The sequence below is a fragment of the Cricetulus griseus genome, chromosome 3 (genome assembly GCF_003668045.3).
Source record: "Cricetulus griseus strain 17A/GY chromosome 3, alternate assembly CriGri-PICRH-1.0, whole genome shotgun sequence".
NCBI lineage: Eukaryota > Metazoa > Chordata > Mammalia > Rodentia > Cricetidae > Cricetulus > Cricetulus griseus.
This window is the reverse complement of record NC_048596.1, coordinates 78945797-79089975: the sequence shown is the minus strand read 5'-3', so window position 1 is coordinate 79089975 and position 144179 is coordinate 78945797. Positions and strand designations below refer to the sequence as shown.

General features: G+C 42.1%; 1 protein-coding gene across 2 annotated transcripts; it reads right to left on the bottom strand.

Moving 5' to 3' along the window:
• Positions 1–54989: 54989 nt before the first annotated feature.
• On the bottom strand, positions 54990–119027 carry Usp31 (ubiquitin specific peptidase 31). Of its 2 annotated transcripts, XM_027410243.2 has the most exons (16): positions 118238–119026; positions 90356–90493; positions 89302–89390; positions 89113–89205; positions 88229–88364; positions 85888–86032; positions 83126–83303; positions 82156–82267; positions 81604–81698; positions 79455–79532; positions 78521–78650; positions 74206–74325; positions 71749–71974; positions 66830–66988; positions 65314–65466; positions 54990–62868 (listed from the first exon to the last, which is right to left on the bottom strand). In XM_027410243.2, the coding sequence occupies exons 1-16, from the start codon at positions 118853–118855 to the stop codon at positions 61295–61297; spliced, it is 4044 nt and encodes a 1347-aa protein (XP_027266044.1). In that variant the 5' UTR covers positions 118856–119026; the 3' UTR covers positions 54990–61294. The 2 variants fall into 2 exon arrangements, with proteins under 2 accessions (XP_027266044.1, XP_027266045.1); XM_027410244.2 differs by lacking the exon at positions 66830–66988 and having other exon boundaries at positions 118238–119027.
• Between the last annotated feature and the right edge of the window lie 25152 nt (positions 119028–144179).

Genomic DNA, 144179 nt, shown 5'->3' with positions numbered 1-144179 from the left:
ATAGTATCTGAAACTACATATAAATCCTTTAAAACTCCACATAAAAGGGTTTGAGTTTTGAAATATAAGAGTTGCCAAGCTCTCTGTAAAGCCTAGTGTATCAGACAGGGTTCTCTAGAGGAACAAAGCCAATAGAATATACACAATTACAGAAGGGGATTTATTGTGTTGCTTCCCTAGGCAGAGGCTGGATAGTCCCACAGTGGCCCTCTGCAGGCTGGAGAGCCAGGAAAGCCAGGAGTTGCCCAGACTAAGAAGCTGGAAGCATCAAAACTAGAGGGACTGAAAGTACACTCAGTGCAACAAAAAAATGCAAAACTGAAGGCCTGGAGAGGAATAGCTCATATAGCTGAAGACACTGGGGTCTGGGGTCTGCAGTTGGAGCCTCAGCAAGGACACCTGCTCAAAAACAGTCAAGCCTATGTGTGTGTCCCAGAGAGCTTCCTGCTTCCATCTTCTGATCCACCCAATCACCCCAGCTTACTGAGTGGAACCAGCCATCTCTAGAGACAGTCTCGCAGACATCAGAAAGTGTGCTTACCCATTTCCTAGGCTTTTCTCAATACATTCAAGTTGATAACTAGAAGGAACGAACCATCAGGCCAGCTAGTAGATATCTGAGACTTTACTGGCTATGCAGTCTGTGCTACAACTACTCAACTCTGCCCTTAAAATGGAAGTAACCATGGACAGAGCATGAATTCATGAGCATGGCTGCAAGTTGATTAAAGTTCATTATTTTTTTCAAAAAGAGGCATGTGATGGCTTGAAAGGAAATGATCCCCCAATAGGAGTGGAACTATTAGGAGGTGTAGCCTTGTTGGAGGAAGTGTGTCACTGTGGGGGTGGGCTTTGAGGTCTCTTTTGCTCAAGCTTCCTACAGTGTGACAATCAGTTGACTTCCTGTTGCCTGCAAGAGGTAGTACTCTCAGCTATTCCTCCAGCACCATGACTGCCTACATGCCACCATACTCCCCATCATGATGATAATGGACTGAACCTCTGAAACTGTAAGAGAGCCACCCTAACTAAATGTTTCTTATAAGAGTTTCCATGGTCATGGTGTCTCTTCACAGCAATAGAAAGCCCTAAGTAAGACAAGGCAGCAAGCTCAAGTTTAGCCAACCAACTGTTATGTCTCATTCTTCCAAGTAGTGGACACACAACATGAAGTAGTAGCCACACAAAGAGATATAAAGAGACAAAACTACAGGTGTTCTCTCATCTGTCCAGAATAGTTTCATGAAACCCTGGATGCAGTTGTGCTGTAAGCTACAATTTTAGAGAGCACAGAGATTAAAAGGAGGGAAGGCTCAGCTGTTAAAATCACTGACTGTCTTTGCAGGGGACTCCAGCTCAGTTCTCAAAACCCATTTGGAAGCTCACAATAGCCTGTAATTCCAGTTCCAGGAGATTCAACACTTTCTTCTGGCCTCTGTGTACCATCAAGCATATACACAGTGAATATGCATATGTGCAGAAAAAGACTCATATACATAACTACAAATAATAGATGAAAATTTGGGATCAATGGAACGATTATTTCAGACAGCCTAAAGTGACAGATGCTGCCTATATTACCCATAAGATTAGCTTTGGAGCTCCCTCAAGCCCAAAGCAAGAGGGAAACAAGACTCTTTCAACCTCTCATGAGCACATGAGAAGAAAAGTCCCAGTCTAATGCCATCACCTTTAATACAATCCTGGAGGCCCCCTCAAGGGCTGGGACTAGCTCTGTTCCTTCTCTACCCGACTCCTAACACTGGCACCACAGTTCTCAATAGATATGACTGGGTGAACAAATAAGTCCATCCCTCATCTAGGACTAATTTAGCCTTCTGGGTTTTTTTGAGGGATTTGAGAGCTGGAGATCTAATGCAGAGCATTGGGCATGGCAGGTATGTGCTCCCACTCTCAGCTATTCTTTTTTAAATTTGTTTTTCTGATTATCCTTTTTTAATCCTCTCTCATACAATACATCCCAAACACAGACTTTCCTCCCTCCACTCTTCCCAGTTTCCCGCACACACCTCTCCTTTCCCCCAGATGCACTACTCCTCTTGTTTCCCTTGAAAAAAGAACAGGCCTCCAGGGATATCAACTGAGCATGGCATAATAAGATGCAATAAGTCTAGGCACAAACCCTCATGCTAAGACTGGACTACCCAGTAGGAGGAAAAGTGTTCCAAGAGCAGGCAAAAAGAGTCAGAGACAGTCCCCTGCCACTCCCACTGTTAGAGTCCTGCAAAAATTCCAGGCTCAATAACCCCAGCATGTATGTAGAGGATCTAGCACAGACCCACGCCACGTCAGGCTCTTGATCTTCTCAGCTCTTAATCCCACACCCTTCCAGAATTCTTGAACATTTGGACACAGTGAGGGTCTCTTCCCAAATCTAGAACCAAAAAATTAAACAAAACACATTTTCTTCCTCCCCAAGGAAAGAAATTTAAAACTCTAAGATAAAGGGTTCATAAATGTGTCAAGAAGAATTTTAAGATCTCAAGATCCTCTGCTCAGAGCCTAGGACCATAAAGAAGGTGAGACACCATTTCTGTGAGGGTATTCTTTACACAGTTAAAGAGCACTTTGTCACTGTTTTGTATCTTTCTATATTGAAGATATCACCAATGGTTTTGTATATGAAGAGAATGGCAACCTGGAGGTGACAAGGACCTTGACTGGCAGGCAGTGAGATAACTGGGAGCTCATTCCTACACACAACTGAATGAGCTTAGATCTGACTTTTTCCTCTTAACACCTCTATAGATATGTGCCCACAGTAAGTAACCCTACAAGGCCCTCAGCAGTCCCTCAGCAAGGAATTTAGCTGTGTCCACCCCAAATTCCAATTTGCCAAACTATAAGGTCATAACTGGGTATTTTCATAACTTGTCCCACAGCAATTGAAGTTATGCCGTCAAACCACATCTAATAGGCAAGAAGACACAGGATACCCAGAAAGTGAAAGTTTCCCACACTGGAGCACAATGATGACACCTCATAAGACAGGGCATGTCTGTCCCAGACCTGATGTCCTCTTGTAAACTCACATCCCTGAAGCTGATCTCCTTCCTTTTTAAGCCCCCTCTACATGAAACAAACTGAGAGCCAATCTGTAGCCATGCCTGGGAGAAGACTTAGAAGAAAGGACACAGAGACAGACAGTATTGTGAAACAGGAAATAGAGGCTAAGAAATGAGCCACTGGAGTCTGTACTAAGCCGGAGAGGAACCTGGGCCCCAGCAGTGATGCCAGCACTCTCTAAATTCCCAGGTACTCTGCAGTACTTAGCACACCACAGGGTAATTATGTAGACTAAATGCCCCTGGGCTGCACAAGCCTCATGGCACAAATGAGGTCACATCAGCATTTATATCCATAATTAGCTTTCTCAGATCCCTTCTTATTGACTGAGTTAGTTTAGGTCACGGGATAGATTGCTGGAACAGCAAGACCCAAATACACAGTGGTTCAGCAGATAAGGAATTCATTTTTCTATCATATAACATCACAGGGAGGGATGGCAGTCCTTGGCAGGGAGGCAGCTCCTCTCCATAGGGTCCCTCGGGGTTTCAAGTTTCTATTATCTTGTTCCACTTTCCTGTGTGGTACTGTTTTCATCCATATTGGGGCTCATGTACTACCACCACCAAGTCTACTAAAGGAAGTAGAAAACAATGCTTACTCTTAAATAAGTGGCCTGTCACTTCTGCTCACACTAGCTGCAAGGGAGGCTGGGAAATGTAGTTGCCTCCGATAGTCTACAGAGTCCTTGTTTTAGTTTAGATATGAGGTGGCTCTCAAAGGGGCCTATCCGTGTACTGAAAGGTTGGCTGCCCAACTTGTGCCATGAAGAAGTACTAGAAAATTTTAAAGATGAGGCCTAGCCAGAAGTAGGCCAGTAGGGGTTGTTTCCTTTGGGGTCCCTTCTCTGTTTTTCTATATCCTGGCCATGGTGCTACATCCTCCTGCCATGATGGACGTAAATGCCTCAAACTGAAATAAATTCTTCGTCTCCTTTTTATGCCATGTGTTTTGGTCTCTTTGACGAAAACCTGACTAATATGGTCCTATTACTCAGAAAAAGGAAAGAGCAGATTTTAGAGCAATGAGGAGTCTGTGCCATACATAGCACCAGTACAAGATTTGTTGGGAGTCTCTGAGACATGTTCCATGTGTGTTTCAACAGCTCCTGGGTAGCATGGGCCCAGCCCAGAAGTGTCTGCTACATCACTGCTCTGGGGAACTATGCCAGTTAGAAGCTGTTCCCTGGGCTCCAGGTATGTGACCATCTTCCATTTGTGAGACTTCAGATGGAGCCAGAGGCAAGGATTGAGTACAAGTAAATGATTTGAGAGGGGATTTCAAGAAGGAGGGGTTAGAAAGAGAGTAAGAAAGAAAGGAGGAAAAGCCAATGAATCTTGTGTTATGGATATTAGTTAATTTTCTGTTGCTATAATGAAATACCTGAGACTACATAATCAGTAGAGAATGGATTTATTGAGCTCATAATCTGAAAAGCTGGGTGGTCCAAGAGCATGGTGCTGGCATCTGCTTGACATATGGCAAGAGTCTGCTCCTTGCACCCTAAGATGCTGAGACAGAGCAACTGAATTAGCTTGAGTCTTGTGATGCTAGTGTTCATTGTCACCTTGACAAAAATCTATAATCACCTAGGAGCTGGGTCTCTGGGCATACCTGTGGGGGTGGGTTATCCTGATTGTGCTAAATGAAGTGGAGAGGCCAGCCCACTAGTATGTGATGGCACCACATTCCAGGCTGGGGTTCTTAGACAATATAAGAAAGGGAAAAGGTGCTGAACACCAGTGTGCATGCAATTGTTGCTCTGTTCTTCTGACCTCAGATGTAATGTGACCAATTGCTTCAAGCTCCTGCTGCCTTGAATTCCCCAACAGGATGACTTGTGCCTTGAATTGTGAGCTAATAATAAACCTGTTCTCTCTTGGTTTGTTCTGCTCTGCATATTTTATCACAAGAAAAGAAACTAAGACAGGTCTCCTTTGCTCTTCTCATAAAGTCACTGCTGCCATGGAGGGAGGAGCCCCAGCCCCAAGGCTTCCTCTAGCCCTGACCTCTCAAAGCCCCATGTCTTAATACCATGAACACAAACACTGGAGAATACCCAATTTGTGGACTTTTAAGGGTCACATTCAAACCACAGCATGACAGATTGCCAGTTTGGATAAAAAGGACCCAACTACTCAGGGACACTTTTTGTCCTTCTGAAAAACAAAAGACTGAGAAATTTATCACCAATAAGTACACCCCACTGCTTGAGGGAGTGCCTGGGCAGTCTGCCTGCTTCTTGCCCAAGAGTGAAGGCAGAAAGGCAAAGAAATAAGGCAGGCACTTGAGGTGGGATTCTGTCGGCTGGTATGAGTACCACCCACCATTTTTGCTGCTAAAATCTGGTAAGGGCCAAGGGAATACAGCATGAAGCACAAAAAGTAACATCAAGAATCATGCATAGAACAAAATGACAGAAATGGGAAGAGTGTCCCTCACATTCACACATTCCCAGTCTATGGGCTGGACTGAGAATAAATCATCTTTTCTCTCATCCTAGAAATGAACCTTCAGGTGAGGTGGCTCAGTGTGTAAGGGTGCTTGCCACCAAGCCTGATAACCTGAGTTCACATGTAAAAGGAGAGAACCAATTTCCAAGCATTGTCTTCTGAACGCCACACTCATAGTGCCATAGTGCATGCACATATCCACACATACCTAGATAAATAAATAAATAATAAATAAATAAATAAATAATAAATAGGGGGATTGCTTCCCCATAGTCCTCTTGCTCTCATGCAAGCCACTCCCATGAACAATGCCAGGGTGTTCCTAGACTCTGTGCCTAATCTTAACTGAACACTCACTACTCAACCCCCAAAGCTACCCTTTAATGTGTCTTGTGGAGCCTAAGCAAACTAAGCAAGAAACAGTATGGACTCCTGATAAATAATAACTAGAATTATTTTTCACTTGAGTGTTTATGACCACTGCGGGCTACCACAAAGCAAGGGGTGTGTAACAGAAAAGCTACCATTGGAGGCTGCAGACGTAGTTCAATCGTCGAACATGTGCTTAGCAGGTGTAAGGCCTGGGGTTCAATTCATGGCACACACATAGGAAAAAAAAGCTAACTTTATTTGGACTGTGGTCCAAGATTTCATTTATCAAACAGTACAGACAAAATTTAACCCCAAATTTAGGCAAACCAATTCCAAGTCAATAGACTAAGTGACTATGATCTGCACCCCTCTAGGGATGTTCACTGGTGACTTTTATTTTATCATAATAGAATTGTGGGCATAACCATAGTGCGAAGCACCAAGGAACAATACTTAGGGGTGACAGGGTTCCTGCAGATGTCCACAAAAATCTCTCTGGGACAATCTATTAGCCCCTACTCCAAGCAAAGCCCGATTCTGAGTACCAAAGACACCACCTTGACAGTTACCACAGTCCAATGCTCCCAACAGATGGGGAGGGTTGAGTGGCAGGGATGAGGCTAGGCCTCTGAAAACACTGAATAATGGTGCCGGAGCTTGAGAACCCTGGAATGAGCTATTTCAGCTTGGTTAGCTTTTTAGGGCATTGCAAAGAAATTGGATGTGGAGGGGGCAGGTGCAGCAGGGAGCAGCCGCCGGGCCTGGAAGGCTGCCACACCACCTGCGATGGAAGAGAGCCTAGGCGGAAGCTCATTAACCATCCCTGGATCATTACCTCCTGCTCCCCAGGGGCACAATCACTGAATGTGGACTTTCAGTTCTAGAGGTCTCTCTTCAAGGGTCCCTATGGGCTGGAAGCAGGGCTCTCTTCCCACGAAGGGATGGAATGAGCAAATCTTCCACAGAGAGAGCCATCTGTAATTACTGTTTGGCAGTATAACAAAGCCTGGTGTTTCCTGAAAATATTGTCTGCCCAGCTGGGGAAACTGAGGCTGAGGCTCAGAGAGGTAAATTAGTTTTCCTAGGCCATACATTTTGAAAGTGGCAAAGGCAGAGATCCAAGAAATCTTTCTGGGTCCCCACTTTCATAGTCTCCACTGTTACACTGCCGGGAGTCTTACAGAACACATTACAATAGCTCTTGTAGCCAATGAGGGTGCCAGGAATGGACAGAACTGCCCTCCACTGCAGACAGAGACAGGAGGGTGAGTGGCCTGGAAGAGCTGGTCAGGGTGTAGGGCTTATTGCAGGAGGCGTTGGCGATCCTTGTTCAGTAAGTAAATCCATTTGCCTTTATTCATGGAGGGTCTCTATTTGCCAGGCCCTGGAGGTGGGGAGTTGAATGAGAATAACTGAGTCCCAGCTCTTGTGGAGAAGGCAGGAGACAGTGTTAAATTCCATGCCAATAACATCACAGGGTGCTGGGAAGGAAACAGACAAGCAAAATGGTATACTCCGGGAAGGTCTTGCTGGTAGGCGACTATTGTCCAGCGGCTGTAGGGTGAGTGGTAAGTTACCCCAGGAAAGATCCAGGGAACTGGACATCAAGACAGTGAACAACTGGAGCCCCAAAGCAAGAACAAACTGGATAATTTGAGATCTGGACAGGAGCCAGGGAGTCTGAAGTTCACAAAGTTGGGGGAGCTAGATGAGAGGCACCAAGTGGATGGGAAGTCCCTGCACCACCCCAAGGCCAGTGTCCCTTCTCAGTCTCCTCTGCCAGTCTCCCTCCTACCCCAGGGGTTGAACCCAGAGCTCTGTGAGGCAAGTTTTCTACCACTGAGTTACATGCCAGTCCTGTTTGTGACTTTTTCTTTGGAGTCAGAATCCCTGAGTTGCCCAGGCTTTGAACTCACTATAGGACATTAAGTGCTTGAACTTCCTGCCTCCGCCTCCTGAGTGGCTGGGGTTCAGACCTGAGCCACCAGGCCTGACAGCAGTTCTGTTTCTTTACCAGGTTGGCTGATCAGTCTCTGAACTTCAGATGCCTTTCAGAGGTCTGGACACATCTGACACTTAACTGAACCATCTTTTCTGCTCAGCACTCAATGGCAATGTGGCAACTGTTAGTAGAGTTTGGGTGCCATCCCTTCTGGCCACCCTGAAGTCAAAAAGTTGCACTTAGCTTCCAACGAGATGAGAGCCACAGTCTAGCTAGGCTTGGCTCTGGGTAGGAGGTTGTTGGTGTCTTCTACTTGCCTTCAGATCTAGAAATCTGCAGAATTCTAGGCCCTATTCTGCCTAGACCATTAGTTCTCAACCTGTGGTCAGCACCCCTTTGGCAACCTCTATTTCCAAGCATACTTACATTATGATTCATAACATAACATCATTGAGTATTCATAACAGTAGCAAAATTACAGTTATGAAGTAGCAACAAAATAATTTTATGGTGGGGGGTCACCACAACATGAGGAACTGTATTAAAGGATCACAACATTCAGAAGGTTGAGAACCACTGGCCTAGACTCTTCTCTCAGAGCCATGCGGCTCACTTACACACCTCTCTTAAACGCTGTGCTCCAGGAATCCTTCCCTAATCACTGGACCTTTAGCTCCAGCAGCTTCTACTCCATCCTGCTTTACTTTTCTGCAGGTTGTTTATTCCATCTCACGGTTCCATTCTGTTTACACACTTACCTTGTTCACATTGACCTTGCCGACTGCCTGCCCCTGTGACACAAAAACATATACTCCACAAGTAATGGTATTTGTTGCAGAAACAAATGAACAAACGAATGAATGAATGGTATCAGAGCAACATAATTTCTCATGGGACAAGAGCTAAGCCACAATGTGTTCCCCCAATAAAACTGTTTTCATTTCAATAATCATATCCAACATTTTCTGGCTAGCATTTCTAGAAGAAAGCCATTTCAAGGAGTACACTAGTTTCTAAGTTTTTGCCTTGTTATCATTTTTAATTCCTGTTGGCACATCTGGAGACATGCTGGTCTTTCTGAGTTCACAGCCTTAAACACTGCTGTAGGCTTCAACTATGGAACAGAGACATCTAGCGAAAATCTCAACTTCAATCACCTACATATGTGTAACTTTCCTTTTAAAAAACTGAGTTTAAATTAAATACCAGTCTTTTGTGTGAAAAGACTAAAGTGTAGATGCCTAGGCTTGGGCCATAGTTCCCACAGTGGAAAGCACTTGGCTCCTTGTTATGAAGGCTTAATTGATTTAAAGTTGGTTTCCATATGGACATGAGGCTTCAGCTGAGGGGCTCAAGAGCCACATGCATAGTATCTTTCAAATTTTCTCAGCAGGGGCTTAACATCCTAAAATGATGAGTATGAGGAGATGGGTGACACCCCACACAAGCAGCACGCTGCCAGATCCTTCACTCCCTGATGACACCCTGCCCCTCTACACTCTCCACTCAGTAACAGCTACTCAGAACGTTTAGTAGGAGACTAAAGGTCCAAGACTTTTAGGTTATGTGTTATCCTGTAGCCTCCTTTTCTTCACAATGATTGGTTCAGAATTGGGCCCATGACCTGCTCTTGACCAATCAACAGACAACATCCCACTCGGCAGCGACCAGGAGCCCTCAAATGTCCTAAATCAAATCTCATTGAACTGGCTTGTGTCTAGAGTCTGTGACTAAATTAGTCACTATGGCCAGGAGCACATGGGTCCTGTTTGGACAGACTTGATCTATACCTTCCTCCAGAGTCAGAGGGAGGTTGTCCCACTTGGCTTCCAACTCTCGTAGACTTGTGGAACTGGTATACACTCACATGGCTACATGGCCCACCCTGAGTGTGAGTGACAGAATGGGTTAGTGATCTTGTGTAGAGTGCTCCCATTTAACACACTAGGCTGTGCCACTAGAGTCACTCAAGAAGCCTGAGCTCCAGAGGTCAACATCATTGAGTTTTCTCTCAGATGGTGGAAACACGGATTAATATGTGAGCTTAGGCAAGAGCCTTGCCTTCTCCCCTCCTCTGCCTCCACTCCCCCAACCACTGATACTCAAAAGAACCTTTTCATGCACGCTTTAGAAGTAACAGAGTTCATGGACTATTTCCCCACAGTGATAACACTTTCCATAAATACACTACAATATGATAATCAAGAACTGGACAATGGCACAATTCTCCTTTCTTTGGAGACTGCACAGTTTATATGTTTTGGTATGTCCTGTGCATGCAAGCCTACAACATACATTGATTTGTGTGACCACCAGTATAGTCAATATCTATTACCACAGAGCCCAGTGCTGCCTACTGCATCCACAAGTACCTGCTTCCTCCCGAGCTCTCCTCTTGGTTGCCACCATTCTTCCATCCTCCATTTCTGACATGTCAAGGATGTTGTATAAGAACAATGCTCCATGAAGCCTCTCTAGATTGACATGGGTTTTTTACACTCAGCATAACTTCCTTTGGAACTCAGCTTAGTGACTAAACATGTTGACACCTTGTTCCTTGTTTGTTTATTACTGACTGGGAATTCACAGTACTAACAACAGTATGCATGGTCCACAGTCTGTTTAACTATATGCCCATGGAGACCATTTGGATTGTTTCCAATTAGGAGCATTATAAATGAAACTGCTATGAACATTCCTGCACAGGCTTTTGTATGAGCATCCGTTTCCACCTCTCTGAGGAAAAAATGAGACACCTGTGAGTTTGTAGGAAATTCTCATCCCTTTTTGGAGAGCACATCAACCTATTTTGCCACCAGCAATGACCAAGGTTCCTTGGCCTTCCATACCCTCAACAGCATTTAGTGTTATCGCTATATTGTATTTTGACCATGACAATGGATGTGTAGCATCATCTCACTGAGAACTAATTTGCATTTCCCAATGGCAAACGGTGTTGAATATCTTCTCACAAACTTTTGCAAGGGAATTATCTTGAGATTATTTCCTCATCTAGTGGATAGGGGGTTAATAACTAGGACAATAGTATTTACCGTACAGAGGTGATGGGTGAGTTCTAGAGAGGAACCCACTGTATGACTCTCCAAGAAACTCTGGGAGCTGTGGAGATGCTCAGCAGGCAAGGTGCTCAATCACAAAGACCTACATTCAAAACCTCCAAATCCAGAGAAGAGCCAGGTGCAGCTGCGTATGCTTAGAACTGCAGTGCTGGGGAGCAGGGACACAAGGATCCTGGGGGCCCGTGAGCAAACCAGCTTATCAGTGAGCATCAGGTTCAGAGGGAGCCAGAGGACCCTGCCTCAAAAAAAAAAAAAAAAGATGGAAGGAGATTAAGAAAAGATAGGCCTCATATGCACCACACAGACCAGCAGGAGGGGGTGAAGAGGTGTAAACTATAACTAGTTTTGGCATGATGGGCACACCTATTATCCCAGCATTAACAAAAGGGTTGTGAGTAATTGGGGGCCGGGAGGGTGTTGTTTCCCTATAAGAAATACTAACTGCTGCTTGCTATTCCTGTAGAGAATGGTTTAAAAAAAAAAAAAAAAAGAAAGGGTGCCGGGCGTTGGTGGCGCATGCCGTTAATCCCAGCACTCGGGAGGCAGAGGCAGGCGGATCTCTGTGAGTTCGAGGCCATCTTGGTCTCCGGAGCAAGTGCCAGGATAGGCTCCAAAGCTACACAGAGAAACTCTGTCTCGAAAAACCAAAAAAAAAAAGAAAGAAAAAAGAAAAAAAAAAAAAGAAAGGGAATAAAATCTAACAGAACCCCACCCACTCCTGTTGAGAATCATTTCCCTATACCCCACTGTATTCTCACTATACTATAGGAAGAATATCATGACTTAATATTACAGGGTTGCCTCAAGGATGAGACAGGTATGACTGGGGAGGAATTAACACTAGTGAGTGCTCAGTTCTCTAGTCCCTGGCATTTAGCCTATCAGAGACTCCAATTAATCCTTGTTCTCTGCATTAGTTACTTTTCAAAATACCTGACAGAAGCAGCTTATGCAAGGAAGCACTTAATGTCACTCAACACACTTCAGGGGATACAGCCAACCTTGGCAGAAAGGGTGTGGCACTGGGTGGCTGGGTGTACAGTGACAGGAGCTTGCTGAGTGGCTTGTTCATACCTTTGCAAATCAGGGAATAGTGAACTCAGATCAGAAGCAGGTCAGACTATCACTACTTCTGGTAGCCATGCCTCTCACCCCAAAACTTCCATCCACAACCTCTCAAAACACAACCAGCTGGGGACCAAGTGTTCAAACACACAAGCTATTTTCACATTCAAACTATAACTTCACCCAGCTGACATTTTCTGCCTCTCCAGCCATCATCCTTCAGTCACCAGAGCCTCCGCTGGGACAGAGCATGGAACCCCCCCCCCCCCCGAGATGACCGTTCCTTCAAGGAGCGTCATTCCATCAGGGTGCCCACTGTTTCCAGAGAAGAAACTAAGGGCTTTGCTGTGGAACAGGGTGAGATCACATTTACTGAGAAGCTTCCAAATGAAAACTAGCATTTGTACTTATTGCATTTCACCTCCAAATTTGATTACATTTCTCTCCCGCTGTAAATCTGCCTTCCTTTCTGCCAGCTTATTATTAAAGCCAGGATGGAATTGGTGGAGTGATACGTAAAATTTCCATCTTGGCTTTGACGTTCCAGGAAGTTACGAACCAATTACAGCTGCTGAGCCTAGGGCCTTGATGAATCACAGAGCACAGCAAGGGATGGAAGAGGCCAGGACCCGGAGGGAGGGAGACTGTGAGTTAAGAAACAAAGGCCAGTTAAATAAGAGCACCCATTTCAATCTGGATGTTTTGCTTTATATTCACTGTAAACAGAAATGTGAATGAGTCTTGTTCATTTGTGTTAGTGTGGTGTGGGAGTCTTGAAGACAATGCAGACTTTTAAAATGATTTCAGAATCTGAAAATTTTGGAATTAGAAATGTACCAGGAAAGAAACAAACAATATGATGACCTGCTCAAGTGTCATCAATTCTTATGTAGATGTCAACAAAAAACTACTGACACATACTTTGGTTTTTGTGGGTCTAATGATACCAGATCTAGCTCTGGGAGCAGGTACCTCTGGGTTGATCCCTGGTGTCACCCTTGGGGGGGGGGCAGCTAAGCTTGACCAAAGTGTGAGAAACTGTGCCACACCTCCACTCCTTCATCAGGCAACAAGCACAACAGCCTGCCTGGGGTGGCTAACGACTGAAATACATGTCATTAAGGAGACGAGCACCGGGCCCAGCCAGGTGTTCAATAGTGTTTGGACAAGGACCCCCAGTTGGATAGATGACCCCAGATAGTTCAAATTAAGTATGCCTACCTTCCTGGAGAGGGTTTAGCTTCCAAGACAGTCAGTTGAACTTTACTTTCTCTGGTGAGCTTGCTGGCGTTTCTCTCCTCTGAGCAAATGCCCAATGGAATTCAGTACCACGGACAGCAAAGGTCCTGCCAGCCTGTTTACTGACATACAGGTCCCTTCTCTGACCACCTGAAGCTTTTCAGCTCATGGTTCAAAGACATCCTGCAAGCTGTAAATTTGAGTTAGTGCCAGGCCACAATCCTAGAGCTCTGACTCTCATCATAAAGGTCCTTTAATTCCAAGTTCTTATTTCATTTCTCCAGGTTGGGGCAGGACTTCCTCTACAAGAAATTTCTAATCTCCTTGGAGGTCTACTCTGTAGGTGAGATGCTGGATGGGAAGCGGGAGACAAGAGTGCCATGGATTGGAACTGACATCATTTCGAGGGCAGTCATGTTGGATGAGGCAAAGGGACAAGTGGGAGAATGCCTAGTGCATTCAATGGCCAAGAAAGTCAGGGCCAGAAAGAAGCAACTTGCAATGAGGGAATCAGTGTGGTTGGTTCAAGACCAAACCAAGCCCCCAAAAGTGAATGTCAGTTGGGGGATTTAGGCAGTCTATGGGGCCTCTGGCAGTGAAACTATTTTATCCCTAGTTCATGAATGGGCTTTGGGAGCCCATTCCCTATGGAGGGATACTCTCTCAGTCTAGATACACAGGTGAGGACCTAGGTCCTGCCCCAAATGATGTCACAGACTTTGATGTTCTCCCATGAGAGGCCTCACCCTCCCGGGGGAGTGGGATAGGGGGATGGTAGGGGCGAGGAGGAGTGTGGCAAAAATGTAAACATTTGTTTACCTTTCCCCTCCTTCCATGAATATCATCTAGAATATGGGGAGTAGAATTGTAGCAAAGGTAGTTGTGATTATGAGCACCCAGGGGTTTCTCAAGGGAGAGGAAAGCCTCCAGGTGTTCTCTCACTCCATTCTTATGTTTCTCACACTACAACAATGACTGGGAGGACAGAACAAAACTGCATATGCCTAGGGGAGAGATCTCTAATGAGTCACAGAGTGTACCTGGGAGAGTCTCAAAGGATGTGTTAGTGGGGGCATCGGGTCTTGGGTCTTGGCCGTCAATCCAAAAAATGCAGAAAGCAATAACCAGGCACAGCATAGCTCTGCTTGGCAGCAATCAACACCTGCTAATTCATTTGCAATGTTTGACTCCTAGGAACACCTGCTCCTCCGGTCCCTGTGCACCTGATGTTGTCCTTGAAACCAGAATACCAGCTTTCCGGGGAGGAGACAGCAACCAAAGCAGCTGGCAGAAGTCCCAACTGACCCCCCTCCCCTTCCCAGCTTGTTACCTTGCTGGAGAGGGTCAATGCACAGGTTGCTTCCACACCTGAGGTTCTATGTGGCCTGTGTCCTCAGTAGTCAGATTGGGGCTTCAGGCCAGAGGAAGGAATTGCTGCTTAATTCTCTGATTCTTTACACTATTGCTTCTAAATCTAGACTAAGTCATACTGGGAAAGGTTTCCTAGTTGTCCCTATATCTCTGTTTCTCAAAACATGGCCTGGGAGAAGCAGCATCTGGGATCTTCCTTGAAATGCTAGCTCTTAGGCTCCAACCATGTCCTACTGAAACTGTTATGGAGTTAGGGCCAGTCTCTGAATGAATCCTTGGGGACTGAAGCTGCATGAAAAAAACCCATATCTGTGTGAAAGATTCTCCTGGATGACCAACTATTGAACTTAGTGGGAATGAAGACTGGGGAGATGGCTTATTATGTAAGCATGAGGACCTGAGTTCCCTACCCAGAACCCACATAAAAGTCAGATGTGATAGTGTGCACTCATAGTCCAGGAAGATCCCTGGAGCTCACTGCCAACCAGCCTAGTCTAATTGATGGGCCCCAATGCCTAATGAGAGCCTCTCAAAAAAAATAATAAAAATAAAGTGGTCAATTCCTGAAGACTGACACCAAGACTGACCTCTGGCACTCACACCCACACAGACACATAAGAAAGAACTTAGTAATTATGGAAAGTCTGGATATTGCAGATCAAGAGACAAAATTCTCTTGGGCTATCTTTAATTCTCTGAAATGCCACTTATCTCCCATGTTTTCTCAGAAAGTTTCAAAAATTTTATACAATGTATTTTGATCATAGTCACCCCTCCCCAAATTCCCCCAAAATCTACCCATCCCCTCCTCTAACAACCCAACTTTATGTCCTCTTTTTCTTATCCTTTAAGACTCAACAAGTCCAATTTGTGCTCCTACATATTGTCAGATATGTGGCCATCCACAGGAGTGTGGTTGACCTACCAATGGCCATTAAAGAAAACTGACTCACTCTCTCCCAGCAACTATCAAATACCAATAGATCCTCAGGTAGGGGTGAAACACTATGCTTGAAGCTTGATTTCTCCATGTTCTGTCTCTCAAGTATGTAATGCCTTCAGCAATAAGGTCTTCTACACACACACACACACACACACACACACACACACACACACACACACACACACACACAACTCCACTTAAACTTCTGGTAATGGCTACTCTTGGTAGTCAAATTGACTATATCTGGAATTAACTAAAACCCAAGGCACTTGGAACACCTGTAAGGGATTTTTCTTGATCAAATCATTTGTGATTGGAAGATTCACCTCAAATCTGTGCCACACCTTCTGGTGCAGCTTATATAAAGGACATGGAAGAAGGAAGCACTTGCTCTTTGCCTGTTTGTCCTTACTACCACAGGAAGCTTTATTTCTTTACTGCAATTAGAGCCTACTTCTTCAGGATTCCAGCATATACTGGAGACCAGTGGATACATCCAGCCTTGTTGTTGTTGGAATAGTTGAACCATAACTTATAAGCTACTCTAGCCGAGCAGTGGTGGTACACACCTTCAATCCCAGCACTTGGGAGGCAGAGGCAGGCAGATCTCTGTGAGTTAAAGACCAGCCTGGTCTACGAGAACTAGTTCCAGGATAGCCTCCAAACCCTGTCTCAAAATACAAAATCAAAACAAAACAAAAAAAAAGCTTATAAGCTATTCTAATAAATCCTGTTTCTATATATGAAGAAATTCATCCTATCAGTTCTATTTCTCTAGAGAACCTTAACTAATAAACTTCTATAGTAGTAGATTTCCATAATATTTTTGCAAAATCTTTAGTTATAAGCAGATTTTTCTTTGGGCCACCAGCTCACAAAAAATGAAATTGAGACTTATTATTAATTACAAAAGCTCAGACTTGGCTTAGGTTGGTTCTTAACTAGTTCTTATAACTTAAATTAATGTTTTTAATCTACATTATTTTATGTGGCTCAGTTACTTTTACTCTGTACTGCCCATCCTGCTTCCTCTCCATCTGGCTGGTGACTCTCCCTTCCTTCTTCCAAGAACTATCTGTCCCTAGAAGTCCCGCCTAACCTCTTCCTGCCTACTTAATGGCCATTCAGCTTTTTATTAAGCCAATCACAGAGACACATCTTCACACAGCATAAAGGAATATTCCACAACATTTCCCCCTTTTTGTCTAAACAAAAAGGAAAGATTTTAACTCTAACATAATAAAACTATAAACAATAGGAACAATTATCAGGTAAGAATTACATTTACAATACCCAATCCATTTGCATTTGGCAAATTTACAGAAAATACTCCATTATCTACCCTATCTTAGTCCAAAGTTCTATATCTAAACCATTTTTGTCATAATTTGTATTACCATCTTTTTAGACCTTAAAACGTATTTTCAGATAAACAACTTAAGCTTTTATGTTTTCCAACCTAATGAACTTTACATCTCTTTTGTAAGTTTCTTTTCTGAATTTGGTAACAAGGAAAACTAGCTCAGTCAGTAGAGCATGAGACTCTTAATCTCAGGGTTATGGGTTCAAGCCCACATTGGGTGTCACATGTAGGTGGATTTTTCTTTTGGGCTGCCAGCTCACAGAAAACAACACAGAGACTTATTACTAATTATGAAAGCTCAGCCCTACCTTAGGATTGTTTCTAACTAGCTCTTAAAACTTAACATATTTTTTTAATCTATGCTCTTCCATGTTCTCATTACCTCATCTTCATCTTGCCCATTCTGCTTCCTCCACATCTGGCTGGTGACTCCACCTTTCTTCTTCCCAGAGCTCTCTCTGTCCAGAAGTCCTGCCTATACCTTCTTCTATTGGCTGTTTAGTCTTTTATTAAACCAATCACAGTGGCATATCTTTACACAGTGTAATCAAATATCTCCCAATATTTATTGTCAGTTATCCCTACCTTTATTCCTTCCTCTGTCCTGCCCTCCAGTCTTCTACCTTAACCCTTCCTGTCCCATTATTGGCCATTATCTCTTTTTAATTAACATAATTTTATTGATTCTTTGGGAATTTCATATCATGAACCCCAATCCCACTCTTTCCAGTCCCTCCATGTCTGCCCTTCACCCTTGCAGTTTCCCCCACAAAGGAAAACTAGAAAAGAGATGATAAAAATAAAAAGTAAATTAAAAACTGCAAATACAACATTAATTTCAAAATGAACAAATAAGCAAAAACGCAAAACAAACCAAAAAAGCAAACAAATAAACAAACCAAAAAAAAACCCTTTGCTCCTCTATCTTTTCTGCCTCTCCATCACCTCTTCACTCACCTTGCTGGCATTGGGAGCCGCTGTGTGTCATGTGGTAAACCCTTTCGTCCACATTGGCTTACATGAAAATGTTCATTGATAATGTGTTGGTCAGGTTCAAGGTCTTGGGTGTCTGGGTCACCATCAATACTGGACCCTCACAGAAACTCCCCTCGGAGATTCTGCAGTTACCCAAAGTTATGGAGATCCTGTGGCTATGGTTCCACAGAACCCGGCCCTTCACACATTCTAGCACATCACAGATGGGGGAGAAGTTGGGGAGTGCCCACTCAAAACCTGGATGTGTGTCTGAGTGGTAGCTGGATTGTTCTGATTGGGCCACTGGGACCATCCTCTCTGGTGAGGAGTGGAGCCAGTTCTCCCACACCTACAGTGAGAGAGTGGGACCAGCTTTCCCAAGAGGGGGAGCAGTTCTACTATTAGGGACATGACCAGCTTTCCCATGGCAGGATCATTGGGGTCCATTATCCCAGGGCCCATGAGTGGTGGGGTCAGCTCTCTGGTGAGAGGGGGCAGCTCTCTCCAGGCCAGTGAGGGGCTCATATTTTAATACACGGTTCAACACATGGTTTGAATGGGCCCACAGTGAATACCATCTCAGGCCCCAGCTGTAGCAGGACCACAGACCCAGACATGGCCCTTGGCAGCAGCCCACAATCACATTGGTAAGTAGACCTTCCACATCAACCCATTCCTCACTACCTTCAACTCTTCAGATCTGCCTGTCTCCATAAGACACCAACCACTCTGCCTCTCTCTCCGTGTGTGTCTCTTTCTGTCTCAATCTGTCTCCCTGTTTTTCTGTCTCTCTGTCTGTCTGTCTGTCTGTCTCTCCCATGCCCCACCATATATTTGCTCACCATAATGGCACCTGAGTGCCCAGCATCCCTTCGTAGGGCAAATGGCTGCAGGCATGTGTTTCCATTTCTGCCTGCTTGATTCTCATGGTGCTCAGCAGGCTCTTGGTTTCTTCTCCCCACCTAGGCAAAAATGCTCCCTCTACCTCTTTATGCCACTGCATTCTATCTTCCTTTCCTTGAAAGCCATGACTCCTATGCCCCCTGATTAATTTCATGACGTCCAAGGAAATCCCAAATGAAGCAATGCATCCAAAGATTCAAAGCTAACATCTACAAATGAGGGCGAACATGCAATGTTTGTCTTCTGGGTTTGGGTAGCCCTCACTCAGAATAATTGTTTCCAGCTCTGTCTACTTACCTGTGAGTGGCGTAATTTCACTTTCCTAAACAGCTGAATAATACTACATTGTGTAAATGTGCCAGATTTTCATTATCCACTCATCAGTTGATTGGCATCTATTTGCATTTCCTGGCTATTGTGAATACAGCAGCAATGAACATGGCTAAGCAGGCATCTCTGTAGTAGGCTGTAGAGTCCTTTGGGTACATGCCCAAGAATGCTATAGCTCGATCCCATGATAGTCTTTCTAGTTTTTTGAGGAACCTCCACTCTGATTTCCACAGTGGCTGCAATTCCACTAACAGCTAATAAATGTTCCACTTTCCCCACAGGCACACCAGCATTTGTTGTCATTTGGGTTTGTTCTGGTTTATCTTAGCCAATTTGAATGGGGTAAAATGAAATCTCAAAATAGTTTCAATTTGCATTTCCCTGATGGCTAAGGATGTTGAACATTTTAACTGTGTTGCTCAGCCATTTGTACTGAACCTTTTGAGAACTCCCTGTTTAGTTCCATGCCCCAGTTTTTAACGGTGTTCTTCATTTTCTTGATGTTTAGTTTTCCTTTTGGCTATCAGGTAAAAAGCCTTTTCAATGTATTCATTTAACAAACCTTTAGCTTCCACCAACCCCAAAGTAAGAATGTCTTCAGATGGCATCTGAGACCCATACAGAAATCGCTCCACTTGGCTGTGACTTGACTGTCTGATATCCCGACCAAGAGTTTCTGCTAAATGCATTGATGTATAACTTTATTTTCTTCTGTGGCTAAGGAAACTGCATGTAATCTCCCACAGCAGAACAGGTCATGAGGCCAAACCGAATCCATTTCCTGGGCCACGGTCACTCATATGTGGCTCAAAATAAACTCTCTTCTTCCCTCAAGAGCAAGCACTGTGTTTGCAAGGACATCCTCTCCAGGTGATTTGGAAGCACACCACAGTGTGAGAACATCTTTTACAGGAGAGACAGAAAGAGGAGAGCTAGACCACCACTGGTAGTCACCCAGGCTGGTAGTCTCCACTCTAGAACAGTGTTCTCAAGCTTCCTAATGCTGTGACCCCTAAATATGGTCCTTCATGCTGTGGTGACCCCAGGCATAAAATTATTTCATTGCTACTTCATAACTGTAATTTTGCTACTGTTAGAAATTGCAATGCAAATATCTGATATGCAGATGGTCTTAGGCAACCCCTATAAAAAGGTTGTTCGACTCCCTCAAAGGGTCATAACCCACAGGTTGAGACCCACTACCCTAGAAACTTATCCAATTGGTCACCCTAGCTGGTAGTCTCCTAGATTAGGTCCATATTTTTCCTACAACAAAAAATACATACTTGAACCATCTTTCATGTGCACCTTCATCGACCCACACAAGGATTTCTCCAGAACACATTCGCAGAAATAGAATTGCTAGAGTGGATAATGTACACAGTGAGATGTTAATATGCATGCAAAATGGACTTGCTGAAGGGGCGCATCAACTCGCATTCCCAGCATAGGAGATGAAGAGCCGTGCCCCACCTGCCAGCCTCTCCAGCATAAACTAAGTATTCTCAGTGCTCTCATTTGCTTTTCCAATCTGAAAGGTGGAGATGATGCTGTGTGTTCATTTGCATTTCTTTCAGCAGGAAACTGAGAACCTTTTCTTATGGATATCAGCTATTTAGGAACTACTGCTTTCTGGTTATCTCTGTTTGCAACAATCAAGATGCCTGACTCTGTAATTCTGAAAAGAGAAGAAAGGGAAGAAAACACTAGGACTGCTCTCTCCTGTGAAATACATTCTCTCTATAGACACAGAAGTTTGAGAGTCCTATGTGGGGTGAGAGGTTTGCTCAGCTGCTTCCTGATAGTGTGGGGTCTCTGTGAGTCAGGATACAAGGGAGAGCCCATCTAATATATTCTGGGATGATTTTAATTTATTGAAATTAAAAAATAATTCTGCAGCCATTGAGCTACAGAGAGAAATGAGAGGTGAGAGGTAGAAGAAGCTAAAGCCCAGGAAGGAAAGGGATCCAACAAAGGGATTTGACTTCTGGATTCTTAGCTGACTGGATAACCAGTAAACTGGCAACCAACCAGAGGAGAGGTCTCTGAGACCCTGTGACCAGGATGGATGGCTCTTATTTGTATTTTTTATGTTGAACTGAATGAGTGATTCTGGAGGAAGTAGAGCTGCTAGCAATTAAACTGCAATATGCTGGTGCAGAGCTCTGTGATAGGTTGATGAGATGGCTCTGAGGGAAGGGCACTTACCAACAAGCCTGATGACCTGAGTTCAAACCACAGAAGATAAGTGACTACTACAAGTTGTTTTCTGACCTCCACACATAATACACACACACACACACACACACACACACACACACACACACACACCAATGACTACTCACCCAATGAGACTGTGGAGTAATTCTGCAGCTCTCATGATACATACTGTTCCTCTAGGGAAGGTATCAGCCCTAATAGCCCTGTGTGGCCCCTTAACCTGGCTCACAGTGCCACAAATCGAGCTCTGCCAGACCTACCCCAAACGTAAAGGTCATGTGGACTCCTGGGGCCCCAGATTAGCCATTCTGCAAGCTGGTGTGTGGGATCTCTCCTAGGCCAAGTGATCTAAGGATGGACTGCCTGCCTCTGTCCTCTGGAAATCCCACTTGCTTTGTTCCCTGAAGCAGCAGGTCACAAACACAAGGGGAACCAAGAGCCAGACTGCAAATAACAACAGAGGCAGTTGGTGTGGGGATCCCAGGGATGGAGACCCAAGTCTTGAATTTCAAGGAGACAGATGATATTCAAGCCCTAGATGAAAAGAGAAGATAATGGGGGATGTGGCAATGTTGAGTCTGTAAGAATAAGGCCCTGATTCAGATTCCCCAGCACCCACATAAAAAGCCAGGTGAGAGAGCTCACCCCTATAACCAAAGCAAACAGATCATTGGAGAATGCTAGCCAGCCAGCCTAGCTGAAGAGATGTGTTTCAGATTCAGTGAAAGACTCAGTTTCAAAAAATTAGGTAGAGAGAGACTAGGGAAGATGTCTGATATCAACCTCTGACCTTCATATATGAGCACACATGAAAGACAGGGCAAGGGGGCGGGGACTATAAATGTCTTTACATGAATTCTCCCCCTATTAAAATGTTGTCAGATTTATTTTTTAATTATTACTATGTGCAAAAATTGGTATGTGGGCAGGTACTCAAGGCAGGTACTTGGAGGCAGGACCTGAAGCAGAGACCATGGAGGGAGACTGCTTACTGGCTTTCTCTCCATGGCTTGCTCTCACTTTTGCTTTCACTGACACCACCTAGGACCACCTGCCTAAGGGGAGCACTGCCCTCAGTGGGCTGGGCCCTCTCACATCAATTATTAATTAAGAAAATGCCCTCATAGACTTGCCTCCAGGTTGATCTGATGAAAGCCAAATCCCTAGCCTTGTCAGGAGCAATTTTGTCAAGAACTTACAGTTGTTCACCACTCCTCTGTCAACACACACATGAGGAAAAAAGCACTGTGTGAGTTAGGATGAAAGCTCTGCCTGAAAAAAAACCCAACATCAGAGTGATATTTAAAAGTAAGGTATTAATTTCTCTGTCGTGAGCAGGCTAGCTGGTGGTTAGCAGGGTGGCTGTGTGACTGTTGAAATGTCAGGCTCCTCTTGCCACACTGGGTGGCTCCAATTTTGTGATCTCAGATGTCTGCTCCAGATACTGGCATCATGTCTGCACCCTGGCCAGTAGAAAAGGTGGAAATGGGAAAGAGATGCTGCTTTACCTGAGGGGTTATAACTCAGAAGGCACACGTATTGCTTCTCCCGGTATCCCATGGGCTAGAACGAGATTCATGCCCACGCCTATTTAGCAACAAGGTTGCTTGTGGTTGTTAGAGTCAGTATCACCCTCATGGTATTGAAGATGTTTGTGAATGATGGACCCATCATATCTTATAAGGTTTAGTGGTCCATCACTGATGAATGAAGAAGGGTAATGCGGCACAAACGTGCAGTGGAGTTTTAGCCATAAAAGAATGAGACCTGTTTCAATATGTTGGATCTGGAATGTTCCTCAAAGGCTAATGTGTTCAAGGCTTAGTCCACAGTCTATGATGCTCCTTAGAGGTGGTGGAACCTTTAGGAAAGGGGCCTGGTAGAAGTAAGTTAGGACTTAAAGGAGATACTGAGCTCTCAGCCCCTTCCTGTTTCTCTCTCACTTCCTAAGTACTATGAGGTAAGCAGCTTCCTTCCTCATGTACGTCCCATGATACCCTGTGTCCTCACAAGCCCAAAAGCAATAGGCCAGTCACCATGGACAAGAAACTCTAAAGCTGTGAGCCAAAATAATCTTTCCTCTTAAAATTGATTACCTCAGGTGTTTTGTGGAAGTAATAAAGAGCAGACACACCTGCTTCTCTCGACAACATGGATGGGAACTGGAGGATGTTGTGTTAAATGGAATAAAACAGGCACAGAAACACAAACACTGTATGTTGGCATACAAATGAGGAATCTAAAAACATTAGTCCCATAGAAGGTGTAGAATGGTGGGTTTTTAAAAGGCTGGGAGGGTTGAATGGAAAAGAGAGTTGGCCAGGGTACTAAGTTTAGATAGGAGAAATAAATTCTACAGTGTTACTATATTCAAAGAAAGATGGCTGTAGATAATGCTAAACTGTAGGAGATTTCTAGAACCCAGCCCCAAATCATGAAATGGAGACTTATTATTAATTATGAATGCTCAGCCTTATCTTACACTTGTCCCACTATCTTTTATAACTTAATTTAACCCGTTTCTCTTCATCTACATTTTTCCTCTGGGATTTTTACCTTTCTTTCATTCTACATGTCTTACTCTATGTCTGTCTGGCTGACTGACCCTGGGCATCTCCCTCTCTTTCTCACTTGTTGTCTTTTCTCTCAAGCCTAGATTCCTCCTCCTACTCATTCTGTCTGCCCACCAGCCCCACCTATCCCTCTACTACCTAGCTATTGACTGCTCAGCATTTTATTGAGCCAATCAGATGCCTTAGGCAGGCAAGGCAACACATCCTTACATCGTTAAATAAATACAGCATAAACAAATGTAACAGCCGGGCGTTGGTAGTGTGTGCCTTTAATCCCAGCACTTGGGAGGCAGAGGCAGATGGATCTCTGTGAGTTCGAGGCCAGCCTGGTCTACAAGAGCTAGTTCCAGGACAGCCTCCAAAGCCACAGAGAAACCCTGTCTCAAAAAACAAACAAACAAACAAACAACAACAACAAAAAAAAAACCAATGTAACACATCTTGCCTAGTTAAAGCAATATTCCACAACACTAAGTAATGTGTATTTCAAAATGGTAGAAATTCTTTAGTCTTATCCCAAATGATAAGTATTTAAGTACATGGATTTATTCTAATTTGAAAATTTTACAATGTATAAAAAGCATACATAATCACTATAGGCCAATTAAAAAGGTAACTAAATAGGATGTTTTTTTAAACATGGTTAAAAACAAAACAAACAAAACCAGGCTTAGTGCTGTGTACTTATAATCCCAGTGCTGTACAGGAAGAGACAGGAGGAACCCTGGGGCTTACTGGCCAGCCAGTGTAGGCTACGTAGTAAGCACCAAAACCATGAGAGACCCTGTATCAAATTAACAAGCTTGACCTCTGCCCTCTACATTCATTCCCACATGTAGGAACATGTGCCCACATAGATGCGTGCACACACACATATACACAATCCACCTGATGACAGGTTGGGAAGTTTCTAAGAAAGGCAATTGTCTCGAGTTCAAAAGTGCTTTTTAGGCTGATATTTGCTGTGGTGAACCCCCAAAGGCCTCAATCTGGCACCCCACTGACCAGGCTGAAGTCTCACTTTTACTAAAACAAGGATTCACTGTTCCAGAGGCAGACTCACATGAAACTGAAGCTGGTGCTTGCATCATAGCTCTGAAATACCCACTGACATTGAGGAACACAGTTGCTTAGTCAGTTCATCCTTGCCATCAAGCAAGCCATGTGAGAAGCCACATGATGATAAGTTTGCTGATTAAAAATAAAACAGAACAAAATGAGCTTGATTAACTTCAAATACGGTGGCCATGATGAGCTCCACCAATGAATGCCAGGGCTCTGACTTTACACTCAGCTGCTGATTGTTACTGAGACTTGAGAGAGAAAAGATACTCCAGGCAAAACCCACTGTCTTCCTATTGAAAGAGCTTCAACTTCAAATCTAAACTTTTTGGCTCATTCTAGAGACAGTCCAAAGCCTCACTCTAACGTAAGGCCAACTCCTCTCTCTATGATTAGTCCTTGCTCTTGTGAAGAATATGGCGGTTATAACTGTTAACTTTGTCACTTGACAGGATTTACATAGCCTAAGAGACAAACATCTGGCCATGTTTGTAAGATGAGAAGATAATGCTCTAAAGGGACTGACTCTGTCTCACCGGCTAGACTGAATAAAAAGAAAAAAACAAGCTGAGTCCCAGCACTCAAGTCTGCTTCCTGACTGGACTCAGTGTGGCCTGCTGGCTCAGGCTCTCAACAAGGGTCAAGAGTTTAGAGCTGAATGATACTGGAAGAGCCAGGAGGGTTCTGTGTCCCCTGACCCTGTCCAGGATAGTTCCACCCAGGGACCACAGCCTTCATGGTGAAACAGCATCAACAAGCCTGTGTGTCTGGATCCAAAGGGCTTTATAAACCTTTGACCATGACCATGAAGTGATGGGGGATGTCCTCCTGTATGCTGAGAATGTATGTTTTTCTCTTATAGGTTGATGAATAAAGCTGTTTCAGCCAATGGGAAGGCAGGATTTAGCCAGGTAGGGAATCCAAACAGGAATAGAGAAAGGTGGAGTCAAGGAGAAGCCATGTGGCTACCAGGAAGGTAGGACACCCGGGCATTCTCTGGTAAGCCAAGGCCATGTAGAAATACATAGATTAATAGAAATGGGTTAATAATTAAGATAGAGCTAGCCAATAAGAAGCCTGAGCCATTAGCAAAACAGTTTATAATTAATACAAGCCTTTGTATGTTTATTTGGTGCTGAGGGGTGGTGGGACCAGGCTGGACAGAAACTTCCATCTACAATAAAGATCAGGAAGCAAGAGTGGAGTGCTGTGGCTGTCAACAAAAGCACCACACTTTGGTCTCTGCACTTGGGCTTCCCTTGAAGCCCTCTCTACTGCTTATAGTCCTGTGTTCTGCATTGGGGTTAATCCCACCTGTGGCTCAAGGATCAGCACACAATTATGCTGTCAGTCCAAACAGTCCACCTCGATAGCCACCAACACTGGGCAGATAGCATGCACATTACCTTTGCTGTGTCAGGCTCATGCCATAAGAAAGAGGAGCAGCTTCTTGATGACCACCATTGATGGGATGTCATAGATGCATAGTGCCTCTAAGAGCCGTGTGACCATTGCAAAGGGAGAGTTTGCTGAGAGTGAGGCCAACACACAGGAAAGCAGAGTCAAAGGTGAAGGCAACAAATTCCGCTACATAGCATGTCACCATCTCAATCTAGTCATGCCTTGCAGTAGATCCATCCAGCCTAGTCTTTTCCATTAAATAAACCTCATGATTCTCATCTTGCTCAAACCAGACTGAGTTTGATTCTCTGATCCTCGAGACTCTGAAGACCTACTTACAGTGGAACTATGTCCAGACCCTACCCCATGACACTGCCAACTCCATGCCTACTTGGCTGGTTTTGTTTTTTAAGTCAGGACCTTGCTATTGCCAGGCAGGTTCAAAATCACAATCTTCCTACCTCTGCTTCTTGGCAGCTGAGATTAAAGGTGTGTGACACATTTCTTGGCTACATCAACTGTTTCAGAGAGCAGGAGGAGTCTCCTCAAATAGAGGAGACATCAAGGGGAAGGAAAGGAAAAGGAACCCAAGTTGGCACCTGTGCATCCCCAGGGACCTGGGTAGGGGTCTTGTCTACAAGGATTAAGCAATGGATAGTATCTTTATCCCCAGCCCTGTGTGTGGTTACAGTGCCCCTGTAGGTATTTAAGCAGTTGCAGCAAAGCAATGCCTTCCCCAAAGAGTCTGAAGTTATTTCCAACTCCTTGAAGCTGAGCAGCAGGGGGATTTTATTAGACATATTTACTCTATAATCTAGTATCTCACAAGACATTCTGAAGTTTCATTTAAGCTTCTTTTTCCTCCCAGGCAGAATTCTCATGGTGGCTCTTAAACATAAAGGGATAAGACACTAAATAATTAAATAAATAATGCCTACAGTTCCCTGTCACTCTTGTCCAAACCAGCTTAGGAAACAGGCTCCTGTCTGAGCTCCATCTCACCCTTATCTAGCTAATGGACACAGCTGCTTTCCACCTCCTCCCTGGTCTGAGCTGAGCCTTCTTGGGACTGAGAGTCTTCATCCACCACTTTTAGATCATCACAGCCCCAGGTCTTTAGTTCGGGGCACAAGTGCACTCCTATGTTCCCATTTTTTGAACCCTTGTAATGGACCGTGGCTTAAATGGCTCACTGCATATCCAGTCACAATAAAACCTTTCATTGTATGCTTTTCTAACACTCTCGGTCCTAATTAAATATTGCTTTTCATTCAGTAGGTTACACAGTGATATTTTGTGGCTGTCCCTGAGAAGAATGAGTAAAGTGACTGAGGCAAGATTCAGATGAGCCTGAGCTTACTTTCTCTTGCCATCCTTTTCACTAGGGGTCAAGCACAGAGGCAGAGCCTCTGGAACAGTGTTGGGGAAAAGATTTGAGAGGTGACTTCACACGGGACCTTGGAGTTGGAGGGAATGATGCTGCTTGTAGCTGTCCTACAGAAGGTGCTGATTCTCCGTGTTTAAAGTTATTTTAGCAGTTAAGAATGCTGTTGCTCTTCCAGAGGACCTGAGTTAGGTTTTCAGTACCCACACTGAGTGGCTCACAACTGACTGTAACTTTAGCTCCAGAAGGATATGACACCTCATATCCGAGGACATGAGGACTCACTGTGTGAGTACTCATGTGCACGTACTCACACAGATACACAGAGTTAACAATAATAAAACTGAATCTTTAAAGTCAATTAAAAGCTATGCTAGCTGAGGAGAGTGGTACCTGCCTGTAATCCCAGCACTTTGGAGGTTGAGGCAAGAGGACCATTAAGTCTGAGCTCTGCCTAGGCTCCACAAGACCATGTCTGAAAATCAGAGCAGAGACGGAGTCTGACTCTTCTTTCTCTCCAAGCCTCCAGCTCCCCTGCCACCTCTGTAGCATGACCTTCAGTCTCTCTGGTATACAGCAATTTCTGTCACCTCCACATGATCATTGCCTCTTGGTTCACTGAAGAAGCCTCCTTGAATGCATCATTCCTTACTCAACCATCACCTGTAAAAGTGTCCTTAATTACTCTCTTTTAAATTGCATCTACCTACCAGAGGCTAGACCCTTAATGAAAACTGACCCCCTCCCAGAAGCCATCAACTATCTACGGCAACTCGGCTGGAGGAGTGGTGAGGATGACCTGTGAGACCCTCCTACCCCATGCTAGAATGCTGACTGCCTTGATCTTGTGTAAGTCTCCTGTAAGCAAGTGCTGTGAGCTCATGGATGCTGTGGTTGGGTCCTATCCACAAGACACTGTTTTAGTCTGGTCCTCCCAACCTTTGGTTTCTACAATATTTCTGCTTCCTCTTTTGCAATGGTCTATGCCTTAGGGTGTGTGTGTTAGATGTCCCACTTGTAGCTAAGCACTCCACTGACACTCTACTCTCTGCACTTTAATCAGTTTTGAGCTTCTGCATTAATCATCATCCGTTGCACAAAAGACTTCTCTGATTAGGTCTGAAAGCTACACTAATTTGTGGGTACAGAGCCATAAATTTAGAAGGTAGCTTGACATTATGTTCATTTAGCAGAATAATAGTAGTAGGTTTTACACCCTGGGTCTGTGAACTAACCAGTCGTTTGAGCTTGGCCAGATTTATAGTAGCAAGCATACATTTCTTCCTGTGGAACAGGTCTCAAATACAATTAAAAAGCAGTTGGCTATCCCCCATAACATGTGTGCCATTATTGCACCCAAGGACATATCTTCCCATGCTGGTCATTACTATAATTCAAATGGTTCACAGCTGAGAAAGACTGTTGAAGACTTTTCCCCCAGGAGTCCCTGGTAAGTCCTCCACACTCCAGTAATTGGATCCCCGTCTGTGAGTATGTGGACAGAACAAATTGGACTTGGACTTGGACTTATTTTGTTTTTGTTTTTGTTTTTGTTTTTTAAGAAAGGACACAAAGTTGGGAAGATGTGTAGAGGGGTAGATCTCAGAGGAATTAGGGAGAGGAGCTGGGGAGTAAAGATAGTAGACACCTAAGTAAGAATTTCTCAAAGAATTAATAAAAATGAATCTAGCCAGGTGCAGAGGTGCAATCCCAGTACCCAAGAGGTGGAGGCAGGAAGGTTGTGAGTTGGAGACCAGTCTGAGCTATGTAGTGAGACCCTGTCTCAACAAATTGAAACATACCATACATATTATCCTTTGCCTGTTTTTTTACCTCTAAAGATGAGAGGTATCCAACAAGTCTTTTAATCCATGTACTTATTTTGCTGATTATCTCCCTTTCCAAAATGTTACTTCCAGGACGGCAAGGGTCCTTCTGTTTGGTTTCACTGTCAAATCCCAGGATTGTAACAAAGTTCCAAGCACTAAGTAAGTGTGTAAAGGACTACTTTGTAGTGAGTATATGAATAAATGCAAACACCCATAGATGGATGTCTGCTGTTCATTTCTGCCTATAAACCCCAATGGACAAGCTTAACTGTAGAGCAGGAGCTTGAACACTATTGAACTTTATGTTCAAAGGTTCTAAGCACTAAAGAAGAAATCTTCCTGTAATCCCAACACTTGGGGGACTGATGCAAGAGAATCCTGAGTTCAAGGCCATTCTAAGCTACACAGAAATGCTCTGCCAAAAAGAAAAGAAGAAAAGGCCCTGGTGGAGGAGGAGGGGACTCAGTGGGTTGTTTTGTTTTTTAAATAGAGAACACAAAGTTGGGAAGATTTGTCAAATGGGAAGGTGAAAGAAGAAGAGATAGAGAAGGAAAAGGAGGGAGAGGGGATGGGAAGGAAGAAGAGGAGGGGAGAAGAGGAGGGGAACCTTCCCTTTTGGAGATGGAGTTGCTAAGGGCCGAACACAGAAGGAGCCTCAGCTTTCTTTCCTAAGTGCTAGTTCCTCTAAAAGCCAAAATTGTGAAAGGGGAGGGCATTTACACCAGCATTATGAAAGGGCCATGCTTTACAGCACCAGAAGAGAAAGGTGAGCCAAGTGCTATCTCCCACAGAAGCAAGGTGGGGAGGGAGAGAGGGAGGGAGGGAGGGAGGAGGGAGGGAGGGAGGGAGGGAGGGAGGGAGGGAGGGAAGGAGAACACAGTGAATGACCAGAGTGTCACTTGCCCCAATAAGCTTGGAAATGCTCTAGGATTCTGGGGATGCCTTTGGCTTTTTGAATTTAACAACAATCCAGGAGAAATTTCTGGAGAAGAAGAGGGAAGAGAAGTGAGATAGGATTATAGCATTGATTGGGCAAGGTCATATGGCTCACCCACTGGTCAGAATGATCAGGAAGCACCCTCCAGCAAGATCCACTGCAGAACTTCCACCTTGAATCTGTCAGTCAGCTAAATTTCTCACGGGAAAGTCATTGTTTTTTCATTAGCCTTCACATTTCAGAGCCTCATTTGATTCTAACATTTATGTATTCACCAAATCTTCAAGGTACATATATTTTACGTCTTGCCGGTTGTGTCAAACCACCCACTAGAAGAACGCCAATTTGCACTGCCCTCTTCTCATACCTTATATTGAATCTCTATGTTTTCTCCCCCACTGCAGAGGAGTTAAACTTTCCAGAGACGCATCTATTTTATTTTATTGATTTAAAGTTCTGCTTCTTGATTTGATTAATCAATCCTGCTGGTTTTTTGCTTCATGATTAATGTGCAACTCTTATCTGCATTAATTGCTTCCTCCCTCTGTACTTTTATTCTGCTGTTCATTTTCTACTTACTTTGACTTCTTAATTCAATTATTTTCCATTTTAAACATGTAAGTATGTTTATTTTAGTAATGGCACCTTTAGGTTATAGATTTTTTTAATACCATGTATTTTTTATACAGGGTCCCATTGTCTTAAATATCTAAATAGTCTACCATAGAAGTATTGATTCCCACTTTAATAAAGAGCATATTTTACATTATTTAATTTCCAAGCAGCTATCATCTATCTTTAGCCATGCTCTTGCTATTTAATGGAATCAGAAGTAACATTTATATATTCTTTTTCTGAATATTTCTTATATTTTTGAGATTATAATTATATCATTTCTCCCTTCCATTTCCTCTCTCCAAACCCTCCCATATACCCCACCTTGCTCTCTTTGAAATTTATGGCCTCTTTTTTCATTAACTGTTATGACATGTGTGTGTGTGTGTGAGTGAGTGTGTGTGTGTGTGACCTAAATATAACCTACTCAGTCTCTATAATGTTATTCATATGTATATTTTCAGGGCTGACCATTTAGTATCAGATAACCAACTGGTATGTTTGTCCTCATGAAGACCTTTTCTCCCATTCTCATCATTATTTTAGTTTTCTGTAGTTCTTTATAATGGGTTGAGGCTGAGCTTTCCTCCATCCACAGGGCATGTCTATTGTTGTCTTTGTTCAGATCATGTTTGGGCAATTACACTGGTGAGACATTCCGGTGTAGCTTCTGACATTACTAGGAGACACAATCTCATGGCAAACTCCTGGTCCTCTATCTCTTACAATCTTCCCACCCATCATATGCATTGTTCCCTGGGCCTTAGGAGCAGGAGTTGTTTTGTAGATGAGGTCATTGGGACTGAGCATTTGTAAAAATTCTTCATTAGGGAAAATAGTTATAGATTTCTCTGTAAACTGGTACAGATACTGCATTAGTCAGAATAGGCCAAGTACAGATGCAGTAACAACCAACTTTTAAAAAATGACAGTGGCTTAGTTATTTAAAGGTTAATCCTTTGTTATTTAAAGGTTAGTCCATGTTCACAGAGGATAAGATTGAGATTCTCATCACAGTCACCCAAGGACTGGAGCTGTTTGACAGTCCACCTCAGCACATACCTGTATATTCAGAGAAGAAAGAGCCTGGTACTTTCTATATCCATCTCATTAATCAAAGAAAACTCAGATGCATGTGCTCAGCCGAGCATAGAGGCCTTATCCTGCAAAAGGAGGTTCTTGAGTCTTAGCGTGCAGCAGATGTTTCTGCAGGATTGTGGAGATACAACCTACTGGATTTCAGGGACTGTCTGGCAGTGTTAGTTGTGACCCACTCCATCCAGTTTCCAACCCCTTACTTCTCATCCACAAGTGGCCAATGAGACTTAAATATAAGTGGAATCTGGGAACTAGCCACACACCTCAGTGGTCTGAGGTGCTTGCCACCAAGCCTGACAGCCTGGGTTTGGTCTCCAGGATCCATATGGGAGAATTGATTTCCACAAGCCATGCACTTCACCTCTGCTTGGTAGGATGCATGTCCTCATACACCTACACAAAATAAAATGCCACTGTAAAATGTTCTCAATAAGTAGGGGCACTTTACTCATCTCATATTGAGGCCACTTTGCCTCCCTATGGGAAGAAAGCCAAGAGAATCTTTCAACTATTTGCCTTGATGTGCTGAGCTTCTAAACCAATACCAAAAGTATCTACCTCCAGATTTTGTATGAAGAGAAACTAAACTCATGTTTGCACAACACCTTGGCTGGGCCTCTCACTTTCATCTAAAAGAATTTCTACCTGATAAAAGAACTCCGTGTGTAAACAAGACATACAATTCCCATCTTCAGTGAATAACAATCCTTTGAAGGTATTCTGTGAATGACTGAAAAGAATGTTAAATGCACACCTGTAACTACAAAGCAGAGTGCCTATGCTTCCAGCTTACCACCGATGGGTTAAAAATATGAAAAAAGATTCCTAAAATGTGACAATTGTTGAACTGAGTGACTGGCAATGATCCATTGTACTTTATATATGAAATCTTCTTTAAAAAATACATCATTCATTTTCTTTACAAAATATAGTTTTCCAATAAAATATTTTATCAAAACTGTATCCATACCAACACTATTTTAGCCACCTTTCTGCATTGTTATTGATTCATTACTGTTTTTTAAAACACCTTTTAAAGGTTGAGGTATAATTCACACGTCATAAAGCCGGGTGTTGGTGGCACACACCTTTAATCCCAGCACTCAGGAGGCAGAGGCAGGTGGATCTCTGTGAGTTCGAGACTACCCTGGTCTACAAGAGCTAGTTCCAGGACAGCCTCCAAAGCCACAGAGAAACCCTGTCTCAAAAAAACAAAAATAATAATAATAATTCACACATCATAAAGCCTACAGTTTGTTATGGTTTTTACTGCAGTCACGAAGTTGTGAAGTTGTCTTAGTCAGGGTTTCTATTGCTGTGATGAAACACCATGACAAAAAACTTAGAGCAGAAAGACTTTATTCAGCCTATGCTTCAAAATCATAGTTCACTATCAAAGGAAGTCAGGACAGGAACTCAAGCAGGAGAGGAACCTGGAGGCAGGAGCTGATGCAGCGGCCATAGATGATACTGCTTCTTGGCTTGATCTCCTTGGCTTGTTCAACTTGCTTTCTTATAGAACCCAGGACCACCAGGACAGAGATGGCACCACTCACCATGGCCTGGACTCTGCTCCATTGATTACTAATTGAGAAAATGCCCTATAGACTTGCCTACAGCCTTATCTTATGGAGACATTTTCTCAATTGAGGCTCCCTCTTTTCTGATGACTCTAGCTTATGTCAAGTAGACAGAAAACTAACCAGTACAACTGATCCCTTGTCAGCTTGACACACAAACACATAACTACTAAGTCACAACCCTTCTTTTCTTGTTCATCCCCAAGATGACACATCAATATCAGTATCACAACATGAAACATTTTACAAACTTAAAAAGACCCACAGTCTTTACAAAATCAAACACTTTAAAATTCAGTCCTTTTAAAATTCAAATTCTCTTTTAAACCTAAAAATCACTTTTAAAATTCAATCTCTGAACTGTGGGAGCCTGTAAAACAAAAAATAAATTAAATGCATCCTTACTTAAAGAGGGAAGAATCAGGTCACATTCACAATCTGAACAAAGCGAATACTGTAAATAACCCAATGTCTAGTATCTGGGATTCACTCACAATGTTCTAGACTCCTCCAAGGGGCTTGGGTCATTTCTCTGGCTTCTCCCTCTACAGCACACAAACACGCAGCTTGTCTTCTAGGCTCGGACTGGCTCCACTCCACTGCTGATGCTGTTCTTGGACATCATCCCACAACACTGAGGTCTTCTGTGGTAGCTGGGCTGCACTTTCACCAATAGTCTCTCCTAAGCTCTCTTCATGGTGGCAAACCTCAACTTCTTTTCATGACCCCTTCAGTCCTGGGTCTTCAACTGCTGTTGAGGCTGCACCTTCACCAATGACCTTTTCTGGTCTCTCACAGTGCCAAGCCTCAATTGCTCTTCATGACCCCTTCATGTCTTCAAAACTAATACCACCTGAGTAACTCTTACATTATCAAGTTTGGCTGTCAGCTTGAGGTACAACCCTGTTCACCTTTGGATCACAGCTCCTGTGTGCTGACTCTCAGCAAAGTCAGATTTCACCAGAAGATTTTCACCTCAATGATGCAGGTCTTGTAATCTCTGCTAGTTCTTAGCTCCAGCTAACCATCATCAATTGTCCCAGTAACTCAAAGGTTTCATTTCAATGGTGCTGGTCTCTTGTTAATCATGATGACTCTTCAGCCCCAGCTGTCCAGAATGACAGAATCTAAATTCAAAATAGAAAGTGGCCCTTTCAGAGTCTTGACATTTCCCTCTGAAACTTTACAAACAAGGCTTCCATCTTCTGTACTGCTTATCTTCCAATCTCCTATAGAACATTCCACTGAGCTCTCAATACTCAATGGCTTTTCTAGCCCAAAGTTCCAAAGTCCTTCCACAATCCTCCCTAAAACATGGTCATGTCTGTCACAGCAATACCCCACTCCTGGTATCAAATTGTTTCAGTCAGGGTTTCTATTGCTGTGATGAAACACCATGACTAAAGCAACATAGGGAGGAAAGGGTTTATTCAGCTTGTGATTCAACATCACAGTTGACCATCAAAGGAAGTTGGGACAGGAGCTCAGACAGGACAAGAACCTGGAGGCAGGAGCTGATGCAGAGGCCATGGAGGGGTACTGCTTACTGGTTTGCTCCTTATGGCTTTCTCAGCCTGCTCTTTTTTCTTATTTGTTTTTGTTTTTTCGAGACAAGGTTTCTCTGTGAAATAGTCCTGGCTATTCCAGAACTCACTCTGTAGATCAGGCTGACCTCCTGATCAGGCTTAATGGTGTACTTAGAACTTAGAGCAGTCTACACACGATGTCCACACAGAACTGTAGGCTTTCACAAAAGTAAGGTCCAGAGAGGTCAATGCCAGTCACCAAAAATGGGCTTCATTTGCAGATCTTCACATCGATGGACTGTGAGTCCAAAAGAGAAGGGAATGCCACATGTCAAACCATCAAACTGTTTATTTAACTGACTTCAGCCACAGAAAATTGAGAGACAAATGTCCTTTGGAGTACAGCCTATTCTCTCTGTCAGTCTGTGGGGAAAGCCTTTCTTAATTAGTTCATAATGCCCTGTCCCTTTCAATACCTGGAAGGACAAGTGGCCACTCTCTTTAGAATATTCATCCATGCTTGGAAGTTCAGGGCACATCCCTCTGGCTGCTCTGCCCTTCACTGGTTTAACAGATGCTGTGGGGCTTAGGGATCGTGGTGGTTTGAATGAAAATGACCCCCAAAGACCCATAGGGAGTGGCATTAGGAGGTGTGGCCTTACTGGAGTAGGTGTGGCCTTGTTGGAGGAAGTGTGTCACTGGGGGTGGGCTTTGAAGTTTCAAATGCCCAATCCAGGTCCATGGGATCTCTCTCCCTGCTGCCTGTGGATCCCAAAGGAGAACTCTCAGTTCCTTCTCCAGCACCACATCTGCCTGTCTGCCACCATGCTTCCCACCATCATGGTAATGGACTAAAGCACTGAATTATAAGCCAGCAACAATGAAATGTTTGCCTTTATAAGAAAGTGCTCATGCTGTGGTCATGGTGTCTCTTCACAGCAATAGAAACCCTAAGTCATTTTAGAGTTGGGGGACTCTTTTCACCAAACCTTCAGCCAGTATCTTCTCAAGGCTCTGTCTCAGTGAGCTGCTGGCTCTCCTAACAATGAATTTTCTTCCAACTGATACCTTGGGGGTTCGAGTGTGTCTCTGTCTCTTGCTTAGAGCTTTCCCTTTCATTTACATTAGAACAGTTCAATGAGCTACTGGAGGAGAAGTATCAGACATGTGGACAAAAGTCATCATGTGGCCTGTGAAACCTTCTCTCGGCTTATTTCTTTGTGGTTCCATCAGGCTGGAAAGTCAAATACAAGAATCAAAATAATGCTAGAGATCTTCCCCATTACATAGAAAACAGATACAGACAGCTGGTGCTCTCATTGTCTTTATTTCAAATAAACCTAGACAAGGTAGAAAAATACAAACATTTCTCTGTTAATCAAGTGGTTCAAGGTGGCTACTTAGCTAGTATCTTTCTCTCCACTTGACTGTAAGCTACAATCCTAGTTACTTTTGGCTGTTGGCTTGACACAGCCTACAGTCACCGGAGAAGGGAGTCTCAACTGAGAGATTACTCTGATTAGGCTGGCTTGTGGGTGTATCTTGATTTCCAGTTGATGTAAGAGGGCCTAGCCCACTGTGGGCAGCACCATTCCCTGGGCTAGTGGCCATGGGCTGTAAAGAAAACTAGCTAGCAAAAAGAAAGCCAGCAAGCAGCATTCCTCTATGGTTTCTACTTCAAGTTTCTACCCTGACTTCTCTCATTGAGGAACTATGAATTAGATCAAGTTTAAGCCAAATAAATCCCCCCCACACACTTTCAGTCTGATATTTTATCACATCAACAGAAAGGGAATGAAAACAGCTCCATAAAGGCAAAGAACACACCTGTTTTGCCATATCCTCATATCATTTACCATATCCTCCATGTCCAGCATACAGGGAGTAGTCCATGAATATCTGTTGAGTGAATGAGAAACTCTTTGGGAAAACACTGGGTACCCAGGTGGCACCTATAAGGAAATGAAGCGTTTTACTGGCACTGTAGTTTTGAGTTCTGACCACAAGAACTGGGCCTGGAAGGGTTGCAGATCTTTGAACGCTAACAACAGAAAGCTAAGAGGCCAAGGACTCACATTCTGTGTCCCCACCCTGGTGGCACACTGAAAGCTTGAGCCAGCAGATAAAAAACCCACAGGTACCCTAGAGCCAACAGAATGTGCAAAGACACAGCCATGGGAGATGCGTTAAATCTGAGGTGCCAGATGCTTATGGTTTGAAGCTGAGATATCTTCACAGCCTTCATTTGAATGCTTGGTCCACAGAGAAAGGTATTCAACCTGTGGACCAGAGACCACATGTAGCCCTGGATAGCTATGAATATAGCCCAACACAAAATTATCAATAATGGAGATTCTACTGCGATTTGTTTGTTTGTTTGTTTGTTTGTTTGTGTAATTCAATTGCATGGTTCTTGAGTGTGGACTTTGAAGACAAAAAACATCCTATCACAATGTCAATAGGTTGAACATCCCAACTAGCAGGGCCATGCATAGCTTTTAGGGAGGTGGTGGAAATAAGACCCTATGAGAGGACCTTTCACGGTTATATCCACTCCAGGTTCCTATTCCACACAAAGTACTTCCACCACATTCTCCTCCACTGTGAGCTCCTCCATGCTTCCGCTGCTACAGAGGGCAGACTTCTCTCTGAAACCATAGACCGAAACAAACAGTTATTTCTTTCAGTTGTTTCTATCTGGTGATTTGGTCACAGTGGAGTTAAAATGGCTAATGCAGGACTTAAGAGATATTTGACAATGGAGGTGAAAAGGGACTGACCTGGTTACCGAATCAGAAAACACCTCAAAGGAATCTAAGATCCAGCAGGTAGCAAGATTTTCTCTTATTCATTCCTCTCCCTTCACCCTGCCACCCCACACCTCCTTTCCCCTCCTATTCCTGAAATTCTGGAGGGTGATCAAGTCAGTGTCAAATGAAGCATAGATGAGACAGGGCACAGGGTGTGCTCCAAAAACACCAGTGATGGTAACTTAAATCAAATAATTAGCTTTTAGTTTTTCTCCCCTGTCCAAAAGGGCACAGTCCAGAGCTGTGGGGCTGCACTGCCCACCTACCCCTGACAGGTGCCTTCCATTGTTGCCCTGGGCAGTTTCTCCAGGTATCAAGAGGTTTGGAAGAGAGGAGGTAAGGTACACACTGCTTCCCTCTTAAATACACCGTCTGGAAGTTGCACAGAGAACTTCCTCTTACATTGGTACTGGCTGGAATTTATGGGTGGCACTACTGACCTTAAAGGAGTCCAGGAGCTGGAGCCTCTGATTGGGTAAAGAAGAATGAAAGGTGAGCCTCTGATTGGATAAAGAAGAAAGAAGATGAGATCATTAATCCAGAGAAATCAATGTGTTTCCCTAATGCCTCTTTCACACTTTCTGAGTATTAACAAAAGTACCTATTTCATAGGTCAGAGGAAGAAGCAGGATGGGCCACTCTGCCCATCTGCACTGACCCTTTGGATCCTACATTACTGTCCTCCAAGTCTCCTGTGAGTGCCTCTGATGTTATCATCACCTCCTCCGGTACTTAATGGGACTGCATTCCAAATTAAATAGTGCTGCCATGAGAGAAGAGTAGGGATTTTCAGTGCTAACTGCTCACGGGAGCCACAGTATCACCCAGGCTTCACTGAAGACCAATCTGACCAGAATCTCAACATTAAAGTTCTGTAATTTTACACTTGTATTTATTTATTTATTTATTTATTTATTTATTTATTTATTTATTGGTTTTTCGAGACAAGGTTTCTCTGTGTAGCTTTGGAGCCTATCCTGCACTCACTCTGGAGACCAGGCTGGCCTCCAACTCATAGAGATCCGCCTGCCTCTGCCTCCCGAGTGCTGGAATTAAAGGCGTGCGCCACTAATGCCCGGCCATTTGTATTTATTTTTATTTGTGCACATGTGTGCCTGTTTGTGTGCCACACACATACAGGTGCCCTTGGAAGTCAGAAGAAGGTGTTGGATCCCCTTGGGCTGGACTTACAGGATTGTGAAACACTGATGTGGGTGCTGGGTCTTTTGTGAGTGCAGCAAGTGCTCATATCTGTAGACCCTCTTCTCCAGTCCCAAGGCTCTGTCAGTTTCATTCCCAGGGGAATTCTAATGTGCCAGAGGAAAGAGACCTGGGATATTCACATTAAAAAAATACAGCTAAATTTCCACAAAGGACATAAAAGAATTGTTCCTTTCCACTTCATGAGGGAGTGCTTTGCTTTACATTGGTGGACATGAGGGCTGCTCATCTAATAAACTGTGTATCATATGTACTATGTTTGTGTTTCCAGGTATATCTGGAAGAGGAGAGAGAGAGAGAGAGAGAGAGAGAGAGAGAGAGAGAGAGAGAGAGAGAGAGATGTCAGGTGTCCTCAATCCATCTCACCTTGTTTTCCAAGACTGGTCCCTACTGAACCTGGAGCTCCTCAGCTCAGGTAGACTGGCTTGCCAGTTAAGCCCCAGGTTTTTACCTGCCTCAGCCTCCCAGCACTGTGACTGCAGGCATGTACTCAATACTGCTTTTGTTTCTATGTGAGTGCTGGGGACCCAAACTGAGGTCCTCATGCTTGCATGGCAAGCACTTTGCTACCTGATCCATCTTCCTAGCCAGATGGTGTCAACTTCTCCCCAAACCTTTCCTGAATAAACAAAACCCCAAGTCTCTCCTCAAAGCTCCAGCCTTAGGGCTTTTCAGTAAAGCACTAGGCTTAGTCTCTGTTTTATTGCCCCTCTTTAACCACTCACCTTGGATAAAGACCAATGGTGACAGTGAAGTCAATTAATACATTTGCCTTGGTATTTACATAATGAAACAGAGCCACAAAACTGATAAATAATTTGCTTCGGGTCACAAAAATGATAAGACTGGTGTTTGAGCACAGAGTGCCAGGCTTCCAGCTCCATGATTCCAGCCACTGTGCCAGAGCATTCCTGATGCAAGAACTGGCTGGCTCCTTCAATTTCTATGACCTTAGAAGAAGACAGGGTGGAAAACTGCATCGAGTGGGACAATGGTTTGTGGGGCATCTCAAGATGCTGAGAAATTTGGACTGGACATCCCAAGGTCTGAGGAAGCTACAGGTGATGCTTAGCTCCACCCAGTTTCACCCGATCCCCAGGTGATTCCACTCGGGAGCCTCCAAAACACCCCTGTGCTAGTGTGATTTCTGAGGAGGGGCGTCCTTCCTTCTCTATACCCACAGCCCAGCAAACACAAGCCACCCAACAGTGACCACAAAGGGCTGTGGTTCTTACTTGGCAGGCCGGTAGGGAAGTCCTGGTACACAGGGACAGTGGCTGCCCAGGGGCAGGCTCTCTGCCCTTAGCCCAAAGGGAGTGGCTAGCTGCTGAGGCCCATTAACCTCGACATGAGGGCTCAGAGGAGCTTGTTTGGGGAACACAAGAGTAGCTGTTAAGTAGAAAGCACTATGGGCTTTGCCCTTTTGTTATTCCCTCTGCACTGTCACTCTGACAAGCTTTGCCTGACACAGGGGCATTCATTTTTTATGCGGCCCTGCTGCAGACACACAGATTAGATTGGGGCTATGATGAATGAAATTCGGATGCACCTGCGAGTCCAGAGATGCCAGGCTACAGGTCACACGATGCTCCACCTCAGCCTCTTGTCCCCATGACACAGCCGGCTGCTGCTGTACATGCGCTCCCGTGGCTCCACAGAGCCAGAGGTGGCTGCTGAGGAGAGGGAATACAATATTCTCAGCTGGTAATAGCAAAGTTGATTAAGAAAAATTCACTCCCTCTATCTGGCTGCTGATCTCCTGTTTATCTTCATTTGAACCATCCTGGCTAGATGTGTTTTAATTGCAAGCCACTTCTATTCTTTTTCCGGAAGCAGGCAGGGCATACATTATAAAATAAATAAATGATTAAGAAACATCTAATTATTGTTATTAGTTTCTTACTTGGAGGGACTTCCAAGCTGCTGCTTATTAAAGTCATTCATCAAGGAGCCACTGTGCCCTTTCCAGAGGCACCGCTCCCAGGACCAACATGGGACTGGCTGTCTCATGCTGCACGTGGGGCTTAATAAACATGGGCAATATTGATGGCTGCGAGTTCCTCCCTCAGCCTAAGCTCCGGCATGATGGATTGATGCTTCCTAAACATGGAGACTATTTCTCCGGCCATTCATCAACTCCACCACAAATACAGGTGTCAGCCTGAGCCCACGTCAGACTCTAACCACCTCCCCCGAGCACAGAAAGAGAAGCCTGCATTTCCCACCCAGGGACCTCATCAATTTTTCATGCACTGCAGTCCCTTGACTTGTTAAATATTTATAACAATGTCATTATTTACCAAACAAGCTACCCAGCTGTGTCAGAGCCCCCCAGAGAAAGACTCAGGACTACAGAGAAGCCCCACCCCCATCCCGTCTCTGAGGAAGCTTCAGGACAAGGGTGGTTGGGCCCCGCAGGCAGCAGGTGGGTCTCTTTGGCTTCCTCCTAATATGTGTCCTGAGGAATCTCTAAGGCTTTGGGACAGGTAATTGCAGGGTGAAGGCTAGCCCCCAACTAGAGACCACAGAACTATGAAACTAAGTAGAGAGCAGTTGAGTCACAGTTGTTCCTACCAGGGACCCACACGACTGACTACTGGTGCTGTCACACTGACCTTACTCATCCCTAGATCCATCTTCCCTGGGACAGCACAAGAGCTGTGGGAACCTTCCTGGCCTAAGCCTGAAGACAGCAAAGAACCTCAGTCATTCCGCAAGACTTTCCTGAGTGCGGCCATGATGTGACTGCCTCCCCAAAGTGCCCCCTCTAGGTGCCTTCCTGACAAATCCCAGTCTCCTAGTGGGAATGCCAGACACTTCCTCCACCTCGCTTGCTATTCCTTTATAGGCTCTACACCATAGTTCTCAACCTATGGGTCGAAAGCCCTGTGGAATGGGGGGCTGTCGCAGGGGTCACCTAAGGCAATCTGCATATCAGATATCTACATTACAATTCATAACAGTAGTAAATATAGTTATTCAGTAGCAACAATGATTTTATGGTTGGGGTCACCACAACATAAGGAAGCATTAGGGAGGTTGAGAACCAATGAGCTAGACCTAGATCCTGCTCAGTGGGAAGGGAAGGAAGATTCTTAGAGAACAGGTGCCATTCTAAGAAAGATTTTATTTCTTCATGGGTGGGGAGGCGGGAGGATCTGGAAGGAGTTCGGGGAGGAGAAACTGATCAGTATATATTGTATGAAAAAAAAAGGTTGTTTTTTTTTTTTTTTCCAAGAGAAAAAGAAAAGTGAGAAACCCAGGTGAAGAAAGGTCCTATTTTTCTCATCAGAACTATGGTTAGTCACTAAGGACAAATTTGAAAACAAAGCCACTAGAAAGAGCAGACAGAAAAATAAATTGTTCAAACCTTAATGACTCAGGTGAAAGAGCACACTTCCTGGTACCCGCCATGCCTCTGGGCTTCGAATGAAGAGGTTTTGTTTTGTTTCTTTTACTGAAAACAGATTTGTAGTAGCATCTTGCCTTGCCAGTGAACCTGGAATGCTGGCCACACTCTTTGGGCATGGTTTCAGGTGAAGACATGACCCATTATAAGGTAGAGGAGGGGCTGGCTCACTATCGGGGTGCAGAGAGCATCAAAAGGGAAGGCAGAGACTGCATCTTCTGGCCCAGGAAGACCCCAGCGGTTATTTATTCTTATCTGTGGAAGAGCTTCCCTAATAAACACCTATTTATCATCTATCTTGGATCTGGTGAACTCATTTAAACCCTGCCTTCACATAGTTTTTTCTACAATGTTTTCCCCATCCCTAATTTCCCCCAGTTCTTCCCCACCTCCCTCCCATTCAGATCCACACTCTTTCTGTCTCTCCTTAAAAAAAAAAAAGCAGGTATCTAAGGAATAATAATAAGATACAATAAGATAATTTTTTAAAAAAAAGACAAAATCAGAATAGGACGAAACAACTAAACAAGAAAAAAAAAAAAGATCCAAAGAAAAAGGTCAAGAAACACATATAGATACAGAAATACACGTTTGCACCCACAGGACTCCCTAGAAAACATTAAACTAGAAGCCATAAAATATTTGCAAAGGACCTATAAGGTATAAAAAACAATCCCTAACTTTTAAAGATGCTGTTGACTTCATTCTGTGTTGGCCATCTACTGCCTGGCATGGGGCCTGCCCTTAAGAGTGGTTTATTTCTCCGGTGAGACCTGACACCTTAGGAGAAAAACTAATTCTTTTTCTTTTCTTTCTTATTTTTTTTTCAAGACAGGGTTTCTCTGTGTAGCCCTGACTGTCCAGGAACTCGACCTGTAGACCAGGATGGCCTTAAATTCACAGAAAACTGCCTGCTTCTGCCTCCTGAGTGCTGGGATTAGAAAGTTGCATGCCACCACCACCTGGCTGAAAAAAAAAAAAAAAAAAACTAAATTTTCATTTGTGAGTGGTTATCAATTAGAGATAGTTTCTGGGTTGGGGATTGGGGGTCCACTTCTGCTTCAGCTTTAGGACCCCATCTGGTGCAGCCCTGTGCAGGCCCTGTGCATGCTGCCTCAGTCTCTGTGAGTTCATAAGTGCACCAGGCCTGTTGTGTTTTGAAGGCCTTGATTCCTTGGTGTCCTCCATTCCCTCTGGCTCTTTCCACCTCCTCTTCTGTGGAGTTCCCTAAGCCCCAAGAGAAGGGATTTTATGGAGATATCCCTTTTATGACTGAGTGTTCCAAGGTTGAAGAAAGGCTTTTAAGTCTGCCCTTTACCCTTTAGAATGCCATGGTAATAAAAAAGCATCATAGGCAAGACCCACACTATGGATGATGGGTCCAAGATCTGGGGAGAAACAGGATGTTTACATGGCCAAGATATATAAAGCTGATGAAAGAGAGGCTAGCCATTTCATAATGGTAAGACTTGCCATGTGGACATGGTCATGATAAATGCCATGTTATGCCTTCAGAAGTGCCAAGCAAAGCACTCTGCTTCTATGGGAATTCTCCCCCCAAAATGTAGAACCGTAATCAGTTCATGAGAAGATATGAGATAAGCCGTAATTTGAAGGAGATCCTGTGTAGGTGGCTCAGACACTTCAAATGTCAAGGTCATGAAAAACTGAGAATCCACAGACAACTAGATATGGCATGGTATCAGAGATGGGCTCCTAGATAGAAAAACAAAATTTTAAAAAGACATGCAGGTATGTTATGGAATATTACTTTAACTGGGCAAAGATAAGTTACATTTGTTTCTACTGTCTTTATTAATGATATAAAGATGTGTTACATTTGTTTATGTTGCATTTGTTTAATGGTGTAAAGATGTGTGTTTAATTATGTAAAAATGTTTTGCTGTGTCGCCTTGCCTGCCTACGGCACCTGATACGTCAAATAAAAAGCTGAATGGCCAATAGCTAGGCAGGAGAGGGATAGGTGGGGCTGGCAGGCAGAAAGAATAAGTAGGAGTTGAAATCTAAGTTCTTGAAGAGGAAGAAGAAGAGAACAAGGGAGAAAAAGAGGGACATGGCTGGGATCAGAAGCCAGGCGGCTGCCAGCCAGCCAAGGAGAAGCAGTGAAAGTAGGAAATACAGAAGGAAAGAAAGGTAAAAAGCCCTGAGGCAAATGTAGATGAAGAGAAACAGGTTAAGTTATAAGAGCAAGCAAGAAACAAGCCTAAGCTAAGGTCGAGCATTCAGAACTAATAAGTTCCTGTGTCATGATTTTGGAGCTGGCTGATGGCCCAAAAGAAAAAGCCTGGTACACAGGTGAAATCCAACTGGAGACTGTATTATGACAACATTAATGTCTGGCTTTGACCTGTGTACTGTGGTTATGTAGGCTGCCCCCGGGGAAGCACAGCAAAGGATATGAGAGAAATCACTGAATAATTTTTACAACTTTTGGGTAAATATGAAGGTTTCTTTATTATTAATAAAAGATACACCCAAGAACACCCTCTAAATTCTGTTACCAAATTGTACGAATTTTATCAACTTCTGAATTTGCTGTAGTAAAAATTCCTCAGGGATTACATGAAAAAGGATTATCTTGAAGGAACCCATATCACCACATACACTTGTATATGTTGCTACATTTTCCTATTTAATTGTCAGGCACTGGAGGGAAACCACAAGCTTTTAAATAAAACAGTTCAAATTTGGTTCCTAGCCAAGATTTACCATACACTGCCCCTGTGACCTGCCATTATTTACTCTTTCTGGGCCACTGCATAAAATTAAAATAATGGAACCTACTTTGGTTAGACAGTCAGTTACCTATTGTTAAGGACCTCTGCAATGGCACCTATAAGGGGACAGACAGACAAAAGATCTGCTTTCATGGTAACTACATCCCACTATTACAGTCAGTGAACAAACCAACAATTTCCAAGTCCACAAAATCCTCTAAAATAAAATGCAGTAATGAGCTGAAACACGCTGCAGAAAGAAGCTTGGTGGTCTGAGGATTTAGAGGTTCCTTTTGAGATATGGAAGAACTTGCCATGTGAACATCAGAGAGAAAAGTTCCCTGGCAGAGAAAGCATCAAGGCCTGAGCCCCAGAAGCAAACAGAAGATTCTATCAGGACTGATGAAAGGTGGTTCTAGCATCTGATTCTTGGTGCTCCCCTATCTGCCCCATTCCCTCAAGGGACCTTTAGGGGGTGACCATCCCATGAAGGGAGAGTCCTTATTAATGACTGATTGTTTTATAACTAATAGATTTAAGAAAATTGCCCTTGGGGCTGGAGAGATGACTCAGAGGGTAAGAATACTGGCTGCTCTTCCAGAAATGCCTGCATTCAATTCCCAGCAGCCACATAGTGGCTCACAACCATCTGTAATGAGATCTCTCAGTCTCTTCTGGACTGCAGGCATACATGCAGGAATACTATGCAAAATAAATAAATAAATAAACCTTTAGGAAGGAAGGAAGGGAAGGAGGGAGGGAAGGAGGGAGGGAGGAAGAGAGGAAGAGTGGGGAGGGAGGAGGGAGGGAGGAGGGAGGGAGGGGAGGGAGGAGGGAGGGAGGGAGAGAGGAAGAGTGGGAGGGAAGAAGGGAGGAAGAGAAAAATGCCCTTATAAAAAGTGACTAGCTTAGTTGGCCCGTGCATAGGAGGCAGAGGCAGGTGGATTGCTATGAGCTCAAGGACAACCTCATCTATAGACTGAGTTTTATATGGAGAAAGCCTGTCTCAAAAAAATGTCAAAACAAATCAAAAAAAAAAAAAAAGAAAGGAAAAGTGATATAGCTTCTCTACCCTTTCCACCACCAGAGGACAGGTGATAGGTATTACCTACAAAACCAGGCTCTAATCACTGTATCTGCTGATGCTTTGACAATCCCAACATCCAGAACTAGAAGTGAAACACTTGTAGTGTTTATAATTTTCTCAGCTTAAGGCATTTTGTTATAGCATCAGGGATGGACTGAGCCAGATAGGATTGGGTAAGCAGACAGATGTAGATGGAGACACAAGAGCTTGTTCTAGAAACCATGACAAGTGAAATAGAGGTTCATTGGTGGAAACAGAGAATAGACTTAGCACTTAACTAGGGAAGAGGAACTGGATGGAGCCCACACATGGCTTAGCTATAAGGAAGAGATTTCTAGGAAGAGTAGCATCAAGAATTTTCAGGATGCAGCTCGGAAACCAGCATAGGACAGAACCAGGCCCCCCAATATGAGTGTCAGTTAGGAGACCTCAGAAGTCTATGGGGCCTCTGGTAGTAGAACAGTATTTATCCCTAGTGTACAAATGGACATTAGGAGCCCATTCCCCATAGAGGGATACTCTCTCAGCCTAGACACATGGGGGAAGGCCTAGGCTCTGCCCCCAAATAATATGACAGACTTCGATGATCTCCCATGGAAGGCCTCGCCCTTTCTATGGAGCAGAAGAGGGATGGGATGGGGGTGCGGGGCATGGGGGGATGGGAGGGAGAGTGAACTGGAATTGATATATAAAATAAGATTGTTTCTAATTTAAATTAAAAAACAACAACAAAAAAAAGAATTGTCAAGATGGGTAATGTTATTTACAGAGGCGGAAAGGCTGGGGTCTAATAGTATGTGGTGTTTTGATAGAGACAGCCATACTTTTAAAATGCTAACTTACCTGGACTCCTCAGGAAGCTGGTCCCCAGTAAAATCAACTATTAGCATTTTCTGTGCCTCTGGGTCAGGTGACCGTAAGATAAACCCCACTAAAGGAAGAAAGGGTTTATTTTGTGGTGAGGTTTCTGGATTGCTCACTGATACACTTGGCAGTACTCCACACATTCTTGCCGAATGACTGATGATTCCATAGAAAGTCCAGTCTATGCCCAATGACTTGGAAGTATTGGAGTCTTTTAAAAGCTACCACACAGTTTTCAGTTCAATTAGTTCCCATCTCCCAGGCCAGGGATGAGGTAAGTTTTCCCTGGAAGGAAATATCAACACTGTCCAGAGCCTCACACTGCTTAGCATCAAATAAAAACCATGTCTCAGTGAGTAAAGTTCTTGCCACTAAGGACCTGAGAGAACACACAGCTGACCTCAAACATGTAGGAGCTTGTCCCTGTCACCACAAAGTAAATATAATGTAAGAAAAAAATTAAAGCATGCTGAGAAGTGGAACAAAGGTTATAATGGAAGAAAATGCACATGTGACTAGATACTGGTGTCACAGACATAAGCTTTCAGATAACTATGTCACCTATGAAAACTGACAGCCAAGTGGGAAACAGCACCAGACACTTAGAATCTACAAGTAACCCATGGAAATTCTAGAACTGAAAAACAACAATCACCTAAATTAAATTGAAAATGTGAGACAGGTTTGACAGCAAATTGGACATAACTAAGGGTTGACAGGTTTTGCAAATGAAATAGAGGGTACCTGGCTTAATTTTAATTTCAGACAAACAACAGAAGCTTGGTATAAATATGCCCCATTTAAAATTTTAGACATTCTAAAATGTATTCACTATTCGTGTGAAGCTCCTATTTGATAGGATGTTCCTTTTTTTTTTTTTTTTTTTTTAACCTGGAAAGATCAAGCCCATATGGAGAAGACTCCTTCTACTGGAAATACTTAGCATAAAAAATGAAGATTTTAAAAAGGATGAAAAAAATTCCCAGGAAGAAAACAAGTGAAAGAGACATTTGAGATTCCATGAAAGGTCTAAATCACATGAAGCTAGGGTACTAGAAGACAAACATGAGCCAGAAGCGATCCTTAAAGCAACAAATGGTTGAGGCACTTCCTAGTCAGATTCTTGTTGTGGGGAATAAAAAATAAAAAACCCACACCTTTGTCCATCAGAAGAAAGTTGATGGAAAATGAACCCCTTCAAGAGTCCAGGAAGAAGCACCCTGCCCCATATCGTCCAAGCAAGAAGACTGACCACAGACTCGCCAATGAAAGAAGCCCATGGAATGGATACCAAAGAGCATAATCTCCAACCTAAAGTTCCATCCCCTTCAAAGCTGAAAGTAGGGTAGGGATGTAGCTTAGCAGTCGAGTGTTTGCCTCGAACCCAAAAGGCTGGGGAGGGAGCTGGAACAAAAACAAGACAAACCAGGCAGATGGAGAGAGAGGACAACAGATAACATAGCGAAAGTGACCGAGTCTGGTGTGCTGGGAAGAGAGGAAGGGAAGTCATACGACAGAGATGATGGCCAGGATGGGAGAGGAGAGTGTGAGGCCCAACTCAGACAGAGCCCTGTAGGCCAACAAGGAGAGGGCGGGGGAAGCAGAGATAGTTCTGTTGAGGACAAGCAGGGCAGGGCTGTAGCAGAATTGGTTTGCACATTGTCTTAGTGTGTCTACTGCTGTGATAAAACACCATGACAGAAGCAACTCGGGAAATTAAGAATTTATTTCATTTTATAGCTCAGGAAATCATTGTAGAAACTCAAAGCAGGAATCTGGGGGCAGGAGCTGATGCAGAGGTCATGGAAGGGTGTTGCTTACTGACTTGCTCAGCCTTCTTTCTTACACAACTCAGGACCACCTGCCCAGGAGGTGGCACTACCCACAATGGAGTGGGCCCTAGAGAATCAATCACTAATTAAGAAAATGGTCCACAGACTTGCATACAGGCCAATATGGTGGAAATATTTTCTCAATTGAAATTCTCTCTTCCCTAGGAAACAAGGAGAACCCTAAGAGAGACATACATGGTCCCCCGGAGAAGGGGAAAGGGACAAGATCTCCTAAGCAAATTGGGAGCACAGGGGGTAGGGGGGGAGATAGGAGGAGAACATGAGGGATCAGGAAGACTGAGTCAGGGGAAGAATAGAGGAGAGCAAGGAAAGAGATATCTTAATAGAGGGAGCCATTAAGGTTTAAGGAGAAATCTGGTGCTAGGGAAATGTACAGAGATCCACAAGGATGACCCCAACTGAGAATCTAAGCAATAGTGGAGAGAGGCTACCTTAAATTCCCTTCCCCTATAATGAAATTGATAACTACCTTAAATGCCATCCTAGAGCCTGCACCCAGTAGTTGATGGAAGCAGAAGCAGATATCCATAGCTAAGCACTGAGCCGAACTCCTGGAATTCAATTGTAGAGAGGGAGGAGGGTCAAGACCATGCTAGAGAAACCCAAAGAAACAGCTGACCTAACCAAGTGGGAGCACACAGACCTTAGTTTAAAACTGGAGAACCAGCATTGGACAGAAACAAGCCCTCTGAATGTGGGTGACAGTTAGGAGGCCTGGGCAGTCTATAGGACCTCTGACAGTGGAACCTGTATTTATCCCTAGTGCACGAATGGACTTTTGGAGTCCATTCCCCATGGAGGGCTACTCTGTCAGCCTAGATACACCGGGGAGGGCCTAGGCCCTGCCCCAAATATGACAGACTTAGATGGTCCCACGTGGAAGGCCTCACCCTCCCTGGGGAGTGGATGGGGAGTGGGAAGGGGGGGCAGTGGGGGGAATGGAGGGATGGGAAGGAGAGAGAACTGGGATTCATATGTAAAATAAGATTGTTTCTAAATTTAAAAAAAATTAAATAAATTTGATGTCAATCATGGAAGAAGAAAAAAAAAAGAAATTCACTCTTCCAAAATGAAGCCTGTGTTGACATAAAATTTAGCGACAACGTGTCAGTAATCAGGAGATGTATCTAACTAAACTTTTCATTTATTTATTTATTTATTTATTTATTTTGGTGCTGGGGGTGGGACCTAGGGCTTGAGCATGCTAGTCACACACTCTTCCACTGAGCTACATCCCTAATCTCTAGACTGAAGTATTTACTTCCCAGAATAAAGATTTTATCTCTAGTTTGTTTCTCTTTCTCTCCTTCTCAAAAAAAAACAAAAACAAAAAACAAACAAAAAAAAAAACTAGAGAAACGTTTTCAATTAGAAAATAGATCATTGCTGCTGTTTGGTCCTTTGTTGTGCCTAGAGCAGATACCCCTCAGTCAAAAGGTTAACAGCCTTTTAATGAAAAAACATACATGGATCAATAAACACAAATGATTTCCTCTTTAAAATATAAAGACATTTCTAATCAAGTAAGAACTGAGAGAATGCACCATTAACACAGGCTTAAAAATAAAATAGTAACAGGAATTCTTCAGACAGAAGAAAACCAATCCCAGGGTGAACTATGGAAAGGATGGAAGAGCAATGAAAGTGAATGTCTGGTGAATCTCAGTGAAGACTGACAGCATAATATTAATATTGTCAAATGAACAGAGACTCAAAATGATGAGCATAGCAAATGGTCAGAAAGGGCAAGAGAATGAAAGAGTTCTGAAGCCCTGAGGGGTGAGAAATACTAACGTAATGTTTCTTGGGCTCTCATAAATCCAGAAGGCAATGCTGAAAGCCAGCACACACCCATCATCTCAGCGCTTGGGGTTGTGGTGTGCAGGGGAGAGTTGGAAGTCAGTATGAAGTACATGGGGTGAGTCTGCCTTTAAGAATGAAGTGGCAGCTAAAGTTAAAGGAGGAGACGGGTTTTGAGTAAAAGGCCAGTTTGGGGCGGAGTGAAAACAAGGCCAGGTGAACTATCTGCAGTGCAAACCAGAGCACCTGCGTGTGTATCTGCAACACTCAAGTGAAAACCCAAGTCCGGTGGGGCATATCAGGAACCCCAGCACTGGAAAGACAGAGACAGGAAATCCCTAGAGCTTGATGACCAGCTAACCTAACCAAATAGTAAAAGACTGTCTTGAAAAACAAGGTGGAGAGCAATGGAGAAGGATTCCCAGTGTCAACCTCTGGCCCCCTCATACACGCACACACATGTCCAACCATATGTACCTGTACACACACACACACACCTATACAGGCACAGATGCTTGGAGTTTAAAAGATCAAGGAAGAAGAGACAGATATAAGGCAGATGGTATAGAAGATGAAAGGGGTGGAACGTAGAAGGCAATGAAGTCACTTATAAAAACTAAACCACTAAAAGCAAAGCAGGTGATACAAATACCAAAGAAACAGTAAGATAATAGGTAAAGCCAAGTACATTAGTAATTAAATATAAATATATACAACACTCCAAAAACTAAATACTTCCTCGTGTAAACACCACAATCTGCATTCCACAGGAGAAGACCTCCAGGCACAGAGAAGTTGAATAATTTGTCCTGATTGGCCAACCATTAAGTCACAGTTGCAGGGTTCAAGCCCAGCAGCTAGCCTCCTCTGCACAGATCCTGCCTACCATCCTGCACCCCCACCACTCTAGGTCACCCCTCCTGCAGCCTGCACCCAGATTCCTACAGCAAGCTCCTAATTCCTTGGGTACCACATTGTTGTCATGGTGACTGCACAATGGCACAAACTGGATCTCATCTTTTCCCCCAAATTAAACTGTTCCTGATTGTCATTTACTTTAGAACAAAGGTAGCAAATCATATGAGGTTCCTTTAGATGGTTACTCCTCCCTTCTACTGCTTCTTGCCCTACATGCCAGGAAGGGTGGCTTCTAGAAAGTAGTTTCCCTTGGGTGGAATGAGAGCTATTCTGCAAGGCCTTCAGGGTTAGCCCCTCCTCCGTCATAATTCCAATGATAGCAAACACTCACTCAACCTTTTCTCTGTCCAAAACAGTAGGGCAGGCTTAGAAAGCATCCTTCCCCTTCATCTTCACAACTCCACCCCCTAGACAGAAAGGTTGACTCAGACAAGTCAGTTAGCCCAGTAGTTCAGGGAGTCACCACCATGTGCCCTCCTTTAAGAGGAAAAAGAGCAAGCAAATGCAGCAGGCCAGCTCCCTGAATCTCCCTCAGGCATGCGTAGCTCCAGCCTATTGAGTAAAATGCAGAACACACAGTAGAGAGGAGGTAGACTGTAGCATGGACTGCAAGTTTGAGAAGGCAGTCCAGGAGGGTTCTAAAGCAAGGCCATATTTAGGAGATGATGTGAGGGTGAGGAAATGGACCCTCTGGGTGTCTCAAAGCTAGGAGGCAGAATGTCTCGAGGAACAGCATGGAGGGTGGTGCTCAAATGTCACACTCACTATTTTGACCCTGTGCCTATATCCTCGTGCTGGACCACAGAGACAGTGCTACGAGAAGGAGCCTGGACTCTGCCTTGGAATGATAGAAAAGTGTCATCTTCCCTCATGTGACCTTGTATGAACCAGAGGCTGGTGAGGCCCATCTGCATTCTGTATACCACGATGTTTTGAGGCATAATCTAGGAGACAGAATGAATCCTTGGAACTGGAAACTGGATCTGAGTCTCTGTTTTGTTTTGTTTTTTTTCATAAACAAAGGGGAGACCTAGGAAATATCACATGCTTAGTCTTAATATCAAAGTCTCATATTACCTTTGACTCAAAAAAATGGGAGGGCTGGAGAGTTGGTGCAGAGGTTAAGGGCACTTGTTGCTCTTGCAGAGGACCAGGTTCAATTTCCAGCACCCATAAGGTGGTTCACAACCATCTGTAACTCCAGTTCCAGCGGAATCTTGATGGGCAGCACCAGGCATGGACATGGTACACAAACATATGTGTAGGCAAAACATTCACACACAAAAAATAATACAGTAAATAAATTCAAATTTGAAAAAGAAAAATGGGGCTGATTAAACCAAAAGAGCAAGCCAAATTAATGACACAGCTCTGAAAACCATAAATAACAGGGAGATGTCCACTGGACTACATAAGCAGCATTTGTCACGGAAAGGAGATCCCTTGTCTTCCCTGTGTAGTGAATGTTGACAGGGAGAGGAAACTGTGATGGTGACCCAAGATCTAGTCAAGACAGAATCCCAAAGGGCTCTATGAGGTAAACCCTTCCCACCAGATCAAAGTCCTGGACAATCCACATGGAGATGCCAAAAAAAGGGGACAGCCACAGGCAAAAACCAAACATCTGTTGAAGTCTGGAGCCCACCTGGGGAAGGGGCATTGACTTGGGATGACAGGTTTTCAGCCACTTCCTGCTGGCTTAGGCCTCAAATCTCTCATGGGGGCTTTAATACAAAGGGCAAATGGACCAGGTCAAGGGGCTTTGCCACATCTTTGCTTTCTTCATGAAGACATCAGAGGCTAAGACGTGTTTGCAGACACTGAGCATCCAAGTATTTGAAAATAGCCCTCCAAATTCAGTGGGGACAAAGTGGTCTTTAAATATTTGTGCAAATATTACATCTATATATTTTATGATACATGAACATTTGCATGCATAATGAAATTTCTTTAGCAAACAGTGTGCTGTGGTTAAGCTAAAGGAAAAATCTTACCACTCCAAACTAGAGGAGGAGGTTAAGTGCTGTTTTGTATGACCCGGCATGTAGTCTGCCCCAACCCTGCCGTGATGCTGGGCTTCCATGGCACTCACTTCTCTGGGAGAAAAAGCTAGCTGAAGTATTTACACGATGAGCAAGGCCTGCTCAGAGAGGCTATTCTCAACTCATCCCAGGCATTTCCACCCTCAGTTAAGAACTGGTAAACTGGACTTTTAAACTACACTGGAGAATGTTGAGCTCTATTGCCCCCAAGTGGTCATAAGTGATACGACACCCTGTCTTTGTGGGCAAAACAAAAACTCAGAAGATGGTTAAAAGCCAGGTACTGAGAGGCTGGAGAGATGCTCAGTGATTAAGAGCATTGGCTACTCTTCCAGAAGATCTGGGTCCAGTTCCCAGCAGCCACACAGTGGATCAAAGCCTGCAGCAACTCCAAATTCCAGGGGATCTAAGAGTCATTTCTAGCTTCCCCCAGTAGGCAGAGGCAGAGTGGTGTACCTTCACACATGCAAGCAAAACACTCATATACATAAAATAAAAAATAAAACAGGTACTATGTGTGTAAGGGGTGAGAAAAGGCTGGGGAAAGAATACTTTTTATGCTACAATTTTCTCTCATCACCAAAGAGGAGCAATGAAGAAAACCTGTTGGAGGTGAGGCAGAATGTGAGCTCTTTCTTGCCCAGCTATGTAGCTCAGGGCAAATAGTCTCTTATCTCGGACCAGGAACACTGAGTAAGTACACATGTGATCTTTTTACACAGGCATTGCATGAAGGAATTTGGCCAGACTGCATGATAGTATCCTGTAACTTGATGCTTTTATCTGAAATGCTGCAATTTTAAGACATTTTGTTGTACAAATCGATGCAGTACAAATACTAGTCGATTAAAAAAAAAAACTGGTGTGGCAAGGGGGAGAAAAGAAGAGTATGTCTTGAAGAAGGCATCATGTAATAAATTTATTATGTTTTGTTACATTTTCCAGTTTTCTCTTAATTCCAATTGTATACTATATAACCAACTGCTGTCTCAGAAATAAAATGTTTTAAACATAAAAATATAAATTCTGCTTCTTAAAAGTGCATACACCTGGAATAGTAAAATATACAAATAAATAACAGAAGGCAGTGACACACCTCATGCACTTGACCTAAAATAATTTAAAATGTAGGATACACTTTCTTCCAGCCTGAAGGATAGATACTCTGCCATCCTTTCACTGAACAATTTATATAGAGCTCATTACTGGCTCTCGAATGACACCAACTCATTTTGTGTACAGTGATATGACATGCAGCTTTTAAGACACCTAGAGAAATAAACACCACTTTAAATACACAAGAGAATCAAGAAACCATTTTGGAAACGGGGCCTGAATTCCATTTTAACCAATGGTGAGAGGCACAGTCGGTGAGCTGACCTACACAGAACATAAATGCCTACAGGAAAGACCACAGAACCGCAAGTGCAGAAACACAGTCCCCCAGTCTGGAATAGCACCTAGGAAAGTTCGTGCTGCGTGTTCACAGCAGCAGAGAGCTCGACTCTGGGAGGCTGTGCCAAAGCTGTTCCAGCTCTGATTTCTCCTGATATCCTTACTCCTGAAAATATGGACCGTGCCAGATAAACTGTTTCTTTTCCCTTTTTGTAGGCAGCCTGATGCTCGATGGGATGAGGCCACACAGCACAGTAGATTATTTTGAAGATGATATAGTGCACCCAGCTCACCACAGATTAAAAACAAACTTTATGTGCCTCTGTAGGTAACATATACTGCCAAACTCCTGGATAAGTATTGATTTTTTTAATTACATTAAAATAAAATAGTAATGAGAGCTCCGAAATAATTCGAACAAAATGTTTCACATTTGTTTTTAAACTTAAAAGGACTCCTAATGCTATGTTCTGAGCAGGAAAGACCTAGTGTGGAGTGCAATCTGAGCAGGGGGCCCAGTGCAGCCTGTGGCTTGCAACCGTGCTGTCAAAAGCAGAACAGGGTTTGCAAGGCTAGACGGGTGCTTCCTACTGTCTTCCGCCACATTTTCTAATCTGGAGTGACTTCCCTCCTGCATGGGTGTCAGACTACAGTAGGATCTGGAGAGAGGCTCTGGGAATGAATTTGGAACCCTTGTGGCACTCTACCACCAGGAAGTAAGATCAATTGCCAGACTGGCAAGTGATATGATGTATCACCCATAAAATGCTTCATAGGTCCAAATCAGGCCTTGAAGTCAGAAAACACCATGTCCCCTGAATTTCAAGCAGGGGATTGACACCTTCTTTTAATTTTCTTGTCCAACACAACTGGAATTCCTCCTGAATACTTTGCATGGCAGTGATGATTCTCGCCATAAGCTGTTGGCAAAGAGATGGCGTACCACATCCTTAATTCTGACTGCAACCAAAGACAAAGTCACACACAGGACCCGGCCAGTGCTAACTGGCACCAAAAGCCTGGGAGAGGCCCAGACATTCCAAATCCCTTGATGATACTAGTGACTTCAGGTGAATCATCCAGAACAGGCCTGGAGATAATGTATGTATGAGATTCGAAGACACCTCTCACATACGATATGAGCCTCCCTGTCCCTGCCCCATGGGAAACAATGGTTTTAAATGAATGTTAGATGGATCTAGACCTGAATCCATTACACAGCACTATCATACATGCCACACCCTTAATCTTACTGAGAATGGTGGTTGGGAAGCCACAGAACCTTCCTAAATAGCTCCAAGTCTCTTCAGAAGCATTTAAAAATTGTTAGCACTATGTGAAGCCACATCTCTCCTTGTCATGAAGGATACTAGAAGATATAAAAAATTAAAATCTATAGAAAATGGCAGGTTATTTCTTAGAACAAAATACTTTAGGAAAGTCTTCAGGCTAAATACAGTATATACACCAGTGTATGTTCAACATACTCAATCCATTCCTGCTCTCAAAATATTATTTTATACACAATCTCACCAATGATCAAAAAGATTGGCAGAGAAATAGACACAAAGCAACCTAAAATTCACATTCATGCTCACCTACACTGATGACTAAGCCACATTTTAAAAATTACAAATTCAAAAATAGAGTTCCAGAATCCGAGTTGTCTTTTTTCTTTTTTAAAACCCAATGTTTAGTGTAGTCTCTCTGTATGCTTTTTAATTGGTTGCTTGCATAGGTAGTATGAGCATGCTTTCTGGGTTAGATGGAGGGCATGCAAAACTGCTGTCTTTACTTGGGGGTCATGCTCAAAAGGCAGCTGCAAAAAACAATTTGGGGTCTGGTCAAAAGGCAGCATAGGAGCATTGAAATAACGTTTCAGGTGGGAAATAAAAAGAATTATGTCCCATCTGAAAGGTGCAGTCAGTTGGACAGCAACGAACCCTTTATAAAACTAAAGCAAGAACAGCCTGCATACTAGCAGCTAAGTTGTTTTTATGGTAGGCACTAGTTTATCAGCAAATTTTGCTCTTCTCAACCCTAAAATATAAGTATCAATGCACCTCCAAACTGTATTTTATTGAAACTGTGCTTATGAGTTTCATCCTAGTTCAAAAGTCCAACCCAGGACACTAACTATGTTTGTATTCAATGACAGTCTACACAGCAAACAGTAACTTCAGCTATTTAATATCTATCAAATTGAGACATGATGCCATGTGTTCATCTACTTCAAGAGGCTTTATCCAAAATGAACTTTGTTCACAACTCTTTAGTCCATATTCCCTTAAGCTGTCACTACTGCTCCCTTAACACAACATTCCTATTTGTTATAGTGAGAGGGGTGACAATGCATCCCATCCCTCAATAATCTTCACAGCCATCTCATACAGAGGGTTGATTCTAATGCAAAGTGACTAGGTACTAGATTTTAATCGCTACACAGTACTGATACTCAACCTGAACCAGTGGCCAGAAGACCACACTGTCTCCAGAGATCAACAAGGACACTTTTGCTTTCCAGACAAAAACTCAAGAGAACCTCAGGCTTCTGTTGACCAGAATCTATTTGGGTGTTTCTGCTGAAGACTATCGCTCCGTGGCAGCCCATTTGCTCTGGTGTCTCCCAGGACGCCTCAAATACAACAGACTGCTGAAGCTTTCTGTTTACCTTTATATGCAAAGCAGGTTCAAATGAATTGAATGAATGAATGATTAAAGAAGGATTACATGTGTTCAAGGCAACCTCAGATCTCTGCACAACTTTGGCATAGCACAGATATCCCACATTGCTCTATTGATCCGGTGCGGCACTACTTACTCTCAGGCATAAGAAAATACAAATGAGGTTGGTGAGGATCTTAAGTGACACTGAGCACTGAGGAGTCATGAAGGCAAGGTGGGAGGCTGACCTAAGGAATGGTGTAGCCTCATGCACAGAATGTTTACAGGAAAAGAGAACAATGATAAAATGGAGTTTTATTTAACACCAAAAAAATTACTACCAGTGCATCACTCTGTTGGTTGGTGCTGTGTGCCTGCTGGGACTGACTGCCCTAACCAGGCTCAGTGGGTTGCCAAGCAGAAACTCAGGCTTACCATCTGAGCAGGTGAATTTGACCCCAAAGTACACATATGTTCACTGTTAGGGACTTGGGAAAAGACTGTAATAACCAAGTCCCTAACCCTGCCAACAGAACTGAATGAACCAAGTGACAAAGCTTTCGTCAGCTATTTCACTTCAGACAACACCTTCAAAGCAGCTTTTCTTGGGTCTTAAACACACCCCAGAAGTCAGGAATTAGATTCCATTGTGTTTCAACCTCACAGGCATGACAGCTTCATAGCCTAGACAATGCCGTAATACATCTTGATTTTTTTCTATTAAATTAAATATGAAATAAGGACTAAACTCCATATACATATAGGTTTTTGATTTTATTATATTATAGAAATTGTATTTTGGATCCCATGGAAAAGTAAAGAGACTTGTACAGGATTTTTCTGTTTTGTTTTGTTTTTTAAGAAAACATGATACATGTGGGAGGGAAGATCCATTCCTACTGCATTCAAGAATAAAACTTTGTAGTACTGTGAAAATTAAACTAGTTTCTATTCATCTTAATTATGGCAAAACAGCTTGTTATTAAAGTCCTTTGTCTTACTACACTCTAATTCTAAGACTGTTTCAGAGGCTCAAATTACACAAATGCTCAATTCCTGATACTGATGGCCTCACATTTGGTGCTTTTTCAGAAAATAAAAACAATAAGAGAAAATAAGATTAGTGGCTAAACACTGATTGGGCTGACCTTGTGCCACTGAACAATGATGGCATGCAAAGGCAGCTGTCACCTCAGTCACATCAAGGCAGAGCAGAGAGCCTCAATGCTTTGGGAAGCCACAAAGGGGGGGGGGGAGACGACACGACACAGAAGTAGCCAGTACAGGACTGAGTGCAGTGGACACTGGCTCACACACACTGGATTTCGTGGAGCACTGTGGTAATATGCACAAGGCTGAACATCTAACCCTCAAACACCACAAGGGCTGAAAATCCCAGCCACTCTGACCCTGCAAGCTACCAGATAATGTCCACATTAGCAGCAAAATAAACTTAAGTAACCTACTGGAAATACTTCCCAAGAGGTATTCATGAGAGAGAGAGAGAGGGAGAGAGAGAGAGAGAGAGAGAGAGAGAGAGAGAGAGAGAGAGAGAGAGAGAGAGAGAAACAAAAGGACAGTGCAGAAATCAAAACTGCATGCACATATGCACTGCAGTCACTTCACAGAAACACTGGAAAGGGAGTTTGTATGGACCTGGGAGCCATGAGTCTTAGTATTTAATAACACATAAACTCAACATGCTGTATTTAATGACAAAGTGACAAATGTTACTCTAAGAATCAAGACCATGATTCTCTTGATATTGAAAAAAAGAAGAAAATACTAAAAAACTGGGCTGGAAAGTATTTCCAAGCAATTACCACAAGGCTTGGAAAACTGTTTTTGCCTGTGAGAATTCAGTGAGGTTCCCCTCTTGATATATAATAATGCAATTTGCAACTACAAGCCAGAGGGAATATATGCCAGACTCTGCTAGAGTTCTAGGTCTGAGATAAACTCTTCAGAACAGAGCAGACATAAGAGTTCCCGAAAAGCAGTCAAAAAGAAGACTGATGGGCAGGATCCAAAGTGCACTGCAATGCTTTGTCTCATGTCATGTCAACACACCGTCAAGCAGCTCTTGGCAGGAGGCAACTTCTTTCTTTTCCAAGCAACAAGACAAGGCTGTAAGCATGCACACAAGGGGCAGTAGAGATCCTCAACATCTGACAGAAAAAAGCCACATCAGGGAAGGAAAATGCTATCAACTCAGGCTTCCATCTTGGAATAGAATTTTTTTCTGGGAATCTTTCAAAGGCATTAACTGTTCTGCTACAGTTTGAAATTCCAATGGCCTTAGAGACCAAATTTAGAATTAAAAAAAAAAAAGTGACTGGCTTTCTGACTATCCAAAATCTGCGCAATCTTAGAACATATCCAAGGAGTCAAGACAGGTGAGGGTATGCATATCACTGCAGATATGAAGGTAGCAAAAGATTTTATGTCTACCTCTGAAACCTCTACCTGTGGCAGTAGGAGAAAGGACAGTCACCACCTCCCCCCATGTCACCTTCCTCTTGAGCCCATTTATTAGTAATATACATCAATCCTAGACTAGCTGAGTATATATACCTGAGAAACATTAGTGTTAAGATATTGCCCTTACAAAAACTGGTAGATGGGGCCAAAGTGCAGAAAGCAAGTTTTCCCTCAGTTTATTTTGTTGTTAGCGTCACAGTTTTTGTTTTTTGTTTATTTTTAAGCTCTTGATGCCATTCAACAATCTACATGAAGATAAATCCTGCTCAGATGAAACCTAAGTCAAACAGTTCATCTGTCTACACACTGATAGCTTAATTGGTTCACAGGTTTCCAAACCCTAGTGTCTAACAAAAGTCATTAGAGTTTTCTAGAAAGAAATAGGTACAATTGTTAAGGGACTATCCAGATTATTTTCTACAGTTATTCCAGTTAGCTTGGTATCAATGCTTTGCCTATGGCTGTTATTTGGTTCAATGGCAGAATAAGGCGACGCTTTTAACAATTTGAATTCCACACACGCACACTCATACTCTCTCACAAAGTCAGGCACATGACCCCCAAAAAATACAAAATAAAAGCATAGAGGGCTTTAGTGGGAAGGGAAGAGTTCTAAATAAATAAACAAACATCTGTACAGATAAAACACCCGGATTGCAGAAGATCACTGAGGTTTTTGAGAAGGCCGTGCAGAGGTTTGCATGCTAGATGACAGCTTTTTGGAGCCTTTCTCAGTGGCCAGCCTGCTACTGGGAGACAAAGGAACTCCGGAATCTAGCTGGGAAGACTTGGATCTGCGAGCAGATAGCAAGGAATGTTTAGCAGAAGCAGGGTCCTTGGAGACAAGCTGTTCTTTTCCAACTGCATTTGTGTTTGGCTGCTGTGAGCCTGGGGGCTGATGGCCTTTCTCTGCCTTGTCATCTGTTGTGTTCTTACTGACTGACTTGACAGAGCTCCCACCAGCCTTTTTGGACAGCAAGGTTGTCTTGCCAAGATCAGTAGACCGCCGGGTTTCTTTCTGTCTCAAGGCTGACTTAAAGAAGGACAGTCCTTTGTCCTCAGACTTGCTGTCCCTCTTCAACCCAGAGCGCACACTTGTGCTAGGTGAACGCAGACTGGCCATGGAGGAGCTCCGAACGTGTTTGCCATCAACTCTGCTGTCCCCTGCTCTGGCCTGATTCACTCGAGGGGAGCTGGGTTTGGAGGTGGAGGTGGAGGTGACACTGGCCCTGTCAGAACCTAAGCTTTGTCTAGAACCCTCTCTACTCAAGCTCCGGTCAGAAGTCCTGCTCTTCCCAGAAGGGAAGGAGCCCCTGGTGGCAGGGCCTGGGGCTTTTTTGGCAGATATGGAGGAAGAGGAGTAAGTGAAGGCAGAAGCAGACTTTTGCTTCTGTGGTGAAGGAGAGGACATGGATTCCTGGGACTTGGGGGATGATTCTTTTTTGGGTTGGGTAGAGGCAGGTGACGAATGTCTTCCACTGGCCCTGGAAGAATCTGCTTTGCTCCGACATCGAGCAGGTTTCATGGAAACCTTCACAGGAACAGGTGAAGAAGGGGATGGGCTTGAAAGAGAAGATTCCTGGCTGGCCAAGGCCGGCCTCCCTTTCCGCATGCTCTTCTCTGGCTCAGAAGTGCCTTTGGAACTAGGGGATCTCTTGGTTGTGCTCTCTGGCCTCTTTGTGAGGGAGTCTGAGTGGCTTGGAGGTTTTACCTCTTTGACTGGAGAGCTGTCAACAGAATCACTCTGATCCACATAAGCAATCTGGTTATTATTATCAAAAGGATCAGAGATGGGGGCCAAGCAATCCCCTTGTGCTAGATTTTTGCTTGGTGTGTCTACAACACTGGAGTTCAATTTTCGAGAGTCTGACTCATCTTTGAACACACCTTCCATGACAGCCAGTGGGGCCCGGCCCACAGCCTTGTGCTCTCTTCTACTGTGACTATCACTTGATTCCTGGTGGCTACCAGAAAGGTTCCGTAGACTACCGAAGCAAGAAATGGAGACTTTGTCATCACCTGCCTCCCCAATCCTTTCAAGGGTGGAGGCAGATCCATGAATCGGGGAGTCCCCTGAGAAGCGGGAAGGAGAACTGGAGCGCATCTGTAGCTTGGCAGACAGGGACCAAGAAGGCCGCATGCAATTTTCATTGACGGCCAAGGGGCTGGTGACGGAAGATCTAGATGACAGGCTTTGACGTTGCACACTTCTCACAAATGGTCGAGTAGAAAAGCCTCCTGCACAGCACAGAAAATTCTGTCAGTTTAAACCAACAAAAATACTTAGTACACCTTAAGACTCTGAAGATAGAGCAAGGGCAAGTCTGATGAAACACTGAAGATAGAGCAAGAGCAAGCCTGATGGAACAGGACTATGACCTTCAAAGCTGGCCTGTTTACTAGAGTCAAGGATAGCTGTGTGCTTTCAACCCTTTGAGGACCAGTTCCCTTATCTACAAAATAGAATTATGCTAACTCTGAAGTCAGCAAAATGTTCTCCATCTACTTCCTCCTACATCAGGGTCAGCACACTTCCTCGAAAGATCCAGTCAGTCTGTCAGGCAGTTCAGGCAATTGCTCAGCTCTGTGATTTTACCATAAAAGCAGCCACACAATTAAGCATGGATGGTTATGTTCCAAAAACTATGGATAAACCAGCCATCCACATGTGGCCTCTGGCTAGTTTGCTGACTGTTGATCTAATCAGATAATTAAATGAAATCTTAGAAGTCTGTGTCTAGCAAGGAGCCTGCCACTCCCAGATGTTCACTAAACATGGGCTGCTACATCTTCCTGAAGGACACCTGGAACTCACAGAATGAACTCTTTGGCCAAAATGACACAAGACTCATGACCCCACTGTGTTCCCTGTAGAAGTAAGTCTGTAACAGGTAACAATGAAAGGTCATTAGTGGAAAGAACTAGAGCCTTGGATATTATACATACTACCTTGAGTGACTGGTAGACTAGTATTTCCAATGGCTTAAACCTCCTGAAGACAATTCCAAGCTGAATTCTGTATACATTTTATTACTGTAGCTGTGGCCTTTGTGATTTCTGAGTCAGATTCTGTTCCATGTTACTACTGAACATAACTAAATGATGATGATGCTTAAGAAAATATTGATTTCACCAACTAGACTGTTTAAAAACAGATTTAGGCAAGCTACTTTTGGGTTTTTGTTAAAACAACAGCAAATTCCAAGTTTACAGGGCTGTGATGAAACTAATGTCCACCTAAATAGGCACAGGCTCACTAGTCAGCTTTTTATAAAATACTATGAAGGAGAAAGGGCTTAGCAACAATTATCCCATATATCCCTGCTTCACAAGGAAATGAAATAAAATGCCAAGGCAGGTAGAGCCACAGCCATGCCACAGCTCTGCTAGCTTGACTACTTTCCAACCACCTTCCATTTCAGCTCCATTTTATTTTCTCAGAATTATCCATCGCTCCTAGAAAACTTATATGCCATCCTATAGCCTTCATCCAGCAGCTGGTGGAAGTAGAAGCAGACACCCACAACTAATCACCGAATTGAACTGAAACCCAGTTCAGAGAAGGACGAGTGAAGAGCACAGGGGTCCAGACCAGGCTGGTGAAACCCACAGAAACAGCTGAACTGAACATCGGGGAACTCTTGCTCCCCAGATTGATAGCTGGAATACCAGCATGGGACTGATCCAGACCCCAGAAACATGGGTTTCTGTGAGGAAACCTCGGAAATCTACAGGACCTCCTGTGGAAGTTCAGCACTTATCCCTAGCATAGGTGTGGACTTTGGAAGCCCATTCCATATAGAAGAATACTCCCTGAGCCAACACACACGGGGGTGGGCCTAGGCCTTATCCCAAAGGATACAATAGACACTGATGACACCCTATGGAAGGCCTCATCATCCAGGGGGAGCAGAAAGGATATGTGATAGATAGGGTTTTAGTGGGGGTGGGTGGGTGGTAGGGGAGGATGGGTGGGAGAAGGGAACTGGGATTGTCATGTAAATCAATCCTGTTTCTAATTCAAATTTAAAAAGTTAAAAAAAAAAAAGGTTAAACAACTGAAATATTAGCAGCAGAGTGAGTCTCTTTGAAAGATGAGTCACTGTCTTCATTATAGAAGCTGAGCTCACCCTTTCCCCCTTTCTGCTCTTAGTACTTTGGCTGCCCAATCCATCCCATACCACCTGGGGTTCCTGAGAGTACTAAGGGCTATCCTGTCAATACTCAAGCAGAAGTGAAAGGTACCAAGAAAAAACCAAATAAACAAAATGTACTTCAATATTTAATCAGATTTTCCCCAGTATTGTTATTGTGACTATGTTTAGAGCAGAGGTCAAGCTGACCCAATGGTGTCCTCATTAGGCTGAGACAGCAACTCTACATGAGGCAGTCCCAGGCAAGGTCATTACATCTCTGGGTCATTACAGCCATTCCACAAACTTAACAAAAAGTGTTTATTAACAAAAGAGTTAAAGATCTAATCTGTACATTGAAATATAGAAGTGAGAAATAATGAAGCAGGAGAAAGCCCTGAGTCATAGAGAAACCACAACTCAGTTATGTACCCCCACTCTTTTGAGTTCTACAATCTCCTTGGAAAAATACTTTGTTCCTAAGCCTGCAGACCTGTATTTTGTTTATGTGTTGCCATTTTGGAAATCTGACATCAAGAACCACACCCACCATCATCTTCACTCCTTTCCCCTGTCATCTCCACAGACTCAGAGAGTGAAGCCAAGGAGGTACGTCTGGAGGAAGCTGCAGAGGTCACGCTGGCTTGCTTGCTCCCTGGGAGCCGGCTCACCCAGTGCTCACACAGAGAAGAACTTGTGGAACCTGCAGAAAAGGAGATGGGTCCTGAGGTCAGCCAGGGTCCTGAACTGCACACATCCTGTGCCAATCAAGTCAGAGGCTTGTGTCCTCATTCCAGAGTTAAGACAAACTCCCAGAGCTGAGTATCCCTAGCAAAAATGAAGAAACTTCAGGCAATTCCTGCATTCGGGAAGGTCGTAGAATCAAAATGCAAATATAGAATAAATGTTTCCAAAAGCCAACACCTAATCCTGGCAAGGGAATAGTGAAACAGGGATACACAGCCACTCACTCTACAATGACTCACTAAGAACAACCTCTGAGCACTGGCAGTACCACTGAATCACCCAGAAGAAGAGCAGTAACACAGACATTGTTTTTCTTAGCTTTGCTCTCTTTTGGACATTTTAAAGCCATTTTATAATATTAATGATACATACATGCATGCACATGCACCAGCACACACACAGTAGGGGGTACTAAAGAGAGATACATTATCAGTCCTGTCAATTCCAGGGGTACCCTTAAAAATGTTAGGGTAATAGTGTTCTTGAAATTGACTACATGAAGCATCACTGTCTTAAGCAGACCTAAAGAGACTGTCATTTTTTAGCACATCTCAGATTCTAGAATGGCCCAAGAGTTCCCTCTTCTAGACAAGGGAGCAGCCTACCCAGAGAGTAGGCTTTGCCTCCTGGCAGGGGTCCCTCTGCTTGAGTGAAGCTTCCTTTCAGTTTCTTTGAGGCCTGGAAGGGGACTTTACCACTCCCTGTCTCTCCTATTGATGTATCACCACATTTCAAGCTATTTTCTTAAAGTCATAGTCCACAGTAAGAAGCATGCATCTTCATTCATTTGGATTATCTATGGTTGCATCCATGTTGTGTGTGGGACTCATTTCTATGTTTATTAACATAATAGGCTGCATCTCATCAGCAAAACTAAGCCCTCAACAAGTTAACAGCAGCCAATCCTTCCCCTAACAGAACAGATTAATCTTATGGAAGAAAAAGAACTCTTTCTTTCTAATGGTCTTCACATATCTTCACCAATGGTAAGCAACCAGCATCCCCACTGGGCAGGTGTTATCAGGTGGGACATGTTCCAAGAAAATCCAAACAGATGTCAGAACAACACCTCAGACTGCTGACACTATTCCTCCAGGCACTTAACCAACAAGTAAATTATGAGTGGTTTGGCTAGACTCTGCCCCACCTCTAGGTGAACTCTGCTGGTTCATGACAGTTCAGTGTCCACCCGAATTTCCTTGGTGGAGGTGTAAAAATTAGTCTCATCAAGCTTTCAACAATGAAGCCTTCTGAGACATCCTCTGGACCAAGAATTACAACCTCCTGCTCTGGAAAAAAACAGCCAAAAACCAGGTTACCTGCCACTGAGCTATTGGCCGACCAAGACGGGATGGCTGTCCGCCTCTGGTAGAAAAGTATGTAAGCTGTCTGTGTGCACACCTCATCTTCTGACAGCTGCTGCACATCACTGTCATCGAAGCAATACCAGAGACCATCCACGGAGTTCTTACAGTATGCTGCCAAAAAGAGCCCACCATCAGCACCAGAAAGGCCACACCAGGCACTCTACCCACATACTATATATATATATGTCCTTTATATTTCACTTATATAATCAATTCATTAGCATTTTAAACTACCCATAGTAACAGAAAAATTAAGGAAAAAAAATCTAAATTTCATATCATACCTAGGCAGAATGTTCTGAGAAATTCCTAAGTATTCCAATTTCATAACTATTTCATCTCAGAAAACTCATTATATGTCTAAGTATAAGTAGGTCTCAGCCAAGGACAATTTGTCTCGCTAGAGACAGTTAGCAATGAGTAGAAACACTTTGATTGTCACAGCTGGGTGGGTTGGGTGGGATTCAACCCACCCAACCACCTGGTAGAGGCCAGGCATGTCCACAATGCATAGGAAGCATTCTACCATCACAGAATATCCAGTCTCATTGTCAAAAGACAGGGTAAAGAACTTTGATTTTTGTTGCTGTATCACTTTAGTGTTTACTAATGGCATAATATGAATAGCCACCAACTAATATTTAAGACTTATCATACCCTAAACATCTTATTTAATCCTGAGATTTATCATTACTACAAATTTACACAGGCTCAGAAAGACTACTTATGGGGCTGGAGACATAGCTCAGCTGGTAAAGTACTTAACAAGTAAGGATGAGGACCTCAGTTCAATCCCCACCACCCAGTCTAATCAAATCAGAAAGTCCCAAGCCCCAGAAACTCTGTCTTTAAAAACAAAACAAACAAATAAAAAACAGAAACCAAAACCGAAAACACAAAGTAGGTGTACCTGAGGAGGACTCTGCCCCCTCCCCCCACACTCTACAAATACACCTATATTATCCTACACACAAAGAGGATGAGTATATGGCATTTTGCTTAATGTACTACTGTACCCTAGCCTTTTCCTTCAGGAGAAGCCTAAACGACCTATGGAAGTTCCATGGCAAGCCTGAGAACACAGACCTGAAGAATATATACATGGAGCCTTCTCTCCAGTTTCAACTCTAAGCCTAAGATAGAAATAAAGAACATTTAAGTACCATTGAGGAAAACAAAAAATAAGAACCAGCAAGAGCCAATAAAAACATAAGCATCTAGGAGTAGGAGTGTAGCTCAGTATTACAATATGCACTTAGTGTAGCCAAGAACAAGCATCATACCTATGTCAAAACCTTGAGATCATGAAGACAAGTCATACTATTGATACAAAAAAGCAAATTATTATCATGTTTCTCAAAAAATCCATTTACTAAGTATAGACAAGTGCTGGAATATTCAGTAAATCCTGACACAGCCTTAGGATAGCTTTTAAGGACAGGGTACATACAATCCTGACAAGCACCCCTCAACAGGCCTCTTCACTTTTGCAAGTAAGGAACCACAGAGGTGAAAAGGACCCAGGTAAGGAACTGCTCCTAGCTAGACAGAGGAGAAGCAAAGACTCTGAGTGTGGGAGGGAGATCATGTGAAGCTACCAAACCAGAGCGTGAAATGGAGACACACACAACAAATGGAGTCATAGCAACAGCACCGGTTGGGCCAATGGTGTCAGGCCAGGCTAATGCACAAATGGCCCATTTGGGGAGGAGGCTGCTATTCTGGAGAGGTGAGTGGGAGCAGAACTGCACAGGGGACACACCCACCAAGAGACAGATACCCTTGCTCTAGTTCAGTCTGTTTCCTTTCAGGATGGTTTGTTCTCAATTGTGGCAAGGAAAGGCCACATAGTAACTTACTAAGAAACAAACTATTTATAATTCGACTTGCTTTTCTCCCTAACACTGCCTTCCAAAGTGTTTTCAAGGCCAGTGCTACTTAAGCTGTGGCTCAGAAACTGGCATTTTCCACAAAAGGAGGCAACAAAATAAAGATAAGCATTCAAAAACATTTAGCAATGACATTGCTGTAACATTTGTATTATATTTTACAAAATTGGCTTATGAAGGGTTGGAAATGCTAAAATAGAAAATATCAAGGACTTTGTCACACATAGTTTGAGAGGCTCTGTTCTAAAATCCTTGCACAAGTTAGCCATATATACATCAAACAATTAAAGCAAGAATGCATCAAAGACATTCCAGTGAAAACAGAGTCATTAGTTAAAATAATGTTGTGAGGGGGTTCACCAGGTAAAGGTACTTACAGCCTAGTTGATCCCTAGGCCCCACATGATGGAAAGACAGAACCAACTCCTTCACACAAGCTGTCCCCTGACATCTACATACACTGTCACCCCTGACACAATTAAAAAAAAAAAAAATGTAACTAAACATTTAGAGCTGAAACAAGTAATGATTTGTCTTAAGAACAGGAAAGGAGGGACCTTGGGAGTTGACTCTGCATGACAAATGGTGGTAACCCTATTGCTGGTGAGACAAGTCAGGAAGATACCTGAGGCTCAATGGACAGCTCAGCCTAATTGACAAGCTTCAGGCCAGTAAGAGACTATCTCAAAACAAGGTAGACAAAGCCTAAGGAACAACACCCTAGGTTGTCCTCTGGCTTTCAAACACAAATCCAAATACACACATAGAACAGAACAGAGGGGGTTATAGCAACATGAGGAATTTTATTAAAGATCACAGCATTAGGAAGGTTGAGAACCTCTGATATAGACTAAGTGAGCAGCTCCTACATAGCAAGGGGCAATGAACAGATACACTCACTTCTGCTCATCACTGTGCTTCAAACCCCAAGTAAAGTTATTTGGCTGAGTTCTCAGATGGTTCCACAATCTCACCCAAGCTCCTTTTACTAAGTCACACTGCTTCTGAGCATTTTCAAGTAGTTTCCAAAGTCTGTTCTAAATAAAGAACAACATGATATTCTGAAATCTAGCACTGTCCTATTTTCCCTAACAATTCCTTTCCCAGGCAGTATATAAGAAGTCCCTATTTTGCAAAATGACTTCTTTACTAAAGCTGAAGCAGTGTAAATATCAGCCAGAAATACTTGCAAAGGTGTTAATATAGTGAACAGTTAGTAGATTTTAATTACTTCTAAGTCCCTTTCATTCTAAGAGTAAAGAATATATAATCTCAAGATCAGCATCCAAGAACACAGATATAACTAGTAATGTTATAAAAACAAAAATCCAACTAGAAATACAATCATCACACAAGTGGCTGCTATAAAAAATATATAAAACAACAAACATTGCATTGCCATCTAGATAGTGCTTTTAAAAAGCACAAGGTAAACATATTTAAGCTATTAACGTCTTCTGTGAAATGAAAGCTCCCTTTGGGAGCCCCTTTTCTCCTTGCAAATACTTCCCAGACAAGCAGAAGCAAACTGCTCTGTCATGAACACACATAGAGGGTCATTCCTCTCAAAAACAACTGCTGCCAGCAGAGTTAAACCAAGAGGGTTTCAAGAATGAGTGATCATCTAGTCATCTTCTTAGCCTCCTGAATTAGAAGACAGCATGCAGGATTGGGAAGGCCAACAGACACCATCACCTTGCCAATCCACAAAGGAATTGGTGGCTAACTGCTAGGAGAAGAATCTACAAGGAGAGTCATCAACATTAAAAGTTTAAAAAACTAGTCAAGTCACTTAACAGAAATACGCTCTGACAAATGCAATGTTAGACAATTTGTCATTAGAACATCAGTGTAACTACACAAACTAAGATGCTACCATATCATTAAGCAATATTATCTTTACTGGACCACTGAAAAGATGTGGCTCTCACTATGAGCCCATATGGCAGTATTGCACAAACAGGTTCCCAATCTCAGGCAGCTTCTCCTCCCCTCCCCTCATTTCACCTCCACTACCACTTACTACATACATGGCAGTTTCCTTAAATCTCATTTCTATCTACATCTCTGCCTACTTGTTACTACTCCAAGAAGATATATAGTGGGATTTAGTCACCTGTGATGTGAAAAGAGTCTATTGCAAGCTAACTACAAAGGGTTTCATATTTATGAGTGAAACATACCAGTATAGTCACACCAGTATAAAATAGCAAACGTATCAAAACATTACTATGGATGAACCTTAAAGACATTACACTCAATAAAATAAAGCAGTTACAAAGAATAATACTGTGTGGTCCTATGTACAAGTTGCACCTAGGATAATAAGTTCATCAAGACAGAGTATGGTGGCTATTAGAGACTGGAGGAGGGGCAGTTTAATGAGTTTCTGTTTGAGAAGATGAAAAAGTTCTGGAAATGGATAGTGATGTGGCTAAACAACAATGTGTTCTCAATACCACCAAACTGGACACTTAATGTTGACTAAAATGCTGTTTAACTGTGTATATTTTAACTATGATGTTAATAGCATTTATCTTCATAAGCCCATTTCACAATAGCATTCTTTCCACCTCTTTCTAGACTTCTTGTGCTGAAAAGAGTTGCTTTTATAATGCAAAAGTAAATTTACCCTTAAAAGAAAAAGACATCATGAAAGTGGCTCATGATCATTCTAAGTTAGGGAGATGCTAGAGCCTCAAAAGCATCACATAGCTATAATGGGGAGGCACGCTGGGTAAACAAGAGTGGCTCCTCAGCTGTCTCGTGCAAACAATCTCCCATCAGGTCTGCTCACTACTGGATGAATGAACTCAGAAGAAAGAAGGTTCATGTATTTGATCTTGGACAGAGATCTGGAGGATGAAGCTGCTCTCAGAGCTGGCAAAAGGCACACTGGAAAAGAAAGGGAGGTTCAAAAGCTACAAGCAAACAGCCTGAAGGAAGCGTCAGCACAGACACGCAGCCTCTCACACTGCAGACCTGTGTAGTGCCCCCCTTGCATGGTGCCATGATGATTGCACACAGCATACAGGTCATAAATGTAGTCCTCAGGGTCCCTCCCGAGTCCATAGGGCCGTCTCCATGGGGACCAATGAGATGGCAAGCTCCAGCTGCTTTGGCTTCTCTTAACCACATGAGGTGTCATGTCCAGGCCAGTCAAGGGGAACTTGACCATGTTCTGAAGTTTCATACGCCTGTCTCCTTCCTGTTACAAGAAGAAAAACAAGTTCTGATGACATTTTAATGTAAGCAGATGGAAGCTCAGTTTAGCATAAAATGTGGGCCCTGTCAGTTAAATCACTTTGAATCACCTATCTGATGTTTCCTAAGACACACAAGAAGGAAATAGATTAATAGTGTTATCTGTATACAGGAACAAGCTTTAGTACCACCTATAGTGGAACCAATGAGGACCAACATGTAGGTGAAAATGAACCTCTGGATTTTCATTTCTTTATCTGTCAAAGCTTTGGAGGGTGGGCAAGCTTAGAAGAAAAGTGACAATTTCAGGTGGTTCATCCTGACACTTCTGTCAGATGCCTGAAGATAGAGTCTAACTATGTATAGGGCAAACCCCAACACCTAGCACTGGAGAGGCAGTCAATAGGCAGTGATCCTTCCCTTCCTACTTCTCCAACAAGCACATTTACTTGGCTGAACTTAGCTATATAGTCAACAACCCTGAATAATCTGTATTTTCCATTAAACCCTTAGGTTCCTTAAAACCTAAAAATCTTAGGTTTTGAATATTGAATGATTATTATTTCATGTTTTCTTTGCCCAGGAGAACATTTAACAAACTAATCAGGCATGAATGTGACAATTCCAAGGATTTACAATGGATCTATTAAAGGAAAATATACATCCATGGGAGAAAAGCTTCTGAATAAGCCAGGCTGGAGAACAGGGTCCTTATTTTGTAGTGAAGAGGGAAGCACTGAGGCTTACAGGAAGGAAGTGATGCCACCAGAATTGAGGGAAAAACTGTGAGTAGTGTGTAAAACATGTTAGGAAGGGCAGAGATATAGAGGTTAAGAAATCAATTAAAAGACTGCAACTGCAACCACCTGAACAACAACAAAGTCATTTAGTGGTAGGGTGACAGAAAGCAGGAGGAGACATACTAGGAATCCATGAAAAAGCCAAGTCAATTTGCCCAAGTGGCTACCTAGTTTAGACTGACAAGAAGGAATGTCAAAGATGACACTGCCATTTGAGTCTGGGATTCTGAAAGGAAAAGTGAAGGAAATCAGTTAGCATTAAGGGGAAGAAAACAGAAGGATGGACTGGAAGTTTCAATCAATTTCCCACCTACAGAGCCCAAGCTGGATGCCCAAGGCAAGTGCCATGTTTCATTACCATAGAAGCCCAGTTCTGAAAGATAGAAGGGTTTGGGAATCTGGAGTAGTCCCCTAAGTTCCACCCTGCTGCTTAGAAAAGCCCAGGCCTGGGGACTAGGTGTCCCCCGCTTGCTCCATCTTAAGTCTTCACATCTTTCCATCCCTATTGCTACAACTCTCTCCTAAGTCAGCAGCAGCCTCTAGGATGTCCACAATACTTGCAACTTTTCTTCTGCTAACCACCCGACAGCTGAAAGGATCATTTCAAAACACACATTTGGTAATCACTGCTCCTGTTCAAAGCTCTTCACTAAAATCTGACTCTGCCTACAAGGGTATGCTTGAACAACTACTCTCCACCTACCTTTCTCTTCCAGCACCCACCACCCATCTTCTGGAGTGATAGTGTCACCCCACTGTCCTGCTTTCAGCCTCTTCAAGTCCCAGGCTCAGCATAAACTCTGCCAAATGAAGGTACAGTCCTGCTTCTCCTTCTCATCTAGCAAACAGCTGCTCATTTTTTAGGCACAAACTCCTTAATTCAGCCACAAAGACTCACTATAGATCACCTCTCATTAAATTCTCTTACAGTGGGGCTGGCTATGATGTTTTTCACCTCAAAAGATAGACAGACTTTTTGAAAAAAGTGACTCACAAAGCAGTACAACAAAACGCAGATATTTACATGATTATTACTCACCTCCCCAACTATATAACAGCTCCTTGAGGCAGGACAATACTGTGTATTATATGAAGTATAAATAGAATTCTACCTCTCTCACAAAGGATCACTTCTCAATCCTCAAGTAAACACACTAAAATTTAAAGAAAACATTTGCAAGTCTAAAGCAAACCCTTAAAAATAAAGTAAAACATGTGCATGAACTACAATGTTCAGGGCTTGAAAGATCACAGGATAGTCAAGTTTTGCTTTAGAAAACATGACTATGGAAAGGGTCGGTCAAAAATGTAGAGACATTCAGACAGCATCAGTGGCTGAATCCAACAGAGTCACCAAAGAACCCAAACAAGCCACCAAGAGGAGTCAAGAGAAACAAGGTCATGCTAGCTTTCCCCAGGGACAGGCTTTGCTCACCTGGCGGAATCTCTTGAGGTGTATAATAAGCACATCAGGCAGAGTCCACAGGCTTAATGTGATGCTCCCCTGTTGCAGCTGCTTGCAGTGTGGGCACCGCCATGCATCATCTGGAGCAAGCTGAAAACAAAGAGCAGAACTTCCTTTAGGCATCACATAATGAAAATCTTTGTCATGGCAGACAGCTGAACTACTTTCTTGCCCAGGGCCTGGTATTACTCAGCACCTCTCTGGAAGCTGCATGGGATGACAGCCAATGGTATAACACAACCACAAGTAGCAAATGGCCAGTATGGACACCGGATGAGTGCTAACCCTCCCTCCCTCAAGAAGAATGACTAAATGTTCTTGTCACAGAAACACCCCCAAGCCCAGCATACCACAAATGCAACCTATCACCTTTGCATCAATATGGACTTTCTTTAATATAGAACATCTTTCCTGATTAACCCTACTACTGCCAAACAAGGTAGAATATAGGGGGCTATCCCAAGCCCCAAATCCCTCCCATTTCCTTCTTCCTTTCACCCCACATCCCTCCATTTCTGAGCCTGTCTCTTCTCCACATTAACTTCCATGAACACACTGCACTCCATGTTCTCACTCTCTCACCCACACTTCATGTGTCCTAACCATTCTCTCCTCTAGCAGCATTGAACTGCTCTAAACAATCCTCCCCATATGCTCTCAACAAGCTCTTCCAAACATCAGTCCAATATTCTATATCCAAATACAGCATCTCTAAATAGGAAAACTGGGGACATGTCAACTCAGAAGTGTCAAATGCATGAAAAATCCAGCCGGGGTAGTGGTGGTGGGGCAACATCAAACACAAATGGGATCACAATGGGATCACAAATGGGATGAGGTAAGGAAAGCCCTAAGAATGGAGATAATTCTCACCAGAATGTGAAAGAGCCAAAGTCAGAAAATTGAAGAAATTGTTTAAGAGAAATAACCAACCTCAGAAGCCACCAGAATCTGAAGGTGGAACCACAAAGAAAAATCTACGTGTGTGTGTGTGTGTGTGTGTGTGTGTGTGTGTGTGTGTGTGTGTGTGTGTGTGTGCGCGCGCGCGCGCGCGCGCCAAACAGAAGCATTTCCTTTAGATAAAGCAAGAAAGAGTGAAGGGGACGGTCTATCTAGTCATTAGTGCCAGGCACCATGAGATGATCAAATGAAGCGTGAGCAGAGGCCACTGAGAACCTCAGAAACCAGTGTCCACACTTCAAATCAGATAAACAAGAAGAGGCTTAGTGTACAAGAGTGCTACCAACAGTAAATGTGGGTAGAATAGAGGAGAAAGACCAGTCTGGTAACTTAAAAGGGAAGCACAACTGATGGACTCAGTTTTCATGATGATGCAATTCAATCATGTCCACAGAAAAGATTGGTGGACAGGAAGGCAGAAGTTTGGGTCAACAGGAATGATCAGAAAGCCAGATGAAAGGGGCCCAAAGTATCATGTAGTAAGTCCACATTTCATGTGGCATATTAATATTCCCCTTATGTGACTATTCGATCTTTATACTTGTGTCAAAAGTGAGTCTCTGTTTAAATCCTAACACATTATAAATATATACCTTCATGAAATACAGTACTGATGTCATAACATCTTATCAGTCTGATAGTTTCTAAGATATTTCTGTACTGACTATAAATTGCTGGAAAGCTCCCAGGCCAGGCAACTGCACTCTGGGTATCCTTGGTCTATCAAGTCTTCCTGAGAGTAAAGGAGATAGCTCTACAAACATATGGACTTCTAGTCTGGTCTTCTACCTAGATCTTCCTCATGGCAAGACAAGATGACTCTCTTCAGCATTCCCAACCTTTAGATTTTATTCTTTACATAAAATAAGCCCAACACCTCAACACAGGACAGTTCAAGGACCCCCAAATAACTATTAGATACTCCCCTGAAGGCCTCCTCATCAAATATTCTTGGCTGTTTCATGACTCCAGATGTACCATCCCCACCCTCTCTTCCACGTTTAAAGTAATAAAAAGAGCAGCACCAGCAACATCACAGTTTTAGTCTCTATGGACAGCACAACAATGGCTCACACCCATACAGCACTGCTCATCTGTACTGAGCCTGAAGACAGCTGGACCCTAAATTATTGTCACACAACTGACTGCTAAGTTCAACCTCCTCCTCTATATATATACTGTTATTTTTAACCCACATTAAACTTCCCACCACATACACATTCCAGTACATATTTACTGAGCACTTCCAATGAGTCAAGCACCTCTCTTGGCTATGAAGATATTTAGATAGAGACACATATAAAGTCAAGGCTCTCACTGGAGTTCGCACTATCCTAACTCTCTCCCTTAGCTCCTGTGCTCCTGCCACACTGATTACATTTCTGTTTTCAACCCTGTCAAGCTCCTTCCTACCCTAAGACCTTTGCTTCCCTTATATGGTTGTTTCCCTTCTCTAGGGTATGAACAACATGAAGGAAGAACCACTATCTTGCTCATTGAGTATTAGAGTGCTTTGTTTAGGACCCAACACACTATAGGTATTTGACAAACCTTTAAATGAATGAGCCTCTAGATTCTAGACTCTAGAGCAAGCTATCTTGCCAGCACAAATTACCCAATCCAGGGCAGTGAGCTGTTTTGTAGATCAATTGCAGTCATCAGTCTGCTAGCCCCTAAGCTTTGTATTATTTTCAAACAAACATCTCAAGTCAACTTTTAAGAACAACCAGTGAAAAAAACAGTGAGCCAAGAATCTTTAATCAAGCCAACTGGCTATTTTATAATGAAGCTAAAAGTTGATAAACACAAGTCCTTTGATAAACTATTTTTGAAGAAACTTGCTACAAACAGATTGGTGGAGAGAACTCAGTGATATTCTGAAACTTATTTCCCAATATTTGAAAAAAATTACTATTTCTTGTAGTATGACCAGGAGACCTATTTCAGGCCAATTTCAGTCCCTATCAGACCTATCAAGAAAGGAAATGGGCACCAGGTGTTAAGTAGGCAAACTCCTTATAACAGAAGGCACTCAGGCAGCTGGAATAATCATTCATTTTAAATGAGGTAAAAGAATAGAAAAAAGAAGTTTTAAGTCTCTTCTAATTCTGAGGTGCCTAATTCCATATGTACAAGAGCAAAGGGTAAACTACTGGCCAAAATTATAATCCAGCTATGGCTTAATACAAGTGTTCCTTGAAAGTACATGCACTAAATTTTGGTCCCTACCTGGTAACACTATTTTTGTAGGTATTAGAAACCTTGGTAAGATCTGGATGGAGGAAGAGAGTCACTCAGGGTAGACCTTTGGGGTATCTTTTTCCCTACCCCTCCTCCTTCTCTCCCCTTACTCCCCGCCAACCATGAAGCCTTCTCCACATACTCCCATCTTCAGGATATTCTGTCTCATAACAGACCCAGACAAAGCAAAAGACTCTGGCCTGAAACCATGAGCTAAAACAGATCTTTCCCTCTTATGTTGTTTATCTTGAGTATATCAATTGTTCTGTCACAGCCACACACAGTCAGGCTAACACATATATGAAAAGCAAGATGAGTTAAATTCTACACACTCTGGTCAAGATTTCTCATAGGCCTGAGTCCCACAGAGATTTATCCATCCACCTACCTGTCAATTCAACAATTAAATATTTACTGAGTTCTTACTATATGTAAACCACTGTGCCAAGTGGTCCAGCACACTATGATCCAACATAACATGATATGTGCACTGCTTTATACCAGAGCCACTGACACTGAGTACTTGAGATGGGGTTTACCCAACTAAGGAACTTAATTTTTCATTTTATCTTACTTTGCTTAATTTAAATTTGAATAGGTCCTGACACCTGTGTTTACAGGACATGTATACTAAATTGAGAAAAGTTGGATTGTGTTGGTGGCCACGGCTGTAATACCAGCACTCAAGAGGGAGAGGTAGAGGCCTTTGAAACCATCCTGATCTACCAGCTAGGACTAAATCAGGAGACCTGGTCTCAAAAACAAAAAACATAAAACAACACAGAATGAAACAAAAAAATTTTGAGAAAAGTTTTTATTACTAAGGAAAATAAGACCTCCAAAATGAAATGAACAAAAATATATTAATAATTAAAAATAAAATAATTACAAAGGTTCATTTCTAGAGCACTCTAAATACTCAAAAATTTAAGTCACTCCTTGTTAAAGTCCTAAAAGGACTAACACAAAAAATGCCCACTTAGTGCATAGAGCCTGTGGGAATGCAAATTCCTGAGGCACAGGCATGTGTGTTCCTGGACAGGACTAATCTCTTCACTGACAACTTGCAGGCCCTGCATCTTACCCGTTCTTCTTTGGTGTAGAGTTGGAAACACTGGGATAAAGTGCAGGTTTGTGGCTGATGATGATGCTCCTTCTGCAGACGGACACTCTCTGCATCAGGGATATACTCATCTTCAGTGTTTACAAACAAGCTGCAATTCAGCGGAAAGGCAGCTTTCAGAGAATGTCTTATAAAGCAGATACAACAACAGCTTTTCAAAGTAGCTATGAATTCATAACCTAAAAGATCAAAGCATAAGAATGTGGTAATCCAACTCTTCTACTTTCTAAAATGTTCTTGGAAATTTCTCCATCTGTAAAGTTCTTTCAAGAGTGAACTTGGAGTTAGCTTTTCTGGAACTGTCCATGATTGTGCTTATTGTGTTTTAAATTATGTGTATCTATATGGGTACACACATGTGAGTGTAGGTGCCCATGGGGGCCAGAAGTGTCAATTCTCCTCAAGTTGGAGTTACAGGCTGTTGTTAGCCTCCTGACACAGGTGCAAGAATTGAACTTGGTTCCTCTGCAAGAGTAGTATGTGCTCTTAACCAGAGCAAGCTCTCTGTCGGTGCTGCTTAAGTCATTCATTCTTGTCCATAATATCTAAGTACATGCATTTAATACAAGCTTACTGGTCTATAGCTGAACAATCCTGAACACACCTTATCCTGTCTGATTTAAGCCTACAAGAGCTATGATCCTGTAACAAAAAAATCAAAGTAAATCAACACACACAGCAATTAATGAACACGTGGCTTTCCCCTAAGCAGCAAATAGATTTTCTAAGGTTTTGAGCCTTGGAAAGAAGTCAGGAAAATAATAATAAACTGCTTCAGTAAAGGGTTAAAACCACTTAAGATACTCAGTTAATGGTAAGACTTGTATATTCCAGCTAAACTGAAAGCTCTGTGTGCTGCAAAACATTAATAAAGTTAAAAATTTTAAAAACTCACAAATCTTTTGTCTCCTTGTCCCATTCTACTACCAGTTTCACATGAGCTGTGCCACCTGGTCCACAGGATTTTAATGCCCTAGAGGATGAGAGTAGAGCCACATGTTATTTTTCTAAAAGAAAGATTTTACTTAAATGTGATTACAGTGATTATATTCTATCTAGAATCTCATTATTACAGAAAATCTGAATAGTTTCCCATCAGAAAGTCTTTAATGAGACCAATGTAGCCTCTAATTTTGTACTAGTTTAGAAACAGAATGAAAAATCCTTAAAACATTCAATATAGAAATAAGAGTTTGCTTGCACACTCTCAAATATTATTTATCTTTCCAATGCCTCACCCACACAGAGACTAGATTCAGTTTCCTGAGAACAGTCTGCTCTCACACTTGCCCATCCCCACCCCCTATGCCTATCTTATATCCATGTCAACTCCCCTGTACCTTCCTCCTCCATAAATACATACCAGCCAATTCACTGGTCATCACCATTTTTTGAGACACTCATCACTAATGGCTAATAATACGCATCTTTTATCTTCTGTATGCTATGCAATATTTTTAGATTATTTAGCTACTTTCAAGGCAACCAAATAGTGACATTTCAAACAAGACTACACTGTTTAAAAAAAAAAAAAAAGGTGGTGGGGGAAAAATGAGACAGTGTCTCATACACCCCAGGCCTCAAATTCACCATGTAGTCAAGGACAGCCTTCAAATCCTGATCTTCCTATACTGCAATTATAGGCATAGACCACCATGACCAGCTCCTGTGTTTTGAAAAAATATGTGTTGAAAAGTATCAAACAATGCAACTCTTCATATTTATGTAACCATATATGGGTAGTGTATACATATATATATATATAGATATATATATATATGCTAGCACAATAGACAGTATAAAGATAATAGAATATTATGTATAAAAATCACAGGAATATCAAAGCAGAGCAACTAATTCCTCTGGAGGAGGAGGAACAATAAATGTTTTCACAATAAAGGATTACGGACAGTGCCATATGTTCAAGCAATCATCCGTACAATGAAGACAAAGGCAGGTTTGGTGTAGTGGGGAGAGGGATAACAAAGAGACCTGGCCAAAGAGAAGTAGAAAGTTAAAACTACAGGATATGGACTTTACCTTCTAGACAACAAGTTACTAAATAAGGGTAATGACTAGAGTACGAACAGAACATTAGCCTGGAACACTTCAATCATCATGAATGAGTATAATTTATTTATCATTTATTTGTTTATGCATACATACGTGTGTGTGTGTGTGTGTGTGTGTGTGTGTGTGTGTGTGTGTGTTTATGTGTATTTTTTTAAACTTCCTAACATGAGCTACTTTAATTTCAATAAAGTTCACAGAATACTTACGTTGCTGGCTAGTTTTATGTCAACTTGATACAAGCTAGAGTCACTGGAGAAAGGAAAGCCTCAATTGAGAAAATGCCTCTATGAGATCGGGTTGTAGGCAAGCCTATAAGGTGATTGATGGGGTAGGGCCCAGCCCATGGTGGGTAGTGCCATCTCTGAGTCTTGGATTCTATAAGAAAGCAGGCTGAGCAAGCCATACGGAGCAAGCCAGTAAGCAGCTCCCCTCCATGGCCTCTGCATCAGCTGTTGCCTGCAGGTTCCTGCCCTGTTTGAGTTCCTGTCCTCATTTCCTTAAATGATGACAAGTAATGTGGAAGTGTAAGGCCCACCAGACTTGCTTTTGGTCATGGTGTTTCATCACAGCAATAGTAACCCTGACTAGGACAACCTTGAACCCAATAGGAGTCAAAAGTAAAATAAATACTTAATTTCTTTTCTTTTTTTATGTTTACTTGTTAGGTTTTTTTATTATTATTATTAGTTTTATTTATTTATTTTACATCCCAGCCACAGTTCCACACCACCCCCCTCCCATTCCCTCCCATCTGCCTGTCCCCATCCACTCCTCTGTCTCTGTTCAGAAAGGGGCAGGCCTCCTTCGGTATCAGCAATACATGGCACATCAAATTGCCAAGTACTTAACCTCTACATGCGCTTAAAGAACTTAAGACACTTACATGGCAATTATACCAGACATCAGACATTATATTAAGTGTCACATGGGTACATGTGACATTCTTGAAAACTGTTTTATTTGTCTTTTACCTTTCTACTGTTGGGTGGCACAAGGGCTGTTCTTCCTGAGGCAGCAAGTAAGTTATTCCCACAACACTGACCACACGCAAACTGAATGGACACACCTATATCAAATGACAAATGAGAATTCAGCTGAACTTAGCCAAGGGCATGTTTCACAGTGGCATTTCCAAAACAGATCAGATACAGCAAACAGCTCACCTTTCAAAGTACTCCTCCACATTACATACAAGGCACTCAAAGGCAACTTATTTATCAATTATTTAAGCATTCCATTGCTTTCACGGAACACTAATTTATTGGCCTTCCAATAAAACAGTATTTTTAAAATTTACAGACAGATGTTCTATAACATCTCATGCTGATCATATACCAGCTGTACTAGATAAGCACCATAAAGGAATACACAGCAGTTTAAGGGAACTTTTCAATAGCAACTCCTTTCAGAAACCAGGAGTCAATTCTCAGTCTTGAAAATTCCAACAAAAGCAGTTTCTCTGTACTGACTGCTGTTTCTGAGTAAAAAGCATGTGCTACTGGGATAGTAAAATGCTTACAAACCTGGATGCTGACAGTAGGCCTCAAGAAATACTTCATCTTCTCCAAGATCTCCTTCTGCAGAAGGTCCCATGCAACTGTCTTCTCTAGGTGCAGGACAAAAGGCAGTCCAAATCTACCACACAAACAACATGGTCACCTTAAATTACAGCAATCCCTTCAGAGTTACAATCCCTTATTCTTGATCTTTTTAAATTGGATTACAATTTAACTGGTTTTAGGACAGTTCTCAAGCAGGAAAAAAATTCTGACTCAGAATGTTGAATGAATAATTGTGCCACTTGCCAAGACAGGAAATATTAAAAGAGAAAGATAATGTGTTCAGTTTGGGACTCAAGTCTAGGAAACAAGTACCATACAAAGAAATACACAAAAGACTTTTTTTTTTAAGATACAGGTTCAGAATTCTAAGAAAAGTCTAATACACACAGGACATAGCTTTCAAAATCTAAGCAAGCTTTTCCCCCCTTTTTTCCAAGACAGGGTTTCTTTGTGTAGCCCTGGCTGTCCTGGAACTCACTCTGTAGACCAGGCTGGTCTAAAATTCACAGAGATCCACCAGCCTCTGCCTCCCAAGGACTGGGATTAAAGGTGTGCACTACTACTACCACCACCCAGCTTAAGCAAGCTTTAAAATAAGCAGCTTTCAAATTCTAACTTCCTAATTTTTAGCCTTTCCCTTCCCAATCAAACAAACCAAACCAACTTATACAAAGATTCCTTCTGAATAACAGAATAGAAAATGAACTGCAGCTAGGCATAATGGCACCTGCCTGTAACTCCAGCATTTGGGAATTGAGGCTAAAGGATCAGGAGTTCATGGGTGGCCTGGGATACACAGTGAATTCCTTATCTCAAAACCACAACAAAATTCCCACTAAAAGTAGATTCTTTTCATCCCTGCTTTCAAAAGATTTCAAAGTATGTAGTCTCAAAAATGTTAGTATTTATTGGGAAATAATCTGGTTCTTACCTTTTCCCTTGCTGCCCAGTACAGGCCCGGTTACACACAAGCAGAACAATCTTGTCGCTTGCCACTCTGGTGGGCAAGTCCACTTTCCCTGGTTTTGCTGCTGTTGATGGTGGAGAAGACAGTCTGTGATGATCCAAGCCAAATTTCAAGTGGTTTAAATTGTTGTTTAAGTGAATGCCTGACACAGAATAAAAACAGCTCAACTTAGCTCTTCAAGATTCTTTTCTTTATTCATTACAAAGAACAGAAATAGAAATAATAAGAAACTGTCATTATATAATTTAAACCACAATCAAAAATAGGGACAAACACTCTACTATGAGATTATTCATCTAGCCATTAGGCTAGGTATCAGCATTCATTGTTTCCTTTAAAGTAAGATTCCCTACCTTTAAAAACTGGAAATTAGAATTCTCCACATGAGTCAAAGTCAGACAGTTTTGACAAAAACCCACAAATACAATTTAAAGTTAGATCCAATAACTAGTAACCAAATGTATTCCAAAAGCAATGTAGACATTTGAAATCATCTACAAGATTTTACTAGCAATTTCTTGTCCCTGAGTATCAAAACGAAGTAAAACTGCACTTACTAATCCAGACCTGTTGTGAGAACATAATAGAACAGATCACCCCACATTAGCAAGAACAAAAATGCCTGACAGCACAAATCTTCAGTGTCCTATAGCAGAGCTTCTTGTTACACAGGGTCATCCATCCAGCTAGTCAATACCTATCACAAGGCTCTGTAGCTAATCAATGGCAATATCTGTTAATTCTTTTACTTTTTCAAAAGGATGTCACCTAGTGAAATATAGCCCCATAAGAAGAAAGGGCCTTTCTGCCAACACCACCAATAATAACACTAGAAGAAGAAAACAGAACAGCTTATAGGAAAGCATTCACAGCAGAGGTTTGGCACTAAGCTAAGTAGTCAGCAGTCTAAGACTTGCTGTTAAGATGCCACAGCATTGTAATAATTTGAATGACAAGCACAGAGCTAATATCAAAATAAACTCCAGATAGTTTAATAAAGCAATCACTAGAAATAAAAATACCTGAACTTTAATCAAGCTACTAGAGAGAAGAACAAATTTTAGGCATAAACACCACAAAGAGATCCCAAAGGAACAAGAGTAGAAAAATAAAGGTAACAGAAACCAAATCTGAATCAACAGGTAACCTCATTCTCAGGTTCTTGGCAAAGGTAGATGTGTGAAGTGATCATGATTTCTAGGGAGATAAAAGGATGCTGTTCAACTGCTGCAAAAATCTACTCTTTAAATCACAGCCCTGTGTCACCTAACAGATGGGACCTGGGGCCAGTAATTTAACCTAATTCACAGCTGTCATTCCCAGAGTGGGGAGTATGGTGTTCTCACATGTTGCTACTAACTAGAGCACTCATATGGTCTTTAAATCATAGTCTAACATATGCTTGCAAGTGATACACCTTTCAACAGAGACATGCTCTAGATAAAGTATGATGTTTAGATATGAGATTCATTAATGCATAGGAACTCCATGTGATAAGATAAACCCTAAGCATTCAAGGAACAGCAACTGAACTGGGGGGATTCTTTCAGTTGAAAAGAATATTGCTGCATATTAGAAACTACTAGGTATAAAAAGATCAACCAAAACATGGCCAATGCTCCAAAGAATACCAGACAGAGGAGAAAGCTGGTCATTTCCACATACACATGCTAGACAAGCAGAAGCAATGACTGAGCTGCAATCTGGAAGTTAGCCAGCATGTCCTTTGCAGGCCCATGTACTTGAAGTCTTGGTCCCCAGCTAAAAAACACTACTAAGAAGCAGTGCAAACCCAAGAAAATCGGGCTTTACTAGAGGAAGCAGTCACTGGGGACATTCTGACTCACTTACTCGTCTATCTTTGTTGGTACCTGACTCTGTCCAGATGCATTGTTTAGTTACAAAAAAAAGTTGGGGCTATTCTTTCATTTATACCTTCTTTTTTTCTTTTAAAGAATTAGTTTTGAGATTTCTCTCTTCTATTGTCTTTATCTTAAATTTGTGTTTTTATTTATCATTGAGCACAGGAACACAAACTCCTGGTGCAGCGAGATGGATACAGAAAAACAAACAAAAAAAAGGGAATAAAATATGGGAAAAGTGATTTATTAGAGGAAATTGTGTAAAAAGAAAAAAAAAATCCACCAGACTGAATGGGAGAAAGGGCATCTAAGCACAAATTCATGTCAAAAATAGAAGAACCCAAATTTAAAAAGTTGTTACTAACATTTTTTTTAAAAAAAGAAGAAATTATCCTTGTTCTCTGAGTAACTTGGGGAAGGATATCTTTATAACATACTTAATAGTTTTCAAGAGTAAAGAAAAAGGAACAGAACGGAGATTAAAACACAAACACACATAACACAACTAGAGAATTCAAGTAGCTTAAAGCAAATTTGTACAAAATAGGGAGAAAAGTTGGTAAGGTGGAACTCTAGGTAATGTGAAGGCATGTAAAGAAATTAATATAACAAGCAAGTGAAGAGTCAGATGTTCAACACACAGAAATCAGATTTGGGGTTCAGAAGGATCACCACTAGCAATAAAACAAATAAAGATTTTATTAAAACCAAGAAAAGCAAACAAGAAATAATAAAAATCTAAAAACACAACAGTATGTATACTTAATCACAATTTTTAAAATTGCATACTATTATATAATACTTCAGTGCCCACAGTGGTCAAATCTGCAAACTCAGGTGCATTATAGAGATGTGACCATTTACCTCTTTGACTGAGAATTCCTTCAGGCCTAAATATTTCTGGAGTCTCAAAGGCAAAAATGCAATCACTTTCATGAACCGTCTCCAGGTCATCTGTGTCACTAAAGGAACGATGGAACCCATCATAGTACATTTCCGTTAACACAATCTAAAAAATGGGGAAAATGTGAACAGTTGGGTAACTGGAAATTCAATATAAAATGATCTTCTAATCCTACCCTGACCTTCACAAGACCATCAGGTTGGTAATGCTCAGTGGGGGCATGTCTTCTAGGACCACATCATTTGCTGGCAATGAAAGACTTAGATGTGTAATAGCCTCTATGACTGTGTAGAAATACACTCTGAATAGAGAACTCTATGGCACAAAATCCAGAGTTCCTCTAAGTTTGGGGACAGGATATAACAGAATTACTCATTCTTCTGTTTCACAGGAGGAAGAAGGAAACAGAGACCTGCCTAGGGTTCCACATGTTTTCCATCTCATGGAGAGGACAGACTACATCTGAATCTAAGACATTCTTTGATATCATTAAATCTCTTTTCGGATTAAAAAAAAAAAAGTCAAATGACCATGGCTATCTGTACTGAAACACATAAAATCAACTCAAATGTCCAACTATATCAACTAGTTAAATGCAGCCCTACTGACTGAGACAGCTACTAGAAAAGATAACTTGCATATATCTATCTCCCTTATGAAGCCAAGCTCTAAGTAAAACAAAAAGCAGCTGAAAATGATATGTGTAATGACTCTACTTTTAGAAAAAATTAAAGGATACTCCCAGAAAAAAAATCTAAAGAATACTATATAACATAGGACTAAAGTTAGTGATCTTCTTAGCACTGGTACTTAAGATACTTTTAATTTCTAAGTTATATTTTTCACAATGAAACAGAAAAACAAAAGACAGGGAAGAAAAACAATGGCTACATTTAAAGTTTATGCTGCATGTTCAGCAGTACTGTCCAATGCAAAAGTACTAGACTGAGCAGAGCAAGAAAAGGTTCCAGGCCCAGCCTGACATCAACCAGCCCTGTGTCCTTGAACAGGGACTTCTTCAACAGAATGAAGAAGCACCATTGGACACCAACTGCCAGTTCCCCATCACCACCTCAAGAGTCCCAACATTCAACAAGTCTGAGGTGAAAAGGCTGGAGGCCTGTTTCACAAATGACCCCCCCCCTCAAAAAAAAAAGAAAAAGGCTCTTTGCACTTTGCATGTTTCCTTCTAAGGAATTTTATGCTTATGCTGTTTTTCTCCTAGTGAGCATGGAAGCATAATTTACCTCTCCAGAAAGCTAAGGGCTAAAGCAAACTAGTAATTATATCACCAATTTCTACCACATGTGGAAAAAAGTGAGACAGCACTGGGGCTTTAAAGACACAGCTGCACTGCCTTAGATTCGAAGACCTCATCCTGGAGAGGAAAAATAATCACAAAGTAATTTAAAGAAAAGAAAATACCAACATTTCAGCATTGTGCTAGTACTCAGCCTATGAAAAAAGAAGAGATCTGCTACATTAAGGCAACACAACTTTAAGTGTATTTGCCTAACTGGGGCCAAATGAGGCCAAAGAACAAAATACTTCTATTATTCACAAGATTATACAGAAGCTTCCAAAAGCTATCCAAGGAAAAGCTATTTCACCGGTAAGTCATCCTTCCTTATAAATCCCAAGGAATGTTTCCCGTAATGTTTTTCCAATAAAAACTATAAAATATGTTAAGTCACCAACACAAAAGAATTTTTTGGTCAATTTAAACATAACTAGTTATCAAAGATGTGTTTCCCTTCCCTTTTCCCCAACCCAACTTTTTCCTATCTAAAAGACTTTGGCCTTCAGTAAGGAAACAAAACAGGGTGGCAGGTATAACTCATGTATAGAGCACTTACTAGCAGTGGTAAGGCCCTGGGTTCAAACCTCAGTGTCACAACAGAGGCCAAAAAAGCAGCACAAATGAACATATACTATATACAGAACATCATACTGGCAAGATGCCCATTTTTACCACCATAACAGGAGGGGATTCCTAAGCCTCTCTGTCAAACACCACAGTAGTGTGAAAGGCCAAGCAATCATACTTTACAAAGAAAGCCACAAGGTCTTGCATAAAGCAGTTTTTCCTTTCATATATATGATTAACTAAAGCAGGTAAGGGTTTTTCTATACATTGTATTCTTTGAGTCTGGATTTTCCCTCCCCACAACACTAAATGCAACTGGTTTTAAATTTCTAACGTATTGGGCAGAAAATTGAAAAAGAGGGGAAAAAAAATCCAGATAAGCAGAAAACAACACTTTAGTGGTTCATGTGTAGTTGGTCTTAGCAGGTTATTACCTGATCAGTGGGGATCTTTGTCTCCATAGACACAGCTTCCCGAAGTCTGGCAACAGTCCCAGACAGAGGCACAGCCACACCAATCCTCATGCAGTGGGAACATTTCCCTTGATACACTACAGTGACATAGAGAGGCCTGTACAGATCACAAAGTCAGATCTTCTCATTAGTCACTTATTTTAGCTAAAATATGGACGAAGTGAAACAAACCTAACCTGAAATCAACACAAAAACTAAAATGAGGCCTGAGACAGCTCAGTTGCCTAGCATGCATAGCCCTGTATTCCCCCAGTATGACGTAAACCAGAAACTGTGGCATATGTCCACCACTGCAGCATTTGGAACCTAAAGACAGGAAAGTGGGAGTTCAAGGTCATTTTCAGCTACACAAGTTTGAGGTCAGCTTGTGATAAATGAAGACTATCTAAACACAAATGAAATTGAAGTTAATGCCCCCTTTATTTGGGAATCAAATGGGAAAAATTCATTTAGACCTAACTAGAAACTATTAAACAAGTAAAAAGATCTTTGAAAAAGCAATCTTCATAAAATAATTTTCAAGTAGCATATCCATAATTGCTATTTTTCTTCAAAATAGCTTAATTTATGGAACCTCTGAAAGTCTAAATAAGTACAAGGAAGATCTCCAGAGAATCTAGGACCAGTGAGGAAAAAAAAAAAAAAATGTCATGGGCTTACCTATTTCATGTGGCTGCTCAGCCTGTACAATCAGACAGGCATTTAGCTCCAAGAATGTAACACGGCTTGTGTTTATTACTATTAAGCCTATTACTTAGCTCAATAAGTGAAAGGCTTTAACAAGAGGCTACAGAGGAAGAAGTACCCTATCACAGCAAATGCTAATTTTACACATACATTCTTACCTTGTGTGGGGTAGTGGAATTGGCAAAGAAATGCACAGGAAAGGGTCAAAAGTGTTGCTCTGTTTCTGACAATGAGGACATGTCAAAGAAGATCTTTGAAAACAAAAATGTAAAACATTCACATAAGACCACATAGAACTATGTTAAGCAGACAAAACAAGAGGAAACAAACATGTCATTTGCTCCTACCTATACTGGGCTTGAAAAAGTTCTTGTACAAAAGTGCTACAGACAGGAAAAGATGGTCCCTCAGGCATCATATCAGTCTCTGATGGTGGCTAAAACAAAACAAAACAAAAAACTAAGTACAATTGACAGGCCTAAAGTACCACTTCTTGATTGAAGAGGAGCCTAAAATGTCACAAATACTCAACTTCCTTTATAAGCTGTATATGGAACCCAGATGCTTCTGTAACATACTGTGCTAAAGAGAACACAGCCCATAGCCTGTAGGTCACATGGACTGAACCTCACACAGACTACTGAATTTCTCCAGCCTGTTGGAAAGCTGGCAAGTTCTCCTCCCTTGAATGCTCCAATCTTCATCTTGATGCTTAATCACAGTTTGCTTCAAATTTTATTTAACCTTTTCATGTCCCTAGCTAATAAGTATCTGCTACCACATGTTGAGAACATTGTGCAGCATGTTAGGATACAAGAATATGTAACATAGTGCCTGGCCTTTAAGATATCTCAATATGGTGACAGAGTCAACCATGTATACACAGTTGTGACAGTACGCTGTTCAGGAACAAAAGTTCCTTAAATCAGAATAATACACTAACTTTCTAAAACTAGAAATTTTAAAATATAGAGACTTGTCACAAACTTCAAAACCTCCACAAAAATATGCTTCCTACTATATGAACCACTTTACCTATCATATTACAGCTACATGTGGAAAAGTTATACATGTCAACTACTTCATTTCTGTAAAACCATTCTGGACTCAGTTCCTATGCTCAAATCCAAGTCTAACAGCACAGGTCTTACTAGAATAAAAAGCAACTGGTTCCCTTGATTAGACTTGTAAGGTCATTAGGTACAATTGTCTTTTACCTTATACTGTCAGCACAATAAGCAGGATAATCCATAAAGTGCCCACTTGGCTTTATACTCACCCAGAGCTGGTCACTCTACTTAATGCAACAAGCCCTCAACAGAAATTTGTGAGAAGACTTCCCTCTCTCTTTACCCATTTCCCCACTCCCTGACTGTCCAAGGAGTGAGTACATGTACTCACCTTCAGAGGGGGCTGGCCACTCTGCTTCACAGCATGATTGAGGTCTTCATGAACTCGGTCCAAAAGCCATAGCAGAAACTCCTGAGCATCATGTTGGGAATTTCCTCGATACTGCAGAGCATTCTTTGACACGATACTCTATGCAAGGAAATAAATCAGCACAAGAAGTTGTGAGTTCCTGGCTCTGAAGACAAACTATCATAATTCTGAAAGATGGATACAAAATCTCAAGGGTGTCCCAAAAAGACTGCAGAAAAACAAACAAAACCAGAGGAAAATCCTGATGAATGAAATTCAGTTACCAGCAAGGTACTAATGTTAATGTCTTAGTTGTGACATTGACACGGGATGTTAATGACAAGGAAACTAGTGCAGGCTTTAAAGAACTCCTATCCTACTTTTGTTGACTTTTCTATAATTCTAAAATTATCCTAAGAATTAAGTTTAGGAATACATTTTTTATTAATAGAGCAGTTGTATAGACAACATGTCATGGGAATAGAACACAAGATAGAGAAAGAGTTGATGGACAGTGATGACATCTCAAGAGATGTCATTTAAACTTTGAAGAGGTAGAGAGGCAAGGATCAAAGTAGGGCAGCAACATGTTTAAACAAAAAAGGGGTAAGAAAGTATGACTTCAAGAAAGACCAGGAAGTTCAATAGACTGAAAGAACAGGTCTGCAAGGCAGAGCAAGAGAACTGAGTGAAGACAAGACTAGCTCAAAAAAGATTTTAAAAGCAAACTAAAGATAGCACAGAAAGCCAGAAAATGATTCTAAGTGAACTGGCTAAGACCACGTGCTGAGGAGAGATGCTGAGTACAGCTATTCCAAAGTAAATCAAAATATAATGACCTGTTGGGATTTTTAGAAAAGAATGCATGTAAAACGTTTTACACATAAATGAGACAAATAGGCACTCCAACTTTAACTATGAGTGTTTCATTTGGAGTAGGGGGAGAGTGCACAGTGGTAAAGTAGTTATGAAACAAAATGAGGAAAGAAACAAGGGGCTAAGGCAACATGGTGAAGACACACATGAGAAAGCAAATTTGCAAAGGATTTAGAAATATGTCAGAATCAATAGAATTTGTGACCCAATTTGTAGAGAGTTAGGAAGTAGACCTCTATGCTACCCATGTCTTTTCTGATGGTGGTTTTTGCCTACATCAAGATAAAAGAGGAAAAAAGAAAGAGGATGATGTATTCTCTTTCAAATCCACTGTAGTTGACATTTTGTAGAGCCTAAGAAGAGGACTGGCAGACAACTGAGAAAATATACATATGGGCTCAGTGCAAGAGTGTACATTAAAGACAGAGATGCAGAAGTCAACAGTATGAGTGACTATAATCACAAATACCACTGAGATTGCTCAGTGATGTCACAGACATTAAGCTGGAGGAGAAAACCCAGAAGACAAAGGAGACCAAGAAAAAAACATTAGAGCTGTGGCTAAGAGCATGGAATTCAAAGAACCAAATGAAGAATTTCATAAGGGAAATGACCTACTGGCATTATTAAAGGTAAACAATGACAAAGCAAGCCAATCAACTACAAACTGTGGTCAGAGAGGCAATTCAGAAGCCATTTGCCATGCAAGCCTGGCAACCTGAGCTTGATTTCCAAAAACCCATGTAAAGGTTGGTGGAAATGGAGTTGTCCTCTGATCTCCACACAGGTGGCATGAGGTGGACACATCCCCACACACATCATACAGGTGTACATGCACACACACACAGAATCACAAACTGCCTGCTACAGTTCCAATTAAGAAAAATAATGACCAAAAAAAGAAAAAAGAAATAGACTGTAATCTGATTGTGAAGAACTGTCACAACTTGATGATCAGTTTACATGTAAATAACAACAAAAACTGATTTATAAAATATATAAAGATTCAGTTTGGGATAAAGAGTCAAAGAGATATTAGAAATAATATGTGCAATACCAGCAAACAAGTGAGGGGAGTCAGGCATGATGGTTCACATCCAGTATCTTAGCACTTGAGAGTATGTGACAAGAGGATTACTGTATGAGTTCAAGGCTAGCCTGGACTAGAGACTGACCCTGTCTCAAAAAAGAGTAAAGGAAGAACCTGATAACAAACAGGGCTAGAGGAATAGAATACAACATGGATGTCATCTGGAAACAACATGGTGGGACAGGCACAGGACTGCCTTTACTACACTACCCAACTTCTCCCAGCAGAGGCCAGACTGCTTTCTTGGTCTTTATTTCTACCTCTTCCCTGGTGATTTAGTGGTTAGAATTCAGCCTTCTCAATCTTTGCTTTTTCAGTGCCCCTAAAGTATTTATATATCTGACATCTCCACTGTGAAATACATTGGCTTGTGGTCTTCTGTTCCTTCACTTACATCAAAACAACACATTTTAATGTTCAGTAGAAGAATGAGATAGATCAAAAAAAAAAAAAAAGAAAAGAAAAAAACTAGAACATCTTTTGTAGGAAATATCACTGATACTAGCAATTAGGCCAATTGCTGACTGAGTGTGGAAGAGAAATAGGTAGCTGGTGATACTAGGTCAGTGGGGCTAAAGAGAAAATCAGGAATATTTTCTATTTCTGACTTGGGTAATGATCAGGAATAAACCTGAAAATGAGGGCCCACAGAGTTCTGAACAAGCTGTGTTTGAGACACTAACATCACCCCAAATGAAGTTGTCCATGGTGCTCAGGAAAGATATCTAAGTGGGTGACTTAAATCAGAAAGGCATATGAGTATTAAATGAGCAAAGAGAACAACACATGACAAATCTAGTGAGAAGAGCAGCCACCAGGCCAGAATCTTGGGCAGTCTAATGGAACCACTAACAGTGGAGCCAATCTTTATCCCTAGTGCATAAACGGACTTTGGGAGTCCACTCCCTATGGAGGGATACTATTGCAGCCCAAATACATGAAAGAGGACCTAGGCCCTCCCCCAAATGATGTGACAGACTTTGATGACCCCCTGTGGAAGGCCTCACTATCCTTGGGGAGTGGGTGGGAAGTGAGTTGGGGGTGGGGTCGGTAGGGGGCATGGGAGGATGGGAGGGAATAGGTGAAGAAGTTGGATATGATGTGTCTACCTAGAAACATTAAAGTGAAAGATGATGTCTTAAGGAAAAAAAGAAGAGAAAGAAATGAGACTGGTCAAGAAGTTCACACAGGCTGAAACAAAACAGTACTTCAAGGAAATGGAAGCAACAATGCAAAATGATACAGATAACTCTAGTAATACAGACATTGGTTTGCTCATCCTCTGGGTGAGCAAACCAAAGGGTCAGTTGCCCATTTGATCTCAGTGAAGCAAGCATCTATTACAAATGGGTAAAGCAAAAGAAAAGTAAGGAAACTAAACAGCTTCCATGGACCATCCTTCATATCCCAGAAGCTGAGCTGCACAAGCAAGGAAGGAATCTGTGCCTATCCAGAGAGAAACAGCTAATGGAAAAAAGAGTTCTGAAGACCATTCTTCAGCTCAGAGGAAGTAGAGGAATTCACCTTAAACAGGTGAGTGGGAGAGTGGGTCAGTCAACAGAAGCAAGCAAGCAATGGAGGAAACAGAGAGCACTGCTAAAAAAGCTTATAGATCATGGGAGAAATAGAAGTCTAAAGCATGTAGCTAGGTCACAGCAACTGCCGGAAGCACAGCGAACTTCTGATCTGACCACACTTTTATTTTCTTCAGCTTGTATATCCCAGATACAAAGTATCTAAAATCACACAGCAGCCAACAAAATCTCAGGGTAGGGTCAACATTTATTTCTTTATCAAGAATTGCATTGTTTGCTTATGCTTCTTACCATTAGCACTTCAACTCACCCAGATTCACCCACCAATCATTATGTACCATGGTATTGTACTACATTGTTTAGCAAGATAGTTGTCAAGCAAGACTAAACAGGCAACTCAACTAATACAAACCTAACTAGGGCAAAATCCATACTGTGTCAACCCCATCCTCAATCATCATATCACAAACTGAAGGAACTGAAGGAAAAGAAAACCCCACTGAACAACACAAAAGGTCCTCTCTCTGCCACTTTTAGCCCCTCAACATGATGACATCTCACCAATGACACACAGGGTCTGGGTTTTTTTGGTTTTTTGTTCTCATTTTTTAAAAAATTTATTTCACATACCAACCACAGTTTCCCCTCCCCCCCCTCCTCCTGCTCAATCTTCCCACCTTTCTCCACACACACCCCCCATCCACTATTCCTCCTCAGTCTCCACTCAGATGGGGTAAGGCCTCCCATGGGAATCAACAAAGCATGGCACATCAAACTGAGGCAAAACCAAGCTCCTCCCCCCTGCATCAAGGCTGAACAAGGCATCCCACCATAGGAATAGGTTCCAAAGAGCCAGCTCATGCATCAGGAACAGGTCCTGGTCCCACTGCTAGGGGTTCCACAAAAGACCAAGCTACACAATTGTCACCTGCAGAGACAGCTGACCTGAGTTTGTGGGAGCTCAAGGATGGACAGCTAGGCAGCTGGTATGGGACCGACCAAGGACAAACAAAATGAAATACAGAATAAGAGCCAATTCTTCAGTGTGTGCCTCAGAAAAATGCAAGTGGAAGTTAGGACTCCTAAGTGCCACCAGCCACCAGAGATGTTTGATTCACTTAATGAGTGAGTAGGACAGACCCTGATGGTCAAAATCTTTAACTGGCTCAATCCCTACAGCCCTGGCAAGCAATTTCATCATATTCTGAGTTGTATCTGATACTACCTTGACTTTCCTTTTAAGATTCTTTTTCACTATTAAATCTTAACTTATTTAATGTCCTAAACTTAGCCACTGCATTTTTTAAGTTTTTAATAGTTAATTATTACTATCATCTGCTGAATAATAGCCTTCCTAACTTAACTTCATATACTTGTGTCTGTTTTATAGACTCTGGGTATTTCTGTTCAGAAAATATTATACTGAGTCTACTGGCTTATGTTCTATATATCCTACTATAATTAGACCAATTGTCTCCTCAGACACCAAATAAAAGTGAAAACACTAGCAAAACTCTAAGTTTCATAATAACATCTTTTTTTTAAGGAGCATTGTTTTCCCTTTGGAACAAAAAGGATGAGTTAAGAACATAGCTCAAGAAAGAAAAAGAAAATTCTACACTAGAGCTATACACCTGCAGACATGAGGTTCTATGGGGAGAAATCTTCATAAAGCGCTGCGAATAGGCAACATCTCATGCCCCAGAAAAGATACTGGCTGGTCATAAACATTCTTTACCTGACCCCAAAAGTAAGACACCACAGTAATGATGTTCATTTCCTCTCATGGGAAACAGGTATCACAATACTGGTCTAACAGGACTAACTTATCAGAAGTTGGGCTACTCTTCTAGGGACAAAGTGGTTTGTAAGATTCATCAAACCAATCACTATTTACTTTCTTTGCCAGAAGGAAAATAGAATTTATTTCCCAGGGATCTAGGGGACTAGCACAGTAAGATGGCTCAGCAGGTAAAGGCACCTAATACCAAACCTGATAAATCTGAGTTTGATTCCTGGGATCCACATGATTGGAGGAGAGAACTGACTCTCACTAGGTGTCCTCTGACATCCACATCCACACATAATTAGTGTAGAGTGTTTTTTGTTTTGTTTTGTTTTTTTTAATCACAGAAGAATCAGGACAACTATACAGGTTGAGCATTCCTGTCTAAAATGTTCCAAAATCCAAGTGTGTGTGTGTGTGTGTGTGTGTGTGTGTGTGTGTGTATTGGTATGTGTGTAGTATAGTATATATGCATTTATGTGCAGTGTGCATGCCTGTGCAGGTACAAAGGCCACAAGATGTCAAATAGTCTTTGATGCGTGATCTCTCTCTCTCTCTCTCTCTCTCTCTCTCTCTCTCTCTCTCTCTCTCTCTCTCAAGACAGGGTCTCAAACTCAGAAATCTAACAGCCTCTAACTCTCTAGTGCTGGAACTAAAGGCATTCACCACCACACCTGGCATCTTCCTTATTCTTTTGAAATGAGTTTTCTCACTGAACCTAGAATGAGGCTGGGAGCCAGCAAGTCCCAGAGATCCTTCTGTGTCCACCCCACATAGCATTAAGGTTACAGACACACACACACAGCTATGTGCAGCTTTCTACATGGATGCCGGGATCCAATCTCAGGTCCTTATCCTTGTATAGCAAGCACTGTTACCTGCAGAACCTTCTTTCCAGTCCCCCAAAACTAAAATTTTTGAGTGCTAACATGACACTACTGCAAATAGAAAATTTCACTCTTCCCCTCACATGATGAGGCACAGATACACTAAAACACTGTATAAAATTCATTATGTGAAAAGGGTATCTATGAAATGTAAAAGAATTCTGTGTTTGACTTGTCCCATCCCCAAGATATCTCATTATATATACAAATATTCCAAAATCCAAAACCAGATTTGAAACTCCAACCACTTTTCATCTCAGGTATTTCAGATTAGAGATAATCAACTTGTATCCACAATTTTAGGGAAAGAAATACATGGAATGGGAGCATCTGGATTCACAGTACCTAAAGTGAAATTTAGTTTCTAAACTAACACTAGAAAAAAGTAAACATTTATCTTGAAAACGGTTCCTCTTTTGAGTCTGACTTTTGGACAACTACTAAGTTAATGAAGAAAAAGCCTTAAGGGATGAGATTTGTGCAAGTGGGTAAGTTCTGTAAAACACATTAGAAGAATGAGGAAACAGTTGGAAAGACAAGGTTCTCACATAGCAGTATGCCAGACAGGGTCCAGAATATTGCTACAGTCAAATAGTACTGTGTCCTTCACCTATTCCCTCACCTCCTCCTCCACAGTGGAGGCCCTTTAGCCTATCAATACAAATCTGGCAGGCAACAAACCCTGGAAGGCAACCAACCCTAAGGTCTTGACAGACTTATACACTGAAATGCCTCACCCCAACTTCTGACCCACTCCTTTACTCTCCTTCCTCGGAAGGATGATGTAGGGACATGTGGGGACTCCTGTTGGGGCAAAGAGAAAAATTATGCAGATTCTATCATGTGAGTTTTCAAAACTATGAAAAGTAGACTTATCCTGTGGTATTACATAACCCTGAAAACAATGAAAGGGGGTATCTAAAGCACAGGCTCCCAACCCTGGCTGCACATCACAGTCATCTGGAAAACCAAACCAAACCAAATCAAATAAGGCCCATACCCTGACAGCAACCCAGAGACTCAACCTTATTAGTCTATGGCACAGCTTGAGCATTCCAAGTTATCATCAAGTGTAATTTTTTAAATGACTCTACTTCTAAAGAGAAAGCAGACTTAAACCAAAAATGACCAAGCTGGAAAAGCTCTGATTTCAATATTTATATCACCAAGGTTATGAGAAGCTTGAGAGGCCCCTTCATAACTACATTATGTCACTTAAGACAATACTAAATGTTAAGATTTACTGAGTACCTATACTATATCTGGCTCAGGGTAATCATTTCCTACAGAATTCATCCTGAGGAAAATTCTATGCTACAATATTAGTAGTCACGAATGAAAACCTTTGGTGTGGTGGCATATACTAATCCCACCACTTGAAAGGAAGAAGGTCTGAATTTGAGGCCAGCTGGTTTACATAGTGATTTCTAGGACATCCAGGGCTATGGAGAGAGCCCCTGTCTTGAAACAAAAACAAAATCAACAGCAAAAATAAAATCGAAAGATCTATGAAATACCTTGTTCCAAAGCTAACATCACTCTTCAAGCTCATCTGAATTGAAGTCTTAAGACATTTCTGCCCTGACCTTTTCTTGGTAAACAAAGCATCTTGCAACAATTGTAACTCAGTTTTTCAACTAAGGCTCACACAGGGCTTAAGTTTTCTCACACTGAAAGTCAATTGTCCATGCAGACAAAAATGGGTTTAGAGACTGAATAACAGCTGTTCTCACCCATAGGCTTCTGGAAGCTTAGTTGCTAATTTTAAATAAATCTTTGTTCATCTGTTTCTATTTTATTCTCAGGTACATTTTTCCTATAATAAGTATAGCCTTAAGGGCCAGTGAGACAGCTCAGCAGGTAAAAACACAAAACACTTGCTGTGTAAGGCTGACAATCTGAGTTCAATCCTTGAAACCCACTAAAGATGGAAGACAAGAACTGTACCACAGTTCTTAGAAACAGAGGAATACACACACACACACACACACACACACACACACACACACACACAATGCAAAATATAACCCAAAACAAACAAATTTAACATGAAACAAAAATGCAGTTTATTTAATTGGGACATTACTTCAAAGGTCAGGAGGCATTCGGAATACTTACGAAGACCAAGTGGCTGCATGTGAAGACTTCTCTGGCCCAGGACCCTAGAATACTAGAGAGCACAAACAAGAAACCTCCCTCGTCTCTCAGCAGCACAAGAGAAGGCAGGAGCTCTGCACCTCACACTGCTCAAGCAGCTGTGCCTGAACAGATGCAGTCTCACTGTCCCTTGCATGCACATGGTCAGAGGGAGCTGACTCCCAGGGTTAGTCAGCTCAGTTCACCACATATATTTATGTATCCAATAAAGTAACAGGTAATCCAAAAGTATCTTCTTTTTACTTCTTTTTACTTTCCCAATATACAATTCTTTCCAACTATAGTAAAACACCTTTTTTCTTTTTCTCTTTTTAAAGAAAGGTAAGAAATTTTGGCTTAGAATTAAAAAGCAAACACCCAAACCTGACACAACAAAAAGGTCATCATAAGGGAAGTGCAACAGTCATAAACAGTTAAGTGTCAAAGAAGAAAACTGGAAAAGTCATCTGGATATCTAAGAAACTAATACACATTGCTACCACAGAACATTAAAAAGTTCCATTTTTAAAAAGCATCAAAATGTAAAAACTAATAAAGTATTCTCTAAATAAAAAAAGCACCAAATGTACAATTTAAGCTTATATAATTTAAAAGAACTGGTATCTCAACAAAACATTTAATAAAAATGGACTTGCAAAGACTTAAACTAAATTTTCCATCCTATATTAATCTGAAACTCACAAGTTTCCAAGCCATCAACTTCCCAACCCTATCATTGGGGGCAATATGACACTGCCAGTATAGAGCACCTAAGGAAGGGAAAGAGAAAAAGAACTATGCCATCTACTCACTGGCTTCCAGAGGGTAGGAATAAAGCCAAGTGTCTTTGCACAGTAGGGTCAGCTTCCCAACCAGGTAGAAGGAAGCCAGAAGAGAAGCATAAGCCGGTCAGTGTTTCTTGAAGTAGAAGCAACCTATTCTTCTTGGGAAGTTGAATAAGTGGGAAAGGCAAGAAATGAGAAAGAAAGGAGGCAAGGCTAACCTTACTTATCTGCCCATAAGATCAAACATGTATGTACAAACTATCCCTCTGGAGACTGGTTCCACAACATCTGTGGATACTTACACTACAGTTGTTCAAGAACCTTACAAAATGAATGACCAAGTATCTGCATTTAGCCTATGGACATCCAATCTCTAGATTACTATGAGCTATAATACACTGTAAGGACTATGTAATGGGGGAGCCTCACACACAATGCATACAGACGCATTTTTCTCCTTTCTGGAAAATCCACAGGCTACCAGATGATATAGACTATATTTCTTCAACAAACAAAAGGGAGGAAATATAAGCGAGTGGAGGGGAAACTACACACACACACACACACACACACACACACACACACACACACACACACACACACACGAAAAGCATATATCCTCCTGATTTTGGAGATTCTGATATTTGATACCTGACCTGTGTATCAAACCTTTTTTTAAATAAGGAATGCAAACTATTGTAAAGATACTCTTGCTTTGAATCCTTTTTCTTCTACAGCATCTTTAGAGCTGAAACATCTATTAGAAAAAACCAAGACATGTTGTTATTCCTAAGCAGATCCATAAAGTTCCACCATACATTTATAAAGCCATAAACCCAGGGCAAATCCAATAAATCTTAAGTGGCTAAGAATACTTTTAAGTCACAGGCCATGCATCTCTCTCCACATCCAACACAGGTGCTTGACAGTAAAACCAGGCCAATTCCTCATGAGCAGGGAGACCAAGTCTCCAAGCCAGTCACAAGCTCTCTGATCTGCTCATTCAACCTCACAATGTGATCTCATTAAAACCAACCCAGCTTTTTCCAATCAATGGATAATTTGAATCTTCCCGAAACCTATGTCCAGTCTAGCCCAATCTCAACCAGTTCTACTTTGATTAAATCTTGGTCATCTCCCTAAAGTAGGAGGATACTAAATGGAAGAGTATATGGATACTTGAACACCAAAGGGAAGCCTGTGGAGTCTTCCCTTTGTGATACCCTAAAGTCAAAATATCACTATCACAAAGATACACTTCCACTTTCTAGACATGGTTGTTGGTAGGACACCTACCTCCCATGAGTGATGTCCTGGCAATGATCTTCCCTCTGCACAATGAAACTCTCTTACCTCACTACCAACCAGAGAAATTTAAATTAAACCAATAAAATGGTATTTTCTACTTAGCAACATGAAAGAGTCCTTTTTAATTTCACCAGAGACATTCTTTCCCAACTGCTAGTAAATACTCAATCCTGAAAAACTGGGTAACAATATGACTTAAGGTAACTCCTGATAGGAATGCCATCACTACTTAGACTGAAGAAATAAATAAAAGACATATGTAAAAAGGTTCATCATAACAAGGAGTCATTTAAATGCCCCCAAATAGATCTATGTTCATGAAATGAGCTAAAGAATGTTTATGACAAAACTACTCAAAATAGGGCTGGAGAGATGGCTCAGAGGTTAAGAGCACCGACTGCTCTTCCAGAGGTCCTGAGTTCAATTCCCAGCAACCACATGGTGGCTCACAACCATCCATTATGAGATCTGGCGTCCTCTTCTGGTGTGCAGATATACATGGAAGCAGAATGTTGTATACATAATAAATAAATAAAATCTTAAAAAAACTACTCAAAATACAATGAGACAGAAATTACATAATGCAAAATTATATATACAAGCACAAATACATACATGAATGGATTAATATTAATTATGATGTAGACATGTTGGAAAGAAGTTTGACACTCCTTGACAGTTACCATACAACCTAGAAATTCTAATCCTAGTATATACCTGGAAGAAATAAGAACACACATCCACTCAAAAACCTTTCTACAAATGTTCCTAGCAGCACTATGTATACAGGCCAATACTGGAAATGACCAGAATGTCTTTCAAAGGACCAAAAGGCAAAGACAACATGAATACAGGTGAGGAGGGAAGGTGCACACCTGAAATACCAGCATATGAGAGGCTGAAGCAGAAATTCAAGTTCTGGGTTAGGCAGCCTGAATTCCAGGCCAGACTAGGTTACATAAACTATCACAAAAAGCCAAACAAACAAACAAAACCAAGTGGACTATTCATATATAATTGTTTTTGTTGTGCAAAGGAATGAAATATGATACATGCTACAAAACAGTGATCTTTTAAAGCAACATGGTAAATGAAAGAAAACAGAAACCACATACCACAAGTTTATGAAAGTACCTAGAACAAGTATGGCTATGGAGACAGAAAGTAGACAAGTGATTACCTAGGGCTGCAAAGCTGCAGAAGTAGAGTAACTGTTAGTTTTAAAGGTTTTAAAAGAATGCAAGCGTTCTGGAACTGTGGTGGTTGTGAAACCCCTGAAAATCCCAAAACCTGCTTATGTGCCTATAAATCTAAAATACATGATTTAGTACATGTACTGTATCTCAACAAAATTACTTGTAAACCAATATATACTCTGTACCTAGTTCAAAATAATAAGGTAAAGAAAAAACAAAGTAGTCAAGGAGAGGAGCTGCTTTCATGAAGGATAAAGACACTAAAGGAGAGCAGGAGCTTCTAGAGTGCTAGTAACTTATAATTTTTGTTCTCAGCCAACCATCAAGCTGGACACCAATGACCTGTCATTTTTTGCATGTATACAATATTCCATAAAAGTTAAAAAGTTACCTTCAAAAGGGGGGAAAAAACACTAAAATATCTTCAGCTGTACTCTTGGGCTCTAGCTCTACGTATTTCCTACAGACTCTATTCACCCAGATACTTAACTAGAAGCAGATCAGAAACTGTCAAATACAGGTGTGTAAGTAGCAAGCAATAGAGGATCCCAAGAACAGGACACAGCAAGAGAATGCTGAGCATGAAGGACGCTGGTGCAGAGCAGTGAGAGCAAGGGTCAAAAAACAGAATGGGAATCCAAACAAACCTGAAATCTAGAACCCTTGGCCTGTATGGCCCCAAAGGAACACTCCATGTCAGCGAAGAGGGGTTCAACAGCTAATGTTTGTAGCAAAGAACCCTAGTCAAGGACAGCACAAAGATCTGGAAAAGTATGCACAGCATTTGATGCAGCCATTCATATAAAAAAGTTAAAAATCTTCAGCACAGTTGGTGTTTAAATAATTACCTGGAGAATTCTTTTTGCTTTTGATCATATATTGACAATTCAATGGCACAGAATATATCACACTGAGAATTACCCACAGTGAGTCATCCAAGACCCACAATCTATGAGTCTAGTTACATTATGGCAATGAAAGAAAAACTAAGGAAACTGGGGCTCAACAGTCTGCAAAGATCTCAGCTGTTCCAGAGTTCTGACATTCAAACACATAGGTTCACAGATTTTCCAAAGGAAAGGAGTGGCCCCAACCATGGCCTCCCAGCATGGTCTCTGATGATGACTATGTAACCAGGAGTATCCAGGAAGGAATCAAACTACAACACCCCAACCAGCTTCCCAACATCAAACAGAGGAAGGGCAACTGACCTCTCCTTTTGTGTAAAGAAAAAAAAAAAAAAAGTGCCCAATGCTCAGCTCTATATCCACCAGGAAATGAAGTTTCTTTCCATTCTTTTCTGTGCTATTAAAAATCCCCAAATTATTTACTCACATATTTCCCAGGAGCAATTGCTTTTAAAAAATTTGTCTTCTAATTACAGAGGTTTATTATAAGGTTTATTATAACTTCCAGTAAATAAAGCCTAACACAGGGATATTTACCAAGTTGTAACTGACTGTTAAAGGGAGACTCTTACTTTAGGATTGAAGGATAGTCTAACTTAATGTATCTTTATACCTACAGAGAACAAATGTAAACAGGAAAGATAGTCTTACCATTAACAATCTCCCGATAGGGTAATGGCCCTCAAGGAAAGGATAACTGTCCTTCCCTATAGTTTAAAAAAGGTCTTTCTCTGTCCCAGAGATGCTCAAAGGCAAAGGGCAGGACTAGTTACTATGTGACAGGAGACTCATGGAATGAGAAGTCTGTACAGAAAATGTTCTTTGCATAGTCTATAAAGAAAATAAATATTGTAAGGAATATAAAATAACCCCCTGTGCAGGACATACAGCAGATGCTTATGTGTTCCTCACATAAGAAAGACAAGGACAAACACACAGATTTGCAACTACCAATTATCTAAGCTAGATAGAGAAAAATCAATGCAAACCACACACTTGTACTTAAACAATGGAAGAATAAACCTTAAAATTTAGCAAGAATGGAGAGGATGTAAGGATTGGAGAAAAAGCTAAAGTTTTAAACGGATCACCCTTTGTAGAGTTGACTTCACATCATAAATTCTACTTTCACATTAATGCAACAAAAGTAAAATTACGCAGCAATCCTCAAAATCAAAAGTAAAGCAAAACATGATTTTAACTTTATATCCAGTTGACAACAAACTCCAAGTGACTTTCAAACACAATGGCAGACCCAGCCTTCGAAGCATCTGTGCTTCAAAATGTTTCAAATGTCCCTTGTTAGCAGAAGCACTGGGTTATTACTGAGATTTGTGTACAGTGTAACAAAGCAACAAGAATCTGCATGCTGGGAAATCAGTGTGGTGGTTTCTCAGAAAACTGGCAATCAATCTACCAAAAGACCCAGCTATACCACTCTTGGGCATATACCCAAAGATAATCATACCACAAGAACAGTTGCTCAACTATGTCCATAGCAGCTTTATTTGTAATAGCCAGAACCTGGAAACAACCTAGACATCACTCAACTGAAGAACGAATAAAGGAAATGTGGTACTACTCAGTTGTTAAAAAACAAGGACACCAGAAAATTTGAAGGCAAATGGGTGGAACTAGAAAAATATCATCCTGAGTGACATAACCCAAACCCAAGAAAGCCAAACATGTTATATACTCACTAGTGGATATTAGCTGTAAAATAAAGGATATCTATGGTACCATCCACAAACCCAAAAAGAGTAGTTAACAAGGAGGGTTCATGGGGGTAAGGGTGCCTAGATCTCCCTGAGAAGGGGAAATAGAGATTTCTTGAATGGATTGCAGGTGGGTGGGGATGGGAACAGGAGTGATCAGGTTGGGTGGGGGATAATGGAAGGGGAGAGTACTGAAAGAGACTACTGGAAATGGGAGACATTTGAGAGTCAGGTAAAAACAAGGGAATCTCCCAGAAATCTACAAGGATGACCCTAGCTAAGACTGCTAGCAATAGGGAATATGTAGTTCGAACTAGCCATCTCCTGTGACCAGGCAAAGCTTCAAGTGAAGGCAGTGGGAAACCAACCCAGCCACATAACCTTCAACCTACAGTCTGTCCTGCCTATGGGATATGCTGGGGTATGGGTGACCTAAAGTTCAAGGGAGTGGCCAGCCAATGACAAGTCTAGCTTAAAACCCATGCCAGGAGAGTAAGCCCACCCCTCACACCGCCTGGAGCATCAGGACCCACAGGCTGGATGAGCCAGAGACCAAACATGACTGGGGGGGGGGGGGGGAGAATGTCGATGTAATGATGCCTAACAGTATTCTGCTATATACATAGATTGCTGACTAACCCAATTGTCACCAGAGGGGCTTCATCCAGCAACTAATGGAAACATGCAGATCCACATTAGACAGAGCTTGGGGAGTCCTGGAGAAGAGGGAGAGAAAGGATTATAGGAGCCAGAGGGTTCAAGGACACCATAAGAAAATGCACAGAATCAACTAACCTAGGCCCATAGGGGCTCACAGAGACTAAACCTACAACCAGGGAGCCTGAATAGGCACTCTGCATATATGTTACAGATGTAAACATTTTAAAAATAATAAAAAGAAAAAGAAAAAGAATCCGAATGCTATAAAGAACAGGCTCTCCTACGAAGGAGAGTGGAGAGATTAAGTCCAACAGAGTTCACAAAAGCCCCTAAAAGTCTCAAGTAGAATTTGAATTCATGATCTAACTTTAAAACCATACATTCCTAAAGTGTGGTATCCCAGTACCATTTGCACTGAAAAACCAGGACTGCATAAACAAATTGACTGAATCCAGATCACTATAGTATAAGGAATGTATAAGTGAGACCAGGAACATCTAACTTCCTTACATCCTAACTTCCTTAATACCAACTACAAGTATTGTGCCAAAAGGACTTAACCTATTGGCCAAGAATGACCAGAAATTTAAGTATCAACAAGGCTAACAATAGCCAAATGTTGTGGCACATGTCCCAGTACCTAGGAAGACAGGTCAGAGGGACAACCCACACCCATGAATAAGGGGAAACTCTAAAATGCCAGGGTAGGGGTGCTAAGTAATTATGATATGACTGAGAGAAGACATCTTAAGCCTATTAAGTCCATAAAGTTACAAAAGCTAACCACATTAGGAAATCAAATATTTTTAAAAACTGGAAGATAAAGAGAGGGTATTAAGTCTTTATGTCACAAAATTTACATTAGGGTAACCAAAGAACTGAAGAGAACAAAGGTAAAAGTGTTCAGAGCTAAAACATTTTAAAAAATGGATGCCAGAATTAGTGTCACCATTCTTGTTCCTTAAAGAATTAATTGAACAGGGAATAATTACCATGACTGCCAACATTTCAAGAGGTACAGCCTGAGGACGGACAGACAGACAGACAGACAGACAGACAGACAGACAGACAGACAGACAGACAGACACACACACACACACACACACACACACACACACACACACACACACACACTGGGGGGGGGGGGGTAACAGCACCACTGATACAAAAGAGAACTTTACCAAAAAAGAGAAGGCAACCCTCTAACTTTAATCTTCTTAAACTGTAGACCTAACAACATTTTACAAGAAATATGGACACAGAAACATTTCAACTGAAGCTCCATGAACACATCACAAAAAGACTACAGGAACCTCCAGAATAGAAGTCTTCAAAATCATACCATGAAGACCAGAAACTGGCATTAAGCACTTACAAAGAAACATGTATAGATGAACAATAAGAGTGCTAAATTTAACACTGTCTTAAAGGAGCTGCTCTTTCTTTTTTTTAAGATGGAATTTAAAAAATTTTTTTTTAATTTTTTACAATTATTTATTATATGTGTACATGTGTATACACATGCTAGTTATCTTCTTCTATCATGTGGGTTCCAGACTGACAGACAGCAAGTACCTTTACCCACTGAGCCATCTCACTGGCCCATAATATAGCTGGTCTTACAAGCTGTTTTAGTTTCATTTTTCTAGTACTTCATATGTACTGTATTACACACCAGCTCACACCAGTTTGAAATTTTATTTTGTACGTGTATGTATGTGTGTGTGTGTGTGTGTGTGAGAGAGAGAGAGAGAGAGAGAGAGAGAGAGAGAGAGAGAGACAGAGACAGAGACAGAGAGACAGACAGAGAGAGAGAGAGAGAGCTGAACCATCTTGCGGTCAACAGTTTGAAATTTTTAAAACTTTGTCCTTAAAGACAAATAACCTGAAAAGTACTGATGAATAACATGAATGGCTCACACAACAAATAAACTACAAGATGGAAAAAAAACAAAAATTATGACAGAACTAAATGACTTATCAATCTACTAACAATTTAGGCCCTTATTCAATCCTAATATATAATATATATAATATATTATATAATATAAATATAAATATAATATAATATAAACTGCAAAAAAAAAAAAAATATGTGTGCGTGAAGGGATGCTCTCTCTCGGCCTAGACACATGGGGGAGGGCCTAGGCCTGACCCAGGATGAAGTTGTGGAATTTGGGGAGACCCCATGGAGGGCCCTACCCTCTATGGGGAACGGAGGGGAGAGGAGAGTGGGGGTAGGGGGAGGGGGGAAGTGGGAGAAGGGATTGACATGTGAAATTATAATTTTGTAAAAATAAAAAAAAGTGTGTGTGTGTGTGTGTGTGTGTGTGTGCGAGAAAAGATACACATACACATAGTATAGAATGATGATACTACAAAATCCATGTTAGTTTTCTTAGGTGATTGATGGAATTGTTTTTTAAAACACAAGACACACCGGGCATTGGTGGCACACACCTTTAATCCCAGCACTCGGGAGGCAGAGGCAGGCGGATCTCTGTGAGTTCGAGGCCAGCCTAGTCTCCAGAGTGAGTGCCAGGATAGGCTTCAAAGCTACACAGAGAAACCCTGTCTCGGAAAAAAAAAGCAAAACAAAAAACAAAACCACGAGACACATGCTGAACTAGTAATGGAGCAAACACTCTTGAACTTCACTTTAAAAGTCAGAGGGAAAAAAAGGCAATGCTTGTTAAATAAGAACTACCACCAACTGATAACTGGAAAAGCCAAGAGTCAGGCACATGCGGGCTCAATATACTCACCGCACAAGGAAGTTTTCTCAACGCTCAGCTAGTTATTTAAACATAACTAAGAGAACACAGTACCACAAAGTCCCATGAAAAATGTTGCTTTCATAGGAAGGAACTACTACTACCAACCATGAGAATTAGGAACACTTTACTATAGGAGTAGCTTTTAAAGTGGGCCTTGAGGAACTATGTGTCCTGGACCCACAGAGAAGAGGCAGGAAAATGTGGGGCAAAAGCAAGAGGGAGCAGGGAGGGACAAGTGGCTGAAGATAAGGATGCTACCAGATCCTTGTACAGGTATTTCTCACCTATCCATGATATTGAATGTATTAAGAAAACTGGTTTTGTTTTAGCTTTTCCTTAGAGGCAGGGGCTCACAATATCCAGGCTGACCTGAATATCATTCTGTACACACACACACACACACACACACACACACACACACACACTATACATTATGTAAACAAAACCTTTTTTTTAATTCTTATAGGTGTCTTCCTACACGTACACATGTATGGCTGGTGTCCATGAAAGCCAGAAGACAGCATTAGATCCCCTAGGACTGGAGTTACAAATGGTATGAGGCACCATGTGGGTGCTAGGAATTCTCTTAGCCCCTGAGCCATCCCTCCAGTCCCGTGCTCCCCCAAACCAGATAGCTATACCTTAAAGATTAGAATGCCAAGAGTTAAAATGTACTGATCTGATGATAAGGACCAACATTCCTTTTGGTGGGAGCAGATACCAACAAAGTCATTGTCTGGCCAGCTCCATGGAATCTTCTAAAGCGTGAATTGTTTGTTTGTGGATGTACTATTTGCTGCCATCTGAGTTTAACAACTGGAGGGAAAAAGCAACAGATGTTCAGTGACTGGCCAGTTCCTCTAGGCACTGCCTCAGTGAGGGCACAGAACAATGACTTCTACACAGACAAGAAACAATCACAACACAAGACTCAAGATAACCCATGTGCTCCCTGAAAAAATATGTTTGTTATACAGGGGAAAAAAATCATTTGAAGAAAAGCGAATGAATAATTAATAACAAAGCAAACAAGTATTTTTGAAGGAAGAGGCAACAGATGACAAATTTTACTCAATTTTTAATGACTTCTACTACTATTTTAAAAAAGGGGTTTGGATTTTTTTGTTGTTTTGAGTATGTGGAAACTATGAGGTCATTGTTTTCCAGAGTTTTTACTATAGGAAACAGCTGTGGAGACTATACAAACAGAGAACACTGGCCCATTTAGTGGCCCTCATTGTGACAAGGGTATAAAGGGACAGGAAAAATCCATCAAACCCCACACTAATATCAAAACAGAAGTGGCCAAGTCAAAGCAAAGCTTGAAGCACACAAAGGAAGATGTGGAACCATTCACTGGGACCAAGCATCTATACCAACTGTGGTTTAAGATGTTTGTTCTATGGGTAGACCAGACTAGCCAGCTCCTTTCAATTTAAATGATTCACTTTGCACAACTCCTGAAAATGCAGCACTCAACAAATACAGCATTAAAAACGGGTTTTACCTAGGTTTCTAAAGTTCAAACACAACTAGCCTTACCTCCCACCTCCCAAACCATTTACCACTGTGTTTACCAATCTTGAAAAGTGCCAATCCAAGACACTCTATCTCAAGAACCCTCCATATTATTTTCAACTCTTTATCCTTCATTCTTCCCCCATAAACCTGCCAAACACTGTCAACTCACCTTGAAGTGCACATGAAAAGAAAAGGAAAAGAAAAAGGGAAAGAAAAAGGGAGGGGGAGGGGAGGGGAGGGGAGGGGAGGGGAGGGGATGCAGCCCCTCATCCAAAGACTGCTTTATGAGAGTAGTCACAGGAGCTACACCCTTCTGCATAGCAACTCATTCTCTGGCTTTATTTAATCATGAAGTCCTGGGCACTGAGGCCTGCTATTCCATCTTCTGATTTTTTCCCTGCCCTCTGAAAGTTTAAAGCCTCATGTGAGGTCTGACCCAAGTCTACAACAGACCTGGTCATCATCAGCATATCCACACTGCTAACAGTCTAGTATGCAAGCTTTTAGCTGTGGCTTCCTCACTCCATTCAGATTAACCAACAGTGTATACATTCCACAAACCAGGAATGGAAACTTGATGCTGAATAAGACATAATCGCTGCCCACTGCACACAAGGAACTGGGGTAAAAGAACAAGGGGTTCAGACATCTTAATCCCCTTGTCTCTGGAAGTGAGCTTCTCTGTTTTCCAACAGTTCATACAACATAGGGATTATCTGGTCCAGGAAGAATGTATGAATAAATGCATCTAATTCTGCTATCTTTTGAGAAACAGATGGTTCTTTACTACCTTAATTTCTTCTTAATTATTATCTGATGCAAGCTTTCTCTGTATCATTACTAGTTGACAGTTTTGTTGAAGACTACTGAGTTTGTCAATGGCAGGCAAGTATTCAGTAGGTATAGTTCTCTAAAATTAATATAGATACTTAACATTAAAATTCACACAAAATAACCTTTTAACTTGACAAAATGAGAACTTTTAAAGAGCACGGAAGACAGTAAGCAATATTTGATATCAACAGAACTGATGAAGCACTGCAAAATTCATAAATACATCATCAAATGTTAAAGAAGCCTTCCGTATAGAAGCAAAGTGATAATAAGGTTGGATGAGAACAATAGCATCAGTTAGCACTTGCTGAGCACTGTATGCAGGCCTCCTGCCAGGTTCTTCTCTCATACATTCCAAAACAGGCTTAGGAAGTAGATATACTGTCATTTCCACATTACAAATGAGGAAGTGAAGACCAGAGATATAAGCCTCAAGGTCTCAAGGTAAAAAGAGGAGTGGGGCTAGAACACAGGCCACTAACTTGCCTGTCTACACTTAACCACTTACCATACATACTACACAAACCTTAGTATAAATCCCACATCACACAAGGCACATACTAAATTACTAAAGAGAGAACATAAAAGGGAAAAGTATCAAAATCTGAGTAGACAGCCTAACCAAGTAGGATTTATTCCTGCTGTGAAAGGAAGGTTCCACATACTAAAACATCAAGCAATGAAAATACCACATACTAACAAAATAACGGGGGGGGGGGGGAGGCAGAAGTGTCTCAAATTGATACAGAAACATTTAACTCTTTCAATGAATTAAGGGGGAAAATAAGTCAACAAACCAGGTAGAAAAGGATACTTCTTCAACACAGGGGCAATCACATTAAACCATGGGATCCTGAAAGCAATTCCTCTAACACCAAGAATAGGACAAAGGATATTACTTTACAATAAAGTTGGGGGGGGACTGAAAATATAAAAATTGGAAAGAAGCCAATCTCTCTCTATTCATGAATGATGTCCCACTTATGTAGAAAACTATACATACCAGGAAAATCTGCTGGAACTAAAAAATTAATTAGGAAAGTTGCAGGATACAGAATGAAGATGCTAAAGTCAATTACATATTTGTATACACTATTAATAAACAATCCAAAAAATAAATGTAGCACTTCTAGGTATGCATCTGAGAGTGTAGCTCTCAAATCAGTGGCAGAAAACCTGTTTAGTATGTGAAAGACCCTGGATCCCATCCCCAAATCAAAAAGAGCTATTCCATTTACAACCACATCACTGAGAATAAAATACAGAAACAGTTTTAATCAAGGGAGCAGAAAAACTGTACTAAAAATATAAAACACAGCTGAGAGAAATAAAAAATGGCATAAATAAAGTTCTCCCATTTTCATGGACTGGAAAATTCAGTATCATTAGAATGATACTGCTACATAACACAATCTACAGGATGAATGCAATCCCTATCAAAATTCTAGCCACTGGTTTTTTGTTTTTGTTTTTTTGGGAGGGGGGGTCCTTTTGTTTATTTTTTTCCAGAACTAGAAGTCCTTAAATTGCCAGGAGGTAGTGGCACACACCTTTAATCCCAGCACTTGGAAGGCATGGACCTCTGTGAGTTTGAGGTCAGCCTGAATTTCAGGACAGCCATGGTTGTACACAGAGAAAACCTATCCTGAAGAGAGAGAGAGCGAGCGAGCGAGCGAGAGAGAGAGAGAGAGAGAGAGAAAGAGAGAGAGAGAGAGGATAGATGAGACTCTAAAGCCAAAAGGATCTTGAAAAGGACAAATGTGAAAATATAACAGATTTTAACTTAACTATAACAACTACAGTAATCAAAACAGTGTGCCCCTAACACTAAGACAAACATACAGAACAACACAATCAAACAGGGTTTGGGCATATACATAAATACATAATCAAATGTTTGACAATGATGAGGAAAAGACAGTCTACCTCTACATGTATCTCAAGTCCAGCCCCTCCTCCCTCCACTACTTTCACCAGGTCCACCACTAGTCTCCAAACTTTTACTATGTTCACTATTCAGCACCAGGAACGAGTATTTCATGTTTGAACACAATCATGCAAGAACACTGTTAGAAACCAATAACAGCCAGTCTGTGGTCAGAATGAAACCTAAGTATTTCACCTTGGCTTACAAGGCCCAGTGAGAAATATCCTTCCCAGCCTCATCTGCCCCACTCACCTACCTGCCTCTTTGCATTGCAAACAAGGGCCTGTCAGACTTCTAAATATACCTCCAGGTCTTTCCAATAATATAACCTTTTGAGTCCATTTTTCTCCCAATCCATCTGGCCAAATTCATTATTCTCACTCACGTACCTTATCTTCTTTTTAGCTCTTAGGATGTAAAATTTCTTCTTTGTCAGTGTTCACTGGCTAATATCCACCTCCTCTCTGACAAATTCTGAGAATGGACTATGGTGCCTACTGCCTTCTTTATTTTACCACTGCTGGATCATTGTGTTTAAACACTACATACCCAAAGACTAGCTAGCACAGTGTTAGGAAATCCAATTTGTGTGTTAACTGCTTGTAGTGCAGGTTACAATCCAGTCCTCTGAACTCCTATTGAACCTTCCATTAGTAGTTCAAAATAGCTTCCTTATAAATAGATAGGTCTTCTGAGGGCAAGAACTTTATTCTATAATCTTTATACTAAATCCTCTATTCCCAACCTCTCACCTAAACTAGCTCTTTTAAACACAATAGTTGAGCTGATGTGGTATGGTTTAAATCAGATGCCATGTTCTAAACATGACTCCCAAAGCTCTTGTTTTTGAAATGTAATTCCCAATACAAACACTGAGACCTTTAAGAGGCAAGTGGGCATAAGGACCCTGCCTTCAAGAATAGATAAATGTCATTACCACAGGAGTAGGTTCCTGATTAAAAAGAGCAAGTTATACTCCATTCTTACCTTCCTTACACACACACACACACACACACACACACACACACACACACACACACACACCCTTGCAAACTCACAGGCTCTGTTCATCTTCTGCCATAGGATGATAAAAGAAGCCCTTTGCCCGATGTGGGTCCTCAACATAGCAAAAAATCCCAGTCTCCAGAATTTTAATAAATCTCTTTAGAAATCTCCCAGTCTATGGTATTATAATAGCAAAAAGAACCACAATATCAGCAAACATGGAGTTCTATAACTGTCTGTGTATTTTATTCCCCAAGTAGCCTACTTAGACAATTTCCCATTTCCTGCACCTGGTAAGAAATGGTACACATCAGCTCATGCATTTAAAGAGTCGAAAAGGATTGTTTTTAAGCCAGGTTTCCAAAAGTGCCTGAGCCTCAGGAGCAATGGCATACATTCAAAACTGGTTGCAGATGACCTTATTTTCACTACAGTTCTACACCACAGTCTCAGAGGGAAAAAATGCTGCTTGTCTCAGCATGTCCACTAGGCCTGCTCAGGTGCTCCCCTGAGACCCGTCACACCAGTGGCTGGGCTGATAAGGCCACTCCAGGGCTAAGACTCGTATTTTTGGTTACTGAAAACTTTGAAGGAATCTTCCATCAGTAGGTCACTCTGCTGTAGTTGCTCTTTTGAGAGCATGGTTTAAAAACTGAGACTATAAAACTTACCTATCTTGGTTGAAAGTTTTCATCTTTTTTTTCACTTGTTACAAAGAGGACTGAGTACTAGAAATCAAAAGGCATTCATAAGAATCTGAACAACTATGCTTCTGGTAAAGTTAAAGTAATAAGGCGATTTCCCCTTAAAACACCAGACTAAATGTTCAGATTTCAAAATCATTTATTTATTTACTGTTTCATAAAGAAAGCTGCTGACACAGGGTTGAGTCTAAGTTCTACCTTCATGAGCAAGCTTGTGTACATGCACACACACACAAAGCTACAAGGTAAATAGGCTAGAGGCTAGGAAGGAACTCTATGCTGAAAACGACAAAATGCTTCTCCACCTCACCACTACTGTCATCTTGGGCTAAAATCATAGGGGGAAGGGGTTCACACTATAGCATACAGAATCCCTGAAATCTACCCACTAGATGCCAACAGCACTCTCACCCCATGTGGTATAACAACCAAGTATGTCTCCAAACAGACAAATGTCCCAGGGGATTCGAGCTATGTGGCACAGAAAAAGGTTAAAATGCTCTGATTGCAAACCATTGTTCTAAGAGCATGAAATAATTGTTAAAAAAAGAAAGAAAGAAAGAAAGAAAGAAAGAAAGAAAGAAAAGAAAGGAAAAGAAAGAAAAAGATGCAGGCTGCACCTAGAGAAATTTCTTAAAGAATATCAAAGTTGGACTAGTCAATTTGTCATTTTAGCAAATAGAAACTCGACTTTTGAAACCATAGTTCAACCAGAAGCAAAGCAAAGCAAAACAAACACATTTACCTGGCAAACTCCTGAAGCACAAATCAATGTGGTTAGAAGAAGGTAAAAGGAAGAATTCTAACAGAAAACTTACAGAGAAACATGACTAACCTGGAAGATTTAACATGAAAAAAATCACACTCAAATCCACAGTGAATGCTCTTCTAGACCTTAAGGCAAAATCAAGAAGGCCAATTGATTCTAACTCCTCTGCCAGTTCCAGTCAGGTGGTGGCTGCCTGGAGCCCAAAACTGAGCAAGACTCTGAGATTTAGTGAGCTACTTGAATGTATCCATGCTGGCCACAAACAAGCAAGAGGGCAAGGACAGACAGGCTTCACATCCATCTTCAACTTCCCTTATGCTCAAAATAATATTCAGTGAAAAAGGGAATGGAGAAAACCAATCCTGCATGGACAACAAAGGGGGGTGGGGGAGCGGGCTGTGAAGAGTCAGGGAAAAAGAAAGAAAGAAATCCAATCACTCTCCAATTTTATCAGCTCTGGAAGTTCCCAACTTCCAGATAGAGTCCAATCAAGCCCACAAAGCCCTTCACCATTTCTTTACAAGCTTTCCCAGGGTGGTCTGCATCACGATGGCTGGCTACAGTGCAACCACCTATCTAATGTCTCACCGTTTCCCCAAAGCATAGGCAATTTCACACTAGCCCTCATTACTTCCTGGCCCAGGAAACTTGTGCCTCCTTTTCTGTGATGTCCCCTCATCTGCTCCTTGGAGCCCACTATTATTCAAAGTATACTCCCTAGATAGGCAACAGCAGCATCACCTGGAAGCTCATGAGAAAAGCAGACTGTGATGCCCTACTCCAGCAAATTAGAATTTGCTTTATAACAAGATCCGAAAGCAAACTATAAATGTAAGTTGCGTACTAGTTCAACTGCAAGATGAGCTCTTAGTGAACTTAAGTCCTACTGGATTCTACCCCTCATTGCAAGTGTCTGGCACATAGTTGATGAGGTACTTGGGTGGGCTATCTAAGAGACAAAACCCTGTTCATCTTATATTAAAGCAGGAAACCCAAACACCTGCTTCTAGCCTTTGTGGCAGCCACCTGACACAGGTATAGTCAGTGAGATGACAGCAGAAGCCTGCTGGGGGCTCCCAAGAGAACATTTATTTCTCTCATGATTTCCTATCTTCCTACTAGAACACAAGGTGCTGCAGGTGTCACTGTCAGGCAACCATGAGGTAACAAACACGAGACCAAAATCCCAGTAACAGCTAAGGACAACAGAGTGGAAACAGAATGTCTGGGTTAGCAATACAAATACAATGAAGGCTCTGGAACACCATAGAACCACCAGACTACTATGCCAGCCTGTCCGACATTTCTACTTCACAGCACTCTCATTAGGGAATGTTCCTTCTGATGTTGAATGCATCCCTATCTGAGCAAACCATCAGTAAAAGGGAGGTGAATTAATGAATACACAGTGAACTCTACTGAAGGTTTAGAAGACTACAGTGTTTCAAAAAAACAAGGACTCCAAGAACATGTTCAACTTTGCCAAATACGCCTCTATAAAGTCTCTATTCTTCTAGAAGTATTGACCCATTTCTGTTGATAGCTTAATGGATGTAAAAGTGTGCACGACCTCATAAAAAGCAATGGAAACAACCTCGAAGAATATATGCTCAACTTTGCCAAAGTATGACTATCAATCAGTCCTGCACATGCAGAATTGCTAAGCCACTTCTGCTCACTCACAGCTTAATGGAAAAGCAACTTCAATTTTTATATGCTAAGATGATGATATACCAAAACAGTGCAAACTTCACACTAGGATCCTGCCTTGAAAACTTCCCCACTGTTGTGGGTACTGATGGGTAACTTCGCAAGCAAAGGAGAGTGGACCTATAAAAATACCATTTTCCTAGTTTCTTACTTTGAGACCTCTAGCATGAATCTTTGTTTTTTTTTTTTCAGTCCTTATTTCAGACAAATATTTCCATTCAAAATTTCAAGATCAAGCAGCAAGCACTTTTTCTTCTTAAACAATATAAGCAAAAATGATTTAAAAAAAAAAAGAGTGGAATGCAATGGCAGTGTTGCTCCTAGGCCCTACCCAAAGCAGACTCCTCAGCTACATCATCATTCAGTCCTGCAATCCAATCAGTACTTAGAGAAATGTTTTTGAGAGAGAAACTTGATAGCACCAATGGAAAACCAGTACCACTTGCCATAAATAGAAGACAAATCAAAAAAAAATCCAATAAAAGCACAGCCTTATTAAATTTAGCTACTGTTGGGCCAACAAGATGGCTCAGCAGGTAACCCTGACAACCTGAGTTCAAGTCCCAGAGCACACATAAAGGTGGGAGAACTGACTCCACAAATTGTCCTCTCACCTCTACACAAATAACACACAGACACACTAAGTAAATATTTTTTGAATAAACTTAATGTTGTCCACCAAAGTCTTTAAACCTGACACTTGTTTTCTTACTTAAAAAGAAAGGGGGGGGTCCCCAACACACAGGAGGCTGTCAGGAAGACATCAAGCTGAAAAGTCAGCCCTGGGCTATGTAATGGGACCCTGTCTCAAAAAATAAAGAAGGCTGGTAGAACATGAGGATGAGCCAGATATGAAAAAAAAGACTAAGTATCAAACTGAGGTGTTCTCCCATGCATGAAGAAATGAGAAAGGGAATGGAAAGAAACTGATTTCTTTCATTGTTCGACATCTAGTTAATATCATACCCATGTTTCACCTCAAAGTATCCCTTAGACAGTCTCCAGTCATCTCCCTGTTGAACATGCAATAAGAACCCAACTCCTCCAGCCCAAATGACCCTCACCATCTGAACCTTGCAAACTCCTCTGCTCTCCAATCCCATCCTCTCACTACGTGGACAGCTCCACCAGCAGCTGCAAACCAAGGCCAGGACCACCTCCCCCATCTGCTATGTCATCAGGTTCTGCCTTCTTCAAAGTACTATCTGATAATGCCTGGTTAATTTTACTTAAGAATCAAAACAAATGGAGCACTATGTGTGTAGGATACTAGACACAGCTGAAATACTTTACTTATCAGGCTGAACCCCCTCCAAGTGCCCCAACTGGGTAATTTCATAGTGTCCAATGTAACCTGTCAACTTGCTGTGAGTAGGTACCAGGTAAACGGGAGCACCAAGAGGTTCGGTAATTTGCTAGGAAAGAAGCAGCGGGATTCGAACCCTGCTGAATGCTCTCCCACCAAAACCCGCTCTAAAAAGACTGCAGTTTCCTTGAAGGCTGGGTCTTGCTCCCGGCAACATCCATCCCCGAGGCGGATCACAGGACCTGGAGCCTGTGCTCTGAGCGCTCAAAGAAGACAAGCTGAAAGCATGAACGGTGGGAGGAATGAGTTCCTTTGTCATCTGGGTTATCTTTTCCAGAACTCTCTGAGCATCCAGCGCAGAAATCCTCCCGGCCCGAAGAGGAGGAGGAGCCCAAGAACCGGCCGAGCTGCAGGGCCCCCGGAGCTCACCTTGAAGTCTCGGCTGTGCTGCGGGGTGTATTCCAGCGTCCAGAGCGCCCGCACCAGGTGCGCCAGCTGCTCGGTGACCTCACCCTGGCCGTGCGGGCCGCGACCCGCCGGCTGCTCCGGCTCAGGCGAGGGCTCCGGCCGGCCCACCCGGTACTGGCCCAGTGCCAGGTACTCGGCGAAGAGCTCGGTGTTGCTGAGGCACTGCAGCGTGGCGTTCATGAAGCACGTGTTGCCGTGGTTGCGGAGCCCCGCCACGCCGGGCACCGGCTCCGAAGCGCAGGCGGGCGGCGCGGGCGAGGCGGGCGGCGGCGGGCACGGCGGCGGCGTCGGCGCGGAGGCCGGCCCGGGCGGGAAGCAGCTGCGGAGGCCGCCGCGGTCCGGGGCGGCGCCCTCGGAGCTGAGGTGCGAGAGCGTGGACAGCGTCTTGAGGACGCGGCTCATGAAGCTGCCCACCGAGCGCGCCGACGACGGCGACGAGGGCGCGGCTGGTCCAGGGCCCCCAGCGCCGCCGCCGCCCCCGGCGCGGCCGCTCCGGAACAGCCGCTTGCTGAACGAGCGCTTCTCCTTCCCGCCCGCCGCCACCGGCGGCCCGGGCCCGGGCGCCGTTACCTTGGACATGGCGGTAGATGCCTACGCTCATCACCGCGCCTGTCCTCCCGGACCGCGACCCCGCCACGGCCGCCGCCGCATCCCGCCGCCCGCGCCTCACCCGGGCAGGGGGGGGCGCTTTGCGCCCCACACCACCTCAGAGCGCCGCGGAGAGAGCGAGCAAGAGAGCGGCGGCCGAGGGGCGCGCGTGCGCGCGCGGCCGCCCAAAGGGTAGCTCACGTGACCCGCTCGGATCGCAGCCCCGCCCCACGCTGAAGCTGCGCAGCCACCATGTTGACTGTGGGAATAGTACTGTCCCTAAAGCTTAACTCTAGGACTCCAGGCTCCGGGCGTGGTTCTGCGGCGTGAAGCCCAAGATTGGCCATGTTTAGTGTGGGCAAAGCCCTACACGCTGGGCAGGCGCTGGGTGGTGGATTTTAGGGGTGGGTCTCCGTCTTTGCTCGTCAAATGGAAGCGATCTAGAGAAAGTACGGAAATTAAACTGCCCCTTACCAGGTAGTGATGGAGCTCATGGACGTCTTGTCCTAGGCAAGTTAACCCAGCTGGCTCCCGAGGGACTGCCGCGTATCACCCGAACACGGTCACGGAGCTTGTCACATTCTGGTGGGTTTTTCTTCCAGGATGTGCCTTGGGATCCCAACAAACCAGTATTATTAGACTTGCCTTACTGGAAAATTTTGTAAAAAAAAAAAAAAAAAGCCTTTAATCCATTATTATTCACTCACCCCTCCATTGACTAGCTTAACTGTGAGCCAAATAGTGTACTAAACGATGAGAATACTACAAGATTGAAACTAACTGGGTTTCTGCTTGCCTTCCTACAATTTACACTCTCGATGGATACTCATCCATAATAACCTCTGTTTTCTACACGATATACCACGAGTGGAATACCTTCAAAAATCTTCAGTTCACTTCCTTTGACATCTCATTTCAACACAAGTTTGATTCAAAGCCTTAACCTTGACCTTTAAACCAAAGGTTACAGACCCACTACTATCACACAGACCAGATAGGTCGTGACCATGAACAAAGATCCTGGTGACCAAGTCATGCTTCATGTGACTTAGGAATACAAGAACTGCCTCGGACAGTGGCAAAGTGCTAATTAACATTCTTCTAAAGGGATGGCTGCCACTTGCCTCCAGTCAGTTGTTTAGATGTGAGAGTGAGGGCTTAGTGTTGCCAGATCATCTGATTTTTAGAGTGAAGGTGGGAATTCTATTTTTATATGTTGCTTCAGTTTGAAAAAGAAAAAAGAGTGCAATGGAGAACAGCATGCATTAAGTCTGCCTTCTACTCAAAACCCACTGGTTTCTAACGTTGTCTTTGTATGTCCTCTTTGCTGAGAGATTAACCTGTATCCTGGTTACTGAAACATGGAGATACTGGGAAAGAAAGCCCAAAACATTTTAAAAATAGAAAGGCCGCCCTACACCCATTTCAAAGTAAACAGTTTGGCCTCCAGCTTTCTACACAATAGTAAGTATGGTATCCTATACTGATGTTCTTGGTTTGCTCTGAATAGACTGGAACCAACCCTACTTCTGCCTCCTAATCAAAACATCTACCCTAACTGTACCTCAAGCTCCTTGCAACATCAGAAAGAAAGCCATCCAATGACAACAGAAGATGAAGTCCATGGCCCTCCACCTTTGCACATATACTTGCTGCTCCTAGTGATTTGATCCTGATTGAGAACCTTTGCCCAAGCTGATCTCCCTGCTTCAGGTATCTTTCCTTGAACTTCCTCACTGAGTTCACCACTCCTCATCCCTAAAAATTTGCCTTAGGTTTGAACCTCCTGGAGGTATCGTTTCTGCAGAATCTCTTAGTACTTTCTGGCTATAGCATTAACTTGATCCTATTGGAATTCAACATACAATGAGCCACCATCTTACTTACTGTTCTATTGCTATGAAGAGACACAATGACTAAGGCAACTTATAAAAGGAAGTATTTAATTGGAGGCTTGCTTACAGTTTCAGAGAGTTAGTCCATGATCATCATTGTAGGAAGCATGATAGCAGGAGACAGGCAGGAGGCTGAAGCAGTAGCTGAGAGCTTACATCTTATCCAAAACTTGGAGGCAGAAAGAATGAGATCGAGAGCAAGAGTTTGTGTGTGAGAGTGCATGATAGACAGACAGACAGACAGACAGACAGACAGACACAGAGAGACTGAACTTAGTGTGGACTTTTAAAAACTCAAAGCTCACCCTCAGTGACACAACTCTTCCAACAAGGAAATACCTCCTAATTCTTACTAAAACCCAAAAGAGTTCCACTAATTAGGTCCCAAGCACTCAAGTACATGAGCTTATAAAGGGATCATCTTTTTTTTTTTTTTTAATTTTATTTTATTTTATTAGTTCTAGTTAGGGAACAAGCTTATTTCAAGTCCCTTCTCCCTCTCCCTCCCCTCACCCCCAAACTTTCTCCCCCACCCCCAGCCCATCCCCCCAACCCCATCCACCCACTACTCCCCAGGCAGGGTAGGGCCCTCAACGGGAGCTCAGCAAAGTCCACCAAGTCTTCCTATGCTGATCCTGGGCCCTTCCCCATGTGTCCAGGGCCAGAGTGTAACCCTTCATATGGGATGGGCTCTCAAAGTCCCTTCTTGCACCAGGGAAAAATACTAATCCACTACCAGAGGCTCCCTGGAGTGCAGAGGCCTCCTTATTGACATCTATGTTCTGGGGTCTGGATCAGTCTTGTACAGGCCTCCTGGACAGCATCTGGGGTCGATGTGCTCTCCCTTGTTCAGGCCAACAGTTCCTGTGGGTTTCTCCATCCTAGTACAGACCCCTTCGTTCTTCATTCCTCCCTCTCTTCAACTAAATTCCCGATTTCGGCTCATTGTATATCTGTGGATGTCTGTCTCTGTTTCCATCAGCCACTGGGTGAGGGCTCTAGGATGGCATAAAGAGAAGTCATCAATCTCATTTTAGGGGGAGGGTTTTTAGGTTATCCTCTCCACCATTGCCTGGATTGTCAGATCGTGTCATCCTTGTAGGTCTCTGGAGATCTCCCTGGTTCCTGATCCCTTCTCGGGCCTACAGTGGCTCCCTCTGATATCGTTTCTCTCATCTTGCTCTCTTTCCTCTATTCTTCCCCCAACTCAATGTTTCTGCCCCTCCATTTCCTCTCCTCTTCTCCTCTTCTCTTGCTCTTATTGTAGCAGCTCCTTCCCCCCCCACCCTCATGCCCCCAATTAGTTCGGGAGTTCATGCCATTTCCATTCCTGGGGACCATTTAACCCTTAGAGTCCTTCATGTTTCCTAGTTTCTTTGGTGAAGAGCATTATATACTGGTAGTCTTTTGTTCTATGTCTAAAATTCATATATCAGTGAGTACATACCTTGCTTGTCTTTTTGTGACTGGGTTACCTCACTCAGGATGGTTTCCTCTAGTTCCATCCATTTGTAAAGGGATCATCTTAATTCAAGCCACCAGTCACTTTCAGTATACTGTAGGCTTAACCCACAAGACTTCACCCATCTTGCTCATTTGAATTCTCTATTAAGATCACTCACTCTACAGATTACATTCAAATTACATAGAACTCCTGGAGGGATATCTGAGGACTGCCTTCCCAAGCTCGTCCTACTAATCTAGGCATATTGGTCCCCAGGGATCCCCAAACCATCCAATCCTGGCTTATACAGAACAGGCTTTGAAGAGTTCCTTTTTGAAGCACTAATCTGTTTGTTGTTGTTCTTCTTCTTCTTAGATTTCATATATTTTTATGAGTATTTTACCTGAATGTATGTCTGTGCATCACATATGTACAGTGTACTAGAAGACCAGAAGAGACCATCAGCTTCCCTGAGACTGGAGTCACAAACATTAGCTACCCTGTGGGTACTGGGAATTGAACCCAGGTACTCAGGAAGAACAGCCAGCATTCTTAACTACTGAACCATCTCTCAGCCCAATATGTTTGTTCTTTAAAACTTATTGGAACCAACATTCCATAATAAATATCCCACTGTCCCTCCCTTACACTTAAGCTAGGGAAACACAAATGAGAAACAAGAGCACAATGGGGAGTATCCTAGCCTATGCTTTATTTATTCTTTCAACTACCCTTATGCTGAAACTCCGGTCAAGGAGCTTGTGTACTTCATATACTGTCAAGCCTACCTTGGGGCAGGTTTATCTAAGAACACAGTTCCCATCCAGGAGCTGGTGCTGAATTTTATTATCTTTATCACATTGGCAACTTTAATAAAAAAAAGGAACCCATAAGGCTCCATTTTTAGGAGTCAGAAGGCTGGGTTTGAACAAGTTAACACCATTTAATAGTGGAGAGATTTTGGGGGGAACCTCTGTTTCTTTGAGAATTATCCTTTCATCTCTGGAAAGGATTAATGCCTGTCTTCACATTTGTGTTGATATTTGATAATGTATTAAAGTGCCACATACTCTGATGAGTAGCCATGGGGAAGACAGCAATATAATTTAACAGACATGAAAAGAAGTGTTATGATCTTAGCTGGCATATTGATGTGCTTTTATTTGTACGAATGAGGTTAAATGCAAGCTGGGCTTTTAGCTCTTCAACATTCAAACCAACTTCCAGTTTGGAAGGGATACAAAATTAGGGGAGGGAATTCAAGCTTCCATTGTGAAAACAGAGCAGGGTTTGGGGAGAATGTCTTCTTCCCACCCTATTAGCTAGAACCCAGGAAGGTGACCTAAGGAAGACCAACCAGATGAGCCTCTCTGGACTTAGACTCTGAAAGTGTGGAAACAAGGTTAGTTGGAGATGACACTTCAGATCACTAAACCCCATAAGTGTGTGTTCAGCAGTGTGACATCAGTGAGGGATAATGCCAGACATGGCTGCAGCCAGTGTCCTGCTGGCTACATTAGTGACAAGTTCTTACTGGTGTCTGCCTCCCTGAGTTTCTGCCCAAGCCTGTTTCTCCAGCTCTGTTTTCACTGTGAGCTAACCTGATAGGCTTCCTATAAATTCCTTTATTGCTGAAACCAACTGGTGGCAGTTTCTTTTGTCTGTAATCAAGAAAATGACCAACAGTACCTTTTAATTAGCAGTTCTTAAATTTATACTGGTGTGAGTTACCTACATGCATTTGCATTTTCTTTCCTTTTATAAGTGTTGGCTGACAACAGTAATCTGCATATGAACTGTTGCTATTGATACTTCATTTTTTTTGAGACCGTCTCATACTGTAGCCCGGTGATCTTCCTGCCTTAACTACGTGAGTAATGGAATAACAGACATGTGCCACCACCTGATTTGAATTGTTTTATTCCTTGTCTGTGCTTTATCATTTAGTTACCTTACAACCATGTTTACAGTGTTTCCATATCACATATAATAATTTAATGTTTTGTGTATTCAAATGGGTCCATCTCTTCTATAAAGATGATTGTTGTGCTTAGACAAACAGCTTCTCCCTGCCCCAAGATCGCAAGAATAGTAATCTGTGTTTCATTTAGTTTTATTAGAGATAGGGATATACCATGATTTAAATGACTTTTGACTTTCCAAAACTCATGTTGAAGTTGGGTTTCAGTATGGCTTTGTTGGGAAGCAGGATCCAACGGGAAGAGTTTGGATCATAGGCATGGAGCCCACACAGGGACTGAAGACCTTCTCAGGTGAGTTCCTGCTTGCTCTTAATGACACTGAATTAGTTACCATGGCAGCAGGCTGTTATGAAGGAAGTTTGGACTCCCCAGCTTCTTTAGACTTCTCTTCCACAACCCACTTGCCCTTCTGCTTTCTGTGTCAAGCTGAATCAACATAAGAGCCCTGCTAGAGACTGACAAGGTATCTCAGACTTTCCAGGCTCCAGCAGAGCCCTGAGGCTGTGGCTCAGTCCATGAAGACCTGGGCTCCATCCCCAGACCCCCCACAGCAGTGATGTGAAGCAGCACACACCTGTAATTCCCAAACTGGGGAGCTAGAGGTAGTAGGATCAAAAGTTCAAGATCATCCTCCACTACATAGTAAGTTCAAGGGCAGACTGAGATATACCCAGTTTCAAAACAAAGTCAATCTCTTTTCTTTGTACTTTACCTAGACTCAATGTTCTGTTATAACAACAGAAAAATTCTAAGACAAAAATCTTACTTTTCCTCTATTCCATATGGCTCAGCACCATTTAAAAGAAAATAACATAACTCCCCCATTGCCTTAAAACTCCACTTTCATCTCACTTAAACTCTATTTACTTTTGGTGTCTTAGGGGGAAAATGTTATATCCTAATAACTCTATATTCCAAAGTAATATAGATTTAGACTATATTGAAATATTTGCTAAGCCATCCTCCCCTAGTATTAGCAATTTGCTTAGCTTCTCAAATCATTTTAATCCTTTGGGGGTCTAAGATTAATTTGGGAAGAAGTCACGTCATCCCAGTTTTAAACTTATCCAAGAATGAAGTTTGCCTTTTTAAAAACGATTCAGAAGGAAAGGGAGAATAACTCAGTGGTGGAGCACCTGCCAGGCATGTACAATGCTCTAACTCCTTTTTTTCTTTTGCATTATATGGATATATGTGGTGTGCATGTCTATGCACATGGTCATGCATGTGGAGGCTGATGTTAAGTGTTCTCTTCAGTCACTCTCCACCCTGTGCACTGAGGTAGAGTGTCTAAACTGAAGCTCATGATATACCTAGTCTACTAGCCAGCTTGCTCCTGAGATCCCCATTCTCCACCTTCCATGCACTGGAATTAGAAGTAGGCTGTCTGTCTTGCCAACCCAGCATTTATGTGGGCTCTGCAGACCTTAATTCTGATCTTCAAATGTGCACAGCAAGTGCTTTGTCTCCTAAACCATCTCCTCAGCCCAGCCCTGAGTGCCAGGCCCAGCAATTAGTAAACAATTGCCAAAACAATTAGTAAAATTTTTAAAAAGCTATTAAAGGGACTTTTCTCCCAGAGACTAGCATCCTACTGGGTCCCATACAATGTGAATATATATGTTCCTATTTGTTGCTATTATACACTGGACATTTTTGTGCTGTTTGTCAACATTTAAACAGTCACCTTTGGTGAACTTGAGTTCTTTTTCATAATTTTCAGCTAACTCTTGAGTTTTTCAGGAATTCATACCAATGATTTATAATAATCTTGCCTCTTCTTAAAGCCCATTTGTGCCTTCCTCCTGTCTAATTGTCCTTCCAGAGTTCTGTTTGTAACAATAAAAAGAGTAGAAAAGCATCCATCATTTCTGCCATTAATGGCCATGCTCCCAGGGCCTCACCATTAAGCTCTGGCTGGTTTGGAGCTTGAGATATGTATTATTTATTGCATTAAAGTGGTATCCATTTATTCCTTCTCAGAAAGGGTCATTATCAGAAATGATCTTGAACTTTATCAAACACCTTCTATGTGTCCACAAAAATGAACTTGCACTCCCTTCTTCTTCCACCTTATCTGCCCATCAGAGAGTCAGAACAGCAGGTATTAGCATGAGATGTCCCCCACAGACTCATGTGTGTGTTTGGATACCTGGTCCCCAGCTGGTGGCATTGCTTGGGAAATCACAGAACCTTGTGGATGATAGGGCTCTGGGGGCCCACCATGACAGTTACAGGTCAGCTTCATTTCCAATCTAGTTTTTCCACTTCATGATCTGCCAAAAATGAGAAGAAGCCAAGTCACAAGTTCCCCACACAACAGCAGGAGCCACAGCCCAGGAGCCATGTGTCCCCTGCCATGATAAACTGTATCCCACAAACCCTGGGCCTAGTCCCAGCAATGAAAAAAGTAACTAACACGGGAACCATTTAAGTTGCTTTTACTATCATGATCTTGGGATTTCACTGAAAGAATGTATAGAATTGTCAGAAAGGCTTGAGGGTCAGATTTGCAAATCCAAAGAAGAAAACACAGGTAGGACCAGCTCTAGAAAATGCTGCTTAAGATACCATTGTTGGACAATAATGGATTATTGTGGAAGTGGATACCACCAAAACCAGTACTGCCATTAGAGTGCAGTCACACTGCTGGACTCTGCTGCCACTGAATACCCTTAAATAATCTGTCATTGTCTTTTGCTGCTACAACCTCATCAAGTTAGCCCAAGGAAGGAAGAAGCATCCAACTGGACTGGAGAGCTCAGGTCTGGTCCCTAGAGTAGCTGCAACTTAGAGAAGGGAGCAGTGCCTTTCTCCAGCCATCACAATAGAGAAAAATTGCCTCCCCTCCAGTAAGGCTCCTCTCAAAGGAAGATTACTCAGTGCTGGAAATCCAAAACTGACAAACGTCTACTACATCTCATGTAGAGGGCTTTATTGATAACATTAAATACTTTATCTTTTATCTTAATTTTATGTCCACAATAGAAAGGCAGCTTAGGCTGGGGATATCTCCCCAGATCTCTCTCTCTCTCTCTCTCTCTCTCTCTCTCTCTCTCTCTCTCTCTCTCTCTCTCTCATACACACACACACACACACACACACACACACACACACACACACACACACACACATACACACACACACACAGGAGAGGGAGAGCTTTTTTCATCCCTGTGTGTATCTATGGAAGGTTGTCTGTCTGTCTTTCTACTATCCTTGGCAAGTTTCGCTCAGACATGCTAGTTCTTTTTAACCAACTGTGAAGCATTCCTATTTTCTTTGGCTCTAATCATTTAAATGATGTATCTTCAAAGACTGAGAATTCACACAATTTATTTGATCAACCTGGCAGTTCTTTGAATATGTTTTCTAAATTTGTAGCCATTAATGCTTCCATCTCTAAATTTTCCTCTCCTTTCATTTTAGTCCTTTCATTTTTTTTATAGAAAATGTTCCAGATTCTTCAATTCATTAGTGAAATCTTACAAAGAATTATTATTACCATTATCATCTCTATTGGCTCAAGGCCACAGACTGAGTTAAACACATTCCTCAATTGGAGAGCTCACTGGTGTCCCAATTCATGTGCTTCTCTCTCCAAGTCATGTCCTCACATTGCAGCTGAGATGGCTGCTGTTTCCATCATCCTCTGGGAGTCTTCTGACTTTTCTTCACATCTGGCCTCCAGCTCCTGCATGCTTTGCTTCCTTCTGATAGCCAAACATGTCCCTCTCTTCTGAATGCTGCCTGTAGGCTGCTGACAAGTTAGGGGAGCCAAAAGACACTTGCCTTCTGGGGATTCCTAGCTAATGGATGTGAGGTGCAGGGGTGTGGAAGCCATCTTCATTGTCTCCACTTCAGACAAATTCAGAGGGATGTTTCCTATTCCAGAGGTCCCTGAATGGTTAGTATGCAAGGACACTTTCCAGGACCTTGCTCTAATCCCATTGTCTTAGTTAGGTTTCAAAGAGACACCATGACCACAGCAACTCTTATAAAGGAAAACATTTCATTGAGGTGGCAGCTTACAGTTTAGAAGTTTAGCCCATTATCGTCATGGTGGAAAGCATGACAGAATGCAGGTAGACATAGTGCTAGAAATGTAGCTGAGAGTTTACAGCCGGATAGTCAGGCAGAAGGAAGAGAGAGTGGCATGTGGCCTGGCTTGGACTTCTGAATCCCAGTGCCAAACCCCAGTGACACACTTCCTCCAATAAGGCCACATCTACTCTATCAAGGCCACACCTCCCAATAGTGCTACTCTCTCCTATGAGCCTATGGGGACCATTTTCATTCAAACCACCACATCCATCTTCACTTGACTTCTTTCTTGACCTTCTCCTGTTCCTTCCCACCTTGTTAGAGCTTGGATCTGGAATGGCCTCCACAGAAGCACCATGTGTTAGGGGTTGGCCCTCAGCTTAGCACTATTAGTAAAAGGTGGAGCCTTTAGAGACTGGGCTGAGTGGGAGCATTTGTGTAACTGGGCACCTGCTTGTGGTGATATTTTGTTTATAATCTAACAAATAAAGCTTGCCTGAAGACCAGAGTGCAAAACTAGCCACCGCTATAAAAGCTGGGCAGTGGTGGTACACACCTACACACCTTTAATCCCAGCACACGGGAGACAGAGGCAGATGGATATCTGTTAGTTCAAGGCTGCCCTGAGCTGCATGAAATTGATCCAGTCTAAAAGAGAAACATCTCACACAAAGGTGACCCCCCCCCCGTACTTAAGACCCCATGCCTTTAATCCCAGCACTAGAGAGGAATATAATGTAGGAGAAGACAGGAGGGCTGAGGGCATTCTGAGGTTTGGTGGGGAGCAGTGCAGTCCAAGCAGTCTGAGGACCAATGCAGTTGGGAGCAGTCTGAGGTTCAGTGGATCTCCCCTTCAGTCTGAGCATCGGTAGAGGTGAGAGCTCTCTAGTGGTTGGCCACTTTGCTTCTCTGATCTTCAGCTTTAACCCCAGTATCTGTCTCTGGGTTTTTACTATTTGTGCTACACATGCTATTGAAGGAATTTGTGGGATGCCAGAGTCTCCACATCCCATCCCCTCTTCAAGCCGCCACAAGGTGAGCGGTTTAGTTTTGCTACACCATGCACTCCCTGTCACATGATATTTTGCTATAAGGGCCAACAGCAATGGACTGAAACTACCAAACTGTGAGCCCAAATAAACTTTTCATCTTCTATGTTAATTATCTTGGGTAATTTGTTACAGTATTGGAAAGCTAATATGACCTTTTAGCAGTCTTCTCTGAGAGCTCTTTCTTAGCTAGTCACTTATATAAGAATTCTCAACTCAGTGTCTGATTACAGAAAACAAGTCTACAACAAAGATGATTTAATTTAGTCCTTGTCCTTTAAAATGGGCATACTGACTAATAAATTATGCCAAGATATTGAAGCATCTGAATACAGTCACAGACATAAAAAAAAAAAGAAATCCTGAAGCATACAGAACATCAGAGTGATTTCAGCTGGGAGGTGCTGTGGTCTGAATGTGTTTGTACCTCCAAAACTCATGGTCCGAAATTTTTATCACATCTTTATTAGTGTTATCATGATGCTACAACACATGGTGGAAGTCAGAACAACTTTCATATGAAGTTCCTTTCCTTCCACCATGTAGGCCTGGGGACTCGAACTCAGGTCATCAGGCACCTTTATCTACCGAGAAATCTTGCCAGCTCATATTTGAAAGCATAATTTCCAAGGTGATGATATTAGGAGGTGGAGTCTTTGGGAGATGATTGGGTCATGGGAGAAATTTCCAAGAGAGACTCTGCACTCCTTCCACCATGGGAAGATAATCTCTGTGAACCAAAAAACTGGCCCTCTGCAGGTACATTGGAGCTCTCAGAATCCAGAGCTCTCAGAAATAAATGTGTGTTCCTTGCCCATTGTCTGCAGCAGCTGAACAAGACAAAGATGAAGATAGCCCACAGTCATTCAGAAGGTGATGTTCAATTTTAATAACATTTCAATGTAGGAAAGAGAATCTGGCCAATCGGCATTTTGAAGTGTGTATAGGAGTCTGGCAGCCAGGAAAGGCAATGTGCAGGTGGAATGTGAGAGGCAGAAGTCAAATGGGCAAACCTTGCAGGTGCAAATAGCACGTGCCTGCTGTGCTTTAGGTGTTAAAGTGTAAAATGTAGAGAAGAAACCTGGGAAACCAAACAACTCAGAAAGATGATGATACAATAGATGAATGAAATCTAGCCTAAGCAAGTTGTTTTTCTTGAATCAGAGAACAGAACTGAGTGTGAAAGACTGAAACCACTTTTTAAGCATGGAAGGGATTCAGGGACCCTCAAGAGGACAGCATCACAGTGTAATGACACAGGAACATTCAAAAACTTGGTGTGTCAAGCAAGTTCAATTTAGGGTGGTTCCACAGACTCAGAATTAAGTCGAGGGTGGAAAGTGTGTTTCTCTTAATTAATTAATTAATTAATTAGTATATATTTGCTTTTGGAGATGGGGAATTGCGGGTGCCTCATTATGTGGCCCAAGCTGATCTACTGTCAATCCTCTTGCCTCTTCCTTCCAAGTGCTAACATTATAAGCATGTACCATACGCCTGGCCATTCATTTCCTTTGAGTAAGAAAATGGTTCATTGGTGCATGTAGATTTCCTAGACTTTGTTTAACATAAATGGAGCAACTCTGAAGTTCAGAATCTTGAGCAGGCTACAGTATTAGGAAAGTCTGTCTCCAACAAATGTGCTCATTGAGAACTTTGGCACTCTCGTATCAAGAACTGGAGCCCATATCCCCTCTTTTTTTGACACTGGGTGAGCTTTTGTGGCTGCCTCAACTAACAATTCTGTGGGAGAGGCACTGTGTGACTTCTAAGGCCAAATCACAAAGACCATCTGTATATGTTCCATTTGGCTTAGTCTCAGAATGTTCACCCTGGGAACCTGGTAGCCATACTGTAAGGGAGTCCAGGCCACACTGAGAGCCTCACATGGAAAGGCAACAAGCCTAGAGGTCCGGCTGAGCTCCAGTTGCCCATCCACACTTACCTGACATGTGAGCTGTCAATCCTGGAAGTGAGCCCTTCAGCTCTGTCTTTACATACCACTGTGTAAAGCAGAGACCCAGGCTCCCAGCCAAAGACTTCTTACATTGCAGGTTCATGAGTATATGGATGAGTCTGTCATTTTAGCCTGTTAAATTTTGAAGAAACTTGAGAGTTAGGATTAGATAACATGATCGGTTATCTATATAGTTGTTGTTGTTGGGAGGGGGTCATTTTATTTTGCCTGCATGGCTGTCCATTCAGTTCTCTTGGAGACCAGTAGAGGGCATTGGATCCCCTAGAAGTAGAATTACAGACAGTTGTGAGCCACCATGTGGATGCTGGGAATGGAACCTGAGTCTTCTAGCCAGCCCACAGTGAGTGTTCTTAACTACTGAACCACCTCTCCAACCCTTTATTGTTGTTTTGCTATGCTTTGGGTTGAACCCAGGGCCTTATGCATCCCAAGCAAGTGTTGTAAGAGACTTTAATACATTTTTTGTGTTCCTTCATGCATTTTTATATTTTTCTCTATTTATAGTAATAACAGTTTTCCATTTGCTGCAATCTCATGAAGTTTTCTTTTAAAATATATTTATTCCTAGGATGTGCGCTAGAGTTGATGACTCATTGCCAAACAGCAGTGAAAAAGGAGACAGAATAGCTTGACAATAGAGCCCTGGCAGACCCTGCCCAACCAAGAGAGCAAGCTTCACTTAAACAGACAAAGAGACTGTGATATCAAGGGTCCCCTTCAGGACATATTAGAGATGGTGCTTCACCTCATTGCTGTTTTCTTTCCCAAATCATAAGCCCAGGCTGATATGAGGAAAATCTACATTTGGGGAAACTCTAAAATACCTATTGAGGTTAGGAAAATAAAATAAAATAAAAACCCTGAAAACCCATCATAGGGTAGAGAAGACCAGGAAACAGAAGAACTCGATGCACCGTATTTTCCAGAATTATATTCTGAGCCAGAAAAGGGGTATTAGTGAAAACTGAATGAAATAGAAATAAAATACAGAATTTATCTATTTGTGTTGTGGTACTTTGCACCTGATTTATTCCCTAAAGCAGTAGTTCTAAACCTTCCTAATGGCGCAACCCTTTAATACAGTTCTTCATGTTGTGATGACTCCCAACCATAAAATTATTTTCACTGCTACTTTATAACTAATTTTACTACTGTCATAAATCATAATGTAAATATCATGATTTCTGGTGGTCTTAAGCAAACCTTGTGAAGGGGTCATTGGAGACCCCAAAAGGTCATGACCCACAGATTGAGAACCACTGCTCTAAAGGTTCATGTGTGGGGAAATTTAGCTCCCAGTATGGTAGTATTGAGGTGGTAGGACCTTTAAAGGGAGGAGCCTCGTGGAAGGTCATTGGAGGTTATATGGGCTTAATGCATTAATGCCTCTCTGGAGAGAATGGGTGGCATCTTGTATGACTAGACTATTTCTTACAAGAGCAGGTTCCACACATAGCATGCTTCCCTTCTTTCTTTTCTCCTGTGTTATGTGTGACAGTCTGTCATCTACTATGGCACTGTTAGAATTGTCAAGCCACCAGAATTGTAGACTAAATAAACCTCTTTTCTATATGCATAGTCATTGCCCAGCTTCATGTATTCTGTTATAGCAACACAAAAATAAACTGTAATAAATGTTATATTAATATGAATTTCTTCACTTGTTAAACAAGTGTACTGTGGTACTTTTAATATGGACCATATAAAGGACAGTGAAGAATGAAGCTCGCTCTCCCTGTCTCTGTCTCTGTCTCTGTCTCTGTCTCTCTCTCTCTCTCTCTCTCTCTCTCTCTCTCTCTGTCTTCTTGCTCTTGCCATCAATAGCAAGTCCAAGTCCATTTCTTCACTGGCATTAGAGGCTACTTCTTCAAGATTCCAGGGTATACTAAAGACCTGCTGAGACATCCAGTCTCATGGACTGAACAACTACTGGATTCTTGAACCTTCCATTGGTAAGACAGTCATTGTTGGACTAGCTGGACTACAGCCCACAAGCCATTCTAATAAATCCCCTTTCTATATATGTATAGATTCATCCTATAAGTTCTGTTCCTCTAGAGAACCCTGGACAATACGAGGAGGAAAGATTTTATTTTAGGCTATCATTGAGAGAAGTCTGGACCAGAATTCTAGCAGGAACTTGAAGCGGAAACCACAAAGGAACCCTTCTTCCTGGCTGGTTCATGGGCTCATGCTTAGCTGGCTTTCCAGGAAATGGTGGCCACCAATGGTGGGCCGGGTTCTCCTACATTAATCATCAATGAAGACAATCCCCCACAGACATGCCCAAAGGCCACTCTGATCTAGAGTAGTCCCCAGTTAGGCTTTATTTCAAGTGATTTCTATACTGTGTCTGGTTGACAGTTAAAGGCCGCAAGGACATATAGTAAGTTATGTGCAATCAATATTAGGGGAAGCTGAAAAGAGAAGACAAGAACTGTATTCTTTTTTGCAATTCTTCTTCAAATCTAAAATGATTCCAGCATAAAAAGTCCATTATGATGTACTTAAACTGGCCTTGTGTTGCCTGCCTGTAATCTCAACTACTCAGGAGGCTGAGGTGGACGGATAATAAATTCAAGGCCAGACTCTGTTACAGATGGAGTTGAAGCCAGCCTGGGTATCTTATTGATACTCTGACTCAAAAGTAAAAGTAAAAAGAGAACCAAGGTTGCAACTTAGTGGCAGAACACTTGCCTAGAAAAAAGATACATGTAGCTGCCTGGCATAGCAGTGTTCATTTATAATCCCAGTACTTGAGAGTTAGAGGCGAGGAGGATCAGAAATTCCAGGACAGCCTTAGCTATACAGTAGATTTGCGTTCAATTCTGGCTACATGAGACCCTGTTTTAAACAACAGGAAATAAGTAAGTAAAACAAAGCATAAAGATAACATTTAATTTTAAAAAAGAAGGGTGGATTCTAAAATAACATTGACTAATGGAATAAACCAAACTGTGTGAGGATGTCTCATGGAGCACTCATTCCTTGAGGACAGTATCCCATCTTGGCACCAACAAACACATGTTTGTTGGGTATAAGGACACCCAGGTCTCTGAGACCACACAGGAGGGGGAATGTAGTTAGAAGCCATAGAGGGTGGATTCCTTCTGGTACTCCTGAGATCACCTCAAGAGTCAGGAATAACAGGATACACACCTGGTCCTTCTAGAGTCTTCCAAAGATCCAACAGAATTCCATCTGCCTGAGAGACACTGAAATTCCACACAGAGAAAACATAAAACCTCTAGATCTCTTTGAGTTTGAGGCCAGGTTGGTCTACAAAGCAAGTTCCAGGACAGCTGGGGCTTTTACACGGAGAAACCCTGTCTCAAAACAAACAAACAAACAAAAACTTTTCTTTTTTCTGTAAAAATAAGAACATTGTGAGAGATTGTGAGAATTGTTTAAGTATACACATTCAATAAACACTGGGGGTGGGGTACCTAGATACCTGCTCAAGATTCTAGTATTTTCCATCTTGATGATAAACAGCAGAAATAAGCAAATAAATAAACATGTAGTGTTATTTTAGGTGCTGGTAATTGCTTTGAGCAAAAATAAAATGAAGGGCTTGAGAGATAGTTCATCAGTTAAGATTGCTTGCTACATGATCATGAAGACCGGAGTATAGATCCCAGTGCCCACTAATAAGCCAGATGCCCTGAGCACATCTGTAACACCAGTTCCAAAAGGGAAGTGGAGACAAAAGGATCACTAGAGCTTTCTGGCTTCCAGCCTAGCCAAGAAGACATCAGCTCCATGTTCAAGGAGGGACTGCCTCAGGAGAATAGGTGGGAAATGATTGAGCAAGATACCCTGATGTCCTTTTTTGGTTTCTGTGCCTGCACACAGGAATATGCATCTACACACACACACACACACACACACACACACACACACACACACACACACACACACATAATAATAATAATAATAATAATAATAATAATAATAATAATAATAAATAAGACTTAAACAAAGCCAGTAAATTTTTTAAAGCTACAAACAAATAAATACTAACACCAAGTATGGGGCATTGAAAAGATCTCTGTGAGGGACACACTTGGACAGGAAACTGCTGTGGGAATCTGAACTACCATTACAGACAGAGGTAAGAAGAAGCCTGAGCTGGGAATGAGTCTGGCATCTTCCAGAAGAGGCAAACTAATCAGAATGGATGTTATGAGTTGGTCAAAGCAGAAGATAGCCTGAGACAAGGAGCAGGAAATGACGGGGTATCAGATACAGTATGTTGGTAAGAAGTGCAGAAAACTAAAACACCAGCAGAAACACAGAAGAGACTGTCGGCCACCATCAGAGATGATTCGGAGAGCCAGGGGGAGCTCTCTGATTCAGAAGTGAGGTTGGAGGATAGAGAAAGTTCTAGGAACACAATGTGAACATAAACCCTTCCCTCTTCTCAACACCAACATGTTACCAAAATGAGAGGGAAAGAATAAAAAGGGGATATAAAGCCACAAAGGAAGGATAAGGAAAGAAGAGCCCAGTGACTGAGAGATTCTGGGGTAGATGGTTTAGTCAGTGACGTGCAGGCCTCAAAGGCATGAGGACCTGAGTTCCACATCCAGAACCCATTTGAAAGTGCTGGATGGTGGCCATGTTCATATAGCCCCAGTGCTTAGGAGGTAGAGACAGGTGGGTCCCTGAAGCTCACTGACCAGCCAGCTTTGCCTAATTGTCAAGATTCAAACCGGTGATAGACTCTGACTCAGAGTATGGATGATATTTATGATACCCAAGGCTGTCGTCTGGTCTGTCTTCTACATGCTTATGTACACAGCTATATACATACAAGTATATACATGCATGGGCGTACACCATACACACACACACACACACACACACACACACACACACACACACACACACACACACGTCTATAATACAAAAGAGGCCAAAGACTCACATACAAAGTGAAAAATGATAATTTTATCATATATTCAAAACCAAAACAATAGGCTAAACATAATGAAGTAAATGCCCTCAAAACGATAAAGAATACTAGAGAAGGAGAGAGAGAGAGAGAGAGAGAGGGGGGGAGAGGGAGAGGGAGAAGGAGAGGGAGAGGGAGAGGGAGAGAGTACTGTTTAGGGAAAACAGACAGTATTCTAAAGTTTAACTAGGAAAAGCTCAAGTGATAGCAGAAACACCAAGGAAACAATGGATGTGCCAATAGCTGCCAAGGATCTCAGAACGTAGCACCAGAGTGAGAGAGCCTTGGGAGCTGTCCTGGAGTCTCAATGTGTTTTAAAGACTTGGCAGTGTCTAGTAAGACAGGCATATTAGACACATTATGTGTTTTCAGTGCTGGGGATCAAACATAGGGCCTCATGAGTGTTAGGCAAGTGGTTTTGACACAAATAAGAGTGTATCAAGGAATATTTTAATAGAGACAAAAATACTTGTACACACACACACACACACACACACACACACACACACACACACACCACACATACTTGCACCAAAAGTGAATGTTATATAAACAGAGACATGTGTTGAGATAACCTGTAGAGTTGTGCCTCACTCCCACTAAGCTCAGTGTTCTTGAAGTCTATCTGAGAGGTACCAGAACATTCTCAGTTTACTGCTATGAAAGATGCTATGAGCACTAATGTTCAGAAAGCTGATTAAATAATATAAGTGTACATTTTTCTGCCCGGGGATATGAATGTTGGATTTTGTGTTATGTATGTGTATAGGAGAAAGCCAAACTCTTTTCCAAGGTGTTTGTATCATGTTGTCTTGTAACCAACAATGTGTATCAAGTACTCTCCTCATCTTTGCCTGGCAATAGTCTTTTCTTTATCTGTGGCCTTAGTTGCATCTCCCAGGAGCATTTGCTTCAGCCACAATTAAACAGGACTCTTAGAATTCAGAGATAAATGTAGTCTTTTGTTGTTGTTTCCTTTTGTTTTCTTTTCTGAGACAGGGTTTTTCTGTGTAACCTTGGCTGTCTTGGAACTTGCTTTGTAGATCAGCCTGGCCAGGAACTCAGAGATCCACCTGCCTCTGTCTCTGGAGTGCTGGGATTAAAGGTGTGCACTACCACATTCAGCTATATTCTTTTAAATATAAAGAAAGATGTATTGGAAAAGCTACTCGACTCTTAGAAAGAGCAAGGCATCTATAACCACAGTACTGAGGGGTGGGAAGAGGAAGACGGACACTGAGGCTCGATGGCATGCTTTAATAAGAGACTTTGTCTCAAAAACTCTCTAGCCTCCGCATGCATATACATACATATGTGCTCACACATATTACATGCGCGCGCACGCACACACACACACACACACACACACACACACACACACACACACATACATACACAGAGTACATCTTCACAGATTTCCGTAGAAAGACCACATACTTTGTAAATGAATTTAAAAAGTAAAATTTCAGAAAAACATGAGCCTGCTTAGTAATTTAAATAACAACTTTTAAGTCTGAAATAATAGATAAAATTGTTAGTAATAAAGTCATTTGTATCCAGGCCACATGCTTATTAAGCAATACCTTGATTTTGTCTGAATTGTTTAGCATTTTATAATGATTAATATTATAAAAAATTCAAGTACAGGATGTGGAGAAATAAATGGCTTAAGGTCAATAACACTTGCTGTACTTGAAGAGGACCTGCATTTGATTTCCGACACCCACATGATGGCACAACGACCTGTAACACTAGTTTCTGAGGCTCTGACGCCCTCTTCTGGCCTCTATTGATACTGCATGCTTGAAGTGCATAGACACACATGCACACAAAACACCCACATACATAAAATAAAAATAAATGAATGTCCGCAGACAAGCAGATTTGGGGTGATACATTTTAAAAATTCAAGTGCATCTAAATTTTTTAAAACTAGATGGAAACCAAGCAATATGGCTTAGCAGTTAAGAATGCCAGCTGCACAAGTCTGACAACCTGAGATCCGTGGTCCCCAAAACTTCATAAAGGAAGAAGGAAAGAAATGACTCCACAATGTCCCCCCCTCTCCCTCCCTCCCTCTTCCTCTTCCTCCCTCTCTCTCTCCCTCCCCCCTCTCTCTTTCTCTCTCTCTCTCTCTCTCTCTCTCTCTCTCTCTCTCTCACACACACACACACACACACAAATTAAAACAAAAAAATGGAAGCATAAAAAGGAGATGGTTGAGAAAACATAAAACTCCCTTTGGCAATCTGAATTAATTCCTCTCTAAAAGCTCAATTGCTTGTGAAGTGAACTGTTGGCCAAACAATCGAGTCTCATCAACTCCATCAGTAGACAAGTAACAAGCCAGGGACTGTATATATCATGTCATTTACATTACACAAGCACATACTATGTATACTAACATGACACTTATATAGCCAACTAGTCAACTTCTCCCAATACCCACCAGCCAAATCACTTAAAATTGAATGAGTTTTAGCTGACAGGACCAGAGCTTTTTAGCCTACATTCTTACTCCAACCCTTCATAGTTAAGAAGGCCTGAGCCCAACAGCCTCTGTCAGTGTTTCTCATAGCAATTACCCCCTTTCCTTCAATGAAAATGAACCTCTCAGTCACAGGCACCCGTGTGCTTGCTTCTCCCGGCATCCTCCACCCTCCCACCCTTCTCCCAACCACAACCTTCTCCTTGACCATCAACTTTTCCATCTTCCTGTACCCCTTTCCTTTTCCCACATTCTGCTGACCCTCCTTGATCTCTGCTTCATCCTTTTTTCATAGGTCTCTCTCTTCCAACAGCACCCAACATCTTTCTCTTCAGTTGTAATCTTTATCTCCAGATTATAATACAGCCTCATATAACACACTGTGGCCTCAAATTTATGGTACGGTTGGACCAAGTCTTGAACACTCAGGTCTTTGGAGAGCACTTACTAAAACCAAAATAGTAGTAGTTCTCTGACCACAAGTGAATGAAAGAAGAAATTCAAAGAAAGAAACTAGTGAAAGCCATAAATGTATAGAATAAATAAATTTCTCCAAACAATCTAGATTTTAAAAAACCACATGGGAAATTAGAAAATACTTTGAGTGAAAATGAATACACAACACATTAAATGTAATGAGATATAGCTCAGTTATTACAAGAAAACTTAGCACTACAAACACTGACATTTAAAAAAAAAGAAAGATTGCAAATGAATATGTATTTGTCTACCCTAAGACACAAAGAAAGGAAGACCAGATGAGCCTTGTAGGGCTGTATGGGTCATTGTAAGGACTGCAGCTTTTTTATGCCATGATTATCTTCTCTCTCCTCACACCTGGAGGGGAAAAAATCTAAGATATGAGGAAGAAGTCTAGTTAGTTTAAAGGAAACTAAACAAGAGCCAGAAAGATAGCTCAAAAGATAACACTGCTACCACCAAGCCTGAGGACCTGAGTTTGATACCTGGGACCCACATGGTAGAAAGAGAATTCTCTGACTGGGGTAGTTTGAATGTAATTGGCCCCCATAAGCTCACAGGGAGTGGTGCTATTAGGAGGTGTGGCTTATTGGAGTAGGTATGGTCTTGTTATAGGAACTGTGTTATTGTAGAGGTGGGCTTTGAGGTTCTTATATAGGCTCAAGCCATGCCCAGTGTCTCAGACCATTTTCTGCTGCCTGTGTGTCAAGATGTAGAAGTCTCAGCTCCATCTTCAGCACCATGTCTACCTGCATGTGACCATGTCACATCATAATGTTCATGGACTAAACTGCACCCCAATTAAATGTGTTTCCTTTATAGAAGTTGCTATGGTCATGGTGTCTCTTCACAGCAATAGAAGCCCTAACTAAGACACTGACCTCCATGTATGTACTACACCACATATGTACTATATCACATATGACCTCCATGCTGGTATGCACACACTAGCACATATATGAACACAAAATAATTGTTTTGAAAGAAAATTAGACAATAAAATCAATACTCATTATCCCCACAATGTTCATATTTGCAAATTCTTTTAATCACTGAAATGTATTTGTAACTATAAACTCAGTACTTAGGTAGCTATAGGGAGATGCACAGAGCGGCACATATCTGAATAATCCATCATGCATTCTCCTGACCAAGGTCAAATATGGGGACATCTTGTCATCAGTTCTCACACAATAAGCAAATGCTTCTTTTTTTTATAGTCACATCAATGTCACTGTTTTCCAATTTTTATTCCACCTCCTGCCTCAGGCATGTGAATGTGATGTGTGTGTGTGTGTGTGTGTGTGTGTGTGTGTGTGTGTGTGTGTGTGCAGTCACTTGCTGTTTGCAATGCCTACCCTTATGGGAAAAAAACGGTACTGAATTGCATCTAGATGATAATGGTGTTGCTTACAAAGAATATATATAAACTTTATTCAGGCATGAGTTATGCTCTTGTTAGTCTTGAGTTCAATGTAAGCAAGTATATTGTATGTAATCATGTTCACATTAGTTGAGGAGAATCTCGCACCAGAGGCTCTCAACAATAAAGCGCCTGAGAGAGGCCATTCAGTGTTGACTAATTCAGTGAATGTCAACTCTACAGGTCATTAAATAACATGGAAAGTTAAGACCTGATTGCACATTTCTAGTTATAAAGGCAGCTTAACTGTGGCTGATTTTATCTATATTGACTTGATAGTCTGGCTGGAGCATGTATTTGTCCTTCTCACTGAATCCATCTTCAGAATGTGAATGGTGTTTTGTAGTGAACAGCAACCCTTTAGAGACCTCCGGCATAAAAGTTCCCAGAAGCCAGGACAGGCGGTGGCCGCTGTCCACGGTGCTGATTGCCTAAAGTCAGCTTCCTGCCGGAGAAGCAACTCAAGGACCATAACCCAGGACTGGTGAGATGGCTCAGCAGGAAAAGGCACACACTGCCAAACTGGATGACCTGAGTTTTATCCCTGGAGACCACATGGCAGAAGGAGAAATCAATTCTGAAAATTGTCATCTCAGCTCCACACATGTACCACAGCATGCAAGTGTCCCACACACACTAAATAAATATGGGACTAGAGAGACATCTCAGTGGTTAAGAGAACTTGCTGTTCTTCCAGAGGACCTGGGGTTCAAGTCCCAGAACCAGGTGGTGGTTTAAATCTGTCTGTAACTTTAGTTCCTGTGAATCTGATGGCCTCTTCATCTGTCCTCTATAGGTACCAAATAAGCATGAGGTGTACAGACATGCATGCAGGAAAAGCATTCATATACATTAAATAAGTAAATAGAACACTTTAAAAATTAAAGACCCTGGTCCTGACTCCTCAGTAATCAGTTTCCAAAAGAGGCTTAGTCAAAGAGAGAGCTGGAAGAGATAAACTTGTTCTCATCCCAGAGACACAAAATAATGTCCTCAAGAACCAAAGGTCATTTGTTCTAGAACAAAGAAGATCCCATCTTGGGAGCAAGCTTCTTTATCTAACAGGGTTCCCACACTTGTGCCTAAGCCCCTGTGTATCTAAGCTGTCTTAGGCATCTTTAAGTTGATTCTGATTCTCTGGAAGCTTTAGACCCCCTGTTATTTCTTGTAATAACCTTGAGACCCTGAACTCCTGTACTAGCCCTGAAACTCTATAACCAGTGTAAAAGGAGAAAGTTTCAAGTGGTGTTGACTTAGGGAATGTGACCCATCAGATCAGAGAATCCAGGGGAATGGAGGATCTCAGTGAAACAATTGATGTTTGTTAGTGCTGAAGGTAAAAGTGGAGAAACTGAATCAGAGAGATGGTTCAGCAAGGTGGTGGAAGGAGAGAGGCTATTTCTAAAAATTGTTCTCTGAAACCCACTGTGCACTGTGGCTAGCTTACGCTTGCCTTCACGGGCGTGCCATTTCCAGTTAGTTGTCTCTGCCTCATGGTGGTTGTTATCTCATGATGGGAGTTCTTGGCTACCGCTCCAGCACCATGTTTTCCTGTCTGTTTCCATGATCCCCACCATGATGGTCATGGACTCAGCTCTGAAACTCTAGACCCAATAAACTTTTTTCTATAAGTTCCCTTGGTCATAGTGTCTTATCATAGCAATGAAAAAGTAACTAAGATACCTTTTCATTGCACCCTTTAATTTTTTAATTAATTTATGTATTTATTGTGTTAGTAGTCTGGGACTTGCTGTGCAGTTCTGGGTGGCCTTAGATTCATGGTTATTTTCTTGCCTCGGCTAGATTACAGGTGTGACCCACTCTGCTTAGCTAACATGTATCCACTTTAACAAAACAAAATAACAAAGATGGGTAAAAATCACTTGTAAACCTATATTGAGAAATAACCTCTTTTTGAACACTCCTTAATACATACATGTTTTAACACATACTTACATGATAGTTATACACAATCTACTATTATTATACTCTATATACCATTTTATATATCTGCTGCTTTAACTGTCCCTTTTGTTCTATGAACTACACTAATTGAGTACATTGATATGGAAAAATCCCATTGATGCGAATTTATTCTGAGGACATAATTAAAGATATGCAAATGATTTTATACTAATAATAATTTATATTAGTGAATATTTATGGACAATAAACTGAGTAAGAAAATCATTTGATGGGCTTCAGTACATGTGCATAGTGGTCAGGAAAGCTGCCTGTCATATATGGAAAGATGAAAACCATGTCTCTGCTATAATATGAGAACAGGCCCTATAATGTCATTTTTTAAAAAACCCATTACATTTAAAAAAACAGTGTAGATTTAAAACTTTCAGGCTAGAGAGATGGCTCAGATGCATTACTCTTGTGGAGGACCCAAGCTTGATTTCCAGCACCCATATCAAGTGGTTTCTAGCTGTCTAAAATGCCTTCTTCTGGCTTTTGCAGGCACCTGGACTCACTTGCACATACTCACACACAGGCATACACATGCGTGCGTGCACGCATGCGCACGCACGGGCGCGCGCACACACACACACATAAATAAAAATATTTATTTTTAAGTTAGATAACACCCATCATATGCACATATATGCAATATATAACTAATACATGCATATGTATATATGTATACATACACAAAATAATAATTGTCATAGTTAGAATTTCTATTGTGAATAAAACACCATGACCAAAAGCAGCTTGGGGAGACAAGACGTTATTTCAGCTTATATTTCCAGATAACAGACCATCACTGAGGGAAGTCATAGAAAGAACTCAAGCAGGGCAGGGACTTGGAGGCAGGAGCTGATGCAGAGGCCATGGATGATGACTAGCTTACTCTCCATGGCTTACTTGGCTGGCCTTCTTATAGTGCCCAGGACCACCAATCCAAGGGTGGCGCCACCCACAGTGAGCTGTGTAGTTTGTTTTCTTACTCTTTACTCTTTGTGGGGTCCACCACCCAGCTCCCAAATAAATACATGGAGTTTTATTGTTTCTTATGAATGCCAGGCCTTAGCTTGGTTTGTTTCTAGCCAGCTTTTCTTAAATTATGCCATCTACCTTTTACCTCTGGGCTTTTATCTTTCTCTATTTTATATGCCTTTCTTTATTTACTTCTTACTCCATGGCTTGCTGTGTAGCTGGGTGGCTGGCTCCTGATGTCCTCCTCTCCTCTGTTCCTTGATCTCTTTTCCCCAGATTTCTCCTTCTATTTATTCTCTCTGCCTGCCAGCCCCACCTATCCTTTCTCAGCCTAACTATTGACCATTCAACACTTTATCAGACCAATTAGGTGTTTTAGACAGGCAAAGTAACACAGCTTCACGCAATTAAACAAGTACAACATAAAAGAACACAACACATGTTTACATCATTAAACGAATGTTCCACAGCATAAACAAATGTAACACATCTTTAATATTCCACAGCAGAGCAGGACCCTCCCACATCAATCATCAACCAAGGAAAACGTACCTCAGGCTTGCCCACAGGTCAATCCTATGGAGGCTTTTTTTCTGAGCTGAGAGTCTCTGTAGCTCAAATAAATATAA

Coding starts and splice junctions, on each gene's coding strand:
- Usp31 (XM_027410243.2), bottom strand. CDS start 118,855: ATGTCCAAGGTAACGGCGCCCGGGCCCGGGCCGCCGGTGGCGGCGGGC. Junction 83,304..85,887: donor AGGAATTCTCAGTCAAAGAG/GTAAATGGTCAC, acceptor ATTCTGTGTCAG/GCATTCACTTAAACAACAAT. Junction 65,467..66,829: donor GGCCAATAGCTCAGTGGCAG/GTAACCTGGTTT, acceptor CCTTTTCTGCAG/GTTCCACAAGTTCTTCTCTG.